Raw genomic sequence first — 121,896 nt, 5'->3', positions numbered from 1 at the left:
ATCTTGGATTCTCCAGCATTTGCAGTTCCCGTTATATCTGCCGACCTTACCTGGTCTGGTCTACATGTGACTTCAGACCCACAGCAATGTGGCTAACTGTTAACTGCCCTCTGGGCAATTAGGGATGAGCAATAAATGCTGCCAAGCCAGTGATGCCCACATCCTGAGAATGAATAAAGGAAAAAATTACTTCAAAAGTAATTGACTGGCTTTACTGTATTCTAGGATGCCCAAAGGATGTGAAAGATGCTTCAGAAATGGAAGTCATTCTTTTCTAATCTCTGGGAAGCTCTGGTTGAAAGAGACTCGGGAACAGTTTTTCAATGGAGAATTCAGAAAAAGCTTGAAAACTTATAAGAACATGGAGGAAGAGAGGCCAATTTGAGGTGTGCCTAATCTTAATAACGTAACGAGGAGTACTGCAGAAGGCAATAAGTGCAAATCACCTGCCCAGTCCTGTTAGAATTTTCTCGGCTTCTAACCATTGAGTCTGCATGATCTGATGCTCGGCGATATGTTGGTAACAGGGAGCACCGCCGCTTTAACTGGGGGTGGGAAGTGGGTTTGATTGTCAGTGGGAATGGCTATGCTGAAGCCCCAATGAGCGGTCAGGGGCGAGCTTCTTCCGGGTTTGGCATTCATTCAGCGGTGAGGGACAGTCTCAGTGAGCCCGGCAGCAGCTCAGAGAGAGAGCGCCCAGTACACAGCAACCTAGCAGCATTGTGGAGACCGGGGAAAATGAATCAAAATGAGAACCGAAAGAGGCCGAGAGCCGCTGAGACAGACATCCACCCGGTGACCCCGGCCAAAAGAGTGGCCCTATTCAGGTTAAAACCCGATTACCGACACTGGGACGTGGACGATGTCTGCTGTTTTCTGCAGACACATGGATTTGAAAAGTTCGAGCAGTTGTTCAGGGGTGAGTGTGCAATCTTTGGACGGTGCATAGCCGAAGGAGTTCCTTCGACGCAGTGTGCCGGTTTTTTGATTGAGCTCTCCGAAGCCCCTCTCCCTCCTTCTTAACCCTCTCCGTAGTTTGACCCACCCCTCTCTTGCAAGAGCAATTTGCAGGCAGGAAGACAGGATATACTTCCTCTTAGAATTACCTCATCCCTTTGCTATTTCATTTCGTTGAACTAAATACGTCCGAATGTTGTCTATTAATAATGTTGTAGATCTTGTTTTGAAAGGATCCCTGCCGAGTCAGATTTACGAGAATGTTGCGAGGGTTTGGAGGGTTTGAGCTATGGAGAGAGGCTGAATACACTGGGACTATTTTCCCTGGAGCGTCCGATGCTGAAGGGTGACCTTGCAGGAGTTTATAAAGTCATGCGGTGCATGGATAGGGTGAATAGCTAAGGTCTCTTTCCCCCAGAGTAGGGGACCCCAAAACTAAAGGGCACTGTTTTAAGGTGAGATGGGGAAGTTACATTTAAAAGGCACCTGGATGGGTATATGAACATCAAGGGCTTAGATGGATATGGGTCAGTTGCTGACAAATGGAACTAGATTAGTGTAGAATATCTGCTAAGCATGGCTGGGTCACACCAGTTAGGACTGTTTCTGTGCTGTACCACTGTATGACTTAATGCTGGAAGATTGTCGGGATCATTTGAAGTCTTTCACCAGTCCACATCAGCATTCTGTTTAGATGTGGAATATTAGAAGCATTTTGGCTGTGCTTGTGTATTCTTATTTGGGCATCACCATTCTCTGATGCATGTGGTATACATCTCTTTGGGAGTTCTCATTACTGAACTACTGTTTCTCTAGTGGGAGTTAGGTGGAAATTCCACTCAGGTGTTCTTAAGATCTCTGACAAAGCACAGAGGGGAATAAAAGTGAGGACTTTCAGCTCTTGAGTTGCACCTGCAGTCATGCATTTAGATGGCGAGACCATAAAACTGAGATGAGCAGAATAGGCTGTTTGGCCCATTGAGTCTACGCTGTCATTCAGTAGGATTGTTGCTGATTTGATAATCCTCAATTCCACTTTCCTGTCTTTTTTTCCTCTCACCCTTGATTCCTTTCCAGATTTAAATCTGTCAATATCAGTCTTTGTACGCACTTAACAGCAGTGTTCCCTCTAATTCTTTCCCCCACTACGTGGATTTCTGAGGTCTGATCAGGCAGAAGCCTGTGTTGTGGAACTTCCTGGTATCTGTGTAATTGAATGCCTTGGAGGGAACATTGCTCAGCAATCCATCCTTGACAGTTCTCTGTGGTAAGGAATTCCACAAGTTCACTCCCTCTGAGAGAAGAAATTCCTCCTCTGTCTTGGATGGGTGACCCCTTTTTAATATGAGATTATGCTGTCTGCTCCTAGACTCTGTCACAAGGCGAAACACCTTCTGAGTCGACCTTTTCAAATGCGAGAAGAACCTTGTCTGTTTCAAAAATGTCACCTTGCATTGTTCAAAACACCAATAAGGAAGTAGGCTGTTGCAATATTGATCATATTACATCTTTGATTTTAGAGTAAAATAGAGAAAGGAGGGAGGGACGTGATTTTTCTTAACCTTAAGTAGAAATGGACACTAATTGCACACATTGCAATGGGCTGAGCTATTAATTGGTAAACATAAAAGCAAAATAAAATATTTGTCATGCCCTCCGTTCACTGTAGCTTTAAAATTGTTCCCCACGCTACTTTCCAATATGAGCCTGTTTTGAGACTTGAAAATTGACAAAAGGTAATAAAGCAGCTTAATAATGCTGTGTATATAAATACTTATTGAAATTTGGGTATTATTGATCAAATATGTAATATAAGTATAAGTTTTGAGAATTCCATAGCCTTGCTGATCATATTGCCGCTGCCAGCTAAAACTGCATCTACGATCCCTGTGGGTAACATGACCCACTGTTTGCAAACTTCTGCTATAAAAACACAATTGTGTACTTAAGACACCAGACAAGGTAAAAGATAGTGCCGCACTGATAGAGGCTTACACAAATTCTATTAATATGTAAATAAATGATCAAACAATGGGAAGTATTTCCACAGGCATTAGGTTCAGTAAAATTGCACACTAGAGGCTAATGGCTCAATTTTTTCGACAACAGAAACTATAGTAAGAAAATAAAGAGCTAGTCTCAAGTTACTAGAAAATACTGACATGAATGCAAGGCAAAGGAGATTGGAAGAGCTATTAAACACAATAGAAAGAGAAAGTAAGCAACAAAGTGGGTGGGAAAATGGGGAAAAGTGCTCTGTCCAGTTTTTTTTAAATCAATGAACTAATGGAAAGGGAATGTGAACTTATTTGAAAACAGTTGAGGATAAGATTATAATACAAAGTAGGACAGAGGGAGACATGATAAGTGGGTTTTTAAAATCTTTTTCACATTGGAAGAAGGGGCTAAAGTAACCTTGGTGCAAAAGAGCCTAAGAGTAAGTCAAGGGGAAGGGTTTTGTGGATTCGTCATAAGCTTGGAAAGATTGGTAGTGGAATAAACTTTGTTGGCCTGCCAGAATAATAAAAGCCATTGATAATGGGAACTGCAGATGCTGGAGAATCCAAGATAATAAAATGTGAGGCTGGATGAACGCAGCAGGCCAAGCAGCATCTCAGGAGCACAAAAGCTGACGTTTCGGGCCTAGACCCTTCATCAGAGAGGGGGATGGGGAGAGGGTTCTGGAATAAATAGGGAGAGAGGGGGAGGCGGACCGAAGATGGAGAGTAAAGAAGATAGGTGGAGAGAGTGTAGGCAGGGAGGGGATAGGTCAGTCCAGGGAAGATGGACAGGTCAAGGAGGTGGGATGAGGTTAGTAGGTAGATGGGGGTGCGGCTTGGGGTGGGAGGAAGGGATGGGTGAGAGGAAAAACAGGTTAGGGAGGCAGAGACAAGTTGGACTGGTTTTGGGATGCAGTGGATGGAGGGGAAGAGCTGGGCTGGTTGTGCGGTGCAGTGGGGGGAGGGGACGAACTGGGCTGGTTTTGGGATGCGGTGGGGGAACGGGAGATTTTGAAGCTGATGAAGTCCACATTGATACCATTGGGCTGCAGGGTTCCCAAGTGGAATATGAGTTGCTGTTCCTGCAACCTTCGGGTGGCATCATTGTGGCAGTGCAGGAGGCCCATGATGGACATGTCATCTAAAGAATGGGAGGGGGAGTGGAAATGGTTTGCGACTGGGAGGTGCAGTTGTTTATTGCGAACCGAGCAGAGGTGTTCTGCAAAGTGGTCCCCAAGCCTCCGCTTGGTCTCCGCAATGTAGAGGAAGCCACACCGGGTACAGTGGAGGCAGTATACCACATTGGCAGATGTGCAGGTGAACCTCTGCTTAATGTGGAAAGTCAAACTCTCTCCGCGGCTCCCTTGTTCGCTCCACACTGCCCTCCAACCCCACCACACCCGGCACCTTCCCCTGCAACCGCAGGAAATGCTACACTTGCCCCCACACCTCCTCCCTCCCCCCTATCCCAGGCCCCAAGATGCCTTTCCACATTAAGCAGAGGTTCACCTGCACATCTGCCAATGTGGTATACTGCATCCACTGTACCCGGTGTGGCTTCCTCTACATTAGGGAAACCAAGCGGAGGCTTGGGGACCACTTTGCAGAACACCTCCGCTCGGTTCGCAATAAACAACTGCACCTCCCAGTCGCAAACCATTTCCACTCCCCCTCCCATTCTTTAGATGACATGTCCATCATGGGCCTCCTGCAGTGCCACGATGATGCCACCCGAAGGTTGCAGGAACAGCAACTCATATTCCGCTTGGGAACCCTGCAGCCCAATGGTATCAATGTGGACTTCATCAGCTTCAAAATCTCCCGTTCCCCCACCGCATCCCAAAACCAGCCCAGTTCGTCCCCTCCCCCCACTGCACCGCACAACCAGCCCAGCTCTTCCCCTCCACCCACTGCATCCCAAAACCAGTCCAACCTGTCTCTGCCTCCCTAACCTGTTCTTCCTCTCACCCATCCCTTCCTCCCACCCCAAGCCGCACCTCCATCTCCTACCTACTAACCTGATCCCACCTCCTTGACCTGTCCGTCTTCCCTGGACTGACCTATCCCCTCCCCACCTATACTCTCCTCTCCACCTATCTTCTTTTCTCTCCATCTTCAGTCTGCCTCCCCCTCTCTCCCTATTTATTCCAGTTCCCTCTCCCCATCCCCCTCTCTGATGAAGGGTCTAGGCCCGAAACGTCAGCTTTTGTGCTCCTGAGATGCTGCTTGGCCTGCTGTGTTCAACCAGCCTCACATTTTATTATCTATAATAAAAACCATTGCTTGTTTTCCTAATTCATTCATGGGATATTTGTCACTGACAAGATGACACATTTGTCTATTCCCTCAACCTTCAGCTTGCTAGGTCATTTTTAAGAGACTGAAGATTGCTGTGGAGTCAGGTCAGGTTCACATCACATTTCCTTCCTAATAACCCTGGATAACCACTATGCAACTGCCTTCTCTACAGTCACTTCCTGAATTGTGCAATGGAAATTGCCAAATTTCTTCAGAAGATTAAGATCTGTATATCAGAAACTCATTTCATGTTCATTGTGGCACGCTCCAATGAGTATTCTTTTTCTTTATTCTTACATGGAATTGTGAGTGTCATTGACAAGATCAGTGTTTGTCAACATCTCGAGTTGCCCTTAAGCTGAGTGGTAAGCTAACTATTTGAAAAGCCACTGTACAGTGGACTGTTGTTGAATTTGGAGCCACATTTAGACCAGTTCAGATAAATATGGCCGACAGATTTGAAATAAAGACACAACTGCTTGTGAAACTCAGCAGGTCTGGCAACATCTGTGTAGAGAGAGGAGGAGCGAGAACGTTAACTTTTCAAGTCTGATTTAACTGTTTGTTTGGAATGAATAGGTATTTTTCTCTACAGGGCATTTTCTGAAGAAGGATCCAGACCCAAAACATCAGCCTTCCTGCTCCTCTGCTGCTTGTCCTGCTGTGTTTATCCAGTTCCACACCTTGTTATCTCAGACTCCAGCATCGGCAGTTCCTACTATCTCTTTTTAGTTTTACGTTTGTTTTATTAATTTACTGGATGGAGGTGTGCCTGGCTAGACCTGCACTTCTCATCTGTCACTACTTGCCTTTGAGGAGATGGTAATCCGTCACTGCCTTGTATTGCAGCTCCCGGAGGTAGTTCACTGTACTGTTGGTGGGTGAGATCCAACATTTTGACCCAAGGACAGTGAAAGAATGGTGCTGTAGTTCCAAGTCAGGGCGCTGTGACTTGGAGAGGAATGTGTAGGTGCCGGAGTTCCCATGCATCCACTGCAGTTGTCCTGGGTGATGGAGCTTGAGAGTTGTAAGATGCTGACCAAGGACCATCATGTCGATTGTGCACATTGTTGAAACTCTGCATCAGTGGTGTAGAGAGTGAATGTTGATTAGATGGGTGCCCACCACATCTTTTTTGAGTTCCTATTCTGACAACGGAGGAAGGCTTCAGCTTATCTGTTTCTGTGTGCAGTAAACTAATCTTCCTTGATTCAGGTTTCTCTTTTGAAATAAAAGCTGATATTTCCTGAACATGCATCTGAGATTTGTGGATTTTTCAAGATACTTAAATTCTCTGGGAGATTCATTAGATGTTTTGGGGAAATTCTTCTGCTCAACCATATTGTCGCTTTTTGTGGTTCAAAATAAAAACAAAGTCGCGATTGACGTAATCTTCCTCCCACAATATTTTCCCCTCCAACTCCACTGAACTGGCCCTGTACAAGAGCAGATCACAGGTTAGGAATACTGCGGTGAGTAACTCACCTCCTGACATCCCAGAGCTTGTCCACCATCTACAAGGCACAAGTTAGGAATGTGATGGAATACTCCCCACTTGCCTGGATCAGTGCAGCTCCAACAATAGTCGAGGGATTTAACACCGTCCAGACATAACCACTAGCTTCATTGGCACAACATGCACAACCATCCCCTCCCTCCACTGCTGATGCTCAGTAGCAGGGGCCGTGTGCCGTGTCCAAGATGAACAACAGAAATTCACCAAAACTCCTTAGACAGCACCTTCCAAACCTACAGCCATTTCCATCTAGATGGACAAGAGCAGTAGATACATGACAACACTGCCAACCACTTGCAAGATCTCTTCCAAGCCACTTGCCATCCTGACTTGAAAATATAACACTATTCCTTCACTGTCACTGGGTCAAAATCCTGAAATTCCCTCCTTCAGGACATTGTGAATCTACTTACAGCACATGAATTGCAGTGGTTGAGGAAGGCAGCTCACCACTACCTTCTCGAGGGCAAACAAAGCCAGCCAGCAATGCCCAGGTTTCATGAATGAGTAAGTAATTATCACTTCGTAAGACGTAGGAGCAGAAGTAGGCCATTTGGCTCATTGAATCATCCACCATTCAATGAGGTCAAAGCTGATCTGATCACCCTCTGTTCCACTTTCCTGCCTCTTCCCTTTTCACTTGATTTCCTGACTGATTAAAAATCTGTCTATCTCAGCCTTGGACATACTTAGCAACCCAGCCTCCACAATCTCTGCAGCAAAGAGTTTGACAGGTTGACTTCTTTGAGATAAAATGATTCTTCCTCATCTCTGATTTAAACCAGGTGACTTCTTATTCTCGGATTATGCCCTCTGGCCCTAAACTCTCCCGCAAGGAGAAACAACCCCTCCACATCAATCTTGTCAGTAATCTTCATTATTTAATTCAGATCTCTCTGCATTGTTGTAAGCTTGAATGAGTAGAAGCCCAAACTATTATTGTTTATGTAAAAGAATCAGTTGGGGCTAAAAATTGAACAAAATAATGCTTCATGATTTGTTTCCTTCTTCTCATTCTTCAGATGAAAAACTAACTGGAAGTAAACTACCTTATCTGACACAATCTGACTTGGAGCAGATGGGAGTGAAGTAAGTGTTTCAATATTATAATTAAGGGCAATATTCTGTGTAAACTGGGGGTGTTATGACTATCTGTGTAACGATTATTAATTCTGAAAAAAGAATTTTCCCCAGAATCAAAGGTAGAGAGTTAACATTCTTGCTTCGTGGATGTGAGTTTGCTCGCTGAGCTGGAAGGTTAGTTTTCAGACGTTTCTCACCATTCTAGGTAACATCATCAGCGAGCCTCCGACGAAGCGCTGGTGTTATGTCCCGCTTTCTATTTATCTGGTTAGGTTTCCTTGGGTTGGTGATGTCATTTCCTGCGTTGGCGATGTCATTTCCTGTTCTTTTTCTCAGAGGATGGTAGATTGATTTGGAGCCAATGTGTTTGTTGATGGAGTTCCGGTTGGGATGCCATGCTTCTAGGAATTCTTGTGCGTGTCTCTGTTTGGCTTGTCCTAGGATGGATGTGTTGTCCCAATCAAAGTGGTGTTCTTCCTCATCTGTACGTAAGGATACGAGTGATAGTGGGTCATGTCGTTTTGTGGCTAGTTGATGTTCATGTATCCTGGTGGCCAGCTTCCTGCCTGTTTGTCCAATCATTGGGATGAGGGCGTCTCCAGCTAAGCCAGTATTTATTTCCCACCCCTGTTTGCTCAGAGCGCAGTTAAGTGTGAACTGCATTGCTGTGTGTCACATGTAGGCCAGACCAGGTAACGATGGCAGTTTCCTTCCCCAAAGGACATCACTGAACCAGATGGGTTTTTCCGACAATCAATAATAGATTCATGGTCATCATTAGATTTTTAATTCCAGTTTTTTCTTTATTGAATTCAAATTCCACGATCTGTCCCAATGGGATTCGAACCCGGGTCCCCAGAACCTTACTTGGTTCTCTGGATTAACAGAGATAATAGGAACTGCAGATGCTGGAGAATCTTAGAAATAAGCTGTGGAGCTGGATGAACTCAGCAGGCCGAGCAGCATCAGAGGAGCAGGAAAGCTGATATTTCGGGCCGAGACCCTTCATCAGAAAATCAAATAGATTAGATTTTCTGATGAAAGGTCTAGGCCTGAAACCTCAGCTTTCCTGCTCCTAAGACTCTGCTTGGCCTGCTGTGTTCATCCAGCTCCACAGCTTATCTCTGGATTAACAGTTCAGCGATTATTACCACTAGGCCATAACTGTTATAAAGTGGAGGTTGGACCCCCGTCCCCCAACCGAGAACTGAAAGACCCAAAGAGCAGCAGCTTGACCTATAATCTGTAAAACAGTGTGCCCTGCTTTTCAGCAACTTTTAGTGGTTAGATGAAATAAATCCCTGACATTCATTTTAAAATTAATAGGTAATTTATTCACCTAACTCTAACAATAAACAAATTAACTCAACTAATAACCAACTGAATAATCCATTCTAACTACGAACTATTCCCAAAGAAAGCAAGATTCTAATGGTGCAATGTTCTGGTAAATACAAGGCTCGCCTATATAAACACAGAATTGAATCTCTCAATCACAGCCAGGTTTCATGGTATCTGGAATGTTTTATGCCTTCTCCATCAATCCTACTGTCAGGAATATTAACTAGTTGTGCCCTTGGTACTATTGTTACTTAGATGGTGCCTTCTCTAAGACACAGAGGAAGCTGTGAGAGGCAGCAGTTCTCTCTGATGAAGGGCCTAGGCCCGAAACGTCAGCTTTTGTGCTCCTGAGATGCTGCTGGGCCTGCTGTGTTCATCCAGCTTCACACTTTGTTATCTCGGAATCTCCAGCATCTGCAGTTCCCATTATCCCTTCTTTTTATACCCTTGATGACATATCAGTACTTCTTACAATAGGATAGGCCCTATGTTGTCAAAACCATCATACTTAAATTTAATAGGTTTTTGGTGACTAAGTCCTGGTTCAAAATGATTTGTTAAATTCAAAGGCCTGTTTTCTTGGTTTAAAAACCCTGCTGCTTGGCCTGCTAACTGTCTGGCCTTTTGATACAAATGTTTCAAATTAGATGCTGTCTGTGCATTTGCAAACTTTCAAGCTGTTGCTCACAGATGTCCATTTTAAATCTCTAAAGCACAGAAAAATCGATTCTTTTAAAAAAGGTACCAAGCAATGCTTTCCTCCTCCCTAGCATTTTACAGACACCAAATTCGAACATCCTGCCTCCCCATCCCCAAGTACTCTACCCAACTTTGCAATAATCACCACTTCCATCTGTGTCAATACAGAATCATCGAGTTGTTGCAGTGCAGACCGAGGCCATTTAGCCCAATATGTCAGTACTGGCCCACTGAACGACCATCTGATTTCCTGTATTCTCCGGCTCTGTTCCCTGTAAAGCCTGCGCACATCCTTTCTCTTCAAGTAACTGACTAAATGCCTTCTTAGATTTACATTATACATAAATGATTTGGACAAAGCAACTCAGGGCATTGTTGCTAAGTTTGCAGATGCCTCCAAGATAGGTGGAGGGACAAGTGGTGTTGAGGAGGCTGGTAACTGCAGAAGGACTTGAACATATTAGAAGTGCCTCATGGAATACAATGTGGGAAAGTGTGAGGGTTATATACTTTCTTAGGAAGAGTAAAAGCCTAGACTATTTTCTAAATGGGGAAGAGCTTCCGAAATCTGAAGCACAAAGGGATTTAGGACTCCTACTTCAGGATTCTTTTAAGGTTAGTGAGCAGGTTCAGTTGGCGGTTAGGAAGGCAAATGCAATGTGAACAGTTCAAGTGGGCTGGAATACGGGAGCAGAATTGTACTGCTGAGGCTGTATAAGGTTCTGGTCAGACCGTATTGGGAATATTGTGATCAAATTTGGGCCTGTGTTTAAGGAAGGATATGCTAGTGTTGATGGGAATGCAGAGTATGGTTGCAAGAATGATGCTGGAGGTGAAGGGTTTGTCATATGTGGAGCAATTGAGGACTCTCCTTTTGTACTCCATGGTGTTTAGAAGGATGGGGTGGGGGGGGGTGCTCTGGCTGAAACTGGTTTGAACCTGGGTCCTCCGAACATTATCTTGGTTTCTGGATTAATAGTCTAGTAATAATACCACTCGGCCATTGAGTGGGAAGAGCAGAATTGATGGTCCAAATGGCCTAATTCTGCTCCTAGTTCTTATTGTCGTGTGGCCTTCTCCCATAATCCCCCTCTCCTCACTACAAACCAATTCCACTCCTTTATTGTGGCTCAGTTAGTGTCACTTTTTTGAATAAAGGGGAGGAGGTTATGGGTTCCAGGACCCACTCAAACCTTGACTGTACAATCCACGTTGATGCTCCATAGTGTATGTGAGGAATACTGTGTGATTAGCAATGATAACTATGAAATAGTGACAATAGACCGGGGCCTCCAGGTTCCATTGAAAAGGTTCCCTCGGTTGATCCTGTGTATGGAGGGATTTTCCTCTCTGGAGAGGAGAACCCAGGGTTAAAGAGAACTGGCATGAAAGTGGAGTTGACGATTGGCAGATCAGCCATGATCTCAATGATGAACCAAATGGTCTGCTTTTATTCCTATGTCTTCTGGTCTTACGTCTTCCACTTACTCTTCTATCTGTACTTCCTCATTCACAGTAAACAATGTAGTTTCTGCCCATCCTCGACTTTTCTGTCGGAACTTGAATCATCCCCATCCAATCACGATGTAGCAAAGGCAGTTCCAGTTTAATAAGTCTTCCTTCCAGTTTAAATCCCCTCATACCATGGACCACCTTGGGGCTGCCAGATTAGCAGTCACACAACACCAGGCTTATTTGAAATCACGTGCTCTTGGAGCTCCTCAAGCTGCGCTCTACAAGCTTGTCATTTCAAATAAACTTGTGGGACTATAACCTGGTGTCTTGTGACTTCTGACTTTATCCACCCCAGTCCGACACCGGCACCTCCACATCATGTCAGTTTAACCTCCTTGACTTATTTTAGCCCAAATTTGAACTACTTATATGGTTTGAGCTGTTTCATTAATTATGTTTGTTCAATTCTGTTTTATGGTGCTTTGGCCATAATGATTGAAGCACCTCCTATATTCCCTTTGTTTCTGGGGATGTTAATAAAAGGAGAAGTGAAACTAGTCTTGTAATGGAGATGGAGTTGAGAGATATTCCTTGTCCCTAACATGTCTTTCAGTCTTGAAGATGTAGTAACCCACTTTGGAACAGGTTTGAAGGGCTGAATAGCCTTCTGTGCTTTAGATGGAATGAAAGTACGGAGCTGTGAGATAATATCCAGCCTCTTGTAATACAATATGCAATTTTTAATTTGTAAATATTTTCAAATGGTTGCTAAGTGGGCACTGAATGTCACAGATTGGCTGCTTCACCTTTGTAAGCCATAACTTTTTTGTGGTTATGCCGTTTTCTTCATTGTAGACCTCTTGGTGAACGCATGGATCTGATCAAATGTATCAATTTGCTGTGGCAGAAACCTATGGATATGAAGGTAGGTGTCTAGGGGAAGTTGAACAGCCTTAAATCTGGTTTCCTTCTCTGGCTGGTGACCATACTGAGTGTTTGGAGGAGGATGCCGCAGAGATTGTAATGAGGTCAACCAGCTGGACCTTATAGAATCTGAGTTCCCTTATTGGGGTTATTAATCTGGCCCCATCAGGGAGCCTTGGCTGACAGATAAAAAAAACTGCGTGTCTCTATGAGACAGTACTATAATCAAAGACCAATCATGTGTAAATAAAGGGTGACTAGGTGACAGAATATATCCTCTGGAGTTATTTCAGATCTCATTTGAAAAATGATGGGGGGATCAGGGTTGTGGGTGATTGAGTAGACTGTAGTGTTGCTTTCTTATGCAGATCCTGTGAGGGAGTGGGCACTATCGCTGGGTGAGTGGGAAGTCTGGTGAGGCCCATTGTAACCTTGAGCATGACATCCCATTCTTATGCTGTCTACATGACATGGTGGGCTTCTCCCTAGGTAGTGCTGTGCTACCAATTAAGAGGGATTATTGTTTGTTAACACCTTCTCCACAACCCAACTGACCTCATAAAAGTCTGAACTTGCTGAACATGCTTGATGTTGAGAAAACCTGACATAGAAACCAAGGCAGATAGTCAGTGAATTTAGCTCCCCACTTGCTCCGAACAGTCTCCACGTTGGGCACCAGGTGCTAGTATTCTGGGTCACACTCCATGAGCACCAGACCCCTCTCTCCACAGGCATTGGCATTTGACAAGCGCCAGCTTCTACAAACCCTCCTGGCATATCTTCAGTCTGCTTACAGTTTGCTTCTGAACCTTGGGGCGATGCCAGCAATTCTCAATGTCGTGCTGCAGCAAGCTCAGTGTGTGCTCAGCAACATCCGCTCAGCTCATGGACTGCATACTTACTCTGAGCATAGCATCCTTGTTTTGACTTGTCTTGCCTTGCTTTCTTGAATTTCACCCACACAATCAGAGATACCAGGCTCATATGACTTTTTGTCTTGCCTTACTTTTTGAACACATTGAGCTTGTCAGCAGGTCTCTGTTAAGTTAAGGTGGATAGCTTTTGATCAGGGGCTTCTGATTTAGTGAGTCAGAGGCTGGTACTAGACATGCTCAGTCATCTACTTGGGGTGGTCAGAGTTGGGATGCTGCCCACCAAACCTCAGAGGATCCCACCTCGACCCATCCCTCTATAATCCACTTACCCAACACATCCCTGAACACGATGGGCAATTTTGCATGGCCAATCCAACAATACTGGCTGGCGGAAAGAATGAAAGAGATTCCTGGTTAACCATATGATAACAAGAAAATTGGAGCCTGTACCATCATTTTACAAAAATGCAGACTGCAACGTGCGTTAAAGTGGAAGCTTAAATAGCAACTCGAACTTCCTACAGTGAGGCACAAAGACCAAGTCATTACACCATTGCATTTTTGTAAACTCTCTCAACAATCAGTGAAATGTGACGCAGCAAAGGCCTTTTTCAAATTATAAAGGGACTGTGTAGAGTAAGCTTGGAGCAGGTTATTCCACTCATAGTGAGTTCCAAAACAAGGGCCCCAAGTCATGAATCAATCCAATGGCAAAATCCAGTGTTTACCCCTTTACCCAGAGAATGATTATAATGTGGACTGTCTTACAGTGAGGTGCAGATCTATATAACCAGATGCTAGGTAAGTACCTGAGGGACGAAGGAATAGAAGGGTATGTTGAATGGAGGAGACTCCCATGCATCCTTAACTCTAGTGTAGAACAAAAACCGAGAGAACTGCGGATACTGCAAAATTAGAACAAAAACAAAGTTGCTGGAAAAGCTCAACAGCTCTGTCAGCATCTGTGGAGGAAAAAAAACAGAGTTAACGTTTTGGTCTGAGGAAAGGTCACCGGACCCGAAATGTTAACTCTGTATTTTTCCTTCACTGATACTGCCAGACCTACTGAGCTTTACCAGCAACTTTGTTTTTGTTCTAGGGTAGAACATTTGTGCTGAATGGCCTGTGCTGTTAAGAAAATGCATGTTCTAATAACAGGTTTGTGTAATTTCAAATGACTAATTAATTTGGTTAACCTGTGTGTGGGATTTGTAGTAAATACAATCACACTGACAATGTAAAGTGAGATTTTTGGTTTTTCCTATAGGTATTCAATGACCCAATCCATGGCCACATTGAGATGCATCCAGTCCTTGTCCAGATCATTGACACTCCACAGTTTCAGCGGCTCCGATTCATCAAGCAGCTCGGAGGGACATACTTTGTCTTTCCTGGTGCTTCTCACAACAGATTCGAGCATTCCATAGGGTGAGGAATCCAGGGAGGAGGTTTAGCTGAAAAGTAGAAAGTGCTGGACAAATTCAGCAGGCGGTTTCTGTGGAGAGAGGAGCAGAATTGATGTTTTGAGTCCAATGACTCCTTGGAACTGAAGGGACCTGGAAAATGATGGTTTTCAATTTGGTGACCAAGTGGGAGGATGAGCGAAAAAGGAGGAGAGGGTGAGGGTGTGCAGAGCCAAAGGTAAAGGGAGTATCAGTGACAGAGAGCAGAGATAAAGATGCAGGATTTGAGGTGCATGGAAGTTGGGAAAAGCAAGAAGTAGATCAATTTTGATGGGACAAGCCCACTGCTGACATGTCTATGCTCTGCCCGCTATAATTCTCCGGAGAAGCTCAATGCAACAACATCTCATTTTCCACTCATGCACTGTACACTGTTCAAAACTGAGACTGACTCAGTGCCAATTTCCAAAACATTAATACATGTTGAGTAATCGATGGAGCATATCCAGGGGAGGATTCCCTCAGCTCCAGGATTTTAAGTTATTCCATAAGATCTTTTTCAGGACTCCCGAGTTTCTGTAGTCATTCTGCAGTCAGGCCACTGGATGGGTTAAATGTCTTGGAGTTTAACCACCTCCCTATCACTGCTGAGTGTTCATGACTGATGTCTTTTTAAGTTAAAACTTGCTTCTTGAAATTGTGAACACAATATACATATTTCCATAATATTATTGAGCATATTATGTCCATTTGGTGCCTGAACTGACAATCACACCTAACTATTTTAACACTCTCATCTCTGACCTCTGATCTTCTATCCTTCAAAAGCTTCCATTTCTACAAGACTCTGCTGCTTGTCTGACACCCTCTTCGACCCCTGATCCTGTGATTGCTGACCTTTTGAACTGGCATTCTAGTGATATTATTTTTTCTCTTTAAATTTCCATCCCTCCATGACCAACCCTTCTCTTCCTCTTGTCTTCTCACTTCCATTTCAATATAACTCTCCAAAAACCATTGCATTTCTCCAATTGTGGCCTGTTGTGCATCCCTGACGAGCATTACTCCAACTTCCAGCTGTGTAGGCAGGCCAGTAAGATGGTGCCCTACCTAACAGCAACCATATCCATGAATGATTTTTTAAAAATGATCTGAACCTCTGGAATTAACCACTTAAATTCCTCTTTTTCCTCTTTTGGGATCTCTGTTATGCCTTTGTCAAAGCTATTGTTATTCTGGCCTAATATCTCCTTTTGTAACTTTGGTGTCACATTTTGGCTGATTTATGCCGCTGTGAAATGCCTTGGTCTTTTCTCTGCACTAGGGATGGTATATGCATGCAAGTAGTTGCACACTTATTTTTCAGTGGGGAATGTGCATGAACTGGTTAGAGTTCTAAAATCAGGGTAAGTGGTTCTATTAAGTAATATCACAGTGTTCAGTCTGGAGAATCTAAATGGAGGAATGTCTCTGCTGCTAAAAGCTGTATATATTTAATTAGAACAGGGACAGAAACTGACATCGCAGCAATGAGAGCTTTGCGTGTAGATGATTTGAACCTTTTTATATTAGATTGGCCTAGTGGTAGCACTGTCTCCCTGAGCATGAAGGTTATGAACTCACGTCAGGAGAAAGGAAAGCTAATAATGGGAACCATAAGTAGGTGAGAATGGGTTGGGCTGTGCTGAAAGCAACCCATGTCACGATAGGGCCTGGGGTGTTGGAGTGGATAAAGGATGGAAGAGAGTGTTCAGGCTGTAAAATTATCAAACTTGATATGAAGTCCTGAAGGTGCACGGTCCCCAACTGGAAAATGAGGTGCTTTTCTTTCAGCCTGCGCTATTTTCACTGGAGCACTGTAGCAAGCCTGAGACAGATGTTGGTCAGGGGATTGCAGTGGTGTGATGAAGTGACAGGCAATTGGTAGCTCAAATTCTTTTGGAGCAGACAGAAAGTAAGTTCACTGCAAAGCAGTCACCCAGGGTCTAGGCCCAAAACGTCAGCTTTCCTAAGATGCTGCTTGGCCTGCTGTGTTCATCCAGCTCCACACCTTGTTAACCTAGTCTGTGTTTTGTCTCACCAATGTAGAGCAGGCTACTCAGTGAATAGTGAATATAATAGACTAGATTGAGTGAAGGGCAGGTAAGTCACAGCTTCACCTGGAGGGTATGTCGAGAATTTGGATGGTGAGGGGGGGAGGAAGCAAACAAGCAGGTGTTACACCTTTTGTGATTACGTGGGAAGGTGAGGAGGAGATGTTGGGAGGAGGAGTGGAGCAAAGTGTTCCGGAGAGAACAATCCCTGCTGACGAGGGAAGGGAGGAGAATATTTATCTGGTTGTGGTGTCCTGTTAGAGTTGGCAGTAATGGCTGTTAATGATGTTTTGGATGTGGATGCTGGTGGGTGAAAAATGAGGACTGGGGGACCCAGTGTTTTGGGAGGGAAGAGAAGGGGTGGGGGCAGAAGCGTGGGAACGGAGTTGGACACGGCCGAGAGCCACAGTGGTGAGGGATTCTTGGTTGAGGAAATTGGATATTTCTAAGGACCACCCCCACCCCCCCCCCCCCCCCCCCCGCCCCCCAAACTTTATTGGAACAGATGCGGTGGCGATGGAGAAACTCGAAGAATGGAATGGAGTCCTTCCAGGAAATGGGGTGTGAGAGTATATAGTCCAGGTGGCAGTCACCGGCCTATCCCTAAAACAGGGAACAAATGTTGAGGAGGGGAGGGACGAGAAGAGTCGGATGGCTCCTGTTACTGACCCACCTTTCAATCTGACTACAACTTGGGTGGCATGGTGGCTCAGTGGTTAGCACTGCAGCCTCACAGTGCCAGGGACCCGAGTTCAATTCCAGCGTTGGGCGACTGTCTGTGTGGAGTTTGCACGTTCTCACTGTGTCTGCATGGGTTTTCTCCGGGTGCTCCGGTTTCGTCCCACAGTCCAAAGATGTGCAGGCTAGGTGGATTGGCCATGCTAAATTGCCCGTAGTGCTCAGGGGTGTGTGGGTTATAGGGGGATGGGTCTGGGTGGGATGCTCCAAGGGGCGATGTGGACTTGTTGGGCCGAAGGGCCTGTTTCCACACTGTAGGGAATCTAATCTAATCTAAACAGGCAGTGTACAAGCATCTGTATCTCATCTGTAGTAACAGTCAGGATGCAGTTGATTGTAAGAAATCGGATACGGAAAAGCTGTTATCATTTGAGTGAGTGATAGTAGGAACTGCAGATGCTGAAGAACCTGAGATAACAAGGTGTAGAGCTGGGTCAACACAGCAGGCCAAGCAGCATCAGAGGAACAGGCAGGCTGACGTTTTGGGGGGAGCCCCTTCTTCCGCATTTGAGTGATCTTTTTCTCCGTGAAGAAAATCCACAGGTATTTAGTCTACTAGAAACCTCATGACAGTTAATGTACAAAACACGGTGTATGCTTGTTAAATTCATTCTGGTCTGTTGTCCTGTAGTGTGGGATACCTGGCAGGCCAGTTGGTTAAAGCTCTTGCGGAACGGCAACCAGAACTGCAGATTAGCCATCGTGACATTCTGTGCGTGCAGATTGCCGGACTTTGCCACGATCTGGGTGAGTGAGCTGCTCTGTGAAGAGGATGCTACCTCCTTGTCAGTTTTCTTATTTCAGCAAGATCATCACATTCCATTTGCATCAGGATTGGGGTTCAAAGCCAACCAGGTTAGGACTTTGTTATGCAAACTGTAGTGGGTGAAAGTATTGCTGAATTTAAAGGTAAATTCTTTAGATTATTCAGTTCCCAGTCTTGCTTAACAAGGGTCACGGTCAGAGGCTTCATTTTTCCAAAGCAGCACTCATCTGGGATTTGTCACTGGTATCCTGAGGGATCTTGTGGTCCACGTCCATAGATCCATCGTAATTGCTACACAAGTTGTAAAGAAGATGCATAGTGTGTTGGCTTTCGTTGACCGGGGAATTTGGTTTAAGAGCCGCGGGCTTATGCTGCATCTGCATAAAACCCTGGTTAGACCGTACTTGGAATATTGGCTTCAGTTCTGGTCACCTCATTATAGGAAGGATGTGGAAGCTTTAGAGTGGGTGCAGAAAAGATTTATCAGGATGCTGCCTGGAGGGCAGGTCTTATGAGGAAAGGCTGGGGGAGGTAGGGCTTTTCTCATTGGAGCGAAGAAGGATGAGAGCGGACTTGAAAGAGGTGTACAAGATGATGACAGGTATAGATAGAGTGGATAGCCAGAAATTTTTTCCCAGGGCAGAAATGACTATTACAAGGGGGCATAATTTTAAGGTGGTTGGAGGAAGGTATAGGGGAGATGTCAGAGGTATGTTTTTTACACAGAGAGTGGTGGGTGTGTGTGGAATGCGCTGCTGGCACTGGTAGTGGAGTCAGATACTTTAGAGACTTTTATGTGACTCTTGGATAGGCACATGGAGGATAGTAAAATGTAGGGTATACAGGGTAGTATGATCTTAGTAGGATAACAGCTTGGCACAACATTGTGGGCTGAAGGGCCTGTACCATGTTGCACTGTTCTATGTTCTATTCAAACTGTCAGCAGAACATTGACCAATATCCTTGTGGGCTGACTGTAATGTTTTGTACGTGAGGAGAGAAGGGTACGAGTGTGAAATTATTGTTGCTGTGCTGGTTACTTCAGTATCCCAATGTCACTTCAGGAAATGAAGAGGGAAATGGAATGTGAACTGCACCCCTCCTAATTGTGAAGCTAAATTTACATCCTTCATTGCAATCACTGCTCACAACTGTGTGGTTTTGTGGTGCATTGTGCAATGCACATTAGTGGGTCTGCCTTGGCTTGTTATGAGACAATAAGTTGTCGTCCAAACCGGCACTGACTTCAAGGTTAGCAAAATACACCATTGTTAATCTTTAACAATATCTCCCTTGCACCATTACAATCTGGACTGACCATCCAGTTTACACTTAACCTCTGCCCCTTGTCTGTATCTCAGGTCATGACTGTGAAAACTGGGCACTTTCGTAATAAGAATTTCAAGCAATTCTCTGAACTTTTGTAGTGTCATTTTAAATGACAGTCAGATGGTGCATCTTCTACTTGAGTTATAAAGTAAGAGGAATGCTAATCATTAAGTTAGTTTATAAATTCTTAATTCAGCAAAAGGGAGAAAAGTGAGTTGTTCTTGAGTTCTTGCAGATCCTGTTGAGTTGACTTGCTTTTCACATTTTATACCCCTTAGTCTAGACGGTTTAAGATGTTGCAGTCCAAAATGGTCACGTAATCTTACATTTCAACATGAAGGAAGTAGACTAATCAACTAATGATTTGCTAATGTTCATGCAATTTGGAAACTGAAGCAGGAATTACTGGAGAAAGGCAGCATGGGGAGAGAAAGAGTCGACGTTTGAGTCTGGTATGACTCTTCAGAATTAAAAGAAACTGGAAAATGGTGTTTGTTATGCAATAGACAAACAGAGAGGAGGGTCGATTGGAACAGATTGTGAGGCTGCCCACAGTGAAAGATAATGGTTGTAAAGGAGCAATAGAGATGTAAAATAGGTGTAAATGTTGGGTGTGAAAGGGAGAAAATGGGTCCATGCAGATGAGATCAAAGTCAGCAAAACACAGATGGGGTGGGGTGGGGGGGGGAAGAGTGTAAGAAAAGAATACGTACAGAGGTCATTCTCTGACGTTGTGAAACTCCATATCGAGTCATGGAGGCAGTAAACTGCCTAAGTGGAAAATGAGGCTAAAATAGTATCAGAGATAATGGGAACTGCAGATGCTGGAGATTCCAAGATAATAAAATGTGGGGCTGGATGAACACAGCAGGCCAAGCAGCATCCCAGGAGTTGGAAGAGGCTTCGCAGTGAGGTTAAAATAGTATCAGAGTGGAAAATGAGGCGTTGTTTTTCCAGTTTGCCAGGAATTGTTGTTATCTTAATTCTGGTGCTTGCTTTGAAAATAGCCCTAGTTGCAGTTATTAATGACATTAAGATCAGTGGTCTATTTAAGTAACTGATAAGGCTGAGCTGGAGTATTGTTGCTGTGCTACTACTTGAAACGATTGGATAGATAAAATTAAACTTGAGGTTATCTAGGAACACTGCTAACTGTGTACTTCATCGTACCAAGCCCTGTTTATGTTTCTGCCTTATGCCTGTCTGTTTATCGTGGAACAATCCTTGTGTCTGCTCCACCTTGGAGTGAAATAATGTCTGATCTTTGACCTCATGCACTATTCATGTCTTTGTTGCATGTTCCTTTTAAAAACTCAGTTAATGGATGTAATTAAACTGGAGATGGTGCAGAAAAGATTCTCAAGGATGTACCAAGACTGGATGGTTTGAATTATACGGAGACGCTGTAATATTTTTTCCCTGGAGTGTCTGAGGCCGAGGGGTGATCTCATAAAATCATGAGCGGGTTAGGTAAGGCGAGTAGCCAGGGCCTTTTCCCAAGGGTAGGGAAGCTCAAAACCAGAGGGAATAGGTTTTAAGGTGAGAGGGGAAGGATTTAAAAGGGACCTGAGAGGCAAATTTTTCTGTGTGTGTGTGGAACAAGCTGCCAGAAGAAGTGGTGGAGGATGGTACAATGACAACATTTTAAAAGGCATCTGGATAGGTACAAAAATAGGAAGGGGTTAGAGGGATAACAAGGGGTAGAGCTGGATGAATACAGCAGGCCAAACAGCATCAGAGGATATGGGCTATATGCTGGCACGTGGGACTGGGTCAGTTATGTCCAAAATTAATGAACTCAGATTTGCTATCATTGAAATCTATTTGCCAGTTTTGCATTTAAAATTGCAAAAAAAGATATCTGTAGATGTATATAGTAACCATCTAAAGCTTACCTAGCTTTGTGTCATTAGCAAACTGGACACATGTTTTCTATGCTATCCTCTAAATTGTTGATGAATACTATGGATATTTGAAGCTTTAACATTGCTACTGTGGGACACCACAAAACGTACCTTCCCAAATGAAATTCTTGTCTGTTATCTCTATTCTTTCTCTCTTTCCACTCCTTTCACTCTGCTCCTGCTCCTCCTCCTTTCACTTGTGCCCTTTTGTTTTATTGTCTTCAATGTTCTTCCTACCAGAATCTTTCCATTGACCCTCACTTGTCATCTTCCTGCCCAGTCTACCTACTTAGTTATGTTCTTTGAGTCCTACACTATTCTCCTTACATTTTTGCAAGTTTTCCAGGCTTCTGTGCCCTGTACACAGCAAGGTTGAGAACATTAATATATTTCAGAAAAAGCAAGCGTCCCAATACTGATCCTTGGAAAGCTCAACTTAAAAAAACCGTCCTCCAGCCTGAAAGATATCTATTGGCCGTTACTTTGTATAATAGAACAAAGAACGGCCAATACTGGAGATCTGAAACAAAAACACAAATTGCTGGGGAAGATCAGCAGGCCTCTCGCAGCTAATTTTGTGTCTGTGTTGCTATTGTCCCCTTTATTCCATGACCAATAATTTTGCTTGCAAGTCAGCTGTGTGGCACCCTTCTGGAAGTCTATATACACAAGAGTTCATTTTTTACAAATAATGAATTAACATACAATTTCTTTAATCTAAAACTAAATTTGCTTGAGTTGTGAGAACTTTGCAGTTGTCCCTAATGTGATAATCTTTCAGTGTCCTCATCTATTTGGTTCCTATCCCAGGGTTTAAAAATATCTGCTCCTAGGGGTTTGGAATGCCTTAGCGCTGTTACTCTTGTTACATTTCAGTTAATTTTTTTGGGTCCCTGACACTGTTTCACAATTTGTTTCCTTGTGCCTACTGGCATGCTGGCTTTTTCATCCACTTTACTGTAAATACTGACCCAGAGTAAAACAACAAGTCAATACGTCCAACATTTCAGAATTTTTATTGGCTACATCAGAGATAAATAAACACTTTGATTTTAAATTCTCAGCCTTATTTTCACATACTTTGACGGTCTTGTCCCTCGCTACCTCTGTAACCTGCAGCTTCATAACCCTTCAATATTGATGTGCTCCTCCAATTATCATTACGCTATCACTGACAATTGTGCTTGTGGCTATCAAAACCCTAAGGTTTAAAGGTTCCTCCTTATTCCTCTCGAGGTTCCTCCTGCTCCTTTTCAACTCCAACTTGTCAAAGAGCAAGTTTTGTTGTAATGGTGATTTGCCCTAACATAGGGCTCATCACTGTCCGAAATGGAATGTGGTTGTTAGTTGTGTGGGGAATTAGAATATAATGTTAGATGTTTTGTTACTGTTACGCAAAATGTTGGTGAGATCACTACCCTACTCAGTACAGTGTTGGGCTCCTTATTTTAGAAATGACAGAAATACATTAGAAGCTGCTTGGAGAAGGTTTACTTGACTGATTCCTGGGATAGCCACATTCCCCCTCATTTTCCCTGCCGCTGTGCAGACTTCTGCGGCCAGTGTGTGACGGAAACCTCTGGAACTGGAAGTACAAGGACACGTACGTGATTTGTGTGCACGCAGACCCTCAGTGACCGTGTAGATCAGGGGGAACATTTGATGGAGGGATTACCTTGTGGGGCACATTGGACAGAAAAATAAGAGGTCATTTTTATTGAGACAAGTCAGATCCAGAGAGGAGTCATGTTGTGGAAGTACCAGTGTTGGACTGGGGTGGACAAAGTCAGAAGTCACACGACACCCAGGTTTATAGTCCAAAAGGTTTATTTGAAATCACAAACTTTTGAGGTGTGCTTCCTTCCATTTCACCTGATTAAAGGGGCTGTGCCCTGAAAGCTTGTGATTTCAAATAAATCTGTTGGACTATCACCTGGTGTCATGTGACTTCTGAACCTGGGAGAAGTTGACAGGACGAATACTGAAAGAGTATTGACTCTTTTCTATGCTGTATGACTCTTGTGGGAGAGATTAGAATTTTTTTTCTGAAAAAGGATCTTCTATGTAACATGAAGAGGAGAAATGGTTTTTCAGAGGTGTTGAGAGTCTTTGGAACTCTCCTTTGCAGGGATTTTTGGAGTCAGTCACTGAATATTTAGAATGTGTAGCTGATTGTTGAATAAATTAGTTAATCAGAGGTAAGTGGGAATGTGGAGATGAGACCATGTCAGAGCAGCCATAATCTTAATGAGTGAGGGAGCAGGCTCGAGGGTTTGAATCAGAACCGACTGTTCCTATTTCATGTATGTTTGTATGTAATCTAATGTCTTGTCACTCCTGTGAATTAGCTTGTTGGTTTTTAATGGTAAATGTGTTCTATAAAATGCAAATCACTAATTCAGTGGATATAGGCTGATAATGGATTATCAAAAAGGGGGACTGTGATAATGTGGGAAGGGAGAGATTTGGCAATGTGTGAGAGGAGTTTTCTTCGACTGGAAAGAGTTTATCTTTAAAAGAACTCTCTCTGCAAAAGTGGTCTGGAGTGGCAAATTTAAAAACATGTTGAGCTTTGACCTGAAATGGGGCACATGGCAATTTCTGATCATGGCTGTGTAAAACCGCAGTGAGAGAGAAACCAGCAGTGATGTGGTACATGTGCTGCTCCGTTTCCTAAAACTAAGAAATAGAGATAGGAAATTCACTTTTGCTGCAGGTAGGAAGCAAAAAGACTTTGACAGTCATGTCAGCCATTAAAAAGAGAGGAGAAAGGAGATGAGACAGTGAAACAATATAAAACATGAAACAATTTGTGCTGAAACAGTTTAGGGAGGGCATTCATTTAGAGGGCAAAGCAGAATTTTGAAAAGAATATTGTTGTGCTGACGTGTTACCAACAGTTGAAACAATATTCACGAATTGTTTCAAAATGAAATTACTTCTTTACTTGGCAAAGAGGAGGAAGCTAGCAGGAACCTGGGATTATTGTGACTGGCTCACGAAGTTTCACCATAGTCTTTGAGGACGTGTGACCTGCTTCTACGACGCAAACAGAACTTGGAGTGAGTTATCCTAACTCTCAGACAGCAGAACTGTGGCTGACAGATTTGTGAGAATGACAGAAGGGATTGAATAGAAGAATGAGAAACAAAAAAATTGGGTTGAGAAAACCTGGTCAATTGCCTGCTGTGGAGTTACAGAGCTAAATTAATGCTAATGTGGATGTGAGTTTGCTCGCTGAGCTTGAAGGTTTGTTCCCAGACGTTTCGTCACCATTCTAGGTAACATCATCAGTGAGCCTCCAATGAAGTGCTGGTGTAATGTCCCGCTTTCTATTTATCTGTCATTTCCTGTTCTTTTTCTCGGGGGATGGTAGATGGGCTCCAAATCAATGTGGCTTCAATGTAGCTCCATCAACAAACACATTGATTTGGAGCCAATCTACCATCCCCCGAGAAAAAGAACAGGAAATGACATCACCAACGCAGGAAATGACATCACCAGTCCAAGGGAACCTAAACCGATAAATAGAAAGCGGGACATAACACCAGTGCTTCGTCGGAGGCTCACTGATGATGTTACCTAGTATGGTGACAAAACGTCTAAAAACTAACCTTCCAGCTCAGTGAGCAAACTCACATCCAGAAACCCAACCTGAGCTACAAATCTTCTCAAAACTCGCTAACACAATAGGTATCAAAAATTCCTTGCTTTCAAAACTTGCAACCATCTGTGTATTTAGAAGCCCAAAAATAAAAAGGCACTCAGAGGTAGTTGGAACTGCCGATGCTGGAATCTGAGATAACAAGGTGGAGGAACACAGCAGGCCAGACAGCGTCAGAGGATCAGGAAAGCTGGCGTTTCGGGTCGAGACCCTTCTTCAGAAAAAATAAAATGGCATTGTCTTTACAGTAAATATTTGGTGTGCAGATTGCTGTTTTTAGAGACTTAGAGTTTAAACAGTTAAACAAGGGTAAAGTCGTCATAATCATAATCAGACCATAGGGCTGTTCTGTCATTAGGGAGAGAGGATTAGTAGTGGTTTAACCTGAGGGTTTGTGAAGGAGGTTCCTTCATGGTAATCCTCAGTCAGTGTCGGACTTGAACCCATGCTATTGAATCACAAACCAGCCGTAGAGCCAACTGAGCTAGGCCGACCCCTCCTGGCACAGTTAAACAGCTATAGGTCACATTTTTTAAAAAAAAGTTTGACAACTGTTAACTGTCGCAGCTGGCCCCAAGTGGAAACATGGTCCTCTGTAAATATACACTTTTTCAGGAAGTATCGCCAACTGCATGAAGCAGAGTTTCTGCCCTTGAGATTACACTGGCATTGGAACAGTGTATGGACAAAGATGCATGTTTGTGAATACCATTTTTATTTTCAGAATTATCCTGTAGCTACAGTGGAAGTTCTAGTCACCACATCACAGAAAGGATGTAATTGTTCTGGAGAGAGTGCAGAGAACATTCACTTTTTTTTATGCAGAGGATGGTAGGTGTCTAGAATTTGCTGCCTGAGTTGGTGCGGAGGCAGAGACTCTAGATTCTTTTTAAAAAGTACCTGGATCTGCACCTTGCGCTCCGCAAGCTGCAGGCCTGTGGCCCGTGTGCAGGAAGATGGGATTAGAAAGGGCATCTGGATGTCTTTTGGCTTGGCATGGTTAAGATGGGTTAAATGTCAATATGGTTTTAAGTGTGGCCCACCAGTTAGATTAGGAGTGATACACAGGCTGTGAAGGTTATTTGATTGCTAGAGGATAGACTGTTTTTTCTGCAGTCACGGAAATCAGTTCTAAATATAGCCTAGCCATCTTGGTATGCCACAGAAAAGACTGAGTGGGCGCGAGACATTCTACAGGGTTGAGAGGGGCGACACGGCCTACATTGGAAGGGAGGGGTGCTACTTGTGAGAAAAGGTTGAGGCTTAGTAAAATTGGATAACATCCATTGGTAATATTCCAGTCCCACAGAGGGATGAGGTATCAGAGATTGCAAAGACTGGCTTTGGTTTGGTTTTAGTTGAGGAACAGAAAAGATTTTTTTTCTCATTGCTTGCTTTTTTTTCCTGTGGACTTAAAGTAGTAAGAATGGCTGCAAGCTAAAAAATAGGCGATTTAGGAGAAATGTAAACATAATAGAGCAGTAATTTCATCTCGAAGTTGATAGGAAACTTGGAAGTATTAGAAACAGTGAGGGAGATCCCCACTTTGGAACGCTTGATCTAAGTGAAACCTTTTTGACGGAGTTAGTAAAGCAGTTAAGGACTTAGTATTTGAGATAATGGGAACTGCAGATGCTGGAGATTCCAAGATAATAAAATGTGAGGCTGGATGAACACAGCAGGCCAAGCAGCATCTCAGGAGCACAAAAGCTGATGTTTCGGGCCTAGACCCTTCATCAGAGAGGGGGATGGGGGGAGGGAACTGGAATAAATAGGGAGAGAGGGGGAGGCGGACCGAAGATGGAGAGCAAAGAAGATAGGTGGAGAGGGTGTAGGTGGGGAGGTAGGGAGGGGATAGGTCAGTCCAGGGAAGACGGACAGGTCAAGGAGGTGGGATGAGGTTAGTAGGTAGCTGGGGGTGCGGCTGGGGGTGGGAGGAAGGGATGGGTGAGAGGAAGAACCGGTTAGGGAGGCAGAGACAGGTTGGACTGGTTTTGGGATGCAGTGGGTGGGGGGGAAGAGCTGGGCTGGTTGTGTGGTGCAGTGGGGGGAGGGGATGAACTGGGCTGGTTTAGGGATGCAGTGGGGGAAGGGGAGATTTTGAAACTGGTGAAGTCCACATTGATACCATATGGCTGCAGGGTTCCCAGGCGGAATATGAGTTGCTGTTCCTGCAACCTTCGGGTGGCATCATTGTGGCAGTGCAGGAGGCCCATGATGGACATGTCATCAAGAGAATGGGAGGGGGAGTGGAAATGGTTTGCGACTGGGAGGTGCAGTTGTTTGTTGCGAACTGAGCGGAGGTGTTCTGCAAAGCGGTCCCCAAGCCTCCGGAGGCTTGGGGACCGCTTTGCAGAACACCTCCGCTCAGTTCGCAACAAACAACTGCACCTCCCAGTCGCAAACCATTTCCACTCCCCCTCCCATTCTCTTGATGACATGTCCATCATGGGCCTCCTGCACTGCCACAATGATGCCACCCGAAGGTTGCAGGAACAGCAACTCATATTCCGCCTGGGAACCCTGCAGCCATATGGTATCAATGTGGACTTCACCAGTTTCAAAATCTCCCCTTCCCCCACTGCATCCCTAAACCAGCCCAGTTCATCCCCTCCCCCCACTGCACCACACAACCAGCCCAGCTCTTCCCCCCCCCCCCACCCACTGCATCCCAAAACCAGTCCATCCTGTCTCTGCCTCCTTAACCGGTTCTTCCTCTCACCCATCCCTTCCTCCCACCCCCAGCCGCACCCCCAGCTACCTACTAACCTCATCCCACCTCCTTGACCTGTCCGTCTTCCCTGGACTGACCTATCCCCTCCCTACCTCCCCACCTACACCCTCTCCACCTATCTTCTTTGCTCTCCATCTTCGGTCCGCCTCCCCCTCTCTCCCTATTTATTCCAGTTCCCTCCCCCCATCCCCCTCTCTGATGAAGGGTCTAGGCCCGAAACGTCAGCTTTTGTGCTCCTGAGATGCTGCTTGGCCTGCTGTGTTCATCCAGCCTCACATTTTATTATCAAGGACTTAGTATTTCTTCAGTCTTGCACCGCATTTTTATGTTCATGTCTTGGAGTGGCCATAACCTTGTGACTTGTGTGTTACTGAGCTACTGCTGATGATGTGGATAACAAAATGTGAGGCTGGATGAACACAGCAAGCCAAGCAGCATCTCAGGAGCACAAAAGCTGACGTTTCGGGCCTAGACCCTTCTTCAGAGAGGCTGCTTGGCCTGCTGTGTTCCTCCAGCCTCCCATTTTATTATCTTGGATTCTCCAGCATCTGCAGTTCCTATTATCTCTGATGATGTGGATACTTGACTTTGTAAGTAGGGGCTTTGATTACTACGACACTAAGTTAAGTGGAATGTTTACTAATCTCTGCTTAGGTCTTGGTTGGTGTACTGTGCGTGATTTTGGGCACTACTTATTTTTACATGAAATATGGCCTTGGAAAGGTCTGTAAGAATTGTAAAGATGAGTGACTTAATTATTTGGAGAGTATTAAATACCACTGATACGATAGATTTAACATCTTACCTTTCATTCTTCCAGGTCATGGGCCATTTTCTCACCTGTTTGATGGAAAATTTATCCCTCTTACTCGAAAAGATGTAATATGGACGGTAATGCTTTTTATAGAATCTTGGGAGTATTGAACATTGCAAGAAATGCTGCAGTGAACTCAGCTTCATTGTTACATTAACTGTGGTGGTATCTCCAATGTCAATTGTTATGTTAACAAGAAAATGAAAACAAACCTTCCTTAGACTATCTGTTACAGACATTCGGTCATGGAGAAATGTCATTTGTGTGTCAACTTTTAAATCATTACTTAACTGGGTGTTCCTTTTTATATCAACTGTTTTGAGAAAATTTTAGGATTCCTTTCCGAGTTCATTGGCACAAACCTCTTGTTCAGTCTGATGTCTACACTTTCTCAGTTCTAACAACTTGCAGATTTTTATACAAACGCTTGGCATGGAAGCTTCACAGACTATGAACCACATCTGAAGTGACTGGTTCCTCCGAACTGATTTGGAAAAAAGAAACGTTGTTCTCTTGCTAGCAGAAACTATTCTGCAGTTTAAATTGAATTCCAGATTCTTCTCCTGACTTTGAACACATTATTCTGAAATTAAAGCTAAACTAATTGCTTCAAAGTGCTTACTCTGTCTGTCATAAACCCAACTGTATAAACTTTTTTACCTGTTATCACCACAGGTGTCTGCTTTGCAGATCGCTGAAGTCATGTGCCTTGTAATTTTGTGTTTAGGCTGCTGTTACAAATGGCCTTTATGATCTTTTCTCAAAAAACAGTCACAGAACTGACCTAAATATGCCTGACTCCTTTTTTAATTCAAATTTCAAATAATGATAATATATATTCACTCACCTTTTCATCACATTGTATGCAGAAATAATAATTTAACTGTTTGGCTGTTGGTATCCATGGCATTCTTTATTCTTTCCTAAAATTGGCAAATATTCAGCATTATAAAACATTTGGTAACCACCTTCTGCACTTTAAACAGTAGATTTTCTGCCCAATTGCTTTGTGTCAGCGTTACAATCTTCTCCTGTCCTTTTCTTCTAGATCTGCCAGCCTACCCTTGTATTCATTCTACTGTTCACCTGAACTATTACATATTGTAGTGAGCTCTACTTTCTGTCAACCTATCAACTTATTGATATTCTTCTGACTTCCCTGATGGACTTATTAACAAATATCTTGTATTTATGGCCATCTAGTTGGGAGCTCACAAGGCATTTGCGTCTGAAGTTGGGAGGCTTGAGTGTAAATATCTGTGCTCCAATTTTGGGGTGTGAGCACTGTTTGATTTTTAACTGTTGTCCACCTGCATAGCACGCTGAACCAAAATTTTTTGCTTGCATCTAGCACGAGGATGCTTCCTTGACTATGTTTGAGCACCTGATCGAAAAAAATGGCTTGAAAACTGTTCTGAAAAATCATGGTTTAATGTTCCCTGAAGATCTTGTATTTATCAAAGAACAGATCAGAGGTCCATTAACTGAGACGAGGAGCAATGGAGAGGCCTGCACTATGAAGTCCTTCGAGGTAAGTAACCCCATTGAACCAACGGAAAGGGATGAGGGATGGTATGTCTGAATTAGCAGCGTTCAAAATTATAAATTGAAATATGGTTTTTTAAATGTCCAGTCATGATGTTAGCAACTTTATTTAAAATAGAGGTGCAAAAACCTGGAAGAAAGCTCAAGGAACTGAGCAATGTAGAATTGGAATACTGTAGGCTAAATTCCAGTTCTGCGCTGAAAATGTGAAGTTACGCACATTAACAAGAAGAATAGAAGAGTTGAATATTATTTAAGTGGTGTTAGATCACAGAAGGCTGCAGTACAGAGGGATGGAGGAGGGGGAGTCTTGGTACATGATTAAACAAAAAAGTATTCAAGTTTAACACGTGGTAGGGAAGACATATGGAATGTTGGCCTTTATTTCACAGAGAATGGAATATTAAAAAAAGAGGAGTCTTGCAGAAATTACACAAGACGCTAATCACACCTTACCTGGAATACTATGAACAGTTTTTAGGCCCCTTATTTAAAGATACAGCTCAGAGAAAGTTCACCAGGTTGATTCAGAATATGGAGGGATTTTCTTATGAGGAGAGGTTGAGTAGATTGGATTTGGCCTCAGTGGAGAGGAGACGTTATTGAAACACACAAGGTTTTCAGGAAGCCTGTAACAAGGTAAATATGCAGATGTTGCTTCCTCTTGTGGGATAGTCTAGGACTGAAGGGCATGATTGAGAGTAAAGGGCTGGCAATTTAAAACTGAGATGTGGAGGATTTTTTTTTGAGTGTGGTAAGTCTGTGGAAATCTTTACCATAAACTGCTGTAGAAGCTGAGTCATTACGTGTATTCAAGATTGAGATAGACAGTCAGACCTTTCAGTCAGTAAGTTGGGGCGGCACGGTGGCTCAGCGGTTAGCACTGCAGCCTACAGTGCCAGGGACCCAGGTTTAATTCCAGCCTCGGGTAACTGTCTGTGTGGAGTTTGCACATTCTCCCTGTGTCTGCGTGGATTTCCTCCGGGTTCTTCGGTTTCCTTCCACAGCCCAAAGATGTGCAGGCTAGGTGGATTGGCCATGCTAAATTGCCTGTAGTGTTCAGGGGTGTGTGGGTTATAGGGGGATGGCTCTGGCTGGGATGTCGCAAGGGGCGATGTGGACTTGTTGGGCCGAAGGGCCTGTTCCCACACTGGGGAATCTAATCTAAATGAATCCAGGCTTATGGGGGGGAAGGCAAGTAATGGAGTTGAGGTTTATCAGATCAGCCATGATCTTGTTGAATGGTAGGGGATTAAAAACCCCAATAAACTGATGAATTACTTCTGTTTCTACACCTTTTATGTTTTTGCAGATTGTATTAGCTGATCAGTAATTAGAATGAAAAAGTTTGGTTGTGTAATTTTTGTTATTGCCTCAATAACCCAGGGAATGATATGTCATATCCTATCATGATGAATTGAAAGTGATTTCAGTTCAATTTATAAAGAAAACTAGAAGTAGCAATTTGGCAACTGTTTCCCTAATGTCCTTTTCAGCAGAAAATCCACTGTGCTTCCCTCGTCTGGAATATGCGAGATTCTAGTCTTTCAATGATAGTGATGATGGTCAACTGCCTTCTGAAATAGTTTAATAAGCCATTTAATTCATTGTTAAATTTTTGAGGGCTATTCAAAATTGGCTACAAATCCTGGCATAGTCAGCCATGCCGACATTTCTCAAATTAATTTGTAACGAGTAATAAAAAGATGGCATGCCAAACGGTGCAGCACTCACTCAGTACTACACAGGAACAATGGGCTTGATTTTCTTTTGTGCCCAAGTCTTGGAGTAAGACTAGAATCCACAACATTTTGACTTTGAGGCGTGAAGGGAACCAACTGAGCTAGTGGCTGACTCTTAGTCACTGATGGGGGACTTGGTGGCGTAGTGGTAACGTCACTAAACTAGTCATCCAGAACCCCAGGCTAATGTTCTGGGGATACGAGTTCAAATCCCACCATGGTGAATAGTGAAATTTCATCTTAGCAGAAGTCTGGAATAAAAGGATAAGACAACAGCAGCCATAAAAGCCTATTTGATTCATTAATATTCTTTAGGGAAGGATATCTGCTGTACTTATCCAGTCTGGTCTACATGTCAGTGACGTAGTTGACTCTGAACGACCCTCCAGGTAATTAGACATGGGTAGCGAACGCAAGACTATGCAAAAATTTTTTAAAAAGTGAATGTGAGAACAGAAACATTAGTGGTTGACTTGGTTCAGTGAAATGGAGCAGGAGCTTTATTAGCTGATTTTAAAATAAACTGCACCGCATCCTGATGCGACATGGTAAAGGTCAGCCTATTAGCCGAGATATCTCGCTTCACCTGCAGTTGTTTCTCGTGATGTGGAGATAGAAAGAATTGAAAGGAAGAGTCTAAAAGATAGTTCTTGATATTTATTCTGTCCTCTGAAGTGCATTTTTAAAAAATCTAACCGTGATATCTTGTCTTGTCAGTGGCCATACAAAGGCCGGCCCAGAGAGAAGGGCTTTCTGTATGAAATTGTCGCCAACAAGAGAAATGGAATTGACGTTGATAAGTGGGATTACTTTGCCAGGTAAGCCTGATCTCTTTGTCTATCTGATGATTTGGTGATGGATATTCATTTAATGCATGCAGCTTCACAGAAGATTCAAAGGTGACTGAATACAAGTGTGGCAGATTTGGCGCTAATACTTAGTTTAAAGAACAGGTTTCAACATTAATACCGTTTTATTCCTCCTGCTCCTGAAATTGTTGTTTCTGCTGATACACTGTTACCATAGGAACTGGTTATCCACTGGCGCCTCATTTAAAAATAGTTGTACATGAGGTAGATGTTTGCTGAAGCCAGAACTGTATGATGCGCTCTAGATGAAGTCTAGCCAGGTCACCGTATGTTTGTGGCAAAGCTTCCCCTAATGATTTTAGTCCTTTAGGTACAATAGCAGAAATTCCGTCAGTCTTTATTTTGTTTGTTCATCTGTATCTGCATCATTTTAGCGATTTTGTTTACATGGACACCTGACTCTCTCTGCTTGTCACTGTTCACCAAGTATGTACCATCACTTCCACCTTAATTTCGTGGACTTTCATCTGCTTTTGAGTGTCAAAGTCCAAAACTGCAACACCTTACACACAACCTTTTGTTACCTCATCAAAGGGGTCAATCAAGTGAGTCACACATGATCTTGCTTTAACAAAACCATGCTGCATCTTTGCTTAATTTTCATCTTTCCTGATTTTAAAAAAAAAAGTTTATTTTGAACCTCCTGATTTTTTCGTAGTTTTACCAACACTGATGTTAGGCTAACTAGCCTTAATCATTCTTCTCTTTCACGAATAATCATCTTTGTTTAGAAGCTCACCAGTCACCTGGAATGAATGAAGATTGAATCATGACGACCAGTTCTCAGTTTTGCTTTCTCATTGTTTTTCACTTAGAGCCATTAGAGTCCTAGAGCACGGAAACAGACCCTTTGGTCCAACTCATCCACACCCACCAGACCTCCTGAACTGACCTAGTCCTGTTTTGTAAGCATTTAGCCTAAATCCATTAGTCCTTCCTATTCATATACCCATCCAGGTGCCTTGAAAGGCAGTCATTGTACCCACCTCCATCACTCTCTGTGAAAAAGTTACCCCTTAAGTTACTTTTAAATTTTTCCTTTCTCAACTTAAACCTAAAGCGTCTGGTTTTGGACTCTCCTCCCCCACAAAAAAGACATAGCTTATATACCCTGTCCATGCCCCTCATGATTTTATAAACCTGTGCAATGTCACCCCTTAGTCTCCAGCTTTTTCAACCTCTCCCTATAGCTCAATCCTCAAATCGTGGCAATATCCATGTAAATTTTTCCTGCACCTTCTCAAGTTTAACAACATCTTCCCTACAGCAGGTCGACCAGAATTGCTCATTCAGTAATTTCAGTGGCATTCCATCTGGAGCAGATGAAGAGTGCACTTGGATTCAGAACATGAACTCTGTTTCTCTTCTCACAGATGTTGCCAGACTGACTAAGTTTGTCCAGCTGTGTTCTTCTGATTTCACATGTGCAGCATCTGCAATATTTTGTCTTTATTCAGTTATGATCTTCTTCTAAGTGCAAAATCTCTGCCTACGACTGTTCAAAATGTCCTTGTCCTGTCTTCGTGTAATGTCCACATGCTTCACAAAGCCAGTTCGAAAGTAGTCATATTCAAACTTTGGCAGCGTTCACTCAGTGAACATCTTTCTTTGCGGTCCTAGCATGCTCGACATTTTCCCTAGCTAACCACTTGCTCTCATCTTTATTTAATTACAAAATAAGAAGATTAAAAATTTTCAATCTAAATGACAATTCCTGAATTGTGAAATCAAACAGATGGAATATTATTAGATGTAAACCATATGGAAATGAAACGAGGATGCACTTTCCTCTAATTGGAAGTTTATTTACAATTTTATGAAGTGTTCAGGCTGTTTTGTGTACAGCAGGCTAAATGAGATGATTTAATAACTCTTTGCAACTTTATTATAATAAATTAGTCTGCAATACACTTCAAGTGGTCAAGTATACTATTACACTTAAAATAGTTTAAAAAGAATGGTGAAGCCTCAATTCAAGCGGGCAATTCAGATATTTGATGTTACAGCTGATTATCTCAGAATATTATTTTTAAAAAATCATTTTGAAGCATTGAGATCTAAATCATTAAATCATACCTTAAATTTCATGAGTAAGGGATTAGAATATTTTCTGTTTAAAAATTCCACCACAAGAAATATTGTTGAAGAAAATGAAGATAGCTAAATCTTCACCCATTAGATTCCCATGTTCTTATCTAATGATCTCAAACTTTGCCAGTGCTATCATTATCTTTGTGCAGTTTTTTCTTCCCCCCCCCCCCCCCCTTTCTATTGTCAAAAGAGTTGGATTATTACATTAATAATTAGTTAAATACTGAGGATGTCTTATCATGAAGTCTGAGCTTTTAGCTAGCCAGATTGTTTATACAGTAATATAGTAATCCAACTGTGACTTTGGTTTATGAATGCCTAATGGCACCTCTTATGAATTAAGTGAAGATTATGCCAAATTGGCTGTCACACTTCCAGATGAGGCTCATCAAGTCAACCAGCTGCAGGAGGGGTCAGCATCGACACGTGCCCTGACGTCACGAAGCTGGGACATTGGGGTGGGGTAACTGGGGATGAGAGGTCAGTACGCTGAGGGTACATTGGAAACTGAGCCTCATCTCCGCATCATGTGGTAAAATGTCTATTTTTAGAATCTGAACATCAGCAAGATCTCATCCTCCCATCCCATGATAGTGTGTTTTTTTTTAATTTCTGTATGTGATGCAGGTACCACTGTTTGGGCCAGCATTTACTGCCCATCTCACTTTACCCTCAGATGTGATGGGCTCCTTTCTTGATTTGCAATCCATTTTGGATTGAAGGTGGAGGATGTTTGTTTTTGGATTTGGCTCTAAGGCTATGCCTGTAAACTCTGACTTTGACTTTGCCCCCCTCTCCTCAATGTGGCCTGGTGATTGAAGAGAGCTTGGCTGGAGGACCAATGGGGAGTGCCAGTTCTGTAACCAATCAGTGACCAAAGGGCAGAGCTGAGCTGACCCTTCTCCTTGTCCAAATGGCATAATCCCCACTGTGCATTTGCAGACAGCCTAATGACATCTGCCATTTCTGATGAAGGGTCTATGCCCGAAACGTCAGCTTTCCTGCTCCTCTGATGCTGCTTGGCCTGTTGTGTTCATCCAGCTCCACACCTTGTTATCTCATTGACATCTGCCAGCTGCGACACTGTTCCTGCATGTGCATGCTCGTTTCTTTATGCTTGGCCCTCAGAAGAACTAACATATAAGTACAGGTCTGTTCCACATACGATTTAGTTACTATCCTACATGTAATTATCCTTGTATTTTTCAAGACCTGCTTTAGCCTAAAGGTGAACTCTTTTCATGCACATCCCAATGTAACAGAAGTAAAAATATGATTTTTAATTAACAGGGAATTTTGTAAACGTTGGTTTTTGAAAGAGAATTGTTCAACTTCTACATGTGTTAAATGACTAGTTTCTTCCTAAGCTTAATCTATTAAGAACAGCAGTACAGCACAGGAATAAGCCCTTCGGCACACTGAGCTTGCGTTGATAAAAGACATCTTTCTATTGCTACTTCCTCTGTATCCCCCTATTTTCTGCCTAGTCATGTATCTATCAAGATGCCTCTTAAATGCTCCTATGGTACCTGCTTCTACCACCTCCTCTGGCAGTACATTCCAGGCATTTACTACAAACTCTGTATAATAAACTTTCATCTCACGTTTCCTTTAAACCTACCTGCTCTTACCTTAAACCTATGCCACATATATCTGACAATTTTACTCTTGGGAAGAAGAATTTTCCATTCTGTCCATTAAGTTCATAAATTTGTAAACTCCTATCCGGTTGCCCTTCGGCCTCTGATGTTCAAATGAAACCAAAACGAGTTTGCCCAATTTCTCCTTCTTGCTAAAACCCTCCGACCCAGACAACGCCCTGGTGAACCTATTCGGTACCCTCTCCCAAGTCTTCCATATCCTTTTGGTAGTGTGGAGACCAGAAGTGTACATAATATTTCAAGTGTGGCCTAGCGCAAGTTTGATACTGCTGCAGAGCTGTAAGTCCTTATTCCCAAAGTGTAATGTTGTGAGTATATTTGAATTCTACCTTTTTAGCAATTTTCTGTTCTAATTGTATGTATGTTCCTACATTGTTTCTGAAGGGACTGTCATCATCTAGGAATCCAGAACAACTTTGACTTTGTACGCTTCCTCAAGTTTGCACGAGTTTGTCAAGTTCACAAAATGAAGTGTATTTGCACTCGAGATAAGGTAAAACCTATTTCATGGTGATTTCAAATCAAAATCTGTACTTCACTGGCTGACCGGCACCAGTTCAAACATTAGTTAACTTGGGAATCGGCTAGCTCATTTGGCCTGATGGCTGGTTTGCAATGTAGAGTGACACCAAGAGTGTGGGTTCAATTCCCACACGGGCTGAGGTTACCCTAGAGTTTACCCTTTTGAGCAGGTGAGTCTTTTTCCGAGAATAATGACTTCAGCTTCTTGCTCGCTCGCGTTCCTTGCTTGCGCTCCTCTCCTCTCTCAGTAGCCCTGTGGTCTTTAAACGTTAGTTAACTCAAAACTCAGTTCTGCTAGGTTGGAGAATGGCAGAAGTAACTCCATTGTTTAAAAATGTAGGGAGGGAGTAAATTAAGCACTACTAACTGGCTAACCTAACACTCATAGGAAATAAATAAAAACCATCCTGAGGAATGTTCACCAGATCTGAAGTGTTAATTCTGTTTTTTCTTCACACATGCTGTCAGACCTGCTGAGCTTTTCCAGCGATTTCTGTTTTTATTATTCATAGGAAGTAATGCTGGATAAGTAACAGAATACTTTTTTAAAAATTACACAAAGTCAGCATTGATTTATGCATGGGAATTCGTGTTTGACAAACCTTGTGGAGTTTTTTGATGAGGTAACTAATATACTGGTTCTCCAAAATCCATTATATGTTGTGTATTTGGATCTTCAGAAACCCTTAAAGAAGAGGTTAAACCTGTTCTTAGAACCTGTTGGAAGATGAGGCCCATCATAGAAATGTGCAATGTCGGCAGTTGTGGGCCATAATTAGTGATTTACAACCTCGGAAGCATATATTTATTCAAGATCTTTCTGTTGTTATGGGTACAGTTCCCAGGATGGGTTCTAGGTGCCTTTCATAAACATGGCATTCCTCCCTTGAACCACAGCAGTCAAGTGTTGAAGCTACTCCCACAATGCTGTTAGGTAGGTAATATGTGTCCAATAATGGTTTGTGACTTGGTGCTATTATACGTCAGCTTCCTTTACTTTTAGGGTACCTTGGATCCATTGTGATTCTGATCTAATTGAGGGTAGGAATGTGTTTGTACGTAGAGATAAAGGATTGATACTAAGTGGAAAGTGGTGAAAAGTAGGATACTGCATGGATTGCTGCTTATCTATTCACATATTTTGATAAGGGGTTCAAATGTAATACCTCTGAGTTTGTTGACAACATCAATCTGGGTGGGAGACAGAGTGGTAAGAAGGACGTCACGAGGCCTCAGCGTGATTTAGACAAGTTTGAGTGAGTTGCAAAATACATGGCAGGTGCAATATAATGTAGATAAGTGTGCAGTTGTGTACTTAGTAGGTAAAACAGATGGCAGAGTATTGATTAAGCAATAGATTAGGAAAAGGTTGATGTCCAAAAGGTTATAGTGAGCTGATACTGCAGATAGAATATGAGCCAAATTAATCTCAATATGAGATTTTAGATTAATCTGCCCCATTTTATCTATAGTGGGTATAGGTGCCTGAAGAGAATGGATTTAGAACCTTTTGTAGTTGTTTGTAGGCCAATTTGATGTATGTTCTGATATGTATTGATGACAAGAGAAACATCTGATTGCAAGTCCTAAAATGCTTTATTTTAAACACTATATTATCAAATGATGAAATCTGGTAAATAGTTTTTTTTCTTGCCAATCTTTAAACTGCTGACTTTATTTCCTGAGAATTCTGACTTAACACACTGTTTGCTCCACCCATTATCACCAAACTCACTAACCTTCCTTGACTTCCGATCCAGCAACAAGCTAACTTTAAAATTCTTATTCTTGTTTTCAAATCTCTCTATGGGCTCACCTCTCCCCATTTCTTTAACCTTTAAATTGTGATGTATGGGATAAACGACTCCACCTTCTGTAATTATCTTAATCAGTAGCTAAGGTTCAAGTCTGTCCTGTCTTGTTTTATTGTTCCAACTTAATGGCCATGTTTTCAGCTACCTAGATCCTGAATTTTCAAATTGCTTCCCTAAATCTCTCCACCTCTTCTGTTTTCAATATGCTTCTTAAAAGCCGAGCTTTTAGTCGCCTGTCCTAATATTTCCAGATCACTGCATGATGTCGCTTTTAGCCTTTTGGATGCTTTAAGTCTTTTTTTAAAGAGACTATATAGAGGCAAGTTTCTTGCCTGTTTTCACTCTGCACCTTGCACCAAATATAGTTACTTTTTATGTAAACCCAATACTGGCATGTAATGGTGATTGTAGGGAAAAATGAGATTATTTTAATGGAAATGTCTTTCATTTTTAAATGCTGTGAAGATAAATCCAGATGATTAGAGATAACAAGGTGTAGAACTGGATGAACACAGCGGGCCAAGCAGCATCATAGGAGATGGAAAGCTGTCATTTTAGGCCTAGACCCTTCTTCAGACCCTTCCCATTTCTGAAGAAGGGCGTAGGTTGGAAATCTCAGCTTTCCTGCTCTAATGATGCTGCTTGGCCTGCTGTGTTCATCCAGTTCTACACCTTGTTATCTCAGATTCTCCAGCGTCTGCAGTTCCTACTGTCTCTGAATCCAGAAGATTAGTTTTGATTGATTGGAGTAGGAGAAAGGGCTAGGTATTGGGTAGGTAAAAGGCCAATGAGGGTTGAGGTTCTTGTCATTCAACATGTGGAAGGGGCTCTGAGATAGAAATGAAAACTCTCCATTCATCATTAGGAACAAGTAGAATTTGTGATAGTTTTTTATTTTATTCATTTCAAGGGATGCAGGTGTTGCTGGCATTTGTTGCCCATCTGTGTTCTTTAATCTTTGTGTTTTGCCAGGCTATTTCAGAGGTCACTTAAGAGTCAATCAGATTGTTGTTGATCTGAAGACATATATAGACCACACCAGGGTACGATGGCAGAATTCCTACACAAAGGGATATGAGTGAACTCAATAAGTTTATGTAAAGTTTTAAGTATTTAGCTTTAAATTCCATATTTTTATAATTTAAATTCAAATTTCACGACCTGCTACGTGGGATTTTAACCCAAGTGCCTAGACAATTTACTGGGGTTCCAGATGACAGACAAAGTGACATTACCGCGATGCAACTGCCTCCCTGTAAAATCAATAGATAAATGGTCCCCTTCTCTGCATTTGTCTTCATCTGTAAATAAGGTTCGATCTGGTATCATTAAATACACACTGATATTTTAGCTGAATTACCCAATGTCAGATTCTCCTCTAGCATATCTGTCCAAGGATTTTAATGCTAATGCACTCTGATGAACAAGAGTTTATTATGTTTTCCCTTTCAGGAAGCTGAAGACCTGTACAACATGTTTCACACACGTAACACGTTACATCGCAGAGCCTATCAGCACAGAGTCTGTAACATTATTGAGTGCATGTGAGTATAATTACACTAATTGTCTCTCTCTGGGACATCTCTTAGGTTGTTTTTTTTCTTTCATTTTGGCTTAAAGTTGTTCTTTTCTCCTGAAGGAACTAGTGCTAAAATATGAGTCCATGCTTTCAGCAGTCCTCTATCACCTGAGATCATGTGTGTGAATGCATGATGGTGAGAGTCAACATCTGATCACCACTTCCCAAGAAACCTCCACGTCAAGTCTGTGTGGCCCTTGCTAATGGCTAATGAGTCATAGAATAATACAGCCTGGAAGCAGACCCTTTGGCCAAACTGGTCCATGCTGACCATGGTGCCCACTCAGCTAGTTCCAATTGTCTGCATTTGGTCCATATTCCTCTAAACCCTTCCCATCCATGTACCTATCCAAACGTTTTTAAATGTTGACATTGTACCTGCCTCGACCATTTTCTCTGGTGGCCTATTCCATGCATGCACCCTCTGGATGAAGAAGTTACCCTCAGGTCTTTCTTAAATCTTTCCCTTTATACCTTAAACCTATGTCCTGTAGTTTTCAATTCCCAATCCCTGGGAAAAAGAATATATGCATTCATCCTATCTATGCTCCTCATGATTTTATACATGTCAATAAAGTCACTCCTCATTCCCCTACGTTCCAAAGAATAAAGCTCTATCCTGGCCAACCTCTCCCTAAAACTCGGGCATATTTGTCCTGGCAACATCCTTGTAAATCCTCTTTTGCATACTTTTCAGTTTAACTTTCCTATAACATAGTGACCAAAACTGTACACAATACTCCAAGTGTGGCCTCACCAGCGATGTATACAACTGTAATGTAACATCCGATTCCTATGCTCAATGTCTCAACTGATGGAGGTCAGCATACTAAATGCCTTCTTCACCACCCTGTCTACCTGTGACACTGCTTTCAATGAGCCATGTACTTGAACTCCTAGGTCACTCTGTTCCACAGCATCCTCAGGACCTTACCACTTACCTTGGTTTGACTTTCCAAAGTGCAACACCTCTCACTTATCTGCATTGAATTGCAGTTGCTAAATCCTCAGCCCACTTTTTTCCCCATCTGATCGAATCCCTCTAATTTTTGATAACTTTCCTTGCTTTCAACGATATCTCCTAATTTTGTACCATCTGCAAACTTACTAATCATGCCTTGTACATTCCCATCCAGGTTATTTATGTCAATAACAAATAACAAAAGTCCAGCACCGACCCCTTGTGGCACACCACTAGTCACAGGCCTTCAGTCCAAGAAGCAACCTTTAACCATCACCCTTTGGATTCAAAATTGGCTCAATAGTAGGAAGCAATCAGCTAGCTCTCCCTGGATCCCATGTGACCTAATCTTCATGACTAACCTGCTGTGCAGTACCTTATCAAAGGCCTAACTAAAGTCCATATAGATAACATTCACTGCCTTACCCTTATCTATCCTCGTGGTTACCTCTTTGAAAAATTCCATCAGATTTGACAGATTTGACTTGCTGCGCACAAATCTATGCTGACTATCCTTAATCAGACCTTGACTATCCAAGCATTGGTTGATCCTGTCCCTCAGTATCCTCTCTGATAACCTGCCTTCCGCTGATGTCAGACTCACTGGCCTGTAGTTCCCTGGCTTGTCTTGGCTACCTTTCCTAAACAATGGAACAACATTAGCCACCTTCAAGTCTACCAGAACTACTTCGGTGGCTAAAGGTGAAGTAAAAGTCTCTGCAAGGGCCTCTGCAATCTCTTCCCCAGCCTCCTACAGTAATATTAGGAGAAACATTCATTAAAATCTCCCCCATCTCCTGTCGCTCCACACAGAGATGGCCTCATTGATCTTTAAGGGGACCTTTTGTCTCCCTAGCCACCCTCTTACTCCTAATAAAGCTATAGAACCTCTTAGGATTATCTTTAACCTTATCTGCCAGATCCATCTCATAGCCTCCTTCTGCCCATCTGATTTTCTTTTTTGAGTGTGCTACTACACTTTGTATAGTCATCTAGGGATTCACTTGAGCCCAACAGCTCATACCTTCTCCCTTTCCCTGACCTGAGCCTCAATATCCCTCATCAGCCAGGGATCCCTAAGCCTGCCAGCTTTTCCCTTCACTTTAACAGGGACATACCTTTAAAATCTCCCATTTCCCAGTTGTTCCTTTTCCGTCAGACAGATTCAGCCAAGTGATTTCTGTTAGATCCTGCCTAACAGTTCTGCTCCGGTTCAGCACATTAACCTGTGGACCTGCCCTATCTTCTTCTGTAATTGTGTTAAAACTAAGAGAGTTATGGTCACTGGATCCAAGGTGCTCTCCCAAACACTCTTCACATTTCACATAGTTGTAGATTTATACAGCATGGAAACAGATCCTTCGATTTCATACAGCCCTCACCAACCATGTTGCCAAACTAAACTGGTCCCACCTGCCTGCTCTTGACCTATATCCTTCCCAACCCTCCCCTTTTCCTATTCATGTACTTATCCAAGTATCTTGTAAACTTTGCAACGTGACATCCCAACTCCTATACTCGTTGCCTTCGTTGCTCAGATCATTAATGCTTGGTACATTCTTAATGACTGTCTGTCTACGTGTGGTGCAAACTTCAAAAATAATGTACCTGAACCCCTTAGGGGGTCTCACTTTTACAACACTGTCCAGGGCCCACAATTATTTGTATTAGTCCTGTCCTTGTTTGTGTTACCAGAATGCATTACCTTACATTTATCCAAATTAAACTCCATCTCCCAATCCCAGCCCACTGACTCAATTGATCAAGGTCTGTTTGTAATCTTGCATAACCACCTTCTCTATCTGCTGTGCCACCAATTTTGGTGTTATCTGCAAACTTACTAGCTATGACTCCTAAATTCTCATCCAAATCGCTTATATAAATGACAAAAGTAGTAATTTCAGCAGAATTCTCTTGATGTGTTGATCAGGATTGTGAACTCAGGCTGACTTTGTATCTTCCTTTGATTCTCCTCTTCCATCCCATCTTAGGGATACTGAGACCAATAAGATATAGTTGGGGCTGTGTCTGACCAGTTGTCCAAACTCTGTACAGACCAGTGATCAATCCTGGGCTACAGTCTGTTTCCACCCCTGGCATTGAGTGGACCAATTAGGCTATTGGATTCCCATAGCCAACACATGTCTGAAAATATTTTATCCCTCAGGATCACAGAAGCGATGGTGCTGGCAGATCCATACATCGAGATAAGTGGCACAGATGGGAAGCTTTATAAAATGTCTGAAGCAATCGATGACATGTCCGCTTACACCAAACTCACAGGTGAGCGCCTAGCAGTGTGGATGTTCTGAGGCCTGGTAATCACTGTTGAATTTGACAGCTGGAATCAACACCATTCCACCCCTCCCCAGTGCCACAACCACCACCTATCCCCTGCCCATCATGCAGGATCGTCGGTGGAGGCCAAACCACGGTCCCCTTTAACTGCGATCTAGGACATTATTCTGAGATTTACACACTCAGCAGCCAAGCCAGACACTTTGATAGTCTGTGTGAAAAGATAAATACTCTAAGTAATTGCGAGGTTTGAGTAGCAGTTGTTCCAGGGATTGGGGATGGCACCACTGATGGGAAAGTAGGGTCTCGGCAAGTGATCCCACTGGTGCCAGTGCGCAAGGGGGTTGCCTGTGGGGTTTGGGGTAGGAGGAGGGGATATCAGGTCCTTGGGGTTTCTGGAAGCACAGGGGATTGGAGGAAGGTTTTGGTGGGGAAGAGAATGGTTGATGCTCTCTAACTCTTCCTGGGTAACTAACTGGAAGCGTATGAAATAGGAGCGGAGGTTAGCAGCACTCCAGGTAGAGAATTCACCAGCTCTAATGGGGTACATCCTAGATTGCTGGAAGAGGTAAGGAAACAAATAGGGGGCTGTTAACAGAAATTTCCCAGGCCTGTCCGAACGCAAGATTAGTACCACTGGTACAGTAACTCACCAAGGCCCTTGCAACGGGGCCTGTAACCACTCCCATCTAGAAAGACAAGAACATATGGAAATGCCACCACCTGTAAGTTGCCTTCCAGGTTCCACTATCCTAGGATTAGGCAGTAATTGCTGGCTATCAACGATAGCCCATGTCCCAAGAGTAAATAAACAAACCAAAGGACTGGAAGATTGCTAAGAAAGAGGCAAAGGTTAACCCAATTATCTACAGACCTGTGAGCTTGACATTAATAGAGGGAAAACTGATGAAGGCCATAAAACAGGATAATATAACCTATTTTTCTCCAAGTGTATATTTAATACTAGCTAGTCAACATGGCCTTGTCAAGGGTAGATCATGTGTGACATGCGTAATTGAGTTCTTTGAAGTGACACAGGTAGTGGATGAATGTAGTGGTGTGGATGTTGTATACTTTGGACTTTCAGAAAGCATTTGATACGGTGCCACCTAGTAAGGTGGTTAGCAACTTAGAAATGGTTGGGATTGGATGCTTGGCAGCATGGATTAGATGTTGGCTATGAGATAGGAAACAGAATGTAGGTATAGATGCGCGTTTCTCAGGTTGGAGACAAGCTAAGAATGTTGTTCCCGGGGGATTGATATTAGGACTCTTGCTTTTTCTGATTTTATATAAATGATTTTGAGATGGGTGCTGCGGGAAAAATCTCTAAGTTTGCAAATGATACTCAGCTGGGAGGAGAATAGTGAATTGTAAGGATGATGCTGAGTGACTTTAGAGGGATACTGACAAGTTGACCAAATGAGCAGACACCTAGCTGATCAATTTCAATGCAGGGAAATGTGAGGTAATGCATATTGGTAGAAGAAACATGGAGAGACTCTATAGGATCAATGGTACAACCTTGAGGGGAGAACAGGAGCAGAGAGTCCTTGGGGTTCAAATGCATAATTCTCTCAAGGTGGCCAGGCAAGTTGAAATAGTTAAGAAGGCTAATGGCATCCTTGGGTTTATATATAGAGGCATAGAGTATTAAAACAAGGAAGTGATGCTACACCTTTACAAATCATTATTCAGACCACATTTGGAGTATTTGAGAAGGGTCACTGGACCTGAATATTTCACTGATTTCTTTCGACAGCTGCTGTCAGACCTGCTGAGCTTTTCCAGTGATTTGTTTTTGTTGGAGTATTGTGTTCAGTGCTGGACACCTTATTTAAGGAAGGATATTAAACCTCTGGAGTGATTGAAAATGAGATTTACTAGAATGATACAAGGAAAGATTTGAGAATTGGACATATTCTCCTTTGAGCAGAGAAGGTTAAGAGGTGACCTTAATGAAGTGTTCAAAGTAATGAACAATTTTGACCGGATAAAGAAGGATATGCTGTTTTCACTAGTTGGTACGTCAGTAATTAGGAGGTCACAAAGTCAAGATTGTCGGCAGGAGAGCTATGAGTGAGATGAGGCAAAACCTCTTTACTCAGAGTAGTTAGGATTTCGAATGTGTTTCCTGAGAGAGTGGTGGAGGCAGCATTTGATTCTGATTGCATTAAGCTTTTCTAAATGTGCTGACATTTATTCCTTAATACACTTACATTCCCAAAGACAGATGTTAGGCCAACTGGCCTACGGTTTGCTGCTTTCTGTCTCCTCCCCTTCTTGATTAGGGGACATCTGTTGGGACCCTCCTGAAATCCAGTGAGTTGTGGAATATTTTGCCCAATGTCTGCAGTAACTCTGCAGCTACTTCTTTTACACCCTTTAAATGCAGATCATCAGGTCAAGGCGACTTGCCTGTCTTTGGTCCCAATGTTTTATCAAATAATTTGTCCCTCATAAGAGACTGTTACATGTCCTTTCCTCTGGTTGCTTATCTGTTCTCTTTTGGGATGTTTTTAGTGCTGCCCTCCATGGAAACCAATGCAAAATATTGGTTTAAATTATCTGCCACTTCCCTAATCCCTGTTGTTCATTTCCTCCAAGAGTTGAATGTGTACTGTAGCTACTTTTTAAATGTATACTTCGAAGGTGTATGGTGGGAGCATGGATCTCGTTAATATTGGAGGAGGGCAATGGCTGAGGCTCCTGCAAAGCTAAATTCTGGATCCTCGTTCCTGCCTCCCTCACAATCACACCCTTCTGTCTCTGACCATGCGCCCGATTTTGAAATTGAAGGGGCCCTGTCCAGGCACCCCTCTCTTCTCTCTCCCTGATGTACTGTAGCGTCCGCAGCTCAGACACAGGAATCGCCCGTCAAAATCTTCAATTTCCCGCCGGCTCAGCTGTGTCTGTCATTCGTAGACTCCCGTAGCATGACTTCAGTTTGCATTGCTCCAACGACATGCTGGATGTTGTACTGTATGGGATGAGGTGTGCCTTCTGTCCCCTCTGATTTTTGTTTACATTGTCGCAGAGTACCTCTGAGGTCAGTCAGTGTGATGGATACTTGGGAACGGCTGTGCAGCTTAGATGGAACATTGTATGTGACTCCTCTTTTTTTTTTGCCTTTCAGTGAGACATCTGCTAGATATTAAAAGTGGATCACTAATGCTATTTATCCCATTTCCCGTTCAAAAGTTATTGGCAAATCTGTCTTTCAGACAATGCAGCTCTAACTCAAGACACCTTCCTGCCTGAAACAGGGTTCTCCTAAACTCCAATCTGGTGTTTTTGCCAATTATCTTTAATTTTTTTATCTTTTAGTTGCCAGCCACCTTACTAGTGGTAAGAGTATTTCCTTACTTACCCCCTGAAGCCATGGGGAATTCTGACAAATGCCCTTATGAATTCTCCCCTTAACCTTCTCCAAGGAGAAAAATCCCAGTTTCTGTGATCTCTGCGTGACTTAAGATCCTCTACCCCTGCTGACATTCTAGCAACTTCAATCTATACCCTCTCCAAAGGTTTAGTAATCATCTAAACTGTGGTGGAATATGACATTGTTCAGGTCCTGGGGTATTTTTGTTCGATATTTACTGTGTTTTATCAGGTGCAGAAGAGGCAAGAATGTAGTTAGTTGACTGGTGTTTTGCTTGTTGCTTTTCGCAGATGAAATCTTTCAACAGATCCTGAATTCATCGAAAGCTGAGTTGAAACCTGCTCAGGAAATCCTGAACAATATCATTTGTCGCAAGTTGTACAAATGGATCGGTCAAACTCAACCTGAAGCTGAAACTACTATTCAACCAGTAGGTGGCTCACACTGTGCAGCATGGTCAACACAAAAGCCAAGCAAAGTTGCTCAACTTGTCTAAACCAATTTTTATAATCCACATGAATCTCCTCCCATTCCATCCTTGCCCTGCCTCCACTCTTGTTTGCTTAACCCACCCTCCTCCCACATTGATGCACACTGTATGAGTGCTTCCAGTTTCAATCATTCTGGCAGCATATTACATGTTCTCATTACTTTCTGCATTAGGAAAGTCTTCTAATTTATCTTAACTTAATTTGCCAGTCGCTGACTTCTACCTATTCTTCCTGTGTTCGTTGTAGAGTCATAGAGCATGGAAACAAACCCTTTGGCCCAACTCATCCATGCAGACCATGTTTCCAAACTAAACTAGTCCCATTTGGCCCGTGTCCCTCTAGCCCTTTCCTATCCATGTAGCTGTCCAAATGTCTTTTAAATGTTGTAACTGTACCTACATCCACCACCTCTTCTGGCAGTTCATTTCACACACCAGCCACCCTGTGTGGCAAAAGTTCCTCCTCCGATCCTTTTTAAATCTTTCTCCTTTCACTTTAAAAGTATGTCCCCACCCTAGCAAAAAGGCATTTGCTATTCACCTTACCTATATCCCTCACAATTTTATAAACCTGTAAAAAGGACCCCTGAAACTCCCTGCACTCCAGTGAAAAAAGTCCCAGCCTATCCAGCCTCTGCTTATAACTCAAACCCTCCATTCCTGGCAACACCCTGGCAAATCTCTTCTGAAACCTCTCCACTGTCGTCATATCCTCCCTACAGCAGGGTGACCACAGTACTCCAGAAGCAGCCTCACCAACACTCTGCACAACCTTAACATGACTTCCCAAATCCTATACTCAAAGCTCTGAGCAATGAAGGCGAGCATGCTAAATGCCATCTCAACCACCCTGCCTATCTGTGATGCAACTTTCAAAGAACTATGTACCTGAACCCCAAGGTCTCGTTGTTCAACAACACTACCCAGGCCCTACCTTTTAACTGTGTAAGTCCTACTCGTGTGTGTCTTATCAAAATGCAATATCTCACATTTATCCAAATGGAAGTCCATCTACCACTCTTCAGCCCATTGGTCTTATTGATCAATATCCCATTGTAATCTTAGATAACCACCTTCACTCTTGACTACGCCACCAGTTTTGGTGTCGTCTGCATACTTATAATTTAGGCTTCTTCCAGTGAAGTCATTTTGGGGAGATTATTTTTACTGGTTTACAGGCTCCGTGCCATGTATGGTTTAATGTTCAGAGATGGGCAATTTTGTTAATCTCTCGTATCTAGTTATCTCTGGGGTGCACCTTGATGAATTACCCATAGATATGAGACTGGTTTCCATGCGCTTCCTGTTGGTACCCAGCTGAACTTCTCCAGCTTGATTCTTAACAGGATAAGTGGATTCTTAGCCAGTATCAGGACTTAATTGGGAAAATGCATTGATATTTCTGCTCCACTGTTTGCAATTCATCTCAAAATATAAGAATGTATAAAAATCCCACTGAGACCACCAGTATCTGATTTGCCTGACTGCTTCCTACTGATGACAAAAGCAATTCACACCAGTGCTGTAAAAGATTTCTATTTATTGTTGCACACTTAACTTTAACAAGAGCAGTGAAAGGAAAGGATTTTTAATTTTATGTACCTTGTACTGTACCCCCCTTCAAATTCCCAAACACAAGCATACAGTCATGATAAAGATAGACGAAAGACAAACAGTTTAATGCATGGAAAGAAACTGAATATGTACAGGATTACAAAGTGTGGAGCTGGGAACGCAGCAGGCCAAGCAGCATCTCAGGAGCACAAAAGCTGACACTTCAGGCCTAGACCCTTCATCAGAGAGGGGGATGGGGAGAGGGTTCTGGAATAAATAGGGAGAGAGGAGGAGGCGGACCGAAGATGGATAGAGGAGCAGATAGGTGGAGAGGAGAGTATAGGTGGGGAGGGGATGGGTCAGTCCGGGGAGGACGGACAGGTCAAGGAGGCGGGGAGAGGTTGGTAGGTGGGAAATGGAGGTGCAGCTTGAGGTGGGAGGAAGCACATGGAAACCAGTCTCATATCATGGGCCTCCTGCAGTGCCACAATGATGCCACCCGAAGGTTGCAGGAACAGCAACTCAGTCCGCTTGGGAACTCTGCAGCTCAATGGTATCAATGTGGACTTCACAAACTTCAAAATCTCCCCCTCCCCCACTGCATCCCAAACCCAGCCCAGCTCATCCCTGCCTCCCTAAGCTGTTCTCCTCTTACCTATCTGCTCCTCCCACCTCAAACCGCACCTCCATTTCCCACCTACCAACCTCTCCCTGCCTCCTCGACCTGTCCGTCCTCCCCGGACTGACCCATCCCCTCCCCACCTATACTGTCCTCTCCACCTATCTGCTCCTCTATCCATCTTCGGTCCGCCTCCCCCTGTCTCCCTGTTTATTTCAGAACCCTCTCCCCATCCCCCTCTCTGATGAAGGGTCTAGGCCTGAAATGTCAGCTTTTGTGCTCCTGAGATGCTGCTTGGCCTGCTGTGTTCATCCAGCTCCACACTTTGTTATCTTGGATTCTCCGGCATCTGCAGTTCCCATCATCTCTATGTACAGGATAAACAGAATTCCGATTTGCCATCTTTCTTAGAAAGATTCTCTTATCTGTATGGTGATATGCTGAATGGTTTATCAGGTGAGATAGAAGATTCTATGAAATCTTTTAGGCTTTCTGTCTGTTTGCCCACATGGAGGGGGAGAGAGAGACTTTGTCTGCAGCCTCTGGATGTCTCTTACTCCTTGCTACCCTCAGTACTTAAATCTTTTTTGCCACTTTGTAGCTCAACTGATCAGGGTTTGTTGCCAATCAGAATTGTCGTAACTCAAAAGATTCTAGGTGCTTTTCACTTTCAGTCTTCTTGCTACCACCTCCAAAAATATGCAACCCTTGACTTTCAAGTTGCAAACAACTTTCCTATTATTGCAGTTATAGCAGTCCAACTTCTACTTCACATTATAGCCTCCAAAAATCAACAATCTGGTCCTCCCACAGGAAAGCAATTGAGAATAAAGCTGAATTATCTTCATGAGAAAATACTGTGGAGACCTGCTTAGTTGTTCCCAGAAGCTGCACGTTCTGGCCACTTATTTTGAATTTAGATTCTTTGGCAGCCAAAGTTCCATTCACAGCTTTCTCACCTTCCTGACCTTCTCCACAGCTGTTCTTGTTGACCTCTTAAACAATACTCCTCATCACTTGTGAGTTTGTCTACAGTGTTGCACCCTAAGCCTGTCCTGTGCTCAGTCTAACTCCACCCTTTTGTTTGTTCACATTGTTCTCTCGCAAACATAAGGACTCTTTCCAACTCTTAGAATGCTTTCGATGGTGCATCTATATCTGGATGCATCACGGTGTGGTATGCCAACTGCACTGTCTAGGAACATAAACTAACAGAGTTGTGAACACAGCCCAGTCCATCATGCAAACTAACCTTCCTTCCATTGACTTCATCACATTTCTCGCTGCCTCGGAAAGACAGCCACATCATCAAAGACCCCTCCTGCCCTAGTTATAATCTCTTTCAACCTCTTCTGTTGGGCTGAAGATATAAAAACTTGAACCTGTGCACCATCAGATTTAAGAACAGCTTCTTCCTTGCTGTTAGTAGACTATTGAATGGACCTTACAAATTTCAAATCCAATGTTGGTCTTGCTTTTTGTGCACTTCTTTGCAGCTGGGCCTTTGTATTCCTCACCATGTTTAATCACCTTATGATCTTTGTGTGGTATGATCTGCCTGTGCTGCACGCAAAATCAAACTTCACCAAACCTCGGTACACAGAGTCAGAAACAGACCCTTTTCTTCAACCAGTTCATGCTGGACATAATCCCAAGCTAAAATATTCTACCTACCTGTTCCTGGCCCTATCCCTCTAGACCTTTCCTGTTCATGTATCTGTCCAAGCATCTTTTAAATGTTGTAATTGTACCCGCATCCACCACTTCATCAAGAAGGTCATTCCACATGCTCTGTGTTAAAAAAAATAATTTGCCTCATGTCTTTTTTAAATCACTCTCTCAACTTAAAAATGTGCCCCTTAGTCTTGAAATTCCCCACTTTAGGGAAAAGAGAACTGTCATCAACTCTATTTATACTTCATGTTATTGTATAAACTTCCATCAGTGAAAAAAGCCCCAGCCATTCCTAAAAACTCAAGCCTTCCATACCTGGCAACATCCTGGTAAATCTCTTTTGGAACCTCTCCATCTTGATAATGTGACAATAATAAGTCAAATCGAATCAAACAGGAAATTCTGTTCCTTTTCTCAGAAGTGTATATCCTAACTCACACTGTGACCCATTCTCACGTCTCTCCTGAGTTTGCCTCATTGGCTTCTGGTTCATTAGCTCCTTGTTTGAATGTCTGTTCCAAAACCCTCTACCAACTCTGGTCTGTTCTGCATCCCTGATTTTCTTTGGACCTACCATTTGCCACCATATTTTCAGTTGGTTAAGAATAAAACAGTGGAATTTCCTTCTAATTTTTCTCCAGTTCTCTGTCTGGCTTTCTATAAGAAATGTCTTCCAACATACTACTTTGACCAATTCTTTTTTTGGTCATCCATGCTAGTCCTAATAATTGCTTCTGAGACTTAGTGTCACTTAATTTGGTAATTTTTTGAAATACCCTTGGATGTTTACTCTGTTCAAGGTGCTATATGAATGCAAAGTGTTGTTGTTGCTTAGCTATTTGGATGAATTTGTTGAACATTTTTAACATGAATTTGACAATGTTTTGCTTTTGCTTTTGAGATGCGATGGAGGTTTTATTGTGTAAAGCAACTTCATTTCTGTATAAAAACAACTTCAAGTGAAGCTGTCGCAATCTGCTGTTTCTTTTTAGGAGGAAATCACTGAGTTGAACAAACAGATTGCTGCAACTATCCCATCGACACCTGTAGATGCAGTCCTTGTTCCAGAAGACTTCATTGTAAATGTAAGTGATTGGATTGGTGAGGTTGAGTTTCTTCACCTGCCCATCCCTTGAATGAAGGGTCGAGGTTAAAATCCTGAACCTTGCTGAATAAGCTTATTGCACTGCAGTCATCAGCTGAAGCGTTGATTAAAGTTCCTGTACATCTGTGTTCGGGAGAATGAAATCAGCTGTCATTCTTCTCGCTTGTAAATCTCAACTGAATAATGTGTGTGTACGTGAGCATTGGCTGAGGAGCTGCTTAGCTTGTTTGAGATGCAGCTGCCAGTATTCACACTGCCAACTCAATTGAAACTAAATGGCCACTTGTCTGATTTGACTCATTCATCTGACTACATTCCAGTTCTTAAGTACCAATGAATAGTGAATTCCTTGCTTCCAGTGTGTTTGCACACGTGCATACGACACACATACTCACTCCCGCTCGTACACAAAAGTCACTGTACAAAATGACGGCGTTGTTGATGAATCAGTGGTAAATCGCTGATCAGTTTATTCTGGAATTGATCCACAAATACAGTGCTTGCACTGGAAGTGTTCAGCCTGGCTTATGTGCCCACGTCTGTAGAGTGGGTCTTGAATGTGCAAGATTCTTGCTTGGGGAAAAACCTTAGCCACTGAGTGTTATTGCTTTTGGAGTGGTGTTAATAATCTATAGAGGTGAACCTACAACTCCATTTGATATTCTGCCTTAGCTAGAGTGTAAACTTTGATACTTGAGTACAGCCATTTCAATGTGAGGAGGCGAGTCTAGTTAAGAGTGGAACTGATGGTAATTGTGGATTCCTGGAGCTTTCTCATGGAGAGACAAGGGAGATTCTAAGATTTTCTTCTGAGACAGACTGCATTTTATCTTTATTCACTGAGCTCTCTTGCTCAGGAGTTGACATCAATAATGGTGGAGATCTGTGATGGTGCTGTGCATTCTAAATTGTAGCGTGAACACTGGATTTACTCTTTGTGAGCCTAAATCAGTTTTTCTTTAATTTCCTACTAATCCTCTTTGACTGCAGGGTGCTAATTACTTGCTGAAATGTAGAGCAACCAGTATTTGCTCTGCCCAGTATATTGGCCAAGCAGCTGATTCACAGATTCTAGGAAGAGTTTTTTTTGCCGACTAGCACTTTAAAAATGTTGATTGTTCAAATGGGTTAGCGGTGTGGCCTTCAGTCCCTCCTCCATATGATTTGATTTTTCACTTGGCCATAGACATGTCACACTGATTTGGGCCCCAATAAGGAATCACATCCTGGTCCTTTGTAGAATTCCGCAGTTACATTTGTTATTCAAAGAAAGAAAATTCTTTCCTCTGAAGAAGGGTTCAGACCTGAAACGTCAGCTTTCCTGCTCCTCTGGTGCTGCCTGGCCTGCTGTGCTCATCCAGATCTGCGCTGTTATCTCTCTCTTAATTCTCTCCTCATTGTTTTTAAGAGACACAACCTTAACATTAGAACCTGGTCACTCGGAGAAGATATCAGGAAGCACTCACACACAAAGGGTAGTAAAGAACTCTGGAGTTTGAGGATCAATTGAAAATTTCCAAACTGAGATTGTCTGTCTGATTTTTTTTTTTGTTTTGATAGACAAGAGTATTAAATATCATGGAGCCATGCTGTGTATATGTAGTTAAGATACAGATTGGTCATGATTCAGTGGCAGATCAAGTTTGTGAGGCTGAATGACCTCCTGCTGTTCCTATCTACTTATGTTCTTATGATGACCTGACCAGAAACGTCAAGCTTTCCTGCTCCTGAGATGCTGCTTGGCCTGCTGTGTTCATCCAGCTTCGCACCGTGTTATCTCAGATTCTCCAGCATCGGCAGTTACTACTATCTCAGGGCAATTTATGTTTCCAGATTGAATTGTCAGTGATGCTGTTTTAAAATGCAATCTTTTGTGATTTAACCTAGTATTAATTTAGAGCTGCATGTGTCTTTTTTGTGTTGTTTGATCCTCTCTGTCTTATCTCGTGCCCTCCCAAGTCTGTTTTCAGCTAGAAGTGTAATTGTTCTACACGTGCAATGTTTTCCCCATTGTTTGCTCGTTGGTAATCTGATGAACAGGATACCTCTTCTCAACAGTCTTTTGCTGGGGACGTGGGGACAGGGGAGATGAAGTGGCTTTCCTGTTGGTCCTGCAAACCATTGCGATTTCAAATCCCTTTCCAGAAACTTGGACCATGAAATATGTGCTCACAATCCCAGTAGAGAGATGGCGTGCTGCACTGCCAGATATTCTGCCTTCAGGATAAAATGTCAAAATGGATTTTCAGAAATTGTTGCATTACACACATTTGACTGCAGTTTCCACTGTTTCCCACCACTGAGATTAAGCTAAGTTGTCTGATCTTGACCAATTGCTTTCTTTAAATGTAACAATCGCATTAACATTCTCCTACCTTTTTTTCCTTCTTTTTTTCTGTTGTCCAATGAGTATTTAATTATTTTCAGTTACCCTATTTAGACATGTTATGATGCACTGGTGGAATAGGTGGGACTCGAACACCGATGTTTTATGCCACAAGATGGCCAGAGTGAGGTTAGATGCTCAGAATGAGGGTAGGGCCAATAAGAGACAGTGGAGGGAACTTGTGCGCGGACTCAGAGGAGATAGGGAGGTCCTGAATGAATACTTTGCTTCAGTATTCACCAGTGAGAGGGACCTTAACCTTTGTGAGGACAGCATGAAACAGGCAGATATGCTTGAACAGGTTGATGTTAGGAAGGAGGATGTGCTAGAAATTTTGAAAAACATGAGGAAAGATAAGTCCCCTGGGCCAGACAGGATATACCCAAGGTTTCTACAATAAGTGAGGGAAGAGATTGCTGCCCCTTTGGCAATGATCTTTGCATCTTCATTGTCCACTGGAGTAGTGCCAGAGGTTTGGAGGGTGGCAAATGTTATTCCCTTCTTCAAGAAAGGCAATAGGGATTATCCTGGAAATTACAGATTGGTCAGTCTTACTTCAGTGGTGGGCAAATTATTTGAGAGGATTCTGAGAGATAGTATTTATGATTATTTGGAAAAGCACAGTTTGATTAGAAATAGTCAACATGACTTTGTGAGGGGCAGGTCATGCCTTATTGAATTCTTTGAGGATATGACAAAACACATCAATGAAGATAGAACAGTGGTTGTGGTGTATATGGATTTTAGCAAGGCATTCGATAAGGTTCCACATGGTAGGCTCATTTAGAAAGTTAGGAGGCATGGGATTCAGGGAAATTTGGCTGTCTAGATACAAAACTGGCTGTCCAATAAAAGACAGAGTGGTAGTAAATGGAAAGTATTCAACCTGGAGCTCAGTGACCAGTGTTCCACAGGGATATGTTCTGGGACCTCTGCTCTTTGTGATCTTTATAAATAACTTGGATGAGGAAGTGGAAGAGTGAGTTACTGAGTTTACCGATAACACGAAGGTTGGTGGAGTTGTGGACAGAGTGGAGGGCTGTTGTAGTTTGCAACAGGAAATTGACAGGATGCAGAATTGGGCAAAGAAGTGGCAGATGAAATTCAACCCAGCAAAGTGTGAAGTGATTCATTTTGGAAGGTCAAATTTGAATGCAAAATACAGGTAATGGCAGGATTTATGGCAGTGTGGAGGAACAGGGGATCCTGGGGTCTACGTCCATAGATCCCTCAAAGTTGCTACCCAAGTTGGTAGGGTTGTAAAGAAGGTGTATAGTGTGTTGGCTTTCGTCGGCAAGGCAATTGAGTTTAAGGGCCCTGGGGTTGTGCTGCAGCTCTGTAAAACTCTGGTTAGACCACACATGGAATATTGTGTTCAGTTCTGGTCACCTTATCATTGGAAAGATGTGGAAGCTTTAGAGAGAGTGCAGAGGAGATTTACCAGGATGCTGCCTGGACTGGAGGCAGGTTATATGAGGGAAGGTTGAGGGAGCGAAGAAGGATGAGAGGTGATTTGATAGAGGTGTACAAAATGATGAGAGGCATATATAGAGTGGATAGTCAGAGACTTTATCCCAGGGCGGAAATGACTATTACAAGGGGGCATAATTTTAAAGTGATTGGAGGAAGGAATAGGGGGGATGTCTGTCTGAGGTAGGTTCTTCAGAGTGATGGGTGTGTGGAATGGGCTGCTGGCAGTGGTAGTGGAGTCAGATACTTCAGAGACTTTTAAGCGACTCTTGGATAGGCACATGGAGGATAGTAAAATGTAGTATGCATGGTAGAATGATCATAGTAGGATAATAGGTCGGCACAACATTGTGGGGGCTGAAGGACCTGAACTGTGCTGTACTGTTCTATGTCCTATGTTCTAAGACTCCTAGAGTCTATGTTTGTCCCTCAGCCAACATTTATTAAAATAGATTTACCAGATCATTATCACATCACACCGGTTCTCTGCTTTCAGAAAGATGTTGTTAAACTCAAACGGGATCAGTAAAGGTTTACAAGACTGAAGCTAGGATTGAAGGGCTTCAGCTGTAGGGACAGGCTGAATAGGCTGGGGCTATTTTCCCTGGAACGCCAAAGGCTGAGGGGTGACCTTACAGAGGTTTATAAGATCAGGAAAGGCATCGATAGGGTGAATAAGTTGTTTATCCCATGGTAGGAGAGTCCAAAACCAGAGGGTTTAAGGTGAGAGGGGAAGGATCTAAGGAGCATCTTTTTCACACATGGAAGGTGTATGGAATAAGCTGCCAGAGGAAGTGGTGGAGGCTGGTACAATTACACCATTTAAAATACATCTGGATGGGAACATGAATAGGAAGAGTTTAGAGGGATATGGGCCAAATGCTGGCAAATGGAACTACGTTTATTTAGATATCTGGCTGGTATGGATGAGTTGGATGGAAAGGTCTGTTTCCATGCTGTACAACTCGATGATTGCTTTGTGATAGCCTGCTATGCACAAATAAACTGCTATGGTTCCTGCATTATGATGATGAATGTCCTTCAAAATATGCATCAACTCTAAAGCCCTTTGAGGTTTCCAAAGCTTGTGGAAGGCACTCTGTAGATGTTAGTCATTTTACTAGCAAAGCGGCATGCAATTGCAGCAATGTTTCTGATGCAAATGTTGGAAAGATTCCTGATCTCCCTCTCTCTCGATCTAGGTTGTTCAGATAGACTATGGGATGGCCAAAGAAAACCCCATTAACAAAGTCTGGTTCTACTGCAAGAACAACCCCAACCAGGCAATCAAAATTCGCAAAGACCAGGTAACATCAGTGTTTGCAAAGGCAATCAATCCTGTTTATAAATGTGGCTTTAACATGTCAGCACTGTCCAGGTATGCACTGATTGAAGGCCTGGTGTGAGTGAGGCAGCCGTGTGCTCAGCCTGCGAAAGCTCTCCCTTTTGAGCTGTTGTGTAGTTCTTTAGAGATTTGAAATACATTGCATTTAAGCTTTTCAAAGGCTCATGAGATTTTCTGTAGGGCTACATTTCTACTTCTGGAGTCTGCTATTTTCTTTTTGGCTGAAAGAAGTACCTTTTCCAGTCACAGTAACTCCTGCGTTGGGCCCTTCTGTATTTGTGTTTTTATGTGAGCAGTTTGCACTCGCTCTCAAGCAGAGTTAGTATAATTCATCAATATGCTCAATAATTATCAACCATCCACTAACTTAAACCTAAAGCCACAATACATAAGAGAAGCACCAAGTATTGAAATTGGCACAAAACAACAGGCATAAATTAGTAACAAAAGACTTTTTTCCTTAAATTAACTGGTGTATACTTTTCTGCACAGAATACCATCAACTGAAACACATTTCCTCTAGGCAGGTTAAACCATAGCTAATTGTAGAAGCTGAAACTGGAAGACTTTAACCAGGCAGTTACATTTTACCTCATCTCAAACCTTGATCTCTGGCGTTCATTACAATAGCACCCACTTTATTTTTCCCCCATGTGCAGCCTTAAGCTAAGGATTCTACAAGCTGTCTCTGTGGAAGTTTGTTATCATAAGAACATAAGCAGGAACAGGGGAAGGCCATTCGACCCCTTGAGACTACTCCACCATTCGACAGGATCAAAGCTGTTCCAACATTCCTCCTGCACACTTTTCTACCTGTTCCCTGACTGATCAGGAATCTACCTCAGCCTAATATATGCACCAGGACTCTGCCCATACAGCTCTCTGTGGCAAGGAGTACCAAAAACTGTCAACCCTCAGAAGAAGTTCTTTTTCATCCCAGTCTTAAATTGGTGCCTCTTGATTCTGAGAGTATGCCCGTTTAGTCTTAGACTCTCCCAAGAGGGCAAATATCCTCTCATCATTTACCCTGTCACACTCTTCAGTATCCTATGTTTCGGTGAGATCTCCTCTCATTTTTCTAATCATTAGTGATTTTGTAGACATTCAAGCTTTCAGTTATCTGAGCATTCCTTTTGTTGATGCGTTTGAAATTTTCCTGCCTCCCTTGCAGCCTGCCTCTGCTAACTCTCCCCATCTCATTGCAGCTTCTCTCCCCAAATCTCCCGTCCAACCCATCCCTCACCTCACTGGGAACCTCTGACCTGTACCCCATTCCCTCTTGGACCCTTTTTCTTCCTCCACTCTTCTAGTCTCCTTCTCTATTCACCCACCCCAGCTCACTTTCCCCCTCCCACCAGGCTAGAGAAGCATATGCCAGTTAATTTATGAAAAAAATCTTTAGTTACTAATTTATGCCTGTTGTCTTGTGCCAATTTCAATACTTGGTGCTTCTCTTGTGTAGTGTGGCTTTAGGTTTAATTTAAATGACGGTTGATAATTATTGAGCATATTGATGAATTCTTCTAACTCTGCTTGAGAGCAGGTCAAAAGCTGGGAGTACTGTGGTGGGTAACTCACCACCTGACTCCTCAAAGTCTGTGCACCATCTACAAGGCACAAGTCAGGAGTGTGATGGAATACGCCCCACTTGCCTGGATGAGTGCGGCTCCATCAGCACTCAGGAAGCTTGACACCATCCAGGACAAAACAGCCCGCTTGATTAGCACTACACCCACATGGATCCACTCCGTCCACCATCGACGCTCAGTAGCAGCAGTGTGTACTATCCACCAGATGCACTGCAGAAATTCACCAAAGATCCTCAGACAGCACCTTCCAAACCCACAACCTCTTCCAACTAGAAGGGCATGGGCAGCAGATATATGGGAACACCATCACCTCCACGTTCCCCTCCAAGTAACTCATCATCCTGACTTGGAAATATATCACCGTTCCTTCACTGTTGCTGGGTCAAAATCCTGGAATTCTCTTGCCGTTGGCATGGTGGGTCAACCCCAGGAGGAATGCAGCGGTTCAAGAAGGCCCCCACCACCTCAGAGGCAACTAGGGATGGGCAAGAAATGCTGGCCAGCCAGCGACGCCCACATTCCACAAAATGAATAGAATAAACTTATGTTCCTTGGCAACTCCTCCTCCCTGATCCAACCATTTTGTAGCCTCCTTCAACCACCCCTGTCAGAACCTCATCTTTCCACTTACACCACCCCATCACTCCCATGTCTCCCTGTGAGTACAGTACACCCACCCCACCTGGCCTTGGCCAAAGGAACCACCCACCATTTTGATCTCCATCACTACTTTTATTTGCTTACTGCTCCTTACACGTTCCATTATTGCCATTCCTGAGGTGGCATTTCATCCTTGTCAAAAGGGCTGTCAACCAGGTCAGATCCATCTCCTGCACTTCTGCCCTCACCCCTGCCCTTCCCTCCTGCCATAGCAATAGGGTTCCCCTTGTCCTTACCTACCATTCAACCAGCATCGACAACCAGAAGATCATCGCTTGCATCACCTCCAACGAGATGCCACCACCAGAAACATATTCCCTTTCCCTACCTTTCCACCTTCCGCAGAGACCATTCACTCTGGTTCACCCTGGTCCATGTATCCTTCACCCCAACACCTCCACACAGCCCTACGGCACCTTCCCCTGTAACTGGCGAAGGTGCAACACCTGCCCATTTACCTCCTCCCTCCCCAGTATCCAAGGGCCCAACATACTTTCCAGGTGAAGCAACACTTCAGGTGCAGTTCTCAGAATCTCATCGACTGCATTCGCTGCTTACAATGTAGTCTCCTCTACATTGGGGAAACGAAACATAGACTGGATGACTCTTCGCAGAACATTTGCACTCTGCCTGCAAAAAAGACCATGAGCTACCCATTGCCTGCCACTTTAACACACCATCCTGTTCCTGCCCAACATCTCTGTCGCTGGCTTGCTGCTGTGTTCTAGCAAAGCTCAACTCGAGCTAGAAGAACAACACCTCATTTTCCACTTGGGGACCCTGCAACCCTCCAGACTCAATACTGAGTTCAATAATTTTAGGGCTTAAACTTTCCCATGTCCTAGTCCCCTTCCCCACACACCAGGTTTTTTTAAAATCTCACAGCCTGCCATTACACACTACCTATTGTTAGCAACTAACAGTCCCCATTAACAACTACCCACCCCCCTTGCCTGATCGTTATCAACTCCTTTGTCTGTCCAACTGTTCTTTCTCTTTAGGCTCTACCCTATCATGTACTCCGTACCCTACCCCCTCCCTATTTTCTGCATATAACCTGGCATTTTCCCAGCCACAGTGACAATGGGAACTGCAGATGCTGGAGAATCCAAGATAATAAAATGTGAGGCTGGATGAACACAGCAGGCCCAGCAGCATCTCAGGAGCACAAAAGCTGACGTTTCGGGCCTAGACCCTTCATCAGAGAAGGGTCTAGGCCCGAAACATCAGCTTTTGTGCTCCTGAGATGCTACTGGGCCTGCTGTGTTCATCCAGCCTCACATTTTATTATTTACCCAGCCACCATCAGTTCTGAGGAAGGGTCACTGGACCTGAAATGTTAACTGATATTTTTTCTTTACAGATGCTGCCAGACCTGCTGAAATTTTCCAGCAACTTCTGTTTTTGTTTCTGATTTACGGCATCCGCAGCCCTTTCAGTTTTCTGTGGGCCAGGCCTGTGATTGAATTTTCCTGGGCATTTAGATGGTGGTAGGTTGGGGTGTGATAAGTTTGCCTGTTGCACAGTGTGAGAAGTTGAGAGAGTCTCCGCTGACTGTGATGTGATGTTGAAGCTCACTGCATTGTCCCAGGGACTTCATTGTCAACACTCCATTGATACTGGGTGTGAAATCAACTTTTTTCCTCCTGTACCCATTCAGGTATCTCAGCTGCTACCAGAGAGGTTTACTGAGCAGCTGATCCAAGTATACTGCAAGAAGTCTGATCAGCCAAGTGTGGAAGCAGCCAAGAAGCATTTTGTACAGTGGTGCATCAACAAGAACTTCAGTAAACCCAGGGTAGGGAGCTCAAGACAAGAGAATGTTGCTGTACTGAAATATTACAATATTGTGTCACTATAGTAGTCGAAAGATTACTTTACGATTGATTCATAGGCCACTTGCGCTCGCAATGCCAGGTTTTCTGGTGTTGCCCAAAGTCTGGAGTGGTGATACCACTGGGCTAATAATCCAGAGGCCAGTGTTAATGTTCTGCGGACACCGGTTCGAATCCCATCAGGATAGATGGTGAAATTTGATTTAATAAAAATTTCAAGTAAGAAGCTAGCTAAATGATGTAGCCATTGTTAATTCTCATAAAAACCCATCGGGGCCACTAACTTCCTTAGGGAAAGAATCTGCCATCATTACATGGTCTGACCTGCGTGTGACTCCAGACCCACGGCAATGTGGTTAACTCTTAACTGCCCCCTGGGCAATTGGGGATGGGCAATAAATATTGGCCTGGCCAGTGGCGTCCATTGTCCATGAAATAAAACCAAAAATATTGGGAAGCATACAGAGAATTTTTGTATTGCGATCATCATTTCTGAACCAATACACCCATTCAAAACAAAACCTGCAGTATTTATCCTCTTAACAAAGTGTGGAGCTGGATGAACACAGCAGGCCAAGCAGCATCTCAGGAGCACAAAAGCTGACGTTTCGGGCCTAGAGCCGCCTTCAGAGAGGGGGATGGGTAGAGGGAACTGGAATAAATAGGGAGCAGCAGTGAGGGTGACGTATGTGGTGCTAGTTCTGGAAGTGGAGGCGGTGACTGCAGCAGCGGTCGCATTCGTGGTCCCAGAAGTGGTGTGCCCGGCGGTGGCGGATGGGACGTCATCACTGGGTTCATCGGCCGTGTCCTCATGGTCAATGGTGGCGGGTACATGGTGGGGGAGGTGCAGGGACAGGCTCGGGATTTGCGGGGTGGGGGAATCCTTTTTAAGGTGGCAGGAGCCAGTGAGTTTGTTGTACGTACGATTTTTGGTGTCCAGTGAAGCTGAGTAGAACTGGGTGTTCAGTCTGTGTATCCTGCGGGGGATGAAAAACAGGAGAGCTCCTTTGCAGGTCTGGGAGAGGGAGGCTGTGAGCTGGGGCAGGTTGGATTGCAGTACCTGGAGATGCCGGCGCATGGCTACGAGTGTCTGTTTCAAGATTGCTGAAGGGTCTGAATGTTCTTTTTCCTCTTATCCTCTTGTTGTTTTTCAGAACTTGCAGGCATAATTCATCGTACGTGTGTCATATGCTATGAAACAATTTACAGAATGTGATAGAATGAAAGTGTAAAATACAAGGCAATACAAAAATGCCTGATGAGGACGAATAGGGAGTTTCTCTCTCGTGTCTTGATCGACATTCATTCCCTAATAAATAGCAATAATTGCAGATAATTTGGACATTATCATATTGGTGTGTGTGGGAACTTGCTATGCAGAGATTTGCTGTCATGCTTCAAACCACACTTCAAAAATAAGCGATAACAAGGTGTGAAGCTGGATGAACACATCAGGCCAAGCAGCATCGTAGGAGCAGGAAGGCTGACGTTTCGGGCCTAGACCCTTCATCAGATACACTTCAAAAATACTTAATTTGCTGTAAAGAACTTTGAGACATTCGAAGTTTGTGAAAAGTGTAAATCTTTCTTGCATTCAGGTTCATCCCAATGACACACTGAACAGTTTGAATCCTCGTGTGCATATTGTCACACTTTTCCTATTTATTTCAATATGTCCAACTCATGTTAAAGTAACGGAAGTTGATAGGGTGAGGAATTTTCTGGATAGCTTCAGTGAGTCAGAACCACATGGGATTTGGCGCTAACTCAAAAGCCATGTTTGGCAGCATTTGGTGCTGCGATGGAAAATCACCCCAGGAAGGGCATAAAAATTCCCTGGTGCTCTCCAATTGTTATTGGTGACCCCAATGGGCAAGTATAAGTGTGTGGATACTGAGAGAGATCCGGATCATCCTCACCAGTCCAAAAGCCTACCGCATGCTTTGCTCAACCTTGACATTGGTGAGTCTTTTGAAGGGCTTGCTCTGTGTGACGGACTGAAACAGGTGCCTCTGGTCAGAGGAGGAGACAGAAGTGGTGAAAATTGACTGGCATGAGGGAAATTGACTAGATGATGATCTCTTGTATTTGTTTGTCTTTTTTTTTAAAGAATTTATTCGAAGAACCTGCCTCTTTCCCCCCCCCCCCCCCCCCCCCATTATTGCCCATCCCTAGTTGCCTTTGAAGGTGGTGATGTTGGTGGTGGTGAGCTGCTGCCTTGAACTACTGCAGGTCGACCCACAATGCCATTAGGGAGCTGGAAATCCTGCAGAGAGTGACTTACTTCTTGCCTTCCCAAAGCCTGTCCAGCATCAACAAAGCACAAGCCAGGAGTGTGATGAAATACTCCCCGTTTGCCTGGATGAATGCGTCTGCAATGCCACTCAAAGCTTGGCGTCATCCAGGGCAAGGTGCCACATTCAGTCCCTCCACCACGGAGGCTCAGTCGCAGCAGTGTGTACCACCTACAAGATGCACTGCAGAAATTCGCCAATGCTCTTTAAACATCACCTTCTAAGCACATTGTCCTTGTAGATGGTAGAGATAATGGCAGCAGATACATGAGAACACCACCATCTGCAAGTTCCCCTCCAAGCCACTCACCATCTTGACTTGGAAATATATTGAGTTCCTTCACTGTCGCTGGATCAAAATCCTGGAATTACCCTCCTAATGACATTATGGGTCAACCGACAGCAGATGGACTGCAGCTCATCACCACCGTCTCAAAGCAACTAGGGACAGTCAATAAACGCTGACCCAGCCAGTGACAGCCACATCCGCTAATGAGTAAAATGAAAAGGAACACCAAGCTGGCCAGTCCTGGGGGCTGTTGAGATCTTTAACTGGTCAAATAACTCCTGTTGTATGAGCCACTGAGTTTCTGCAGCACTTAGCTTTGCCAGTTATTGTCCGTTTCTGGAAGGCAAATGTTCCTAACCCCATTTTTGTTTATTTACAGGATGGCGATATTGTCGCTCCTGAGCTGACACCCCTCAAACCCGACTGGAACAACCGTGACAGTGAAACTGATGACTGTGATGAAGATGAGCCCCTATACAATTCCCATCCCAATAATAACCGGGCCAAGATACAGCTTTTCAAGGAGACTGCATCTTAGTTTTCTGGGAACCCTTGTGAAACTTCCAATAATGAAGTTGCATTTAAATGGGATCACTCCAAAGCCTACAGCAATGTTTTGGTGTTTTAAAAGCAGTTACTTTCTTCAATCATTTTCTCATTTAAAGGAAGAGGAGAAAAACAATCTTGGTGCAAATTGACCTTAATCTAACAAGCTTTGAAATCCTGCTTTGAAGGGATGTTTGGTTTTATAAAACCAATACCTCAACGAACTATCATTTGCCTATTTTAATAGGCAATCGTCAACAATAAAAATGTATTTTTATTTCCTTTTTATATTGCTTAACACGCCATCTGCAAGTTCCTGTGGGAAAAGGCAGTAAAAGACCATTGATGGGATTCATTCCCGAAATTGAAACATTTTACCTGCTCTGTTTTGCTTGCCGTATTTTCTTTTGAGTTTCTTTTGAAAATAGTGACACGAGAGCAATGGCGTTTGCATTGCCAAGATGTTGCATTGTGAAGACAGGGCAGTTGATGGCTTCACATTAATGTTCAGGTTTAAGAATCATGTAGCTGATGAAATCTGATGTTGTTAGGAGCTTGTTCATTAGTTTAGTTTGTTTATGTCATAGAACAAACAGGCAGAAGACTATTTTTGCATGCATCCAGTAACTGTTGTTTTGTTTAGAGCATATAACTAGTGTTATAGATATTGAGACTTCTCAATAGGTAACCTCTTCAGTATACAATTCAAAATACTTTAATATAAAAAGCTGCTATACTTTAGCTACTGGAGCCTGGAGGAACTTGGATAAAACTGATGGTGGTACCTCTTCCTGCAGAATTAGAGGGAGGGTGATTGAGGGCTGGCACTCCCAATTGCTTTGTTGGAGTTTGATTTGTGGATATTGCTGTAGGAGTCCAATGGTCAGTGCATGGCCCAGTGATAAACATGCTGCTTGCTGGACTGAAGATAACCCAGGAGTGGTAAGCACTTCCATTGCTAAGATAAGGGTTGTTTGTGCATTTGAATGTTGTACCACAGGATGAGCTAGAGCAAAGGACAATCTAGAGTCGATCAAACAACTATTTTCAGGTGTTGAGGCTGTATTTATCTTTGATTGGACTGGCTTCTGGATATTACTGGTAGAATCACCTCATGTTTACAGTAATTCCTGACTGAGTACTGTATCTGTAGATTTATAGAACAAAACATGAACATCTGATTTTTGCCCTAAGGATGCCAGCAAACTGAATGTATCGATATGATATTCCTTGACTTTTTACATATTAGTTATGTAGGTGATTTTAAATCAAGTTTTTTGTAAAATGCAGATGAGTAAAAGTTGTCAAATAGCTGTGCAGATCTCCTGTTTTCCCAACTCTCCTATTCCCTCGTCACATGATATTCATCTGTTTTAGAAGTGACTTCTGTGCATGAAAATTAAATTTTTCCAGGATTCTGAGAGCAATGTTGATTTCCGATCTGAGAGATTGATGTGGTGATTTCCCCAATGAGACTTAGAAATTAAAATCTTAAAATAATGTAGGAAAGCATCATTTCCTCATGAAAATTGTGCAGGACCACCTAGCTCTGGTCTAATGTGTTCATCCCTCAGTTTATAATTCCCTGCGCTGCAGTGTAAAATCCCATTGTGTACAAATTATGATTTCAAAAGTGGGGCTTTCTGATTATAGACGATTTATCTGACAGAAAATACCTTGATCCCACAGGTATTAAAAGAGAATGTGACAAGTCCCAAACATTTTCAAGAAATGATCGATATTTTTATACTCCAATCTGGCGTATTTACTGACCCTGTGTTTGAGGTGTGTCTTTATGTACAGTGCACGTCAATCTGCACATATTGGTTCGATTTCAATATGGCACCTCTATTCCTGAGCTGCTCCTTTTGTGAGCAGCATTCTACCTTTTACAGTGGAGATTAGAATTCGGTGACTCTGCAACCAGCAGGAAAATAAGCTTGTGGGCAGTTGACCTTAATTTGGCATTAAGGACAAAGAGCATGCGTTTGCGAGAAATTGCTCTCTTGCCTGTGGTTCTGGACAGTGTGTTTCTGAGCGATGTGTAGAGGATTGGCGAGGATTCCACCCCACACCATCGTCCTTTGCTGTCTGTTGGGAGAGGTGTTGAGTTTGAGTAGCCAAGAAATGTGCTGTGCTGCCTAATGATGACAAACCAGATCATGTCAGTCCAACTGATCAGAATTTGACATATGGTTTGCTTCCAATGAATGAAATGGAATTGAAACCAACTTGGTCTAACTGCAGTGTGTATGTCCAGAGACAAAACGCAGTCAGTGACATTCATATTGGCACGTCATTTAGTTTGGAACATTGACAAAGAAGTTCTCGTATCCTCTTCCGTTAATATTTCTCCGATTTACTTTAAAGGCACTACATAAATGCAGGTTGTTGTATCATAACGAGGTGATCTCTCTCAGGATAAATGAGTAATTGTGAAAAATAATTGAAATGTGGCATTTCCCAGTGTTAGCTGGAAGGGTTTGAGTACATGGCATAGCCACCCTTGGTCCGGGGTGAATGGGAGTGGGAGGATGGTGCATGAGAGGAGCTCTGCTTGGAGCACATATGTTTACTGTTGTATTAGAACATATTCAGGAGTGGTATAATCCATAAGTGGTTTGCTACATTTCTGGAAAGACGGTATTTGTTATTGACTGACTTCTGGAATTGCTAATAGCCTGTTTGCTCAGTCTCAGGCCCTGAAATTTTAACTTTTGTTGCTCCATTTTATTGGATTCTACAGTAACAAAAAGTGACCTGACTGTTGTCCTAGGATCACATATTACTGGCAGCTCACGAAACCATTCTATTTGAGCCATGTTGTGTAATTGGTTTTAAATTATTTTTAGTATATACTTTTACACTGCTTTATCACTTTGTTTTTGTGTCTCTGGTTTTGGTTTTGATGGGGAGGGTAAAGGCGGGAGAATCTCAGTTTGCTGTTCCTGTTTTTACATGGTGAAATGCCTGACTCCTCAAGTACTTTAGCAGGACTCATCGTGATATGGTCAGCTATTTCATAAATTAGGAGTTAAAATGGGCAATATACAATTTTGTACGGCATCATCTGTTTAATACTAGAGCAAACAAGGGAAAATATAAGCTGTTATTTGCAGAAGCGTTGGACTTGTTATTAGAGTTGTCGGTTGTCTCTTGTAAAGAATTTCTGCAAGGTATAGTAAATGTTACCAAGTCTTTTATTGCTTGGAACAGTTTTAGAATGGTGGGAGAGGGAAATGTTGCACATGCATCAAGCATTGCTAGCAGATAGGGAGAACTTGTGTGTTGCTAAGTTAATCCTGCAAGCATGATAATAAGTTGTGTTTTGGCAAGAGGACGATTAATAGAATGAAATTATTTGGCATTCTTCATATATTGAAATGTTACATTTTATACTATCAAATTGTGATTCTGAATTGACAGGGGCTGCGATCCATAAATATTGCAAGGCCCATGTCGAAATCACAGATTGTGTTTGGTGAACTATTTGTTAAATGTGACTTTTTTTAAAACCTCATCCCTAGTACTTCACTCGCGTTATTCCCGTCTGAGCCCGGTGTTTCTGGACTCTTTAATCATGGAGGAACTGTAAGGTGAGCTCTACAGCAGCAACTTGATCACTTGGTGTTTTGACTTGTAGTTCTCAACAAAAACATGATAATGTTTCATCTGTCATTATTTACTCAGTAACCTGACAGTTCATTTTGACACTTTATTTTCTTGTACAAGTACCCGCCCTGGTCTGCAGTGGTGGTACAGGACCACTTGCAATACCTGGGCATCTGGCACAGAATTACTTTCATACCTCCTTTTGTGAGAAAGGATGCCACTGTTTGATATATCATGTTAACATTGTGTAGATTATGATGTTGCTTGCTACCTTTGGTATGAATTGGGTACCTGCTACAGACTCCATGCAGCAGCCTTTGACGTTGCAGCAGTCCTAAATCGCTAGGAGTTCACATCCTGGGCTGAAGCAAAGCAGTTGTGCACCAGTGCTGAGTGAGTGACCGCGAGAATGCAGACTTAATTTGCAGTTAATAGCACAGGAAACTTTCCATGTTACTTGGTTCATGGGGACCAAGATAAGATGGTTGCTAGTCTATTGCATAACTGTTGTGGCATTGGACTCTTGATTCCAAAGGGCTTATTGAGAAGGTGTTGTAAGGAACAAGCTTAAGGCCTTTAATGCACTTTATACACAAAGGGTGGAGGCCACCCCCCCCCCCCCACTTTGTTGAATGTATTCTTATAGAATCCTTTTTGATTTTAGAAACCTGGTGGTATCCCTCATCCCAATCTGACGAAAAGATTGTATCCTGTAGTGAAATAAACCTGCTCTGAGTTTTCTTCCGGTAGCCCTGATCTTTCAGTGAAAAGCGGGAAATCTACTCTGAGAGGGAGGGGTGAGGATCATATTACAAAGAAAGCACAGTGCAGATATACGCCATTTCACCCACGGTGCCTGTGTCGGTATTTATGATGAGCGCAAGCCTCCTCTTGCCCTACTCAGTCTCACTCTATCAGCACATTCTGTTCCTTCGTCATGACCTCCTGTGTTTAACAAATCCTCCTAGATCTATCTATTCTGTTACCTCCAATGCTTCCGACTGGCAGTGAGTTTTGCATTCGCGCCTCTCTATTTAAGAAGTTTCTCCCGAATTTGCAATTGAGCATTGATTATCATTATCAGCTTAACCTTTTATTTGATCAGCTAGAATGCTTTGGAAGTGTTTGCGCCTTTTGTGTATTTAACAAAATATTTGCCATTGTTTTCTTTAGTCACAGTATTAGGTTGTTTACAATTCCCAATTGTGTCCCTCTCGAGCCTTGAGGGAAAGTCAACTGAAGATGTGTGGCCCTTCAAAATTAGATCATTATGTTAACAGAGACAACGTTGTTTTGATCTTTCAATCTTCTGGTGATCTTTTGTTCAAGATAATGGTACAAAACAAGTCTCCCCTCTTTTATAATGACAACTTCTTGTAAAGTGTGAATAACAATTGGATGTCATGAGCCTGCGAGGTGCTGCCCTGACACTCTGTATAATGTAGGCAAGGAGAGTATTGTACTCATCTAATTCTACCCAAGAGATGGACCTCCACTCATCCTGACCACCTCCTTCCTCATTTTAATTAGAATTCAGCGAAAAGTGAATAGTGGATGCTTCATGATGAGGTGCTTGGAGAGGGCGCATTTGCAAGTTTGTTAACGATTCATTTCTAGCAGGCCTTCTGTAGGCTGTGTGATGAGAATTGAAAGTGCCAAGCTGCACATTGCTGCAGATAGGGATCCCCATCTATGCATTTACCCAAATTGTGCCTTTTATTATGTGAACCTCTACACCACTCAGAAATATTGGTCTGATTTTGTAACATGAAAGCTGTTGGGATATTTTTCTTTATTGGAAGATATGTAATTGGTTAATAAATAACATTCTTTGAGATGTTGACTCTTTGATTTAATTATTACCATTTTGGAAAGTGCAAAATAATTATACATAAAGATAATTCCTTTTTAATTACTGTACCTTAAGTAAATATGCTACATGCATTTTGAAAACAGCTGCACATCTGTTGTGGTTGAAACTTGAGGTGACTTAACACTTTTCTCCCCCCTTTGGAATTTGAAACCCCAGGAATGGTTTGGGAGACGGTTGGGTAGCATCTCATCAATAACTGATTAGGCTGACAAGGAATCTCTCCCTCTATTACCACCTACCATTGGCTCATGTTGGAAGGATTCTTTATCGTCCTTCTGGTTACTAGCCTTACGCATTAACTTTGTTTCTGACTCCACAACTGCTGCCTGCTCTGCTGAGTGTTTTTACAGGATTTTCTGTTATTTATTTCAGATTTCCAGCATCTAGAATATTTAACTTTAATGCTCTTGCCTCTTGCCCTGATCCTGTCATTATTTAAAATCCATTGTCCAAGTGGATTCACTGGGTATTGAACAGGAAAGGATTCCTTTCTTTCTACCCTAGTCCTTTGAACAGACTATGATTTAATACTTGCTGCCATTCAAAATTTAATCTGAGTCTGGAGCTTCTCTGTCTGTTATGTGTTTATATATAACCCTTGTTACAATCACGGCCTGCCAGGTTTTCCCCAACTCCTTTATAGTTCCAGATGGGATGCTCCAAACTGTTAAGATCCCCGGTGACGAAGGATAAACTGGCTCGGACTTTCACTCCCCCATCATAAAGAGGTTAAAGCGAAAAGGATCGCATCTCTTACAGAGACGACAAGGTGTAGAGCTGGATGAACACAGCAGGCCAAGCAGCATCAGACGAGCAGGAAGGCTGACGTTTCGGGCCTAGACCCTTCTTCAGAATTTCTGGAGAAGGATCTAGGCCCGAAACGTCAGCCTTCCTGCTCCTCTGATACTTGGCCTGCTGTGTTCATCCGGTTCTACACCTTGTTGTCTCAGATTCTCAAGCATCTGCAGTTCCTACTATCTCTGAAACCATCTCTTACAGATATCTTTCTCCCAGATTCAAATGAACTACAATTATAAAAGAAATTGTCCATTAGGCTTTCTTATGTTAACCAACAGTGAATTTATTCATTATTAAACGTGAGAAGAATTAGTAATGCAACACCTATACACACGGATTAGAAGTAAGAAATGAATCCAAAAAGATCGACATTAAAAAAATGTGCAGATATACAGAACAATCTCTGAATCACTCATGGGGAGTGGTGTATTGTATGCTATTGCTATGCAGTGGATTTGATCAGTCAATTTCACGATGCTTAGTTTTGCAGGTTAGTCGATTATTCTGTAGTTCCGATTCCATTTGATTGTGGTTGAATTCCAGAAGTCAGGGTGAGAAAGGAGTCCTTTGTCGTTTATTTTTGTCTGGCTGCTAACTAGCTGACTTCCCACACTTAGAGTTTAACAATGTGTCTGCAGTTTGGGACATGATCCCCAGGAGGTGACTGGTTGTTGAGCAGGAAGTCATTATTTCCCCCGCGAGAACAAGGTGTAGAGCTGGATGAACACAGCAGGCCAAGCAGCATCGGAGGAGCAGGAATGCTGACAGTTCGGGGCTGGACCGTTCTTTAGAATTGAAGAAGGGTCCAGACCTGAAACGTCAGCCTTCCTGCTCCTCTGATGCTGCTTGGCCTGCTGTGTTCATCCAGTTCTACATCTTGTTATCTCGGATTCTCCAGCATCTGCAGTTCCTACTATCTCTAAGTGAACTATGATCTAAGTTTTTGTTAATATTTCTTTGATGGTTAGCTAGGTAATAGATGTGTTCGGTGTGTGCCTCCACCATGTCTCCCTCCAAATCATTATCACTGCTCCTACTCTTATCCTCTACTTTAACAACGGAATAGGCTGCTACCTGTTTGTCCCCTTCTCAATGTTGGTATTGTTTTACCATGTTGGACTAGAATTATTGTAGGGATTCTATGCGAAAACAAGCCATTCAGCCCAACAAGTCTGCACCTCCCCTGCAAAGAGCATCTCACCCTGACTCATTCCTCTACCCTGCATTTCCCCATTTCTAACCCATCTAACCTAAACATCCCTGAACACTACAGGAAATTTAGCGCGGCCAATCCACCTACCCTGCACATCTATGGACTGTGGGAGGAAACCCACACAGACTCGGGGAGAAGGTACAAACTCCACACAGACAGTCGCCCGAGGTGGAATCGAACCCGGGTCCCTGGCACTGAGAGTTTATTTCCAGATCTAGGATGTCAGTCAGAGCTTTTGGGTCCCTGAGTTGCTTTGCTACTCCATGTGGCCCCCGAGCCGGGCCTGTAAAGGTTCCCCTGATATTGGGAGCTGCATTAACCCATCTGCTGGCTGAAAGGATTGGGCCCTTTGTCTGCTTTTTGTTTTATCACTGTCTGGGAGATTCTCGAGTGTTTTTCACTGCTCACGTGGGTCACCGCTAGAACGTTGCTGCATCATCTAACATAGAGATTTCCTCCTTCTGTCATAAAAAAAATCTCTTCATCAGTTACAAAGGGTGATACATTTGGTAGCCGAAACCTGATACAAACCAAGTAAAACCAGTGAGATCAGTGGGTGAGTCCTGATGGTGAATGTAAGGAAATCTAATCCTTTATCCCAATCCTGGGGGTTCTTGTGTCAATGATACAACTGGTGAAGTGGGGGGTGGGTGGCCAGCTTCCCGAAATCAATCCCTTTTATCATCACCTTGGTTCCTATTTGACTCTCTGGAGGGGAGGCCATGCCTTTACCCAGCAGCGGTGTTTGCGTGGTCCCATATCCTTCCATACTTCTAGTCTTTCTGGCTTCACCCTGAGAAAATATGGCCACCCTTCCTTTGGATGGGAAATACTGGCCACACCTGGGGACTTGTTTAACTTTTTTTGTTTGCACTTTCAGGAGTGCATTTACAGGAATTTGAAACTGCTTGTATCCGGAGTCATTTTTGGCTGTATCAGCTTGCTTTTAGTTTCATGGGGAAGAAAAAAAACACACTTTTGATGTAAAAATTGTCCACGGTACTATGAGATTGTGACCCACGGTCATGGCAGCCTTCATTTCCTCAAGGGGGCCAAAACACTTCCCACCAATGGACCCACTGCTCCACAGGACAATGCAGAGTAGGCACGGATTGCTTTTACACTGAAACTTGGGAGTATTGAGACCCTCCTGATCTCGGAGGCTTGATTTGAAATTTGTTCTGAGATGGATGCTGGAACTTGAACTGTTCAAGTGCATAGTGTAGCCAGTCTTCTCGACTCTGGGATAGAAATGTTGTTGAAGAGAGGACGGTCTTCCGAGTCCCTGTGCACTGCAGAACAGGGGTTAGTCTCCCATCTGCGGCTATTTCATGCCCAACTGCTGATGTGGCCTCCCTGTTTGTATTGTCATGCATTGACAATACAAAGTATGTTCATAAAAGTTTAAAGGTAAGTAATTGCCAGACTGGGAGACACTGGCTAAGAATGTACAGTCATTTTTGTTTTGAAGTGAAAATACTGAAGTAAGTATACAGTACTTGGAGGAGCACAGAGGCTTGTAAAGGACAAATGAAGCTTTAATGCTTATGGAATTTTAAGAATTATTTTTCACCTGCTCTTAGAGGGTAGTGCATAACCTGCGATTGTATAGCACCCACAATATTGCAAAGCTCATCAAGGGAGAGTTATCAACAATATCTGTAAACCAAAGGATTAGAACATAGAACAGTACAGGGCCTTTGGTCCATGATGTTGTGCAGATCTATTATCCTACTATTAGCAATCTACCCTGCATACCCTACATTTTACTATCCTCCATGTGCCTATCCAAGAGTTGCTTAAAAGTCTCTAAAGCATCTGACTCCACTACCACTGCCAGCAGTGCATTCCACAAGCCCACCACTCTGTGTGAAGAACATACCTCTGACATCTCCCCTCTACCTTCCTCTGCTCACCTTAAAATTGTGCCCCGAGTAATAGCTATTTCTGACCTGGGAAAAGGTTTCGTGGCCATCCACTCTCTCTCTATGCCTTTCATCATCTTGTAAACCTCTATCAAGCCACCTCTCATCCTTCTTTGCTCCAATGAAAAAAAGCCCTAATTCTCTCAACCTTTCCTCATAAGACCTGCACTCCAATCCAGGCAGCGTTCTGGCCAATCTCCTCTGCACCCTATAGAATCCCTACAGTGTTGAAACAGGCCCTTCGGCCCAACAAGTCCACACTGACCCTAGGAGCATCCCACCCAAGACCTGTATCCTTATTAACCATGTAATCTAGACATCCCAGAATGCTACAGGGCCATTTTAGCATGGCCAATCCACCTAACCTGCACATCTTTGGACTGTGGGAGGAAACACGTGCAGACACAGGGAGAATGTGCAAACTCCACACACAGTTGCCTGAGCCTGGAATTGAACCCGGGTCCCTGGTGCTGTGAGGCTGCAGTGCTAACCACTGAGCCACCGTGCCACCCCTAAAGTTTCCCTCTCTATAGGAAAGATGTAGAAACTTTAATGAGGTAACAAGAACTGAACACAATATTCCAAGTGTGCTCTATCCAGCATAACCTCCCAGCTCTTAAACTCAATCCCCCGCCAATGAAAGCCAACACACCATATGCTTTCTTTACAACCCTATCAACTTGCGTTGCAACTTAAAGGGATCTATGGATGTGGACCCCAAGATCCCTCTGTTCCTCCACACTGGTGAGAATCCTGCCATTAACCTTGTAATCTGCATTCAAATTCGGCCTTCCAAAATGAATCACTTCATACTTTTTTGGGTTTCAATTCCATCTGCCACTTCTTTGCCCAACTCTGCATCCTGTCAATGTCCTGTTACAACCTACAACAGCCCTTCATGCTGTCCACAACTCCACCAACTTTTGTGACATTGACAAACTTACTAACCCACTCCTCCACTTCCTCATCCAAGTCATTTATAAAGATCACAAAGAGCAGAGGCCCCAGAACTGATCCCTGTGGAACACTGGTTACTGAGCTCCAGGTTGAATACTTTCCATCTACTACCACCCTCTGTCTTCCATTGGACAACCAATTTTTTAATCTAAACAGCCAAATTTCCTTGAATCCCATTGTGTCCCATCATGGAGTATGTGGCGTTTTATCACTGATCAGCATTGATCTCATTGAAGTTGGGGGGGGGGGGGGAACACATCTGAGCAATTGACTGATCCCCACTCCTGTTCCTATGTTCTTGTAAATGATTCTCAAACAGGTATTGGATACATAAAGTTGATGTGTACACTGGTAAATCCATAATGATCTTTATCACAAGGAACTCCATTTCAGGAAAGTTATTGACCTAATGTTCGGCTGCTTTCTCCTGCTGCCCCATTACTGCAACCACACCATTGCCGAGAAGATGACATGCAATGAGGACCATGTCTTTCTAAGGAAGACGATGGAAAATAGCCATTTCAGTTGCTTGGACAGGTCTGTGGGCACTCTAGTATTTCTCAGAGAAAGGTTGACTGGGATCACATCAATCTGTTGCACCCTGCATACCACTTTCTAACAAGGTGTAAATCCTGAGAGAGGGGCTAGTTAGATTAAACGGTGATTTGAAACAAAAAGAAAAATTGCTGGAGAGAAAGAGCAGGCCTGGCAGCATCTGTGGAGAGAATGCAGAATTAATGTTTTGGGTCCAGTGACCATTTTTCAGAAATGTTAACTCTGCTTTCTCTCCACAGATGCTGCCAGACCTGCGTTTCACCAACAATTTTTGTTTTGTTTTCAAATTTCAAGTGTCTGCAGTTCTTTATTTGCTCCTTAGGTTCAGTCGTACGTAGAACATAGAACATTACAGCACAGTACAGGCCCTTCGGCCCTTGATGTTGTGTCGACCTGTCATACCGATCTGAAGCCCATCTAACCTACATTATTCCATGCACGTCCATATGCTTATCCAATGACGACTTAAATGTACCTAAAAGTTGGCGAATCTACTACCGTTGCAGGCAAAGCGTTCCATTCCCTTACTACTCTCTGAGTAAAGAAACCACCTCTGACATCTGTCCTATATCTTTCACCTCTCAATTTAAAGCTATGCCCCCTTGTGCTCGCCGTCACCATCCTAGGAAAAAGGCTCTCCCTGTCCACCCTATCAAACCCTCTGATTATTTTATACGTTTCAAAATATGTACGTCTCAGTAATCAGAGTAGAGTTGTGCCGAAACTACACAAGAGACAGCCACTAGATGGAGGGCTATTGACTCTGCAAAATGAACTCACCGTCATGTCTTGCCTCCCCCAAATGCGGACAGCCGGAAATAGGACAGTGTGATTTTAAAAATCAAATAGGACTCAATACAGTCACTGTTAATAGAGTTTGCTTCTTCGGGAGGTGATGATCCAGTGGTATTATCATTGGACTGTTAATCCAGAGACCCAGATAATGTTCTGAGGACTCTCATTCAAATCCTGCCATGGCAGATGGTGGAATTTGAATTCAATAAATATCTGGCATTAAGAAGCTAATGATGACTGTGAATCCATTGTCAGATAAACCCATCTGGTGCACTAATGCCCTTTAGGGAAGGAAACTGCCATCCTTACCTGGTCTGGCCTACATGTGACTCCAGACCCACAGCAATGTGGTTGACTCTAACTGTCCCCTGGGCAATTAGGGATAGACACTAAATGTTGGCCTGGCCAGCGACGCCCTCATTCTGTGAATAAATAAAGGAATAAAAAACTTTACCTATAATTGTTTTGTGTTTACTTTTATAGCAAATGCATTGAAAGCACAACACTTTATGAACAGGAGTGGTAAAATTTATTCAGAAATGTACATGCTCGAAAATGTAAGAAAATATTAAATTTAAAACTTTGTAAGTGCAGAATTGAAACCTTCTCCCATTAGTTAAAAGTCCTCAGTAAAGTGCATCCAGCAAGCAACTATTCAGGAAGCTTGAGTAAAGTATAACAAACATGTTATTATGGAAAGGTATTATAAATGTTCAAACAACTATCTGTCAACTCTTGTCTTTGGAAGGAAAGTAGGGGAGGTAAGAGAGCCCGAAAGCTAATAACATTCCTCTTAAAACTTTGCTATACATCTGAAATCAATTTGTTGAATGTAGTAATCAAATTAATTTGCATTTTCATCAGGACAAAAATGTTCACATTAATGAACCTAAATTGCAGCTAGTACTTTTCACTGATTTTAAGATCCATATTATTCAGTTCAGTTTGGATGGGACCTTGATCTATGAATTCAATTTGGAAACTCAGACGAGTGAAACTTTATGGAATTTGCAGCACAGAAACCAGCCATTCAGCCCAACTGTACCAGAGTTACTGTTCCACATAAACCTCCTTCCAACCTATTTCATCTAAGATTATTAGCATAAACATTATTCTCTTCTCCATCCTGTACTTAATCCTCTGAATGCATTCACTATAAAAGAGAGTTATCTCTACCCACCACCAAACATTAAATGTCTCTCTCTCACTTCAGGCAGACAACCAAATCTCTGCATGTCTCACCCAGAAAGAGACACAGACCTAAATCAGCTGCATGGAAGTGTCAGGTTCGTTTTCGGAGACCCTCACGGACTTGATGCAATAACAAGACACTGACCTGTTTAGAAAAACATTTGTCCTTTTATTACCAAGCAAGTAAATGTTGTGGAGAATCACTGTACTTAACCCGGCACAGAGTGCAGTCTCGTAAGTAATTCTCCCCGCGCAGCGGACAGTCTCGGCTTTTTATACTTTACTAAGTACATAATACATCAAGCAATTTCACATCTCACAATGACGTGATACGTGAAACAATTATTACAACAGACAAAGACAGGATACAGAACAATTATTACATCAAGAACATAAAAGACCAGGATATAGTATCGATCGTTTGTGAAATGACTGCTAATGGCAGGAGGCGATTTCAAGTTGTTAACGAGACAGATTGTAATTTCAAGTTGCTGATGTGTCTGGCTGGAACAAAGTCAGTGCCCTGGCCCCTTTGACAGTGACAGTAGTTACATACTTCAGAAGTCTCACACCTTTACAAATGTTCCTCACTAAACATTATTTGAGACAGTTTCCACATACCCCTGTGCAGGAAGATAAAGATTTGCACAGTTTAACTCTAATTCTATTTAGACAAACAGGAAGCTTAAAGATAATAAAGTGTGAAGCTGGATGAACACAGCAGGCCAAGCAGCATCTCAGGAGCACAAAAGCTGACGTTTTGGGCCTAGACCCTGCATGCCGATGTGTAAGATGATAAGGAGTTACAAAGTTTTACACCTAATTTCTCGTTGGGCGTAAGTTTGAAGGCAGTGTCTGCATACCTATGTGTAGGCAGATAAAGGACATTAATTTAAAGAAGTGTAGAAATCAATGGGATGTTATCCCAATAACTTCTCAGAAGGTTAATGAAAAGTGTAAAATCTGATCAAACTGAACATGCACTGAGAAACTCAGGAAATAGCACCCAATTCACACAAAGCTGCCTCTCAATGTCAGTTGTGCAAAAATATGACCCCGGTCCCTTCAAGGGAACACATTTCATTTAAATCCCTGTTACAAACAGCAGGCATACCAGATCCACAGGTAAGAGGTCAGTGTCTTAACCAACCTTGCCCTTTGTCCCTAAACTCAAATTTGACTTGAGACTCAACAATTTTTGGCTGAGGCGAAACTGAACTCTGTTATTCATGTCATTTATGACTTTGTAAACATTCCCATCTTCACTTGTGTCCAGAAGTAGAATGATGCACAAATAAAGAGTACAAGAAAGACAAGGCACTAAATTGTGAAGTTAGTTTCAGCTCTTCACTGATCTTTGCGCATCCATGTACACTGGGCAAAACACACAAGGCTACAAAGGGTTCAGGTTAAGTACCAAAAACAAAGTTGCTGGAAAAGCTCAGCAGGTCTGACTGCATTTGTGAAGGACAAAACAGAGTTAACGTTTGGTTAATATCTGGTGACCCTTTCTCTTAACTGACCTAACGCCAACTCTAACTCTAACCCAAAATGTTAACTCTGTTTGTTCCTTCCGCAGTTCTTTCACTTTTTATTCGGGTCAAGTATATTCTTTCCATTTACTCCTGGTGCCAGTAAATAGCCCACAGTTTAGGGAAGCAAAATATTGTTAATCCTTGAAAAGATTTGGTTTCTATTCATGCAGTGCCTGTTAGGATATTTCTTTGTGGTCAGATGTTTTCCCTGACAGGGAAAAATCTCCACCGTTGCAAATTGGAAAAACTCTGTGTGTGAAATGTTCTTAAATTTCAGGGCTAGGATTTACAGGCTGGACATTCGGGGACACTGAATAGTCAACCAGAACATTGCACTCCAATTCAGGCCTCCAAAGGAACGTTTTGGGTGCTAATGATGCTTAACGTGTATTTGACATTTTCTAGCGGTAAATGAAATGAATTAGGGTAAACAGCCGTGTTAATTTCTCAGATCAGAAATGAAATCTGTTTTACAATGAAGGATGGAAACATGGAGCTTAACCATAATCCACCGTAAGGTGGTTACCTCTGGGATGGTTGAACAGTGAGATATAAAAGAATGTGGGGCTGCTCGGAATAAAGAGTTTTACAGGTATCTTGACAGATTTTACTGAATTTTACAATAGTCTTGGTTTGTATTGTTTACCTCTCAATTTGGTGTGCAGATACATAGATCCCTTAAAATGGCCACCCAAGTGGACAGGGTTGTTAAGAAAGCATATGGTGTTTTGGCTTTCATTAACAGGGGGATTGAGTTTAAGAGTCGTGAGATCTTGTTGCAGCTCTATAAAACTTTGGTTAGACCGCACTTGGAATACTGCATCCACTTCTGGGCGCCCTATTATAGGAAAGATGTGGATGCTTTGGAGAGGGTTCAGAGGAGGTTTACCAGGATGCTGCCTGGACTGGAGGGCTTATCTTATGAAGAGAGGTTGACTGAGCTCGGTCTCTTTTCATTGGAGAAAAGGAGGAGGAGAGGGGACCTAATTGAGGTATACAAGATAATGAGAGGCATAGACAGAGTTGATAGCCAGAGACTATTTCCCAGGGCAGAAATGGCTAGCACGAGGGGTCATAGTTTTAAGCTGGTTGGTGGAAATTATAGAGGGGATGTCAGAGGCAGGTTCTTTACGCAGAGAGTTGTGGGAGCATGGAATGCGTTGCCAGCAGCAGTTGTGGAAGCAAGGTCATTGGGGTCATTTAAGAGACTGCTGGACATGTATATGGTCACAGAAATTTGAGGGTGCATACATGAGGATCAATGGTCGGCACAACATTGTGGGCTGAAGGGCCTGTTCTGTGCTGTACTGTTCTATGTTCTATGTTCTATATAGTGTGGTGTGTTCTGCATAAGGCACACATTGGCATTTACAATGCAAAACAAACAGAATTATGTTTTTGAGAATAAAAGACAGATTACACCTAGCCTGGAATCATTGTAAACATGAGGTGATTCAACCTGTAAAGTCCAGAAGAAATTTCAGTCAAAGTAAAATGTATTAAAAGCATAAAGTCAGTTGCATGACTAAAACAGAATTTTCATCTACCCTGGATCATCATTGTGGTGCAACATCTAAAATACCCAAATACAACTTTAAGATAACAAGGTGTGAAGCTGGATGAACACAGCAGGCCAAGCAGCATCAGAGGAGCAGGAAAGTTGATATTTCAGAACCCTAACCCTTCCTGCTCTTCTGATGCTGCTTGGCCTGCTGTGTTCATCCAGCTCTACACCTTGTTATCTCAGATTCTCCAGCACCTGCAGTTCCTACTATCTCTCAAATACGACTTTAGTCTGGACAATATCAAGACTTGACACAATAATCTTGTGTCACGAATCCCTGGTTATCTCAAGTACAGTGACCAGGAATCAATGGACCATGGAATTTCCAATAATCTCCTCAATGATATTCACATGTCCGACACCATCAAAACAGCTCCATTAGGAAACTGACTGCAATGAACCTCGTCATAATTATGTCAGAAGAGACACTATAATTATTTCAACAGTTCCTCCAAGGTTTCAGTAACCAAAATTCAGTTTGTCTTATGAACTGTATGCTGAATAGAACATATGAACAGCAACAGACTTACTCCCTCACTGAGCAATCAAATATATAGCTATGCACCCATTCAAATTTAGGTTCCTATGTATGAGAAGTTACTTTTCATTTAAATGGGAAAATAATCAGAGTTGTCTCCAGGTGTGAAAGCCCTAAAGGTCTAAGGTGACAAAGTGATCCCACATGAATATGACTCCATTGCTGGAATAGAACAAGATGTAACAAGTCTCCCAGTTTTCACAGGGAATTCCCATTTTCTCTATTTGCAAAACTGCATCTTTGGCCCGCAGTCACTGACATGGTGATGGAACTGGAGGTCATTTTTGGGATCAAATTGTCACTTTCACTGTCGCTGTCATTCTATTTAGAGCAAGAAGCACGATTAACACGGTTCTGTAAATAGGTAAGAAAATGAAGTTAACAGCTATTGCTTTTTGAGAAGGGACAACAATTACCATCATGTTTAAACTTTACATCATAAATTAACTGTCTTTATAAATCTACAATTTTATCAACGACACAGCTCGAGTGCAAAATCAAGATCAACATCGCCTTGTCGAATGAAACATTAAATCAAAAGCAGTCTGCACTTTCATGTGGATGTAAAAGATGCCCAGCATTATTCTGAAGAAGAGCAGAGGGGTTCACTGTAATTTGCCGTCTAGTGTAATCCACTCAAAATGGATCATCAGTTATTGTCACATTGCTTTTTGTCACTTGGTGTGATGTGATTTATTGTTGTCACCTGTACGTGAGCACAGAAAGTTTTATTTTGCATGCAGGACAGACAGATCATAATATTAAAGGACATACAGATCATAGGGTGATTTAACAGAGTGAGGCACACAGAGTTACAGCTGCACAAGAGGTGTAGAAAAGCAAGATCGACGTTAGATTTGAAATTTGAGAAGTCTATTCACCAGTCTAATAACAGCAAGGAAAAATCTGTATCTGTTGGAATGTGTTTTTTATATTTCCCACCTGAAGGAAGAGGTTGGAAGAGATTATAACTGGGGTGGGAGGGGTCTTTGATGATGTTGGCTGCTTTTCTACAGCTGCGAGAGTATAGATGGAATAAATAGATGGGAGGTTGGCTTGTGTGATCGTCTGGGCTGGGTTCACAACTCTGTTTAGTTTTTGACGGTCCCGGGCAGAGCAGTTGCTGTGATGCACCCAGATAGAATGCTTTCTATGGTGCGCCTGTAAAAGCTGGTGAGGGTCCTTGTGGACATGTTGAATTTGCTAAGCCTCCTGAGGAGGAAGAGGCATTGTTGAGCTATCATGACTGTTGTATCTGCATGGGTTGTCCGGGACAAAGCATTTGCATGGGAGGTGTACAAGGTAATGAGAGGCATGGACAGAGTCGATAGCCAGAGACTTTTCCCCAGGGCAGGATTGACTGCCACGAGGGGTCATAGTTTTAAGGTATTAGGAGGAAGGTATAGAGGAGACGTCAGAGGGAGGTTCTTCACCCAGAGAGTTGTGAGCGCATGGAATAGTTTACCAATGGTAGACGTGGAAGCAGAGTCATTAGTGACATTTAAGCAACTGCTGGACATGCACATGGACAGCAGTGAATTGAGGGAAATGTAGGTTAGGTTATTTTATTTTTGGATTAGGATTATTCCATGGCACAACATTGTGGGCCGAAGGGCCTGTACTGTGCTGTACTTTTCTATGTTCTATGTTCTAGGTCCAGGACAGAGTATCTGCATGGATGGTCTAGGACAGATTGTTGGCTATCAGTACTCCAGAAACTTGACACTTGTGACCCTCTCCACCTCAACTCCATTGATGTAGATAGGGGCATGCCCTCCTCCTTTCTTCCTGTAGTCTATAATCAGCATTTTAGTGTTGCTGGCATTGAGGAAGAAATTGTTATCTTGCACCACAACACCAAGTATTCTATCTCCTTTCTGTATTCAGTCTCCTCCTTATTTGATATCGGGCCTACAACAGTGGTGTTGTCAGTGAACTTATAGATGGCATTCGGATGAAATTTGGCCATGGGTACAGGGAGTACAGTAGGGGGCTCAGCACATATCCTTGTGGGACACCAGTGTTGAGGATTATCATGGAGGAGATGCTGTTGTCTATCTTCAACGATTGCAGTCTGTGGGTCAGGAAGCTGAGGATCCAGTTGCAGAGTGTGAAGCCAAGAGCTAGGTCTTGGAGTTTGGCGATTAGTTTGGTTGGGATTATAGTGTTGAAGGTGGAGCTGTAGTCAATGAGTAAAAGCCTGAGGTAGGTATCTTTATTATCCAGAAGTTCCAGGGAACAGTGAAAGGCTAGGGAAATAGCATCTGCCGTGGGCCTGTTTCACCAGTGGGCAAAGTGCAAGTGAGCAAGGCATTCTGGGAGGCTAGAGTTGATGTAGGCCATGACCAGCGTTGCGACACATTTCATGATTATGAAGGTCAGAGCCACTGGCTGGTAGTTATTGAGGCACTTCAAATGTGTTTCCTTTGCTACCAGGGTGATGGTGGTCCTCTTGAAGCAACTGGGGACTTCAGATTGCTGCAAAGGAAATGTTAAAGATGTCAGCAAATACCCCCACCAGCTGATCCGCCCAGGATCTGAGTGCATGGGCAGGGACTCCATCTGGGCCAGTTGATTTCCTGTGGTTCACTCTCAAGAAGGCCGATCCGATGCCTGTCACGGTGACTGAGGGAACATGTTGGAGTTTAATGTGGACAAGTGTGATGTGACGCACTTTGGTAGGAGTAGCCGGAATGCAAAGTACTGAGCTAATGGTAAGATTCTTGGTAGTGTAGATGAGCAGAGAGATCTCAGTGTCCATGTACACAGATCCTTGAAAGTTGCCACCCAGGTTGACAGGGTTGTTAAGAAGGCATACAGTGTTTTAGCTTTTATTAACAGAGGGATCGAGTTCCGGAACCAAGAGGTTATGCTGCAGCTGTACAAAACTCTGGTGTGGCCGCACTTGGAGTATTGTGTACAGTTCTGGTCACTGCATTATAAGAAGGATGTAGAAGCTTTGGAAAGGGTGCAGAGGAGATTTACTAGGATGTTGCCTGGTATGGAGGGAAGGTCTTACGAGGAAAGGCTGAGGGACTTCAGGCTGTTTTCGTTAGAGAAGAAGGTTGAGAGGTGACTTAATTGAGACATATAAAATAATCAGAGGGTTAGATAGAGTGGATAGGGAGAGCCTTTTTCCTAGGATGGTGACGGCAAGCACGAGGGGGCATAGCTTTAAATTGATGGGTGAAAGATATAGGACAGATGTCAGAGGTAGTTTCTTTACTCGGAGAGTAGTAAGGGAATGGAACGCTTTGCCTGCAACGGTAGTAGATTCTCCAACTTTAGGTACATTTATGTCGCCATTGGATAAGCATATGGACGTACATGGAATAGTGTAGGTTAGATGGGCTTCAGATTGGTATGACCGGTCAGCACAACATCGAGGGCCGAAGGGCCTGTACTGTGCTGTAATGTTCTATGTGCATCTGGAGCTTTCAGGGCAGGTGACGTCATTCCACTGGCATTCTGCTCCAAATGAGCACACAAATCATTCAGCACAACAGGCAGGGATGTGGTTTTGTTTGCTATTCTGTTCTGCTTCATTTAGTATCCCATTATACTGTGTCGGTCTGCCCACAGGCCGCAGTGTCCATATGGTTGGTTGGGGCCTCTAACGTGGTCCGATATTGCCTCTTGGCATCTCTGATAGCCCTGCAGAGGATGTATCTGGGGCTTTGTGGGGCTTGTTGTACGCTAATTGTTTGCTGCACTTTCTACAACAGTGCCATGATATTGTCACTCTGTTTCTCTTTCCAAGTGGCTGAGTAATTTCAACATTTTCTGTTTGTATTTCAGAGTGTTAGCCTCTGTCATACTTTGGCCTTTATATTACTGACTCCTATCGCAGACGATTCGAAGGTGGGTAGAGTTGTGGACAGTGCGGAGGGCTGTTCTAGGTTACAAAGGGACATTGATAGGACACAGGGCTGGGCTGAGAAGTGGCAGATGGAGTTTAACCCTGAAAAGTGTGAGGTGATTCATTTTGGGAGGACAAACTTGAAAGCAGAATACAGGGTTAACGGAAAGATTCATGGCAGTGTGGAGGAGAAGCGGGATCTTGGGGTTCATGTGCACAGTTCTCTGAAAGCTGCCACGCATGTGGATAGAGTTGTTAAGAAGGCATATGGTATGCTAGTTTTCATTAATAGAGAGTTCAAGAGCAGTGAAGTTATGCTCCAGCTATACAAAACCCTGGTTCGGCCACACCTGGAATATCATGTCCAGTTCTAGTTACCGCATTACAGGAAAGATGTGGAAGCGTTGATGCAGAGGAGATTTACCAGGATGTGTTCCAAAACTGACAGTGCCCCTAGACAAAATGCTCTGATACAGCTACGACATCGGTATCTACCAGACAATGCGGAAGGTTGCCCAGGCATGTCCTGTCCACTAAAAAAAAGGACAAACCCAATTCAGCCAACTACTGCCCCCTAGCCTACTTCTGACCATCAGCAAGGTGAAAGAAGTGCTACAAAATTCTCCCCGTGTCTGCTTGGGTTTCCTCCAGGTGCTCCGGTTTCCTCCCACAGTCCAAAGGTGTGCAGACTAGGTGGATTGGCCATGCTAAATTGCCCGTAGTGTTTAGGGGTGTGTGGGTTGTAGGGGGATGGGTCTGGCTGGGATACTCCAAGGGGCGGTGTGGACTTGTTGGGCCAAAGGGCCTGTTTCCACACTGTAGGGAATCTAGAACCTAGAAAACAGCATTTTCTCAGCAACAACCAACTTCCTGATATTTGTTGTTGGTCCCTGGTTCATGACCTTGGTCCAAAAATGGACAAAAGAGGCGAGAGCGACTTCCCTTGACCTTCAGGTCACATTTGATCAAGAGTGGCATCAAGGAGCTCTCGCAAAATTAATGTGTCAGAATCAATCATGGGGAAATCTCCACTAGCTACACTGACAGGTTAAATACTGGAAATTCTACAGCAAGTAGCCCATCTCCCGACTCCTCAAAGTCTGCCTACCATCAACAGGCCATGCCAGGAATGTGATGGAGTGCATACCCACTTGCTTGCCTGAATGCAGTTCCAACAACACTCAAGAAATATCAACAACGTCCTGGAAAAAGCAGCCCAATTGGTTGCCACCCCATCCATCATCTGAAATATTCACCTCACCAGCACTAATGAGCAGTCGGCAGCAATATGTGCCATATACAAGTAGCATCTTCCAAAGCTGTAGTGACTTACGAAGGAAGTGAAAGATAGTATTAGATTGAAGAAAGAGGTTTATAATGTTTCAAATGTAACAGTTAGGCAGAGATCAGGACTGAATTACAAACAAAGGAAATAGTAGCAAAAATTGACAAAAGTGAAAGGGTTGGAGCCTTTACAGGGGCGGCTCGGCGGCTCAGTGGTTAGCACTGCAGTCTCACAGTGCCAGGGACCCGGGTTCGCTTCACTGCGCGGAGTTTGCACGTTCTTCCCATGTCTGCTCCGGTTTCCTCCCACAGTCCAAAATAGGTACAGGCTAGGTGGATCGGCCATGCTAAATTGCCCGTAGTGTTCAGGGGTGTGTGGGTTATAGGGGGATGTGTCTGGGTGGGATGCTGCAAGGGGCGATGAGGACTTGTTGAGCCAAAGGGCCTGTTTCCACACCGTAGATAATCTAATCTAATTGGGGAAAAAATATACAAACAAGAGGGGGACAACTGAAGTAAACGCTGGTTCCATTTAAGACTGAGATAGGAAAAATTATCATGGGGATGAAGAAATAGCAGAGACTTTCAACCATTGTTTCTATCTGTCTCCACAGCAGTAATTCAAATTATGTACCCAAAACAGAGGGTAATCAATAGATTAACGTGTAAAGGACTGAAGGTAAGTAATATTGGCAGAGAGTGAAAAATAATGAAGGAACTTAGGAGATTAAAATTTGACCAATCACAAGGACCTGAAGGCTTATACCCGAGAGTTCTAAAAGAGATGGCTGCAGAAATGATCATTGCACTGGTTATTATTACTGAAAATTCCCCAGATCAGTGGTTTCCACACCTTTTCCCACTGTAACCATGGTTCCCATGGCAGGCTGATGGAGAAAGTGAAGTCACATGGGGTCCAGGGTGTACTAGCTAGATGGATAAAAAACTGGCTAGGCAACAGGAGACAGAGGGTAGTAGAAGAAGGGAGTTTCACAAATTGGAGACCTGGAACCAGTGGTGTTCCACAGGGATCTGTGCTGGGACCACTGTTGTTTGTGATATATGTAAATGATCTGGAGGAAGGTGTAGGTGGTCTGATCAGCAAGTTTGCTGATGACGCTAAGATTGGTGGAGTAGCTGATAGTGAAGGGCACTGTCAGACATTACAGCAGAATATAGATAGACTGGAGAGTTGGGCAGATAAATGGCAGATGGAGTTCAATCCGGGCAAATGCGAGGTGATGCATTTTGGAAGATCTACTTCAAGGGTGAACTATGCAATAAATGGAAAGGTCCTTGGGAAAATTGATGAACAGAGAGATCTGTGTGTTCAGGTCCATTGTTCCCTGAAGGTGACAATGCAGGTCAATAGGGTGGTCAAGAAGGCATATGGCATGCTTTCCTTCACTGGACGGGGTATTGAGTACAGGAGTTGGCAGGTCATGTTGCAGTTGTATAGGACTTTGGTTCAGCCACATTTGGAGTACTGTGTACAGTTCTGGTTGCCACATTACCAAAAGGATGTGGATGCTTTGGAGACGGTGCAGTGGAGGTTTACCAGGATGTTGCCTGGTATGGAGGGTGCTAGCTATGAAGAAAGGTTGAGTAGATTAGGATTATTTTCAATAGAAAGATGGAGATTGAGGGGGGACCTGATTGAGGTCTACAAAATCATGAGGGGTATAGACGGGGTGGATAGCAAGAAGCTTTTTCCCCCAGAGTGGGGGACTCAATTACTAGGGGTCGTGAGTTCAAAGTAAGAGGAGGAAGGTTTAAGGGAGATATGCGTGGAAAGTTCTTTACACAGAGGGTGGTGGGTGCTTGGAACGTGTTGCCAGCGGAGGTGGCAGACACAGACACGTTAGCGTCTTTTAAGATATATTTGGACAGGTACATGGATGGGCAGGGAGCAAATGGACACAGACCGTTAGAAAATAGATGACAGGTTAGACAGAGGATCTTGATCGGTGCAGGCTTTGAGGACCGAAGGGCCTGTTCCTGTGCTGTATGTTTCTTTGTTCTTTGTTCTTTGTAACCTGGTCCCTTCGTGGGAGACCAGTGGGGCAGAGAGAGAGAGAGAGAGAGAGAGAGAGAGAGAGAGAGAGACCTATGAGAGATGCTGTGGATTGGCCTCTGAGCACATGTATCATTTAATACTCCAGATGGGGATTCATGTCATTGGGAGTACTGTATGAAAATTGACAAAGGATTGATCAAAGAGGGGGTAAGCAGAGAGTAAACATATTTGGGGATGTTTATGTGACTGAGCTACAAGGATTAATGAAGTGGCTTCATTTATTTGCAATCTACATCCATAACTGAAGCAAAGTGATAGAGATGCAATGTATCTCAGTTGGCTGATGATACAAAGCTCCCTGGAGGGCAAGCTGTGAGGAGAACACAAAGAAACTGCAAAGAAATTTAGAGAAGTAGTAGGCAACGTGGTGGCGTATAGAGTATAATGTAGAGAAATGAGCAGTTATTTACTTTTTTACGTTATGTATAGAGTACAGAGGGACCTGGGAGTATTGGTCCAGGATTCTCTAAAGGCTAACTTGCAGGTAGAGTCTGTAATTAAGAAAGTGAATGTAATGTTGTCATTTATCTCAAGAGGGTTGGAATATAAAAGCAGAGATGTGCTTCTGAGGCTTTATAAAGCTCTAGTTAGGCCCCATTTAGAATACTGTGTCCAATTTTGGGCCCCACACCTCAGGAAGGACATACTATCCCTGGAGCGTGTCCAGCGGAGATTCACACGGATGATCCCTGGAATGGTAGGTTTAACGTATGATGAACAGCTAAGGATCCTGGGATTGTACTCATTAGAGTTTAGAAGGTTGAGGGGAGATCTAATAGAAACTTACAAGATAATGTATGGTTTAGAAGGGGTGGACGCTGGAAGTTGTTTCCATTAGGCAGGGAGACTAGGACCCGTGGGCACAGCCTTAAAATTAGAGGGGGTAAATTTAAAACTGAAATGAGGAGACATTTCTTCAGCCAGAGAGCGGTGGGCTTGTGGAATTCATTGCCACGGTGTGCAGTGGAGGCTGGGACATTGGATGCCTTCAAGGCAGAGATCGACAAATTCTTGATCTCACAAGGAATCAAGGGCTACGGGGAGAGTGCAGGGAAGTGGAGTTGAAATACCCATCAGCCATGATTTAAATGGCGGAGTGGACTTGATGGGCCGAATGGCCTTACTTCCACTCCTATGTCTTATGGTCTTATGGAGAAGCAGAACATTCTTCAGATGTGTGACATCACCACATTGGATGCAACATAATGTAATTTCCAACATTATCACTTTCAAAACCATTAGGTTGTAAAAGTTTATGTAATTTTATGTTATTACTGAGTCTCAGGAAAAAGCTCTGGGGACATGGTTTCAAATCTCATGATGGCAGCCTGTGGAATTTGAATTAATTAATAAATCTGGATTATTAAACTGGTCACAGCAATGGTGGAAATGACAATTATCATCAGTTGTAAAAATCCTTCTGGTTCACAAATTGCTGCACATTAGAAGTTCGCTGTATTTCAAGTCCAAACATTTTAGTGAGAGCTACACTTCACTGCAGTCCTGAATCTCACATCTCACTGATTCCTAGTTCACAAAATTTATGCAACCAGTTTACATGCGATTAACTCTTAATATGTCCAGTGCAGGCAGAGGCTATTCAGACAACTGAGTCTGCACTGATCCTCTGAAAAGCATCCCAACCCCCAACCTGTCCCTGCATTTACCAGAGATAACCCACCTAGCCTGCACTACCCTGGACACTATGGAACAATTTAGAATGGCCAATCGACCCTAACCCGTCCCTTGGACTGTGGGTGGAAACCAGAGCACCTGGAGGAAACTCACACGTACGAAGGGAGAACATGCAATCTCTAGACAGACAATTGCCCAAGGCTGGAATCTGCAGTGAGGGAACATTGCTAACGTCTGAGCCACCGTGAAGCCCCATTCGTCCATTATCTGTTCCCTCATTCTATTAGGCGTCAGGTATTCCTTCAGAACATATTAGATGATGAATCTAAAGTCCTTACCCCGTCTGGAGTACACGTGACTCCAGATCCCACCAGGTGGTTGAGTCTTAACTGCCCTCTAGAATGGTCCAGTGAGACACTCAGTCAAAGGACAACTACGGCACAAATGCTGACCAAGTTAGTGACAACGACATCCCGTGAAAAATAAAGAAAAAGCCTTGGGTATACTAAAAATTAGTGTGGAGATAAACAAAGCAATTAGGAATTGAAGTGGTATGTTGGCCTTTATTGCAAGAAGTTTGGAGTAAAAAAATAAAGAAATCTTTCTATAATTGTACAGGACTTTCAGTGACAGCACAGATGGATTATTGTGCAGAGCATTGGCCTCTAAATTTAATGAAGGATATACTTGTAATGGAGGCAATACAATGAAGGTTCACTGGATTGATCCTTGAAATGAGTTTGTCCTAAAGTGAGAAATGGTGTAAAGTGGGCCTAGAGCCTCTGGAGTTTAGAAGAATGAGATAGGATATTATTGAAGCATGCAATGTTCTGAAGAGACTCGGCAGTGTCTCTCCCTTGCTGAGAATAGTTTCTCCCTTGCTGGGGAATCTAGAAAGCAGGAGCATAGTCTCCGGATAAGGGGGTGATTATTTGACGGAAATGAAAAGAAATATATTCACTCAAAAGGTTCAAAAACTTTTGAATTCCCCAACTCAGAAAGTCATGGATGTGTCATCAGTGAACAAGTTCATAGTTGGGATGGAGAGATTATCAGTCTCTCTGACAATGAAGGGATACTGTGAGTGGGATGCAAAGTGAAGTTGGAGCCCAAGATCAGTCATGTATCTCATCAGTCATGGTGGAACAGGCTTGAGGGGCTGAATGGTCTACTGCCTCTTTCTGATGTGCTTAAGGGATGTTTAAGATGTGCTGCATTAATGCGTGCTGTCATTAAGTGAACCTGTCTCATTTTTTGCTGGCTTGGTTCGTCATCATATCTAACAGATAGTGGCCTCACCCTGAGTCACACACTTAAGTGGCCGCATTGGGATTTCTACCCATGATTCCTGACCTCACAGCAGAGCCACCTGTCTGACTGGATTGTAGCAGAATCATTGCTTTGTATGGGGCAAATACAAAATAAATTCATGAGCAGCCAATCACTTGCAGCCTCACAATTATAAAAGCTCAACAGTAACAAACCAGAGCTGAATACAAGCACAGAGAGAAGGCACAACACAACAATTTGATGGATTCCCCTTTTTCCTACCATCAGCTCTTGATGCCAGGCTTCAAATTGGACTTTGGCTTTTTTCACTGCATCTTCATCCATCGCCATGTTCTTGCAGTACACTTGGACCAGCTTCTCTGCAAATCTCAATGGCAGCAGATAAGACTCCTGGAGAGGCACGTGAGACGGAAAGTTCACATCCACATAGATCAGCCTAAAACTGACAAGGATGGACCTTCTGGTATTATACAATGAGGTCCAATGTGCTGCAGTGATTGAAGGCTGTATTCAGCTGCCAGTTCATGGAGCTACCCAACACCTCATGAGGCGGAGGTCGCTGAGATACAAGTGATATACTGGCCTTCTGCCCAGTGTCTTCCCTCCATAGCATTGGTGGTGGGTCCCCTCCAGTCTGGATTTACTGTGTGACTAGAAAGAATTGACTTTTTAAAACCCCATTACAACCAAGGTCAATTGCTGTTTCAGATGTGAAATTTACCTGATCTTTAGGGATTTTGATTGTGTCATTAGGGTTCTCCTTTGTGTAGAACAAAGTATTTGTAAAGAGATCTTTTCCCTTCTTCCCATTGTTCATCGGAACAACCTAAATCCACAGAAACAGGTGTTGAAATCTTTCAAACATTTAATCTGGAAAAATTCATTGCAAATGGACTGCTTGATATTTCTGAAGTGGGGACCCAAGGCTAGCTGGGACCTTTGGCATAGATTTCACCATTCAGTAGCCGTAACTGTGGTGGCAACACAGTGTGGAGCTGGAGGAGCACAGCAGCATCAGAGGAGCAGGAAAATTAATGCTTTGGGTCGGGGCCTTTCTTCAGAAACGTTCAAACATTTCTGAAGATGGCTCCCAGCCTGAAATTTCAGCTTTCCTGCTCCTCTGATGCTGCCTGGCCTGCTGTGTTCCTCCAGCTCCACCCTGTGTTATCTCAGGCTCCAGCATCGGCAGTTTTAACTACCTCTCACGGCAATGGTAATGTCTTTGATCAAATTGAACACCAATCTGTACAAGAGCACTATGTTTCATCAAATGTCCCCTCAAAATTTCTGTAAAGGGTGGAGTGTGGGAGGAGAAGGTGAACATTCAAAGCAGAAGTCCTGGTAAGTACTTCAGCTTGGCAAAACGCTCATGCGATCAGGTTGTCACGGGGAGAGAAACTCAAACCCACTGAGATGAATGGTACTTTTAACACCTTTCATAGTATCTCCCAGGAAAAAAATAGCTACTGATTCAGACAGAAACAAAGAAACAAAAGAAGTGAGAAAGCAATAAAAAGGCCTGTTTTATGGTGATGGCAAAGCTGGATGCTTCTAAGTATTTAGTTTCTGCTGAAAAGAACAAGTCTTGAAGATTTCAAGAACGGGAGGTCACTAAATTGTAAAAACCAATAGAACTGCAGATGCTGTGAATCAGGAACAAAAACAAAGTTGCTGGAAAAGCTCAGCAGGTCTGGCAGCATCTGTGGAGGAGAAAACAGAGTTAACATTTCGGGTCCGGTGACCCTTCCTCAGAACTGTTCTGAGGAAGGGCCACCGGACCCGAAACGTTAACTCTGTTTAGGAAGGGTCACCGGACCTGAGATGTTAACTCTGTTTTCTCCTTCACAGATGCTGCCAGACCTGCTGAGCTTTTCCAGCAACTTTGTTTTTGTTCCAGTCACCAAGTTGTATCTTTCTACTGAAAACTGTATTGGTATGTCTCAAGACCTTAAAATGACATTTAAACTCTTGGTTAATAACTTCTTAAATATAAGAAGTTGCTAGTATGTGAGAATTAAAGCAAGCGTGCAAACTTAACATAAACACATATTTTAAGCCCGAATTATGAGCAGCAAACTCCTTGCTCCTCTTTTATTCCCACCAAGAGTTCCATTATACTTTCCACGATCTTGGGGATCTCTTAAAGTTCCTTCTGGGAGCAATGTATGCCACAGTTCTGAGGAATTCACTTTGATTCATCTCTGAGTTTGCAGTTTGAGCTGTTTTGGAGTCCTTCCATGATCTTCCAACTAGGTGATCTTCCAACAGTTTTTAAGCACCTTAAGATGGGCATCCTAGTCTGGCACAGACCTTTCTGCTTTTTTGCTCAGTGCCTCCAAAATTGGAATGTACCCTTTGTTTTGATGGCTCTTCTGCTTCTGGTCCTTGGCTTCTATTAAATTCTCTTGTTTTCAAAGCTGGTTCTAGAATCCATCTGCAATCGGTAGCAGTTTTCTCTATGTTTTTAAGCTGTTCTTTTAACACCTTTCATGGTATCTCCCAGGAAAAAAATAGCTACTGATTCAGACAGAAACAAAGAAACAAAAGAAGTGAGAAAGCAATAAAAAGGCCTGTTTTATGGTGATGGCAAAGCTGGATGCTTCTAAGTATTTAGTTTCTGCTGAAAAGAACAAGTCTTGAAGATTTCAAGAACGGGAGGTCAATTTAGTGACCTGAAAACAATGTGTATTCCATAACAAATTAACACAGACTAACTCAAAAACAGCTTGCCTACCTGCAACCTTTCTCCATGGCAACATGGTATACCTGGTATATCCTAAATAGAAATTTCAACAAATAAAGTTCAAACCCCAAACCTGCTCTTTGAACTAGATACTTTAAGATGTTGCATTGTTTGCCAGTTGCTTTCCAACACATTGTTTTGGAAAACTGAACAACTAATTTAAACTCCTCATAAAGACCTCCACCAAGAGAATCAGAAAGGAGTTATCCTTTGCTTAGTGATTTTCCAATCCCAAATGTTTTGAGGTTGGGCAGAGTAATTGTGAAGTGGAAGGCAGGAAGCTAAAATGTGTGGTTCCTTTGTGCGTACTTAGAATTTAAAACAAAATGTATGTCTGTGAGCAGCTGAAGTTGCCAGTGCAAACAGCCTCAAAAAGTGAAGCAAGTGTATCAAAGAAGCTTTATGGGTGGCAGGCAAAACAGCAGTCTTGTTTTGAGAGATAGTAGGAACTGCAGCTGCTGGATAATCTGAGATAACAAGGTGTAGAGCTGGATGAACACAGCGGGCCAAGTAGCATCAGGGGAGCAAGAAAGCTGAAGAAGGGTCTAGGCCCAAAACGCCAGCAGTCTTGTTTTGATATTGCGACAATGAGTTTGAATGTGGCCAACTAATTTAAAGAAAGCACCTAGATACAGAAAGCCGATTGCATTTAAATCTGATAGTGTTAACAACCTGAAACTAAGCATATTATAAGAATTTGATTACATCATTACGGGTACATAAGACTTCGGTAAAAGTGGGGACAGTCATCCACCACCAGCCAACAGTTAGCACCGTTCAGCTCTCAGAGAAAGTCCATATAATTAATCAAAGGTTCCACGGTATTTTAGCTCAAAGTCCTCATTGAAAAGATTAGAGAGATAAAACATCCCTGACAGCAGAATTAACAGAAGAAAGGCATTGGTGAAGAGAGTGGAAACGATAGAATATCCCAGAAGAGAGTCTGTGCGAACTTGGAGAGATTAAGTTATAATTTATTGCTTCTTATTAATTGGGTTTATTTTAGTGGGACTTGTCTTTAGTTAAACAGAATTCCAGTAGAATTTAAAGATAATGAAATGTGAGGCTGGATGAACACAGCAGGCCAAGCAGCATCTCAGGAGCACAAAAGCTGACGTTTCGGGCCTAGACCCTTCATCAGAGAGGGGGATGGGGAGAGGGAACTGGAATAAATAGGGAGAGAGGGGGAGGCGGACCGAAGATGGAGCGTAACGAAGATAGGTGGAGAGAGTATAGGTGGGGAGGTAGGGAGGGGATAGGTCAGTCCAGGGAAGACGGACAGGTCAAGGAGGTGGGATGAGGTTAGTAGGTAGCTGGGGGTGCGGCTTGGGGTGGGAGGAAGGGATGGGTGAGAGGAAGAACCGGTTAGGGAGGCAGAGACAGGTTGGACTGGTTTTGGGATGCAGTGGGTGGGGGGGAAGAGCTGGGCTGGTTGTGTGGTGCAGTGGGGGGAGGGGACGAACTGGGCTGGTTTAGGGATGTAGTAGGGGAAGGGGAGATTTTGAAACTGGTGAAGTCCATATTGATACCATATGGCTGCAGGGTTCCCAAGTGGAATATGAGTTGCTGTTCCTGCAACCTTCGGGTGGCATCATTGTGGCAGTGCAGGAGGCCCATGATGGACATGTCATCTCGAGAATGGGAGGGGGAGTGGAAATGGTTTGCGACTGGGAGGTGCAGTTGTTTATTGTGAACCGAGCGGAGGTGTTCTGCAAAGTGGTCCCCAAGCCTCCGCTTGGTTTCTCCAATGTAGAGGAAGCCGCACCGGGTACAGTGGATGCAGTATACCACATTGGCAGATGTGCAGGTGAACCTCTGCTTAATGTGGAATGTCATCTTGGGGCCTGGGATAGGGGTGAGGGAGGAGGTGTGGGGGCAAGTGTAGCATTTCCTGCGGTTGCAGGGGAAGGTGCCGGGTGTGGGGGGGTTGGAGGGCAGTGTGGAGCGAACAAGGGAGTCACGGAGAGACTGGTCTCTCCGGAAAGCAGACAGGGGTGGGGATGGAAAAATGTCTTGGGTGGTGGGGTCGGGATGTTTTATCTCTCTAATCTTTTCAATGAGGACTTTGAGCTAAAATACCGTGGAACCTTTGATTAATTATATGGACTTTCTCTGAGAGCTGAACGGTGCTAACTGTTGGCCGGTGGCGGATGACTGTCCCCAGTTTTACCAAAGTCTTATGTACCTGTAATGATGTAATCAAATCCTTATAATATGCTTAGTTTCAGGTTGTTAACACTATCAGATTTAAATGCAATCGGCTTTCTGTACCTAGGTGCTTTCTTTAAATTAGTTGGTATTTGCAAGAACTGATTTGTGGCAGCAGCATTTAGCACGACCTAAAATTAGAATGTTCATAAACCAGAAATTATAACAGGATTGGCATTTAAGTCTCAACAGGGAAAACAAGGATCCTTGAAGCACTCAAGCACCACAAATAGAAATGACAAACCAGTGTGAGAAAAAGAAAGTGGTGTAGAAAGAGCTTGAAATGGAATACCAAAGACAGAGAGAAAGAGAAGAAAACTAGAAGAAATGTCCAAAATAGGAACAGAAAATGAAAATGAAAAAGAGGAGCAATACAGTCGTCCAGTTTTCTTAGGCCCTGCAGCTCTAAGATTCAAAACTCTGCTACCCCTGTGTTTTGAGTAGGAGAATTTCAAAGACTCATCACCCTCTATAAATCATGCTTCCTTACCTATGTCATAAATGGGCAACTCCTTATTTTGAACAGTAAACCCTTGATTCAAACTCCAAGAGGAAACATCCTTTCCACATGCGTCCTGTCAAAACCCCTCTGAAATTTATGATTCAATTAAGTAGCCTCCTAGGTTTCTAAATTCCACTGGACACAAGCCTATCCAACCTTTCCTCATATGACAACCCACTCATTCTCTGAACTGATTCCAATTCATTTATATCCTTCCTTAAACAAGGATTTGATTTGATTTGTATTATGATTGCCACATGGACCGTGAAGCAGGTCATATCATACAATGTAAGCAGGGTAATAGAACAAAGTCCAGAACACAGAATACAATGTTACAGCTATAGAAAAGGTGCAGAGAGGGATCAACAATAAAATTTGAGAGGTCTGTTCTGATAACAACAGGGAAGAATCTGTTCTTGAATCTGTCTGTACGTGTATTAAAACTTTTGTATCCTCTGCTTGTAGAAGAGGGTGAAAGACTGTATAAATGGAGTGGGAGGGGTCTTGATGATGGTTGTTTTCTTGAGGCAGCAGGAGTATGGATGGAGTCAACGGATGAAAGGCTGCTTTGCGTAATGGACTGTTTATGACTCTGTAATTTCTTGTGCTTTTGCTCAGATCCGTATATGTACCAGGCTGTGATGTATCCAGATCGGATGCTTTCTACGGTGCATCGACATTGACAAGAATCTTTATGGAAGTGCTGAATTTCCATATCCTTCTGAGGAAGTGGAGCTGTTATTGTGTTTTCTTTTGACTGTAGTGTTGACGTGGGTGGACCAGGACAGATTGTTGGTGCTGGTCACTCTTAGGAACTTGACTCTCCCTCAGCATCATTGATGCAGACAAGGGCGTGCTCTCCACTTCTTTTCCTGAAATCAGTGACCAGCCCGAACATGTTAGGCAGTTGCCATGGTTTCCCAATTGGTGAGCTAGTCACCCTCCTCACCCACTTTGAGGGGCAGATGATCAGGGAGGTGGTATGTCAAGGCCATTAAGTAGCCATTAACTGACTGTTTAAGGGCCTGAACTGCTGGCAATTTGAGAAAGTTAGCCATAGACCTCGTTGCCTAGCAGTTAATTGCAAAGGTGGTGAGAAACAGCTCAGGATAATCAGGGGGATGGTTCGGTTGATACTGAAGAGATGAGTCAGGTTACCTGGAGATTATGGATGTTTACTATCTAAGGGTGAAAACTCCCATACTCATCTGACAAAACAAGTAAACTAGTATTTTGAACAAAGCTGGAAGAGGTCAGTCATTGATACAACACAGAAACTTGGGAAGTAAAAACCAAAAGAACGGTGGATGCTGTAAACCCAGAACATGCCTCTCATAATTTTATAAACTTCTTTCAGTTCTGCCCTCAGCCCCCTCTGCTCCACAGAAAACAGTAATAGTCTGTCCAGCCTCTCCTTATACTTCATACCCTCTAATCCAGGTAAACATCGTTGGCACTCTCTCCAATGTTTTTACATCCTTCCTGTAATGTGCGATCAGAACTGAACACAATATTCTGGCCTAGCCAAACTTTTATAAAGCTGCAACATCACTTCCTAACCCTTGTACTCAATACCCCGACCAATAAAGATAAGCATGCATATGCCTTCTTTACCACCCTATCCACTGGTGTGGCCACTTTCAGGGAGCTATTGACTCGGACTCCAAGGTTCCTCTGTACATCAAAGCTGTTAAGGTTCCTGCCATTAACTATATATTTTCCTTTAGCATTTGATCTCCTGAAGTGCAATGCCTCATTCTTGCCTGGATTAAACTTCATCTGCCATTTCTCTGCCCATATCTGCAGCTAATCTATATCCCACTGTATCCTTTGCCAACCTTCTACACTGTCCACAACTTGCCTGGTCTTTGTGTCATCTGCAAACTTAGTAACCCACCCATCCAGGATTTCATCCAAGTCATTTATATAAATCACAAACAGCACAGGTCCCAGTACATTTATATAAATCACAAACAGCACAGGTCCTGGTGGAACACCACTAGTCATGGATCTCCAGTCAGAAAATCACCCTCCACAATCAGCACCACCCTCCGTCCTCTACATTCTAATTCTGAACCCAAATGGCCACGTCACTGTTGATTCCATAGATCTAAACATTCTCGATGAGCCTACCATGAGGGACATTTGTTAAGCCTTCCTTAAATCCATGTAAACAACATCCACTGCTGTACCCTCGCTGGTCACCCTCCTCAAAAAAAAATCAATCAAGTTAAAACGTGACTGTGCCCACAGAAAGCCTTGCTGACTGCCCCTAATTAGGTCAATCTTTTCCAAATGCGTGTAAATCCTATCCCGAAGAATCCTCTCCAATAGCTTCCCAACTACTGATGTGAGACTCACTGGTCTATAATTTCCAGCATTTAACCCTTCTTGAAGAGCGGAACAGCATTAGCTACTTGCCAGTTCTCAAGGACCTCCCCAGTGGCTAGAAATGATCTAATTATCTTAGTCAAGGCCCCAGCAATCTCCTCTCTTGCTTCTCTCAGTAACCTTGGCCCTAGGGACTTATCCACCTTAAAGCACTTCAAGAGACCTAACACCACTTCTTCCTTTACTTCAAAATGCCCTAGCATGGAAGCATGCCCCACATGAATCTCACTTTCCTCCACGTCATTCTTCTAAGTGAATACTTATGCAAAGTACTCATTCAAGATGTTACTCATATCCTCTCCGTTGAACATAGAACATAGAACATTACAGCACAGTACAGGCCCTTCGGCCCTCGATGTTGTGCCGACCTGTCATACTGATCTCAAGCTCATCTAACCTACACTATTCCATATACGTCCATATGCTTGTCCAATGACGACTTAAATGTACCTAAAGTTGGCGAATCTACTACCGTTGCAGGCAAAGCGTTCCATTCCCTTACTACTCTCTGAGTAAAGAAACTATCCTGACATCTGTCCTATATCTTTCACCCCTCAATTTAAAGCTATGCCCCCTTGTGCACGCCGTCATAATCCTAGGAAAAAGGCTCTCCCTATCCACCCTATCTAACCCTCTGATTATTTTATATGTTTCAATTAAGTCACCTCTCAACCTTCTTCTCTCTAATGAAAACAGCCTCAAGTCCCTCAGCCTTTCCTCGTAAGACCTTCCCTCCATACCAGCAACATCCTAGTAAATCTCCTCTGTACCCTTTCCAAAGCTTCCATGTCCTTCTTATAATACGGTGACCAGAACTGTACACAATACTCCAAGTGCGGCCGCACCAGAGTATTGTACAGCTGCAGCATAACCTCTTGGTTCCGGAACTCGATCCCTCTATTAATAAAAGCTAAAACACTGTATGCCTTCTTAACAGCCCTATCAACCTGGGTGGCAACTTTCAAGGATCTGTGTACATGGACACTGAGATCTCCCTGCTCATCTATACTGCTAAGAATCTTACCATTAGCCCTGTACTTTGCCTTCCGGTTACTCCTACCAAAGTGCATCACCTCACACTTGTCTGCATTAAACTCCATTTGCCACCTCTCAGCCTAGCTCTGCAGCTTATCTATGTCACTCTGCAACCTACAGCATCCTTTGTCACTATCCACAACTCCACTGACCTTCGTGTCGTCTGCAAATTTACTAACCCATCCTTTTACGCCCTCATCCAGGTCATTTATAAAAATGACAAACAGCAGTGGACCCAACACCGACCCTTGCGGTACACCACTAGTAACTGCTCTCCAGGATGAACATTTCCCATCAACTACCATGCTCTGTCTTCATTCAGCAAGCCAATTTCCGATTCAAACTGCTATATCTCCCACAATTCCATTCTTCCGCATTTTGTACAATAACCTATTGTGGGGAACCTTATCGAACACCTTGCTGAAATCCATGTACACCACATCAACCGGTTTACTCTCATCTACCTGTTTGGTCACCTTCTCAAAGAACTCAATAAGATTTGTGAGGCACGACCTTCCCTTCACAAAACCATGCTGACTATCCCTAATCAATTTATTCTTTTCTAGATGATTATAAATCCTATCCCTTACAACCTTTTCCAACACTTTACCAACAACTGAGGTAAGGCTCACTGGTCTATAATTACCAGGGTTGTCTCTACTCCCCTTCTTGAACAGGGGAACCACATTTGTTATCCTCCAGTCATATGGCACTATTCCTGTAGACAATGACGAGTTAAAGATCAATGCCAAAGGCTCGGCAATCTCCTCCCTGGCTTCCCAGAGGATCCGAGGATAAATCCCATCCGGCCCAGGGGACTTATCTATCTTCACCTTCTGAAGGATTTCTAATACCTCTTCCTTGTGAACCTCAATCCCACCTAGTCTAGTAGCCTGTATCTCAGTATTCTCCTCGACAACATTGTCGTTTTCTAGAGAGAATACTGTTGAAAAATATTCATTTAGCGCTTCCCCTATCTCATCTGACTCCACACACAACTTCCCACTACAATCCTTGATTGGGCCTAATCTTACTTTCATCATTCTTTTATTCCTTAAACACCTATAGAAAGCCTTAGGGTTTATCCTGATCCTATCCGCCAACAACTTCTCAAGTCTCCTCCTGGCTCTTCTGAGCTCTCTCTTTAGGTCTTACCTCGTAGCCCTCAAGTGCCCTAACTGAGCCTTCACATCACATCCTAACATAAGCCTTCTTCTTCCTCTTGACCAGAGATTCCACCTCCTTCATAAGCCACAGCTCCCGCACTCTGCAGCTTCCTCCCTGCCTGACAGGTACATATTTATCTAGGACACACAGGAGCTTTTCCTTGAATAAGCTCCACATTTCTAATGTACCCACCCCCTGCAGTTTCCTTCCCCATTCTATGCTCCCTAAATCCTGCCTAATCTCATCGTAATTGCCTTTCCCCCAGCTATAACTCTTGCCCAGTGGTATACACCTATCCCTTTCCATCACTAAAGTAAACAGAAACACAAGTTCCCTCCTTTATCCTTGAGCTCTCCTATCCTCTTCCTAATTATCCTCTTCCATTTAATGTGTGGATAAAATGCCTTGGGATTCTCTTTAACTTTACTCGCTAAGGGCATTTCATCGTCCTTCTTTGCTCTCCTAATTTCCTGCTTGAATTCTTTCCTACTGTGTTTATATTCCTCATGGGCCCTGTCTGATTTTTAGCCTTCAAAACTTCACATATGCTTTATTTTTCCTTTTTGATTAAATTAACAATCTCCCTCTTCATTCAAGGGTCCCATAGCTGCTATTCTTGTCCTTCCTCACTGGAACATACTGACCCTGAACTTTGATCAGCAGGTGTTTTTAAATGACTCCCACTTGTCAAATATGGGAGATAGAAGAGGAATCAATGGGAGTAAAGCTTGATCAACAGGGTTTACTGAAAAGCTTGGCTATTTTTACAATGGGCAGAATGGTTTGCATCACAGATTGCAAAAGGAAAATGAGCTGTGAGAAAGTTCACCATAACCATCCAATTTTCCAAAGGTATTTAAGTGAGGGGGGGGTTTGGGGGGGGTGTTTTGGTGGGAGTGGCATAGTAGGTCGTGGGCAGTGCAGTGGGGAGACACCATGGGCTTGAAATGTGACAAATGTGACACTCTTATTGAAAAAAGCGTGCAGGTCATTTTAATCTCATTGCTGGGTAAGGTTCAAAGCCAGGGAGAAAATTAAGAGGCACTTGGGGAGGTTTGCATTATTTTAGGAAAGCCAGTGTGGATTTGTAATAAAGATAATGGGAACTGCAGATGCTGGAGAATCCAAGAAAATAAAATGTGAGGCTGGATGAACACAGCAGGCCAAGCAGCATCTCAGGAGGACAAAAGCTGACGTTACGGTCCTAGACCCTTCATCAGAGAGGGGGATGGGGTGAGGGTTCTGGAATAAATAGGGAGAGAGGGGGAGGCGGACCGAAGATGGAGAGAAAAGAAGATAGGTGGAGAGGAGAGTATAGGTGGGGAGGTAGGGAGGGGATAAGTCAGTCCAGGGAAGACGGACAGGTCAAGGAGGTGGGATGAAGTTAGTAGGTAGGAAATGGAGGTGCGGCTTGGGGTGGGAGGAAGGGATGGGTGAGAGGAAGCACAGGTTAGGGAGGCAGAGACAGGCTGGGCTGGTTTTGGGATGCAGTGGGTGGAGGGGATGAGCTGGGCTGGTTATGTGGTGCAGTGGGGGGAGGGGACGAACTGGGCTGGTTTTGGAATGCGGTGGGGAAAGGGGAGATTTTGAAGCTGGTGAAGTCCACATTGATACCATTGGGCTGCAGGGTTCCCAAGTGGAATATGAGTTGCTGTTCCTGCAACCTTCGGGTGGCATCATTGTGGCACTGCAGGAGGCCCATGATGGACATGTCGTCTAAGGGATGGGAGGGGGAGTGGAAATGGTTTGCGACTGGGAGGTGCAGTTGTTTATTGCGACTCCTTTGTTCGCTCCACACTGCCCTCCAACCCCACCACATCGGGGAACCTTCCCCTGCAACCGCAGGAAATGCTACACTTGCCCCCACACCTCCTCCCTCACCCCCATCCCAGGCCTCAAGATGACATTCCACATTAAGCAGAGGTTCACCTGCACATCTGCCAATATGGTATACTGCATCCACTGTACCCGGTGTGGCTCCTTCGACATTGGGGAAACCAAGCGGAGGCTTGGGGACCGCTTTGCAGAACACCTCCGCTCGGTTCACAATAAACAACTGCACCTCCCAGTAGCGAACCATTTCAACTCCCCCTCCCATTCTTTAGATGACATGTCCATCATGGGCCTCCTGCAGTGCCACAATGATGCCACCCGAAGGTTGCAGGAACAGGAACTCATATTCCGCTTGGGAACCCTGCAGCCGAATAGTATCAGTGTGGACTTCACCAGCTTCAAAATCTCCCCTTCCCCCACGCATCCCAAAACCAGCCCAGTTCTTCCCCTCCCCCCACTGCATCACACAACCAGCCCAGCTGTTCCCCTCACCCCACTGCATCCCAAAACCAGCCCAGCCTGTCTCTGCCTTCCTAACCCGTTCTTCCTCTCACCCATCCCCTCCTCCCACCCCAAGCCACACCTCCATCTCCTACCTACTAACCTGATCCCACCTCCTTGACCTGTCCGTCTTCCCTGGACTGACCTATCCCCTCCCTACCTCCCCACCTATACTCTCCTCTCCACCTATCTTCTTTTCTCTCCATCTTCAGTCCGCCTCCCCCTCTCTCCCTATTTATTCCAGAAACCTCACCCCATCCCCCTCTCTGATGAAGGGTCTAGGCCCGAAACGTCAGCTTTTGTGCTCCTGAGATTCTGCTTGGCCTGCTGTGTTCATCCAGTGCCACACACTGTTATCTTGGATTTGTAATAGATTGCATTTGATTCATCCAACTTTTTTTGGAAGAGGTTTGGTGAAAGGAATACAGTGGATGTTGCCCATGTGGGTTCTAAGAAATAGAGAGGACTGCAGATGCTGGAAGTCAGGGTCAATAAAATGTGTGATAAGACGGTGTGGAGCTGGATGAACACAGCAGGCCAAGCAGCATCGGAGGAGCAGGAAAGCTGACGTTTCAGGCCTAGACCTAGATTTTCTGAAGAAGGGTGTCGGCCCGAAACATCAGCCTTCCTGTTCCTCCGATGCTGCTTGGCCTGCTGTGTTCATCCAGCTCTACATTTGTTATCTCAGATTGTCCAGCATCTGCAGTTCCTACTATCTCTGAATCAATAAAATGTGGAGCTGGAGGAGCACAACGGGTCAGACAGCATCTGAGGAGCAGGAAAGTCGACATTTTGGATCTGGGCCCTTCATGAGGACTCTTCATAGAACACAGAACATAGAAAAGTACAGCACAATACAGGCCCTTCGGCCCATAGTGTTGTGCCGTGGAATATTCCTAATCCAAAAATAAAAGAACCTAACCTACATTCCCCTCAATTCACTGCTGTCCATGTGCATGTCCAGCAGTCACTTAAATGTCACTAATGACTCCGCTTCCACGACTACCACTGGCAAACTATTCCATGCGCTCACAACTCTCTGGGTGAAGAACCTCCCTCTGATGTCTCCTCTATACTTTCCTCCTAACACCTTAAAACTATGACCCCTCGTGGCAGTCAATCCTGCCCTGGAGAAAAGTCTCTGGCTATCGACTCTATCCATGCCCATCATTACCTTGTACACCCCGATCAGGTCACCTCTCTTCCTCCTTCTCTCCAGAGAGAAAAGTCTGAGCTCAGTCAACCTCTCCTCGTAAGACAAGCCCTCCCGTCCAGGCAGCATCCTGGTAAACCTCCTTTGCACCCTCTCCAAAGCCTCCACATATTTCCTATAATAGGGCGACCAGAACTGGACACAATATTCCAAGTGTGGTCTCACCAGGGTTTTGTAGAGCTGCAGCCTAACCTCGCGGCTCTTAAACTCGATCCCCCTGTTAATGAAAGCCAAAACACCATATGCTTTCTTAACAACCTTATCCACCTGGGTGACAACTTTGAGGGAGCTGTGCACTTGAACACCAAGATCCCGCTGTTCCTCCACACTGCCAAGAATCCTGCCTTTAATCCTATATTCAGCATTTAAGTTCGACCTTCCAAAATGCATCACTTCGCATTTATCCAGGTTCAACGCCATGTGCCATTTCTCAACCCAGCTCTGCTTTCTGTCAATGTCTCGCTGAAGCCCTCGATACTATCAACGGCACCTCCAACCTTAGTGTCATCAGCAAACATACTAACCCACGCCTCAACCTCCTCATCCAAGTCATTTATAAAAACTACAAAGAGCAGAGGCCCAAGAACAGAGCCCTGCGGGACACCACTCAGCATTGACCTCCAGGCAGAATACGTACCATCTACAGCCACTCTCTGCCTCATGTCAGCCAACCAATTCTGAATCCAGACAGCCAAATCACCCTGTATCCCATACCTCCTGACTTTATGAATGAGCCTGCCGTGGGGAACCTTATCAAATGCCTTGTTGAAGTCCATGTACACCACATCCACTGCTTGACCCTCGTCAACCTGTCTCGTGACTTCCTCAAAGAACTCAATAAGATTTGTAAGGCATGACCTGCCCCTCACAAAGCCATGCTGACTCCCTTTAATCACGCTATGCTTTTCCAAATAGTCATAAATCCTATCCCTCAGAATTCTTTCCCAAACCTTGCTAACCACAGCCGTAAGACTGACTGGTCTGTAATTTCCAGGCATTTCCCTATTCCCTTTCTTGAAAAGAGGAACAACATTTGCCTCCCTCCAATCTTCTGGTACGACTCCCGTGGAGAGTGAGGAAGCAAAGATCTTCGCCAGCGGCTTAGCAACCTCCTTTCTCGCTTCCCAAAGCAACCTAGGATAAATCTGGTCTGGCCCTGGGCCTTATCAATCTTCATGTTTGCCAAAATTTCCAGCACATCAACTTCCTCAATCTCGATCTGTTCAAGCCTGTTTTCCTGCTCCTCAAAGTTCTCATTCACAACAAGGTCCCTTTCCTTCGTGAAAACCGAAGCAAAAAACTCATTTAGGGCTTCCCCTATCTGCTCAGACTCCACGCACAAGTTCCCTACGCTACCCCTGATTGGCCTGACCTTCTCCCTGATCATTCTCTTATTCCTCACGTATGAGTAAAGTGCCTTCGGGTTCTCCCTAATCCTTCCCACCAAGCCTTTTTTGTGCCCCCTCGTGGCCCTCCTCAATCCACTTTTGAGTTCCTTCCGAGCAAGCCTGTAATCCTCTAAAACTGAGCTAGACCCTTGCTTCCTCCACCTTGCGTACACTGCCTTTTTCTTTTTGACAAGAAGCACCTCTGTACTCGTGATCCAAGGCTCCTTAATCTTACCCCTTCTTACCTATCTCAGAGGATGAGTAGACGAGTCCTCATCAAAAGTTCTTTCAGCCACCGTTATACTGTCCTTGACTAACAAAGCCACACCTCCCCCTCTTTTACCACCTTCCCTGACCTGAATGAAAGATCTAAACCCTGGAACCTGCAACATCCATTCTTGACCCTGCTCTATCCATGTCTCCGAAATGGCCACAACATCAAAGTTCCAGGTACCTATCCAAGCTGCAACCTCACCGACCTTATTCCGGATACTCCTGGCATTAAAGTAGACACACTTCAATCCAGCTTGCTGTCTGCCAGCACACTCCTGTGACAGTGAGGTCCTGACCATGTCCTCCCTACGCTCATCCTCCTGTGTACTAGAACTACAACTCAGTTTCCCATCCCTCTTCTGAGCTAGTTTTAATCCACCGGAATAGCACTAGCAAATTTCCCACCCAGGATATTAGTGCCCCTCTGGTTCAAGTGTAGACCGTCCTGTTTGTAGAGGTCTCACCTTCCCCAGAATGAGCCCCAATTGTCCATGTACCTGAAGCCCTCCCTCCTGCACCATCCCTGCAGCCACATGTTCAGCTGAAATCTCTCCCTGTTTTTTGTCTCGCTATCACGCGGCACGGGTAACAAACCAGAGATGACCACTCTGTTTGTTCTAGCTCACAGCTTCCACCCTAGCTCCCTGAAATCCTGCCTGACATCCCCATCCCTCTTTCTACCTATGTCGTTGGTGCCTATGTGGATCATAATTTGGGGCTTGTCACCCTCTCCTCCCAGGACACCAAAGACACGATCCGAGACATCACGGACCCTGGCACCTGGGAGGCAACACACCAATCGTGAGTCTCTCTCATTCCCGGCAAACCTTCTATCAGTCCCTCTAACTATTGAGTCCCCAATGACTATCACTCTCTTCCTATCCTCCTTCCCTTTTGTGCAAGAGGGACAGACTCTGTGCCAGAGACCTGCACCCTTCTGCATGTCCCGGTAAGTCATTCCCCCCAACAGAATCCAAAACGGTACACTTGTTTTTCAGGGGAACGACCACAGGGGATCCCTGCACTGACTGCTTCTTCCCCCTTCTAACAGTTACTCAGCTTTCTTCACGCTTCGGAGTAACTACTTTCCTGAAACCCTTGTCTATCACTGACTCTGCCTCCCGAATGATCCGAAGTTCATCCAGCTCCCGCTCCAGTTCCCTAACGTGGTCTTGGAGGAGCAAGAGTTGGCTGCACTTGCTGTAGACGTATTTGGATGGAACACTAATGGCGTCCCTCACCTCATACATCATGCAGGAGGAACATTCCACTACCTGCACTGCCATCCCTGCTAATCCTCTAAACAGAGGTTTAAAAAAAAAGAGAAGCTTTCGTTGATTTGTCCCTGGTGTATAAGTTTAGAGGAGGAGGATGGGTGGGAGGCCCTACAAGGGTGGGGTCTCGGGTTTACACAACGATCAGTTATATAGCAGAGGGATGAAAAAAACACTCACTCCCCTACCAGAAACGTCTGCTCCGAGGTGAGCTTTTTATAGATTCAAAAACAGTGACTCACCGGCTTCCTGACAGGCTCCTGCTCCAAGCTCCCACTCGCGCTGCCGCTCAACCAGAAATGAAAATTTAAGAAACTATTTGAGAAAATACCACTTGAATATTACAGAATAAAACAGACATTTTCCTGCCTGTTTTCACCTTGCATTCATCAGGAGAATTTGTAAGAATACTAATTAAAAGAGAAAACCATGATTTATTCTGCATGAGAAGAGTTTTCTGATTGGTTGGTTGGTTAGACTCAGGTTGATTGAGATGTTGCCATGCAAAATGCACCCTTTTGTGGTGGTTGTTTAAATTTTAAACCATGCAGGTTGACTGTGATTGGTAGCATTCAGTGTAACAAGCACATAACTTAGAAGATGAGCTAACAAAATAGCGGCTTACGGAACAGGAGGATCAGTGGCTTAGGGACAAAAACCAGCAAATCATGGAGAGTGATAATGGGAACTGCAGATGCTGGAGAATCCAAGATAACAAAGTGTGGAGCTGGATGAACACATCAGGCCAAGCAGCATCCCAGGAGCACAAAAGCTGACATTTCGGGCCTAGACTCTATATCAGAGAGGATGGCCCTCTCTGATGAAGGGTCTAGGCCCGAAATGTCAGCTTTTGTGTTCCTGAGATGCTGCTTGGCCTGCTGTGTTCAAGTCATGGAAAGTGGTTGTTTTCAGTTTGGTGTATGGATAGACAGTGGGATTCCCCAAGGAATCATTACAAGGGCCCCAATTTCTTTTGATAGATATAAATGACTTGCAAAGCGGATATAGATTAAAATTTCAAAATTTGCCAATGATACAAATATGTAGGTGTGGCAAACAGTGAGAAAGAGAATAACTGATTGCAATAGGCTCAGAGTATGAACATACAAATGATCGATGAAATTTAACAGAAACATAAAATGATGCAGTTAGGGAGAATGGAAAGGGACAGACAACATTTACTTTCATGTTACGGTATGCTGGTATATGGGGACGCATCTGTACAATTGCATAAATCAGAGAAGTTTGACAGCTTGAAAATGCAATAAATAATGCATATAGTATCTTAGGCTTCATTAACAAAAGAATAAAATATAATAACAAAGTTTGATAAGATTTTATAAAACTGAACTCGCCTCAGGTTGGATACCGTCCATTTTTAGGCATCATACTTTAGGAAAGATGCAAAAGTGTGCGAGATGGCATTGAAAAGATTCACAAGAATGGTTCCAGGGATGAAGAACTTTAAGTAGGTAGACACATTGGAAAATTTAGGACTGTTCCCTGAGCGAAGATCAGAATAAGGTTTGATAGATATATTCAAATCATGAGGGAGCTGGTCTAAGTAGATAGGGGGAAACTGTTCTCATTGTTGGAAGGATTAAGAAAGGCAGGAAATAGATTTAAAGTAATTGGCAAAAGAAATAATGGAGTAGGGGAAGGGGAGGTAGGATCCAGAGGGCCATGGGTATCTTTGAGTTGTTGCACCTTGTGGGTCTTGATGCCTGAAAGGAAAAGAAAAAGTTCCTTGTTAGCACGACGAATGGGCCGGAGGATGAAGTGGAACTGCGGAGTGGTGCAGACCTGAGCCAGTGTGTTGTGATGCTGTTGGGGGGAGAGGTCGAGAGTGTGCATTGCACTGAGTGTGGAGCAGACAAGGGAGTCGCAGAGAGACTGGTCTCTCCGGAAGGCAGACAAGGGTGGGGATAGAAAAATAGCTTGGGTGGTGGGGTCGGATTGTAGATGGCGGAAGTGTCGGAGGATGATGCATTGTATCTGGAGGTTGGTGGGGTGGTATGTGAGAACAAGGGGGATCCTCTGGGGGCCGTTGTGGCAGGGGAGGGGTGTGAGGGATGTGTTGCGGGAAATGCGTTAAAGGCGTTCTCGACCACTCCGGCGGGCAAGTTGCGGTCCTTGAAGAACGTGGACATCTGGCATGTGCGGGAGTGGAATGCCTCATCCTGGGAGCAGATACGGCGGAGGCAGAGGAATTGGGAATAGGAGATGGAATTTTTGCAGGAGGGTGGGTGGAATATGCCTGTGGAAATGGGTTTTAGCATCTACTTGGTCAAACACCAGGACTGACAGTGAAATTAATATCGGTGGGCAAGAAAAAAGATTGGAACGGAAATCCCGTCGGAAACTGGAGCAGAACATCTTCAAGGTGGTTTATCCAAGGGCCCAATCATACCTTCCAGGTGAAGCAACACTTCACCTGCACTTCCCACACTCTAGTCTACTGTATTCGCTGCTCACAATGGGGAAACGAAGCATAGACTCAGTGACTGCTTCACAGAACATCTACATTCTGCTCACAAAAAAGACCCTGAGCTTCCAGTTGCCTACCACTTTAACACATCACCCTGTTCCCGGGCCAACGTCTCTGTCTCTGGCTTGCTGCAGTGTTCCAGTGAGGCTCAGTGGAAGCTCCCTGGTCCACTCTCACTGGAAGTGCAGTTCTGAGGAAGGGTCACCGGACTTGAAACGTTAACTCTGTTTTTTTCCTTCATGGATCCTGCCACACCTTCTGAGCTTTTCCAGCAACTTTGTTTTTGTAACTTTGCTTTTTGCCATTTTATTATCTTTTTAAACTTTGTCCAATATTTTAATGTACAAGTCACCTATACAGAATTGTACAGTGTTTCCTTTAATTTAATGCTGTCCTTCACTTTCTTATTTCAGCAGCGCATCATATTTCCAACCCTCCATGAGGAAATACACACCCCAACTAGGCCAGAGGGGGCAGTTCGTGGGTATGCATACATCTTAAATAATAACCAGGAGTTGAAGAATTCTAGAGCAGTGACAGTGGGGAACTTTAAGTGTCACTGTTTAAGATGCTGTGAGAACTCCGACAATTAACAATGGAAGAGGGTCCATTCCCAGTGACTTCCAGAATGGATCATGCCAATGCACATGTATTGGAAGGGTGATGGTGTGGGTACACTGTGCATGCAGCAGAAGCACACAGAGTGGGCAGACATGATGTTAGTCAACGTCTAATGCTGAATTGATCATGACCTGCATTTTAGAGTTCACTGGCACTGCTGAAACCTTTCCTTAAACACCTTGTTCTCCCGCATGAGGAACATCTGCCATTATCACTACTTAAATATGTTGTCTTTCATATTTTGGCTGAAGTACTTTTGACTTTTAATTGCAACACTGTTAGTGGATATACAGTGTATTGTGTTATTGGAGCAGGTCTTTTAATCAGAGAGGACTAATACTGTCCTAAAAGATTTCTGAGCAGAAAATCTCCTCTCAGTCATGGGACCAAGGCTGCTGTTCCTGGGCTGAATCATCATGGAGAGGAGGGCAAGGCAACACGGAGGAGAAGCTGTTTGCAGAGAGGGGAGGAGGAGGACCCTCAGTAAGAGACCTTACCCACTTCTCCCCCCTCCACCTCAGGGGTAGCGTCTGCAGTGACAGTGGTCACAGAGATGTGCCACTTCCTCAAACTGTACCTGTTACCCTGGAGCAGGGCAAAAATGGCAGACCCTCTGGCCATCAAGATCTCCATGGCTGTCAATTTCTATGTGATCCTCTGGGCTTGCGTTATGATGTAAAAACATTTCTCTGTTTAATGTGCATCTCTGTGTCTGGAAGGTCACTGAGACGTTGTACGTAAGCTCTTCACTAGCTTCGCCCTAAGGAGATTGTGATTCTGTAAATGCTGAATCATAACATGGAGATATATCAATACTGCAGAGGGATTGTCAATATTCATTAGAAGTAATTCTTTCGCTTTGAAATGATTTGAGACATATGGAAAGCTTAATGAGAAATGAAACTTCTTCCTGAAATTTCACAATCGTTTGAATACCATTTTGCTATTTTGTTTCTACAATGCAATAAAGATAATCTAGGTCTACACTTAAAGGCTTTAAAGAAATACATTTATCTGTCAGCTGAAATGTAATGGTTTCACATGCAGATTGTTTTTCAAGAGGTCTAAGAGGTCTGTATCATAGTTAATGCTACTTCAAATTGTACTTTATTTGCTAAAGAACGACTTGCATTTGTAGGTAATTTAATCAACCCGTTCAGAGATGTTATTATACACCTTTGAAACTGGTGGGTCTTGAACCCAGGCTTTTACTGGCTTAGGGTTAGGAACACCACCCCCGTACCACAAAAGCCCACCTTTCATCACTTCAGGATATTCCAAACTGCTTTACACTTCAAAATTATCTTATGACTGCAGTCATGGCCCATTAACACATAACCTCTCGCAAATAGGACTGGAGCAATCTGTGTTTGATGATGGTCAAGGGTTAAATATTGCCTAGGAAAATGGGAGCATTTCTTGCTCCTAGAAGTACTGATATGAGGCCTGTTACATCTGGTAGATGGGACCTTGATTGAATATCTCATGCAAAAGAAGCAACTTTGTTAAACTGCTCTCTTATCATCCAACAGTGTGGCGTACTTGGCAGGCCAGTTGCTAAAAGCTCTCACTGAGTGACAACCAGACCTTGATATCAGCCTGCGGGGCAAGCTGTGTGTGCAGATAGCTGGACTTCGCCATGATCTGGGTGAGTGAACAAATCGGTAAGAGCTGGTAGAACAGAATCCTATTTGTGTTAACAAGTTGTAACAATTCTTTGCTTCAAGGTTTAAGTTCAAAAGGAATTGCAAAAACCAGGGAGCACTGTTTTGTGATTCGGGATCTCCCTTGTAGGATAGAGTCATAGAGTCATACAACGTGGAAACTGACCCTTCAGTTCATTTCATCCTTCCCAACCATGTCTCTCAAACTAGACTAATCCTATTTGCCTGTGTTTAGCCCACATCCTTTCAAACCTTTCCAATCCATGTACCTGTCTAAATGTCCTTTAAATGTTGTAACTGTACCTACATCTATCACTTCCTCTGGCATTTCATTCCACATATGAGCCACCCACTGTGTGAAAAAGTTGGCCCTCAGGTCCCTTTTAAATCTTTCCCTCGCCTGAAAATTATGCTGTCTAATTTTGAACTCCCCAAACCTAGGGAAAAGACCTTTGCTATTCACCTGATCTCTACCCCTCATAATCTACTAAACTTCTAGAAGGCCACCCCTCAACATCCTATGCTCCAATGAAAAAAATATCCCAGCATATCCAGCCTGTCCTGATAACTCAAACCATCCAGGGCCAGTAACATACTTGTTAATCTTTTCTGCACACTCCATAGTTTAATAATATCCTTCCTATAACAGGGTGACCAGAACTGTACACAGTACTCCAAAAGTAGCCTAACCAACGTACAACCATAATATGACATCCCATCGTCTAAACTCAATGGTCTGAGCTAAACGCCTTCTTTACCACTCTGTTTACCTGTGGTGGAACTTTCAATGAACTATGTACCTGAACCCCCTAGATCTCTCTGTTCTACAACACTCCCCAGGGCCCTAACACTAGCTGTGTAAATCCTGCCTTTGCTCGTCTTACAAAATGCAACATCTCATATTTATCTAAATTAAAGTTCATCTGCCAATTCTTATCCCACTGGCCCAATTGATCAAGATCCCTTTGTAATCATAGATTTTGTGCAACTTTGGAACTGACCGTTGAATATTTTTAAGACAGAGATGGATAGCTTGTTATTTGACAAGGGAATGAGATGTTATTAGGGTTGATGGAATTTGAAACACAAACAGATCAGCTATGACCTTGTGAGATGGTGGTGCAGGCTTGACGGCTAAATGATTAATGAAGACCCTGAGATGTCAGAGCAGAAGACATCGCCAATGCAGGAAATGGCATCACCAACCCAAGGAAACCTAAACCAGATAAATAGAAAGCGGGACATAACACCAGTGCTTCACCGGAGGCTCACTGAAGATGTTACCTAGAATGGTGACGAAACATCTGGGAACAAACCTTCAAGCTCAGTGAACCAGCTTACATCTGGAACAAAATAAAGACCCACTCTCTTGTGGACCGAGAGGACGAGAGTGCTGTGTTGGAGGTGAAAGGAAGACGTCGGGTTGGCTGTGCACCCTTGTGACCAGTGGATCTTAATGCTGGCTTCGGCCTAACGCTGGTTCAGGGGAGCAGCCAACCTGCAACGATGGCTGCGGCAAGTGCTCATGCCCCAGGTCAGGGGGTCCAGAACACCATCTGTGTTTCCGTAAAGAAGGTGGATGAAGGTGCACCTGTGGACCGCACCTTCTTCGTGAAGAGGGTCCTGTTGGACTGTTGCAGGTTTGCTGCTGCGGACATTTACTGCCTGCAGGATTTCCCCGGAGGAGGTTTTTACGATGTAACCTTCATGAGTGCCAAGCTTTGCGAGCGCTTCCTGGAGGTTTTCAAGGAGAAAGGAGGTGAGGTCCCCCTCTCTATATTGACCACTGTCCCACTGTTTGTGATGCCAGCGCAGAGGAGCCATATGGTGACTGTACATATGTACAACCTGCATGTGCCAGCAGTTGATGTCCTGACCTTCCTTGGAAGGTACGTGAAGGTGGAAGGGGACCTAACTGACATCATGGACCCCTTTGGCATCTGGACCAGTAAGAGGCAGGTCAAGGTGATGCTGAGGATGGGCGCGGACGGGAACATCGTACACCCACCGTCCAGCTTCGCGATCGGCGGGAGCAAGGGCTACCTGACCTATGCAGGGCAACTAAAGTCTGCCATGCCTGTGGTAGGTCAGGTCACATGGCGGCCGACTGCAAAGCCACCATCTGCAGGAACTGCAGGGAGGAGGGACATCTTGCAAAGGATTGCCCACAAGAGAAAAGCTGCAACCTTTGTGGGGAAGCGGGCCACCTCTATAGGGCATGCCTGCAGCGGGAGACCACCTATGCCCAGGTCGCCGGCAGGGGCAATGCGGGGCCAGCCCCCCTGGAGGAGAGGAAGGCACCAGGGCCCAGCAAGGATCCCACTAATGTGCAGGAGGGCCAGGTCGTGCAGGAGGGCCCAGCCCCGCAGGATGGGCCCGAGGCCAGCAAAGCGCCCCTGCAGGCTCCACTGCCCCCCGACAACCCGGAGTCAATGGAGGCAGTGACAGGCGACCCAGGGGAGTGGACGACGGTCCGGAAAGCGAGGAGGAAGGTGCGTCGACGGGCCCAGGAACCGCAACCATCAGGCGGGAAGAGGCAGCTACAGGGGGGCTATAAGAGCTCCTCTGACGAGGGGGATTCGGAGAGGGCCCACCCGAAGCAGAAGTTAAAGATCTCGAGGGAGAAGGAAAGCAGCACCACACTTCCAGGTGATGGGAGGCGTCCTGAGGCTCCCTCCGACGCCCAGTCAAGTGCCGCTGGGGCACTGGAGGGCCCCTCGGAACTTCCAGGCGGGAAGGAGGAAACAGCGAGTCCCCAGCCTGACCCGGAGCCGGACCCTCCTGCCTCTGCACCCCCGATGGGGGGATGCCACCCGGAAGGCAGCACGGATGGTTTCCTGAGCCCGGAGAGCTTCCAGCAGTTAGCTCGGGCAATGGGCATGAAGGGACAGATGGAAGGGCTGGACCTTGGACTTGGGGAGGGTACCGCGGTCACTGCTCACAATGGGGGTACGAGTTGCGAGCATTAATGTGCGCAGCGTCAAGTCAACCGCGAGATGTGTGTCCACGTTGGCCTACCTGACGACTATCAAGGCGGACCTCCTGTTTCTGCAGGAGTGTGGGATACCGCACCTCGTCAGGTGCGGGAAATGGTCCGGCGCCTGGACCTGTGGGCCTTCGATCTGGTCGGGGGGTAACGACTGTCGCTCCTCGGGCCTGGCTATTCTGCTGCGGGGGCACAACTTCGCCATCTCTCAAGTTCAGGAGGTGGTGGGGGGGTCGCCTCCTAGTGGCTGACATCACCTACAGGAACGCTCCCCTGAGGCTGATCAACGTGTACGCCCCAGCGGTACGGAGTGAGCGGTTGGCCGTCCTGCAGCGGCTTCCACCCCTGCTGGCTACGTCCAGGCCGGTCATCCTAGGCGGAGACTTCAACTGCATCATCGATGCAGATGGAAGATCCGGCGTGGGGACAGCGGGTGGGGGGAGTCAACTGGACGTCATGTCCAGATTCCTGATGGGCATGGTGAAGGACGCCAAGCTGCTCGACGTCTTCAGCACCCCTGCAGACGGAGCGCAGTGGAGGTACACCTGGTCGCGGCCAGACGTGTCTATCCGCTCAAGGATAGACTTCCTGTTTGTGTCACGGGCTTTCTCGATCAGGTCCACCGGCGTCGAGCCGGTGTTCTTCTCTGAACACTGCCTCCTGCTGGCCGACTGTCACTTACAGGACGACCAGCCGGCCGGCAAGGGGACGTGGAAGCTCAACACGACTCTGTTGACCCCAGAGAACGTCGAGGAGCTTAAGAGGGAGTACGCCGGTTGGAGAACCGTGAAACCCCTCTTTGAGTCTCCGGGCGTCTGGTGGGAGACGGTGAAGGAGAACATCAAGAGGTTCTTTGTCCTCAAGGGTGTTCGGAAGGCGAGAGAGAGGCGGGGAAAGCTGTCGCGACTCCAGAAAAGGGTGCAGAACCTGCTCCTTCTGCAGTTGATGGGGGTCGATGTCACGGAGGACCTCCGCGAGGTGAAGGGCCAGCAAGCCTCGCTCTTCGCTGCGAAGGCCTCCAGGATAATCTTCCGGTCCAGGGTCCGCTCCGTGGAGCAGGACGAGACGTGCTCGCGTTTCTTCTTTCAGAAGGTGCACAAAGAGAGCTCTGTGCTTAGCCGGCTGAAGGAGGACGACGGCTCGGTGACGTCGTCTCGGCCCGACATTTTGAGGATCAGCAGATCCTTCTATGCCGGACTGTACGACACGAAGTCCACGGACAGCATGGCCTCCGAGCCGTTCCTGTCGTCTATCACGGAGGTCTTAGACGACGGCACGAGGGAGTGGCTGGACCGGCCGATATCCCTGGACGAGCTGACCAGAGCCCTCAAGTCCTTGGAGAGGAATAGGACTCCCGGGAGCGACGGCTTACCGGTCGAGCTGTATGCCGCTCTGTGGGACCTGGTCGGCCAGGACCTACTGGAGGTGTACGATAGTGCGCTTCGGGCAGGGGAAATGTGCAAGTCCATGAGGAAGGGCATCATCACCCTCATTTACAAGAGGAAGGGGGAGAGGGAAGAAATTAAGAATTGGCATCCCATTTCACTATTGAACGTGGACTACAAAATCCTGGCCAAGGTCATAGCCAACCGGGTCAGGTCTGTCCTGGAGTCAGTGATTCATCCTGACCAAATCTGTGCTGTGCCGGGCAGGAAGATCGCTGAGAGCCTCACGCTCATCAGGGATACGATCGCCTACGTACAGGACAGGCGGGTGTACACCTGCCTCGTCAGCCTGGACCAGGAGAAGGCCTTCGACAGGGTCTCTCATGCTTACATGAGGGACGTCCTCTCCAAATTGGGGTTCGGGGAGGGCATCCGCAATTGGATCCGGCTGCTCTACGCCAACATCGTTAGCGCAGTCTCGATCAACGGGTGGGAATCGGACAGTTTTCCTGTTAGATCTGGAGTCAGGCAGGGCTGCCCGCTCTCTCCTGCCTTGTTCGTGTGCTGTGTGGAGCCCTTCGCCGCATTCATCAGGAAGAACGTGAGCCTGAAGGGTGTGACTATCCCAGGCAGTGGAGGCCTTCAGGTCAAGACCTCCCTGTACATGGACGATGTCGCCGTCTTCTGCATCGATCGTCGGTCGGTGAGTAGGCTATTGGACATCTGTGGCCAGTTTGAACTGGCGTCCGGTGCCAAAGTCAATAGGGGTGAGAGCGAGGTCATGTTCTTCGGGAACTGGGACAACCACTTCTTCATCCCCTTCACCGTCAGGACAGACTACCTGAAGGTGCTGGGTGTTTGGTTTGGTGGAGCTGGGGCGTGCACGAAGACTTGGGAGGAGCGTATCACCAAATTGAAGCAGAAGCTGGGCAGGTGGACGCTCCGGTCCCTCTCCATCGCGGGTAAGAACCTGGTTGTCAGGTGCGAGGGTCTTTCGGTACTGTTGTATGTGGCGCAGACCTGGCCTATTCCCTGGACCTGTGCCGCTGCGGTCACCCGGGCTATCTTCCACTTCATTTGGGGGTCGAAGATGGTCCTGGTCCACAGGGACACCATGTACAAAGACCTGGAAAATGGGGGAAAGGGAGTACTGAACGCCACCCTCGCCCTGACGGCTACCTTTGTGTGCGGCTGCATCAAGCTGTGTGTAGATCCTCAGTACGCAAACGCCAAGTGTCACTACTTACTGAGGTTCTACTTGTCCCCGGTGTTGCGAAGGATGGGCCTGGCCTCGTTGCCGCGGAACGCTCCGAGTAGTTGGACCGTCCCGTACCACCTGTCCTTCGTGGAGAAATTTTTGAAAGGAAGCAACTTTGACCACAAAGCCGTCAGGCAGTGGTCAGCGCATAGTATCCTCGAGACCCTTCGGGGAAAGGAGAGGGTGGATCCCGTCGTGTGGTTCCCCATGCAGACTGTCAAAGTCGTTTGGCAGAATGCCTCATCGCCAGAACTTTCAAACAAGCACAAGGACATTGCTTGGCTGGCGGTGAGAGGGGCTCTGCCAGTGAGATCCTTTATGCATGCCCGGAATCTCTGCGCCATCGCACGCTGCCCTTGAGGTGGCTGCGGGGGGGATGAGACTGTCAGTCACCTCCTTCTGGAGTGTGCCTATGCGCAGGAGGTCTGGAGGGGGATGCAGTGGTATTTGTCGAGGTTTGTCCCGAGCAGCTCCGTGACGCGGGACTCCGTGCTCTACGGGCTGTTTCCTGGGACGCACACCGAGACCAACATCAACTGCACCTGGAGGACCATCAATGCGGTGAAAGACGCTCTTTGGTCTGCCCGCAACTTGCTGGTCTGCCAGCTGAAAGAACTGACTCCAACCGAGTGTTGCAGACTGGCGCACTCCAAGGTCCAGGACTACGTGCTGAGGGACGCGCTAAAGCTTGGGGCAGCCGCCACCAAGGCACGGTGGGGAAAGACCATGGTATGAAACCCCTCGTCCAGAATAGAAAAACAGGCCCTATCTGGTACCTGGGCCCAGCTGGCACCTTCCCCAACTGGTCAGGGGGCCAACTGGGACTGTGCGGCGTGACAACTGCCGGGGTATTTTCTTTGCTTTGTTTTTTTTTTCTTCTTTGTTTGTTTTTTTCCTTTTAGTTGGTGTACGTACCCCCTGGGTAACCCGGAGCAGCTTGCATGACTGGGTAGGTGTATAAATATGTTTTTTTTTGTACATCTTATGAATAAAGTATATTTTTTCAAATAAAAAAAGGTGATGAAACATCTGAAAACGAACCTTCCAGCTCAGCGAGCAAACTCCCAAACGGGATGCTGTACTGTGGGAGATATTACCTTTCAGTTGATGCTAGTTCTGCCTTGTTGCGGTGTATTCAGCTCTCAGCTAGATGAACTGATAATTCATATTAGATTAGATTAGATTAGATTCCCTACGGTGTGGAAACAGGCCCTTCAGCCCAATAAGTCCACACCGCCCCTTGAAGCATCCCACCCAGACCCATCCCCCGTTAACCCACACACCCCTGAACACTACAGGCAATTTAGCATGGCCGATCCACCTAGCCTGCACATCTTTGGACTGTGGGAGGAAACCGGAGCACCTGGAGGAAACCCAGGCAGACACAGGGAGAATGTGCAAACTCCGCACAGTTACCTGAGGCTGGAATTAAACCTGGGTCCCTAGCGCTGTGAGGCTGCATATTAGCGGTGTGTGTTCTTATTTCAAATAGCAAAATGTAAGCTGCAAGTTAAACTTATTTGCCATCCTTCATCAAACCTGAGGAGAGATCTGGTGGTGCGGAGGCTCCAAGACAGGGTTGTCCATTCATTGGCTTGACCAAGTAAGATCTGTCTATTCTCCAATGACCAAAGTTGGAAGAAACACAGTAGAATGATTCACTGCTGCAGCCAATCTACGGTGCTTCCCGAGATAAAGTCAATCAATAAACCACGTCCATAAGTGTCTGCGAGATGGCACCGAGTCAACTGGAGAGTTTGCACATTTTTCTCCTTTCCCTCTCAGCACTACAACAAAACCTAACCCTAACCTGAATGTAGTCTGTAACACAATTCAGAATACGCAGAGGTCAGCGTCACAGCAAACTAGAGTCTCGGGGACCAGGAATGGCCACACGTTGAAAGATTGGGTCTCGAGAGCAGCCTCAACTTGGAGAGATGGACAGCAGGAGAAGCCACTTCAAAATGGCTCCACTGGTACATGGGAAGTAGCACTAAACTACAACTTTCAGCAAGATTATGGATCCCAATAACTTAGGCTTTAAAATGAATCAACATAAAAATTGGGGCAACTTCAAATGAGGGCTTTCTGTAACTCCAATTATCTGGTTAGCTCCTTGTTGTAAGAATTGGTGGCTCACCAACAACTGTAGAGTAGTTGAGGAAGAATTCTTGGGAAAATAAATATCATAAATCAACTTCCATTTCGTAGAGTCTGTCCTGAATCCTCACCCAATGGAATGCTCGAATCTGTTGTGGGAGGCCCCTGGAAACACAAAGTATGCCCCACCGAGCTGTTTGATGAACCACAGCCGCTGCATCTGTGGAGTGTCGATAATCTGGATGAGGATGCATCTCGAAGTTTCCATGGATTGGGTCATTGAAAATCTACAGAAACATGGAAAGATATTTTCTCACATCACATGAGAGAGCTGTAATCTCGAACATGTTTACTACATCTCATGAGATGACAAAGTGTGGGGCTGGATGAACACAGCAGGCCAAGCAGCATCTTAGGAGCACAAAAGCTGACGCTTCGGGCCTAGACACTTCATCAGAGAAGGTGGATGGGGAGAGGCGGGAGGCAGGCTGAAGATGGATAGAGGACATGTAGGTGGAGAAGAGTGTATAGGTGGGGAGGTAGGGAGGGGATAGGTCAGTCCAGGGAGGACAGGCAGGTCAAGCGGGTGGGATGAAGTTAGTAGGTAGGAAATGGAGGTGTGGCTTGAGGTGGGAGGAGGGGATAGGTGAGAGGAAGAACAGGTTAGGGAGGCGGGGGTGAGCTGGGCTGGCTTTGGGATGCAGTGGGGGGAGTGGAGATTTTGAAGCTTGTGAAATCCACATTGATACCATTGGGCTGCAGGGTTCCCAAGCGGAATATGAGTTGCTGTTCCAGCAACCTTCAGGTGGCATCATTTTGGCACTGCAGGAGGCCCAGGATGGGCATGTTGTCAAAGGAATGGGAGGGGGGAGTTGAAATGGTTTGAGACTGGGAGGTACAGTTGTCTATTGCAAACCGAGCGGAGGTGTTCTGCAAAGCAGTCCCCAAGCCTCCGCTTGGTTTCCCCAAAGTAGAGGAGGCCACACCGTGTACAGTGGATGCAGTATATCACATTGGCAGATGTGCAGGTGAATATCTGCTTGATGTGGAAAGTTATCTTGGGGCCTGGGATGGGGGTGAGGGAGGAGGTGTGGGGGCAGGTGTAACACTTCCTGCGGTTGCAGTGGAAAGTGCCAGGTGTGGTGGGGTTAGAGGGGAGTGTGGAGTGGACAAGGGAGTCTCGGAGTGAGTGGTCTCTCCGGAAAGCAGACAAGGGTGGAGATGGAACATGAACAATACAGCACAGCACAGG

At 44.2% G+C, this 121,896-nt stretch overlaps 1 protein-coding gene across 2 annotated transcripts; it reads left to right on the top strand.

Moving 5' to 3' along the window:
- Positions 1-248: 248 nt before the first annotated feature.
- On the top strand, positions 249-69,141 carry samhd1 (SAM domain and HD domain 1). 2 transcript variants are annotated; one of them, XM_048550210.2, is made up of 16 exons: positions 249-386; positions 7,794-7,860; positions 12,205-12,274; positions 14,416-14,576; positions 18,014-18,129; positions 28,600-28,670; positions 29,945-30,124; positions 32,598-32,698; positions 36,886-36,994; positions 40,290-40,381; positions 43,545-43,660; positions 47,348-47,487; positions 52,387-52,479; positions 57,558-57,662; positions 61,610-61,747; positions 64,747-69,141. In XM_048550210.2, the coding sequence occupies exons 2-16, from the start codon at positions 7,850-7,852 to the stop codon at positions 64,903-64,905; spliced, it is 1,662 nt and encodes a 553-aa protein (XP_048406167.1). In that variant the 5' UTR covers positions 249-386; positions 7,794-7,849; the 3' UTR covers positions 64,906-69,141. The 2 variants fall into 2 exon arrangements, with proteins under 2 accessions (XP_048406167.1, XP_048406166.1); XM_048550209.2 differs by lacking the exon at positions 249-386 and adding an exon at positions 645-919.
- The last annotated feature ends 52,755 nt before the right edge of the window (positions 69,142-121,896 follow it).

Source organism: Stegostoma tigrinum, chromosome 19, assembly GCF_030684315.1.
Source record: "Stegostoma tigrinum isolate sSteTig4 chromosome 19, sSteTig4.hap1, whole genome shotgun sequence".
NCBI lineage: Eukaryota > Metazoa > Chordata > Chondrichthyes > Orectolobiformes > Stegostomatidae > Stegostoma > Stegostoma tigrinum.
The sequence above is the reverse complement of the archived record's forward strand: the minus strand, read 5'-3'. Positions and strand labels throughout refer to the sequence as shown.

Coding starts and splice junctions, on each gene's coding strand:
- samhd1 (XM_048550209.2), top strand. CDS start 739: ATGAATCAAAATGAGAACCGAAAGAGGCCGAGAGCCGCTGAGACAGAC. Junction 920..7,793: donor GTTCGAGCAGTTGTTCAGGG/GTGAGTGTGCAA, acceptor CTCATTCTTCAG/ATGAAAAACTAACTGGAAGT. Junction 7,861..12,204: donor TTGGAGCAGATGGGAGTGAA/GTAAGTGTTTCA, acceptor TCTTCATTGTAG/ACCTCTTGGTGAACGCATGG.